Genomic DNA, 144,179 nt, shown 5'->3' with positions numbered 1-144,179 from the left:
TTATACTTCTCGTTCTGAACAAATGAAAGCCCAACATTTTTACACTTGAGTAAAATTGGACCTGGACAATAGGGAACCAAAAACTCATTTGGATACATGTGGTGTTTTAAAACACATCACCAGGATCTTCAAATCGATCCAGTACCTAACGGCAGGCAGCACTGAGATCTCAGTACAGAGACATATGATGACTGGCTATTGTACATGCTTAAAATCTCAGTGGTTGCATTATTGTACAAGTTCTTGTCTTGTGAAAGGAGGGCCGAGTGAGACCTGCAAGCAGGGAATTACAGTAATCCAGGCAAGATGTCACAGAAGCATGAATTAACGTTTTCAGTACCTCTATGCGACAATGCTCTCAAACTTGTTATATTTCTAGGTTGATAATAGGAGTTTTGTTCCCCCTGAATGCACATGATCCCCAAAGAAAAGCCCTCAATTAAAGTTTACCTCTACATTCTGCACAGATGAAGACCAAGCAGTATTTATGTGCAGTACAGTGAAGGAACAAATCTTCAGACACAGTGCTAACAGCATTATTAAGCACAGTGGTCTCATCTTTTTCATGTTTAAAGCAATTTTGGGGCAGTCAGAACTACACTTCATAAGAAATGGGGATCAGATGCTCCTATTGAGTCTGCAGCAAAATATTGTAAGTCTTCTTTCCAATAGCTGTGCAAGCTTTTTTCTTCTACTCTTCTCATCTTCCCCTGGATCTTATTATCCCCTTTTGTTTACAATGCTTAATCAGAAACACAGCAGTTTAAACTGCTGTATGACCTGAGAGATGACTTCTTTATCACCCCTGCACTTTTATAACATAAGTAACTGATGGGTAAATTATATAAGAAAGCCTAGACTGTGACCTGAGCTAATAATTTTTGTGGGCTAAGTCCTGGCATTGTAAGTCTTGCACAGTGCTTGTTCAGGCAAAACCCACACAGGAGTGAGTAAAACCTTTATTAGAGTCAAGCCCGAATAAAAGCAGAGTAGGAACCTCAAGATTTGGCCCTTTTTGACCTTCTACTTAGAATTTCTTGCAAGCATATCAGGACACACTTTCGAAAGCATTCAGAAGAGTGAAAGTTCTCTCCATGTTACTTTATAAAACATGACAGTTCCGTACCTACATTACTGGGGTATTTTCCAACAGTTTTCTAAATAAATCCAATATGCCACATAATAGCACTTCAAGTTTGCCAATAAAGTAATCAAAAACTTTAGCTTCACAGATTACTTTGGTTAGAAGAGACAGGGTTAATATCAAAGTTCCTCTACTGCATCTTGTCATTTCATAAGGGCTATGCTTTGCAAGTAAGTTTTGTGGTGCTTACAGTATCTAAAAACCCCCATACATTCAGAGCTACAGGCACCAGTCCACAGGCTTTGCTGACAAAACTAAAAATGAGCATACTCATTTTATTTTTCTTCATCAGAATATCCCAGGAAAAAGGGCTGAAGGGTGCTTTCTCCCAGGAGAGCCTCAGCTCCAAAGAAAGCCTGGTTCTGAGAGGCCGCTGTCAGCCAGCAACGTGCCCTTGCAGCAGAGACAGGTAACAGCACACGCTGGGCTCCAGCATCAGGAGAAGTGTTGCCAGCAGGTCAACAAAGTGAATCTTCCCCTCCACTCAGCACTGGGGAGGCCACATCTGCAGTACTGTCTCCAGTTCAGGGCTCCCCTGTACAAGACACACATGGACATACTGGAGACAGTGCAGTGAAGGGCCACAAAGATGATACAGGGACTGGAGCATCTCTCCTACAAGGAAAGGCTGAGAGACCTGGGACTGTTCAACCTGGAGAAGAAAGGCTCAGGAGGGATCTCATGAGTGTATAAAAATATCTGACGAGAACGTGTAAAGATTAAGTCAGGTCCTTTTTGGTGGTGCCTTGTGACAGGACAAGAGGTAATGAGCACAAACTGAGACACAGGAGGTTCCCTCTGACCATCAGGAAACACTTTTCCACTCTGAAGGTGATCAAGTAGAGGCACAGGTTGTGCACAGAGAGGTTGTGCATAGAGAGGTTATGGAGTCTCCATCCTTGGAGATAGTCAAAAGCTGCTTGGGCTACTGGCTCTGGGTGGCCTTAATGAGCAAGGGCACTGGACCAGATGACCTCCAGAGGTTGCTTCCAATCTCAGCTGTTCTGTCATTCTATGAACCGGAGTGGGGCTGCCGCCTTGGGAGTTTCTATGTCCAGATCCTCATAACTGGAGAGACTGGGATCCAGGAGCAGTTACTGAGCAGACTGAGCATCTGAGCCTTGCTGCTGGAGGGATCCACACTGCTTGTACATATATACATATATATACACACACATATATTTTTTTTTCCCCCGCAAATGGATCTCTATTCTGCTTAGCCAGAGGGGTACAGGCTGAAGCCATTGGTGCTGTCTGTGTTCATGAGAGTGCTGTGTGTCTGCCTGTGGCCTGACTGGCTGGCCATGTATGTACACAGGTATGCAGTATATCCAGGTGCTCTGTGTTTTTGTGCATACTGAGGAGACATCCTCAGACTCACTGCTTCTTGGACCTGGGGGCACGGTAGTAGCCTCACCTCCCTCAGGCTGTCAGACCTAGCATCATGTATTTTCCTCTAAGAGAACCAGTTAAAATAAATTCATAACTGTTAATTTTGTAGATTCCCTTTATCTTCTGTATATTTGACTTAAATCAGCTGGGTTTTTTTTAATCCTACTTCACCTCTTCTGCAAAGTCATAAAGCTGGCAAAATGTAACAACAGCTCTGCTCAGCTCAATAAATATGGATCCGTAACTATAAAAAACAAGCAGTGGTTATTGTTTGTTATTACCAGTTACACACTTCATCAAGAACTTCTGTTATCAGTGCTCAAAACCCCTGAGAATCATGGCAGTAGCCTCTGACCAGTTTTATCACCCAGTATGCATAATGTAAATACCATTGCTGCTATATTCTAGGAGTGCTAGTCATTCTTAGGAGGATACATTATGTTTGTACAGATTGTATAGGGCACTAATTCTATCATTACCAGAAAGCAGCTGTTTTCTTATCAGCAGCTTGAAAAGTCAGCTTCATTGAAATCAACAACACACGGGATAATTTTGTCTGCTACTATTGCTGAACACCTTTTCTCTGCTTAAAAGCTTTTATCTGTCTCCTGAATGTCCAAGATGGAGCAATCACCCCTGTGCTGGCTTTGGCTGGGAGAGAGTTAATTTTCTTCATAGTAGCTAGTATGGGTCTATGTTTTGGACTTGTGCTGGAAACAGTGTTGATAACACAGGGATGTTTTAGTTACTGCTGAGCAGTGCTCACACTGAGTCAAGGCCTTTTCTGCCTTTCACACCACCCCACCAGTGAGGAGGCTGGGAGTGCACAAGAAGTTGGGAGGGGACACAGCCAGGACAGCTAACTGCAACTGACCAAAGGGATATCCCATACTATATGACATCGTGCTCAGCATATAAAGCTGGGGGACAAAGGAGGAAGGGGAGGATGTTCAGAGTAATGGTGTTTGTCTTCCCAAGTAACCGTTATGCATGATAAAGCCCTGCTCTCCTGGAGATGGCTGAACACCTGCCTGCTGATGGGAAGTAGTGAATGAGTGCTTTGTTTTGCTTTGCTTGTGTGTGCAACTTTTGCTTTACCTGTTAAACTGTCTCTATCTCAACCCACAAGTTTTCTCACTTTACTCTTTTGATTCTCTCCTCCATCCCACTTGAGGGGAGTGAGTGAGTAGCTGTGTGGTGCTTAGTTGCCAGCTGAGGTTAAATCACGACAACTCCTAAGCCAAAACAGAAAGCTTTTCTTAAGCATCATAATATTTTTAAAATAAATTTATCTTTCTCTTTAAAGGCTTTAAAAGCCTTTTGGTATATTCAAGTCATATTTTCAAACTTCCCCCTCCTGTTAGGAAGATAAACATTTACATTTTTGTTTAGATGAAAGTTGAGATTCTTTCCTGATTATGTGATTCACGAAGTGAGCTTTTAAGAGAAACAACAAATATTGCAAGGCTCACAGTCCAATAATGATGGATGGTGTCATGGCATAGGCTTTAAATTAAACAAATGGGTGTACATATTGTTGCAGAACCAGGTCCACAGTCACTAAAATTTGTTGTCTCCCCTTCATTCATGTACAGAAGGAATGCAAAAGAAGGTGAAAACACATTAAATTTATAAGCAGGAACACTAACCTTCTAATTGAAAACAAGGAACTACAGGGAAAATAAATATTTACATCAAATCAGGAGAAGATTTGAGAAATGTATGTTATTCCTGTAAAGGAAGTTTTGCATTTATGTTCCTCCCATAAAAGAAGTTTTGCACCTCTGTTAGGCAATATGAAGCTAATAAAACCTTGTTCCCCAAATATCGAGTTAAAAACTTTATAAATTCAATCTAGAAACACATGTATTCCCCCGCAGCATCCTTCTCTCTAAATTGGAGAGATATGAATTTGATGGGTGGACTGTGTGGTGGATGATAACTTGGTTGGATGGTTGCATCCAGAGGGTAGTGGTCAACAGCTCAATTTCCAGATTGAGGTCAGTGACCAATGGTGTCCCTCAGGGGTCTGTATTGAGACCAGTACTGTTTAATATCTTCATCAATGACATGGACAGCGAGATCAAGTACACCTTTAGCAAGTTTGCAGAAAGCACCAAGCTGAGTTGTCTGGTTGACAAGCCTGAGGGATGGGATGCCATCCAGAGGGATCCAGAAAAGCTCAAGAAGTAGGCGCATGTGAACCTCACAAGGTTCAACAAGGCAAAGTGCAAGATCCTACACCTGAGTCGGGGCAACCCTCCGTATCGATACAGGCTGAAAGATGAAGGGATTGAGAACAGTCCTGCCAAGAAGGACTTTGGGATAACTGGTGGATGAAAAGCTCAACATGAGCCGTCAGTGTGCACTCGTAGCCCAGAAGGCCAGCCACATCCTAGGCTGCATCCAAAGTCTGGCCAGGAGGTCAAGAGAGATGATTCTCCCCCTCTATTCTGCTCTCATGAGACCACACCTGGAGTACTGCATCCACCTCTGGGGCGCTCAGCATAAGAAGGACATAGACCAGTTGGAAAGAATCCAGAGGAGGGCCACAAAAATTATCAGAGGGCTGGAGCACTTCTTCTATGAGGACAGGCTGGGACAGTTGGGGCTGTTCAGCCTGGAGAAGAGAAGGCTCCGGGGACACCTTATAGCACCTTCCAGTATCTAAGAGGGGCTTATAAGAAAGATGGGGAGAAACTCTTAGCAGCGTCTGTTGTGATCGGACAAGGGGTAATGGTTTTAAACTAAAAGAGGGGAGATTTAGACTGGATATAAGGAAGAAGTTCTTTACAATGAGGGTGGTGAAACACTGGAAGAGATTGCCCAGAGAGGTGGTGGATGCCCCATCCCTGGAAACATTAATGCCAGGTTGGATGAGGCTCTGAGCAACTTGATGTGGTTGAAGGTGTTCCTGCTCACTACAGGGGGATTGCACTGGATGACCTGTAAAGGTCCCTTCCAACCCAAATCATTCTATGATTCTATGTATCTAAAAGCTATGGAAAGAAATGCCTTGCTGAAAAAAAAACCACAAAAAGACCCCAAAAAAACAAAAAAAAAAAAAGGAGCTTGGATAAAGGCACATTGGGAAATACTTTCCTGTTCTTCAGTGCAATGTACCAGTATTTATATCCAGGTCAACTGCTCAGAGATAAAGGGTTAATAATCAGTTCCTGTGTAATTAGATTACTTCTAATTATTCATTTTGTGGTCAAAGTAGGGATAACTTCAGAACAAATACATTTTAAGAATTCAGACTTAACTCAGGTAGATAATCCAGGTTTCTACTTGGCTTTCCAAAGGAAGTTACTGCTTATGTGACTGAATCGTTACATGAAAGTAAGCAGCTACAAGCAACAGTTGCATGATATTCTCATTGTAGTTTTGGTTTTAGTTTTGTTCTTTTACTGTGCAATACATAGAAACCATTAGCTAATCTGCATAGATGTTAAAACCAGAATAATTCCACACTATATAACATTAAGGATTCAAATGCTGTTGTAGTAACTGCTGTAACAGATTTTGTAACAAAAGGTTCATCCTTGTGTCACTGGTCTTGAATGAAGCTGGAGAAGATAGTGTGGGATATGAATAATACCTTGGAAGTCAAACACATACTTCACAGATGTTGCAAGTAGAGGCAGGTTTAAAGCTTGTTGGCTGCTGGGAATCTTAACACAAAAACGTTTAGTAGGCTTGTGTGTAAATGTGTGTGTGTCTGTGTTTGTATACATATCACTCAATGGGGACCTCAGTCAGGGCTACCAAAAAGAGATGTAAAAGTTTTGCAGAGGTTTTACAGATGACTGGCCAATTTTTTTTTTCTGTTTTCCAGTACTTAATAAGTAAATATTCTTGTTTTATTACTTATATCCTGGTAATGAACAACCTGTATTGTTCTTAAACTTCTGTTGCATTATGTTGTCACTGGACATCCCTATTAAAACAGAATGATGAAGAAAAGTTCTAGCAGGGTTTATAGTGTTCTGGTGAGATTGGACCCCATTATCTCCAAGGTGAGAGTCATTTCTAGTTGCAAAAGACTTCTGACATTTGGGGGATTTGTTTGCTTTTCACATGGACAGCAGAAAGAAATGTAAAATATAGTAAAAATTCTCCTGAACTGTAGCACACCTTTTAATAATAGCTAATAGCTATTTCTTACCTGGTTCCCTAAAAAAAACCCAAATCATAAGTATTGGAAACTCCAAGATATATAACATGTCTAGTCTGAAAATAATTAAATGTCCCAAATAATTACTGTCCACTTGACAATTACAGCAGGGGTACAACCTATCAAAGGAATGGCAGGATAATTGAGACAATCTGCCAGAAAGTGCTCAGGACAAAAGAGCTCTGGGTCAGACAGACTAAACCATCAATATTATAAAGCAGCAGGACAGTAAAAACTTCTAAATATAAACATTGCCCATTGTCCTAGAGTAAAAAGTATGGATAGCTTAAAAGACAACAAATTAACTTGTCATCACATAATGAAATCTGAGAAAGCAAAAGGCTGCCTACAGAGAACTGGGCAGGCAGGTAGCCTCACATGAGGTCACTCTGAAAAACAGCAAAGATTGAATCTGCCTAACATAAAGTATTTCATGAATTCACAAGGCAAATGAGAAAAATAACATATTGAATCTATATAATATAGTATCCATACTTTAACACTTCACATTTTATGTCTATAAAAGGAAGATTTAATATTGAAGTGATCAAATCATACAGGCAGCCTATCTGTTGCATGCACTGTGAATCTTAAAAGGGGAATTGCAATGGTGGTCTCCACCTCTGCACTGTCTTCTTCTGGCATCAGAGTGCAAACCTTATCCTGCTGCAGGTCTCCAGGAGAGAGCTGCCAGCTTTCACCAGCTCCACTGGGCTGGTGCACCTACAACCTCTAGCCCACGTCTCTGAGATTCCTCTGGACACTTTGCAAAGCATCAGTGCTGTGAGAAAAGAGAGAAAAACCAAGGAACTCATAGATGAAGCTATGCACATTCTTCTTCTGTTCTGAACCAGTCTTCACATCAGTGCTTAGAGTTCTGATACAACCAGAGCAGCTATAGTGCAGAAACTCATTCTAAAAAAGTATTTCTAATTCCTGGCTGTAACTAGGCTTTTCTCACTGACCAAAATGAACTCTTCCCACTGAGATAACTGAGCTGCATGCGCTCCTTTTGGCACCACACTCCATCCCTGACACTTCAGGCATAAGTACTACAGGTGGTGTGTCCACTGGCTCTCCTGAGCTCCCTCTCAATACCTCATGTGACTTGCAGGCTTTCCAATCTAACGCAACCTCATGTATTTTCTACTTAAGGTATAGATAGAGTATGAATTCTTATAAGCACAAAATAAGAAAGCAGAACTATGAATTAATCAGGATTTCTTTACTGCGATCCAGTGTAAAACATTTATCCGGTGCAGTTATTACTGACCAGTACAGCACTGCTGTAAATTTGCTACAAAGTACATACTACATTGCCACCTAGTGAATAAATTTGGAAATTCAACTAAAATAAAATGGTGTACAGTAGTATTTTTATGATACAGGTATCCTGAAAATTCACATCTCTGGCTCTCTTGTGATAGCCACGTGGTGTTCACTCACCATCCTAATTCTTGTGCCTATGTGCGTGCTTGTGCACATGTACATTGCCCTGCCTAAGCACAATGCACACAGATGCATAATTACGAGTCTATCTGCAATATATCCACTTTGATGGACCTAAGTTTTACCCTGTAAAATACATATATGCTGCCATCAATGTCAATGAAGAATAGAAACCTTATGTGGTGCTGTCTGTCATGCTTGTCATCAAACCACCTACCTCTAGGTGACATTAAATCTGATTTGTTCAGAGTGATGAGGCAGTCCAAATTCTGCTCAGATAAAAATGTAGCACTCATCAGAATAGTGCTGGCTTACTTGGACCCTGCTACCGACAAGCTGGCCTACCGGAAGATTTGCCATGGGTTCTAAGATAGACTGTGGGGATAAAAGATCTGTGGTGGAGCTCCTGGACTGACAAATTGCAAGTGATATCTTGACAACCACCATATGAGCTTTTATGTCATGCTCAAGGCAGTTTGAGGACTGACATGGGACACGGCAATGCCAGACAAGAGTAGACAAGATGAAAATGTGCTGATCAGAGATTATGAAGGCACAAGACAGTGCTGTACTAAAAACATTTGAATGTACTCAATCACTCTGACTGTCAACAGATTTGTTTCAGATGACATCTTACTCACCACCACTTTCCACCAAGCAGGCAAGGTCAAGACCTGAGAAGTTTAAGGAGCAGCTTATCATTATTTTTTCCTGCAGGAAACATCCAGTTCCTAAGCAAAAGATGACAAAATGAATTACATGACAGGGGTTGCCTGTTTGGAAAACTCTGGGTCATTATATTGAGAGACTAATTTAATGCTGTAGCTGCTGGCGTTATTTTGTGAGTGTGTCTATTTAGAAGGATACATCCATACAAAAATACAATTCCTAATAAACATGAAAAAAGTGTAAATTATTCACGGCATATATGTCAGCCCAGATTTTTTTTCTAGTATTTTTCAGTTTGTAATTAGGATTTCACATTTCCGGAGTAGTAAAAAGCAAAGCACACTTCACCATCAGCTGGAATGGAAGACGCTCCTTGCAATGGTGTCCTTCATTTTAAGTGGATACATACAGGCATTAGGGTGCAACTAAGTGGTAATCTAGAGTTTTCAAATTTTTGGCTTCAAAGTCTGTCTGCTTGCATGCATATATATGTATTTACAATCTTTATTGCTCTGTAGAACAGTAGTGGACAACAGAGCTGAATGCAGTTGATCCAGCTGTGCACCTAATTACTACGTCATGTGCTGATCAAGGGTCATTCTCAGTGGTGTGTTACCTCAGCTGGGTTCATTCTTGTTAGTATAAAATAATCAGAATGCAGTCAAATACATTTCAGTGTATGAAACCAGATGCTACTTACATTTCACAAGTTAAAAAATGAAAAATGCTGCTTGAAAGTCCACACACATATAATGTCGAATGGAAAGGAAGTTCCGTGTCTCATCTGGTTTTCAAGGGACTTTTATTATATCTTTTAGAAATATTTTTCATCTTCTGGGTATTATGTTTATTATATGGATTGATTTGTAATCTGTTTTTCTCCTTGACTGAAACCTGTTTTTATGAGTGAGACACTAAAATAACATGCTCTTTCATCTGCTAGTTCTTATAGACTGTAGATAGAATCATAATTTCATACTGTCTGTAGACTAGCAGGAGTCTGTATTTGCTACTTCAAAGCCAAATATGGGCAAAGTTAATGAATGTAAGTTCTTTAAAGACAAGCAGAGGCATTCTTATAACTAACACTTGCATAGTTCTAGGAGTAAATACTAGTCAAAGAAGACACTTTTGTTGGAATATCTTTTAAGAAACAAAAAAATAAATTGCAGAAAAAAAGGTGCCAAACTTTCAAAACTACAAACCTACTCGTTTCACATTATCTGATCTATTTAATACTTGATTAATATCTACATTTTATTTCAAAGTGCTGAACAGACTTAGTCTCTCTATATATTTATATACTTATGTAGAAATAGAAGCATCACTGATCATACAACAGTATCATAGCACACACATTGCTATGGAGAAATTATTGAAAAAAATTGAATGACAAAAATAGTAACAGCTTAACCTTGAATACATACATTACAGGAAAGAAGATGGAAGCTGCTGAGGTGACAAACATCAAACACTGAATTGACACCAGCCATTGTTCAAAGGAGGTGAATCCTTTGCCAGAGTAAGCACGTGAAAGAACAGCCCATCACTATCATACATCGATGGAGTAATTTTTAACAAATCATTGGATGGTATTTTTGGCATTAGAAAATAACACAATCCTTTATTCTGTACACTTATTTTTTACAAAGTAGACACAATTCATACATCTGATAGGAAATTATACACTATTATAATGTTTGATTGGAGCAAACTACAATAAGAACAAAGAATAAAACGTAATACACAATTTTAGAAATTGCTTTAGAGAAAAGTGATGGCACTGTTTCAGTCACAGCTCAGATGACAGCAACCATCTTTGCTCCCAGAATGGTTTTACTGATTAAAGTAGCTCCCAGGCTGTACATTACTTAGCCATGATCATAATTCCAATTCAAGGATTGCTGAAATTAACAAATATTAGGAAAGATTTCTAAACAAACAATGAGATGTATTTTCTCTCAAAGTCTGTAAGTAATTTCATCTTAGATAATATTTGCTGAGATAGGTCCTTTGTACAAAATTATGTTAAATAATGTGTCACTTATGGATTAAGTAAAAACTTCAAATTCATTGTTTACGGGAAATTCTTACAATTTGAGAAAGAAATTAACAAAATAAATTAGATGTAAAAATCAGCCACATTTTGTTCAATTTGGTATAACACAGGGCAAGGGCAACTCCTCAGGATTCCTTGCTTCTCCTCTCTGCAGCCATATTTCCAGTAACTTGTAGTTTGATGAAAATACATTAAATCAGTACATTTTCAAAAACATCTTAGTTGTCACATTGGGATTTTCTGAAGAAATTATGCTTTATCAGTTAATTACACCCTTTTATCATTATTATTTCAATAGCAATGCATGCAATTCTTTAGTGGTGTACAACAATTTTTGCACTGAGATCATCTTGTTTAAAATAGACATCGAAAAGAAAGATATAGAGAATAGACAAGAAAAAATATTTCTAAGAAGTTCATTTAAGATGACTTTGGTAGGTAGAAATGAGGAATACTAGGCTCCTGAGAAGTAGGGTGGAAGTACTTCAGTCATCCACATCCCATTCTATATACCTCTGTCCATTCTCTCTGTGTTCTCTAGCATGCTGCTCTTCCTTAGTGACTCTTATAGCCACACTTAATCTCAAGTATCGTTTGTCTTCCCTAGGTACTCTCTAGCTGTGCAGGCACTGGTGGATGCCAGCAGAGTTCTCTGAACGCACTTACATGTGGGTCTTTCTGACATGAAAGAGGCGTGGGCTGCAGGTCGGTTAGCACATCTCTCAAAAGTACATGCAGATCTACAGCCAGTGTGTCCAGATAGCTCTAGATTTAAGTCCAGGCTGTTCAGTTTAGAATCATAGAATTGTTTAGGTTGGAAAAGACCCTTAAGATCATTGAGTCCAACCATTAACCTAACACTACCAAGTTCACCATTAAACCATGTCCCTAAGTGCCACATCAATTAGTTCACTGCTGTCTGTTCAGGGGATTATATTCCAAAGAAACATCTTGAGATTTAAGTAAAATTTAAGTCAGTTGTTCAGAAACTAGCCATAGGCCAGGCAACACTTGCAAAGGGTTTTCAGTTTGCCATTATTTTTTCCTGCAGGAAATATCCAATTCCTAAGCAAAAGATGACAAAATTAATTACATGACAGAGATTGCCTGTTTGGAAAATTCTGGAGCTCTACCTCCTATTGTGTTTGTAGTTTCACATAGTTGATAGTCTGGGAACCTAAGCATGAGTCAGGAGCTTAAAACAGTTTTGTGGATCTAGGCTAGGTCCATGACTGTACCGCAAACTATCATGTATTTGAAATGTCATATGGTACTCCCTTTAAATATACATTTGTTCTGGTTTTATTTAGTGGGGGGGAAGGGGGGCGCTATGGTGGCAGCTTCTGTAAGAAGCTTCTAGAAGTAGTTTCCCCTTTGTCCAGTGGACTCGGCTGGGCCTATGGAGGACCCGCTGCTGGCCAGGGACAAGCCAATTGGTAGCAGAATACTCCGTGCTAACACCTCTGCAATAATGTATATAAGAAGGGGAAAAACAGAATAAAAAAAAGGGAGAAGATGTGAAGCAGCTGAGCAGGGACAGAGAGGGGGAAGCATGAGCTTTGTGGGCCTTGCAGGTCTCACCCTCTGGCCTCTCGCCAGGCAGCCAACTGGGCCTGACTGAGCCCAGCCCGGCTGCAAGAAGCGGAGAGGAGATGAGATGTGAAGAGAACCTGAGAGGCGTCTGCCTGCCTGTTGTGAAGATCTTTTCTTGTGAGAGGAACGGCTGCAGATGTCAAGGTCAGTGAAGAAGGAGGGGGAGGAGTAATGCGGCTCCTGGCCAAGATTCCCCTGCAGCCTGTGCTGCAGCCCATGGTGAAGTAGGTTGTCCCTTTGGAGCCCATGGAAGCCCACGGAGGAGCAGAAATTCACCTGCAGCCCATGGAGGAACCTATGCTGGGGCAGGTGGATGCCTGAAGGAGGCTGTGGCCCATGGAGGGTCTGTGCTGGGGGAGCCATTCTGGAGGGAGTGCACTCCGTGGAAGAAATGACCCACACTGGAGCAGTTTCACGAAGGACTGTAGCCTGTGGGAGGGACCCCATGCTGGAGCAGAGGAGTTCTTTCCCTGACGACAAAGCAGCAGCGTGAAACAATGTGTGATGACCTGACCGTAACCCCCATTCCCTCTTCCCCCCTGTGCCACTCAGGGAGGGAAAGGTGGTAGAGATAATGTTAAGCCTGGGAAGAGGGAGGTGAGGGGGAAAGTTATCTTGTTCTCTTTCTCATTGTCTTGCTTTGGTTTTAGTAATAAATGAATAGTTTTCCCCAAGTCGAGTCTGTTTTGCCCATAACGGTAACTTTAAGGATCTCTCCCTGTCCTTATCTCAAACCTCAAGCCTTTTTTCTTATATTATCTCTCCCTATTCTCTCGGAGGGTGGAGGGAGTGAGAGAGAGACTGCGTAGTCTGGTCCTGATCAGAGCTAAACTATGATAATGTTTGTAAATATAAACTCTGTATTTTCACACTACATCTCTGGTAATTTTGGTTACAAGGGAGTCAGACATGATAAATTAGTTCTGTTGTGTGAAGTAACATACGCATGCAAATCTTGAGTATCTTCTGGTGAGTGAATTGTCAGTACAAGGGTTAATCCAAGACACAATACACCATCTGTTAGTCTTAAAACAGATTTCACTAAAACAAGCCTAATGGAGTAATTCCAGTAGAATAAGAGACACCCCTATATTTGTAGTTTGTGTTTATGAATTTGAATCTCCAGCTGAAATATAGTCAGCTAGAGCCAAGTATCACATGGTTATCCATACTATAGCTCAACAGATATCCCTCAAGCTACACAGCTGCCCTTAATATATATGAATGCAAAGAACATACAGTAGCATACATAATACAACAAATACATACAGATAAATAGGGAGAAAGTTGTTAACATAGGTCCTCTCAATAAGAAATGCACAGTCTTTATGCACATATATATTTTAAGTGAAAATTCTGGCACATTCTCTTTACACTGAAATCTAAAAAGCATTATTTCTATTTAGAAACTTGATCATTTTTTTCAGCTCACAAGAAGGGCATCTGGTACTGGAGCAGCTCAAAAATAAGACCTGTTTGGATGGAATTCTGCACAGTAACACCATCTTTCCAGAATGATATTATCCAGCTTTTCATCAAGTCTTACAGCTCCATTAAGTAAAGTCTAGGTGATGTTATTGCTATAGTGACTGACAAGGTTGTCAAATTTCAAATTCTGGAGCAAAAGTACATTTACTACTAAATAAAGAGTAGCTAGAAGGCTACTGGGAAATTGAACAGACAATAAACACACTGGAATTGACCAATTTTAGCAATTTTAGCTCAGTGATATTTTTGTCTAATATTTTAGAACTTTTTTTTCTGAAAATGCGTATATGAATGTTTTTATGCAAGTCAAGACAATATAAAGATGACCATAGACTATCATAAGTGAACTCAGTAATTGCTGTCTTGCACACCATTACATGTGTTGTTATAAGGGAGCCTCAGGTCAGAAGATTAGATATGTGTCCCTTTTTTTCTCAGATGACCTCCTAAGTTAGCTAGCTGTGTCCCTGCATTGCACAGAACTCCAGGCAATTGCCTCACAGGTGAACTAGTTCTGCTGATGAGGGAGTAGTAATTTACCAGATACCTCTCCAATGAAGCCAGTGGGACCATCCACAGCAGTAAGGGTCTGAAAGGCCAGTTTAACTATTATTTATTCACAATTTGAATTTGTATTTATGCTACAAAAGCAATGTAGCCACCCCTTTCAACATGACTCTAAAGTCTAAATCTAAAAAGTAATCATAAAATAAAAACCCTGAAGAGATGAAAATATAGGAAGAGATACATTTTATAGAACACTGGAACAGGTTGCCCAGAAAGGTGGTGGAGGCCCCATCTCTGGAAACGTTCAAGGCCAGGCTGGATGAGGCTCTGAGCAACCTGACCTAGTCAGGGATGTCCCTGCTCCTTGCAGGGGGATTGGACTAGATGACCTTTGAAGGTCCCTTCCAACCCTAACCATTCTATTATTCTATGATTCTATGATTTTATTGAGATTTATCTAGTGTATGTCTTGAGTCTAACTCATAACATTATTCCAAACGTGAATATCAAAGGTGACAGCAAATGCATAAAAAACCTCCTTTCTCTCAAGTAAAAGCTTCTAGAATTTGAGAAACATCTCTATAGAATGAAAACACACAAAATCTGAAGAAAAATTCTGCTGGTATTTCAATCTACACAGTCTCCTTTGCATTCTGTGGTGTTGCACTGGTGTGACCAGGAAAGGTTGAGATTATTATACTCAAATAATCAGACTAAATCCTCACAAAGTCAGTAAATTCAGACTCACACCTGCTGCTTAACCATTGGCTTGCCCCCTTGTCTCTAGGCATCATATCCTATGATTTAATCAGTACAGAAGGTCAATTTCTGGCACAAAAATGAACTTTAAAATGTAGTTGTAGCTCATACCTTTGTATTTCTGTGCTTTGTATCTCAGCCATTTCATCTTAAAATATAGTTGGTAAAATGCTATCAAGAGAGTTCTTGTTCAAGATTCTAGTTTGTCAGTCTGAAGCCAAAAGAGATGTATTTCCCACTTAATAACCCCTGTGGTTAGTATCACAGTCCAATGGAACTTGCAAAGGACAGTAATTGAATGGCTGGTACATTGCTGAAACAGATTCTCAAAACGACTTTGACCTAATTTGTACACTACTTCAGTGTTTTAGAAATGCTGCAGAGCTGCACATACATCCAGTTCAGACATCATGGAGTAGGAACTAGCTTTTTACCACTTTTCAGCCCTGTTCTTAAAGTCATAGAATCATAGAATGGTTTGGATTGGAAAGGACCTTTAAAGGTCATCTAGTCCAACCCCCCTGCAAGGAGCAGGGACATCCCTGACTAGGTCAGGTTGCTCAGAGCCTCATCCAGCCTGGCCTTGAACGCTTCCAGAGATGGGGCCTCCACCACCTTTCTGGGCAACCTGTTCCAGTGTTCTATAACCCGCATCGTAAAAAATTTTTTCCTAATTTCTAATCTAAATCTACCCCACTCTATTTTAAAACCATCTCGTCCTATTGCAACAGGCCCTACTAAACAGCCTATCCCCATCTTTCTTATAGGCCCCCTTTTAGGTACTGGAAGACCGCTATCAGGTCTCCCCGGAGCCTCCTCTTCTGCAGGCTGAACAGCCCCAACTCTCTCAGCCTGTCCTCATAGGAGAGGTGCTCCAGCCCTTTTATCATCTTCGTGGCCCTCCTCTGGACCTTCTCCAACTGGTCCATGTCCGTCTTGTGCTGGGGGCTCCAGAACTGGACACAGTACTCCAGGTGGGGTCTCACCAGGGCAGAGTAGAGGGGGAGAATCACCTCCCTCGACCTGCTGGCCACGCTTCTCTTAATGCAGCCTAGGATGCGGTTGGCCTTCTGGGCCGCTGGGGCAGATTGCCGGCTCATGTTGAGCTTCTCATCCACCAGCACTCCCAAGTCCTTCTCCTCAGGGCTGCTCTCAATCCATTCCCCGCCCAGCCTGTATTTGTGCCTGGGATTGCCATGACCCAGGTGCAGGACCTTGCACTTGGCCTGGTTGAACTTCATGAGGTTGGCACAGGCCCACCTCTCCAGCCTGTCAAGGTCCCTCTGGATGGCATCCCTCCCTTCCAGTGTGTCGACGGCACCACACAACTTGGTGTCGTCGGCGAACTTGCTGAGGGTGCACTCTATCCCACTGTCCATGTCGCCGACAAAGATGTTGAACAGGGCCGGGCCCAGCACGGACCCCTGAGGGACGCCACTCGTGACTGGTCTCCACCTGGACATCGAGCCGTTGACCACCCCTCTCTGAGTGCAGCCATCCAGCCAACTCCTTATCCACCAAGTGGTCTGTCCATCAAACCCATGTCTCTCTAGTTTAGAGAGAAGGATGTCGTGCGGGACAGTGTCAAAAGCTTTGCACAAGTCCAGGTAGATGATATCCGTTGCTCGTCCCTTGTCCACCGATGCCATCACCCCGTCATAGAAGGCCACCAAATTGGTCAGGCACGATCTGCCCTTGGTGAAGCCATGTTGGCTGTCACCAACCACCTCCTTGCTCTCCATGTGCCTTAGCATGGTTTCCAGGAGAATCTGCTCCATGACCTTGCCAGGCACAGACGTGAGGCTGATCGGCCTGTAGTTACCTGGGTCTTCCTTATTCCCCTTTTTAAAAATGGGGGTTATGTTCCCTCTCTTCCAGTCATCGGGGACCTCACCAGACCGCCACGACTTCTCAAATATGATGGCCAGTGGCTTGGCAACTTCATCTGCCAGCTCCCTCAGGACCCGCGGATGGATCTCATCAGGGCCCATGGACTTGTGCACCTTCAGGTTCCTCAGATGATCCCGAACCTGCTCTTCGAGTACAATAGGCAGTTCTTCATTCTCGCAGTCCCTGCTTGCACCTTCTACAGCTTGGGCGGTGGGACAGGAACTCTTGTCGGTGAAGACTGAGGCAAAAAAGTCATTGAGAACCTCAGCCTTCTCCATGTCCTGGGTAACCAGGACACCAGTTCCCTTCTGGAGGGGGCCTACATTTACCCTGGACTTTCTTTTGTCCCCTACGTACCTATAAAAGCTCTTCCTGTTACATTTTATATCCCTGGCCAGATTCAGTTCTGCCAGGGCTTTGGCCTTCCTTACCTTATCCCTGGCCACTCGCGCAGCCTCTTTGTAGTCCTCCCAGGCTACCTGTCCCCACTTCCACCCTCTATAGGCTTCCTTTTTCACTTTCAGTTGGTCCAGGAGCTCCTTGCTCATCCACGCCGGCCTCCTGGCCTTTTTGCCCGACTTGTTTTTCATCGGCATGCACTTCTGCTGAGCTTGGAGGAGGTGCTCCTTGAATATGGACCAACTTTCCTGGGCCCCTCTTCCCTCCAGGGCTGCCTCCCATGGCACTTGGCCCATCAGGTCCCTGAAGAGGCCAAAGTCCGCCTTCCTGAAGTCTAGGGCAGAGAGCTTGCCGTGCATTTTCCTTGCTGCCCCGTGGATCTTGAACTCCACCATGTCATGGTCGCTGCAGCCAAGGCTGTCCTTTAGTTTCACATCCCCGACCAGTCCCTCCCTGTTGGTGAGCACAAGGTCGAGCATGGCACCCCTCCTTGTCGGCTCCTCTATCGCCTGCAGGAGGAAGTTGTCATCCACGCATTCCAGGAACCTCCTGGACTGCCTGTGCCCTGCCGTGTTGTCTCTCCAACAGATGTCAGGGTGGTTGAAGTCCCCCATGAGGACCAGGGCCTGTGACTGTGAGGCTGCTCCTATCTGCCTATAGAGCACTTCGTCTGCTCTATCCTCCTGGCCAGGCGGCCTGTAACAGACCCCTACCGTGACGTCCCCTGTCCGTCCCCATCCTCTAATCTTGACCCATAAGCTCTCTGTCAGCTCCTCCTCCATCCCCAGGTGGAGCTCCACACACTCCAGCCAGTTGCTGACGTAGAGAGCGACACCCCCTCCTCGTCTCCCCTTCCTGTCTTTTCTAAAAAGCCTATACCCCTCCATGTTGACGCTCCAGTCGTATGTGTCATCCCACCACGTCTCCGTGATGCCAATGAGGTCGTAGCCCTGCTCGTGTGCAAGCATCTCCAGCTCTTCCTGTTTATTCCCCATGCTGCGTGCATTGGTATAGAGACGCTTCAGCTGGGCCCCCGACAAAGCCGGCTTGCTGGCTGGAGCTACAGGGGTGCTATTGCACTGCAGTTTAGGTTCATTTGCACTTCTCTGTGATCCCTCCTCAGCTTCTGGACCCTCGGTGCTGGCACTGGCGCCATGCTGACAGCAGTGGGCTGAACTGTGCTCCCCCTCCCCCAGCAACACTAGTTTAAAGCCCTCCGGACGAGCCTGGCAAGTCTTTGTCCAAGCACACTCTTCCCCCTCTTGGTTAGGTGCATGCCATCCGCCCCTAGCAGCCCGGGCTTCTCAAAGCACGCCCCGTGGTCTAGATACCCAAAGCCCTGGCTGCAGCACCACTCCCTGAGCCAAGAGTTAACCTGCCAGATACGTCTGGCCCTTTCAGGTCCCTGCCCTTCGACCGGGAGGATTGATGAGAAGACCACCTGCGCCCCAGAGCCTTTGACTGTTGAACCCAGAGCCCTGAAATCCCTTTTGATGTTTTTTAGACTGCTGCCAGCTGTGTCGCTGGCCCCCACATGAAACACCAGCAGTGGATAATAGTCTGTGGGCCGTATGAGGCTAGGTAGTCTCTCGGTGACATCCCTGATACGAGCCCCCGGGAGACAGCATACCTCCCGAGAGAGCGCATCAGGGCGGCAGATGGGTGCCTCCGTACCTGTCAGGAGGGAGTCACCCACTACTACCACTCGTCTCTTTTTCTTGGTAGCGCTAGTTATTACACGAGCCAGGCGCGCTACCTCGCACGGCTCCCGTGCCTCCCCTGAGGTGCTGGGTCTTACTTCCTCAGTTTGCAGAGCAGCAAAGCGGTTCTGCAGGGACACCTCGGGGTTCTGGGGAAGCTGCTTCTTCTTCCTCCTGCGCCTTGCCCTTGCAGCTTTCCAACCTGGCCTTGAATGTTTCCAGGGAAGGGGGAATCTACCACCTCTCTGGGCAACCTGTTCCAGTGCTTCACCACCCTCATTGTGAAAAATTTCTTCCTTATATCCAGTCTAAATCTCCCCTCTTTTAGTTTAAAACCATTACCCCTTGTCCTATCACAACAGGCCCTGCTAGAGTTTCTCCCCATTTTTCTTATAAGCCCCCTTTAGGTACTGAAAGGCCGCAATAAGGTCTCCCTGGAGACTTCTCTTCTCCAGGCTGAACAACCCCAAGTGTCCCAGCCTGTCTTCACAGGAGAGGTGCTCCAGCCCTCTGAACATTTTTGTGGCCCTCCTCTGGACTCTCTCCAACTGGTCTATGTCATTCTTATATGTGGGGCCCCAGAGGTGGACACAGTACTCTAGGTGAGGTCTCACCAGAGTGGAGTGGAGGGGCAGAATCACCTCCCTCGACCTGCTGGCCATACTTGTTTTAATGCAGCCTAGGATACGACTGGCCTTCTGGGCTGCAAGTGCACATTGACAGCTCATGTCCAGCTTTTCATGCACCAGTATCCCAAAGTCCTTCTCAGCAGGGCTGCACTCAATCCCTTCATCCCGCAGCCTGTATTGATACCAGGGGTTGCACCAACTCAGGTGCAGGACCTTGCACTTGGTCTTACTGAACCTCATGAGGTTTGCACAGGCCCACTCCTTGAGCTTGTCTGGGTCTCTTTGGATGGCATCCCATCCCTCAGGCATGTTGATTGCACCACTCAGCTTGGTGCTTTCTGCAAACTTGCTGAGGGTGCACTCGATCCCACTGTCCATGTCATTGATGAAGATGTTAAACAGTACTGGTCCCAGTAGGGAGCCTTGAAGGACACCACTTGTCACTGACCTCAATCTGGACATTGAGCCATTGACCACTCACCTCTGGATGTGACTATCCAACCAATTCTTCATCCACCAAACAGTCCACTCAGCAAATCCATATCTCTCCAATTTAGAGAGAAGGATGTTGTGGGGGACTGTGTTAAAGGCCTTACAGAAGTCCAGGTAGATGATATTCATAGCTCTTCCTTTGTCCACTCATGTAATCACTCTATCAGAGAAGGCCACTAGGTCAGTCAGACAGGACTTGCCCTTGGTGAAGCCACACTGGCTGTCTTGACCCACCTCCTTGTCCTCCATGTGCTTCAGCATAGCTTCTAGGAGGATCTGTTCCATGATCTGTCCAGGCAGAGAGGTGAGGCTGACAAGTCTTTAGTTCCCAGGATCCTCCTTTTTACCCTTTTTAAAAATGAGTGCAATGTTTCCCTTTTTCCAGTCAGCAGGGATTTCACCTGACTGCCATGACTTTTCAAATATCATGGAGAGTGGCTTGGCGACTACATCAGCCAATTCCCTCAGGACTCTGGGATGCACCTCCTCAGTTCCCATAGACTCATGTGTATTCAGGTTCCCCAGGTGATCACGAACCTGATCTTCTCTTACAGTGGGAAAGACTTTGCTCCTCCAGTCCCCATCTTGCAGTCCATCCACTCAACAGGTGTGGGAAGAGTGGTTACCAGTGAAGACAAAAGGCAAAAAAGCTGTTGAGTACCTCAGTTTTTTCCTCTTCCGTTGTTACCAGTTCACCAGTCTTGCTCATCGGACGCCTGTCCCTGCTTCCACCGCCTGTGCATTTCCTTCTTGCCCTTTAGTTTTACCAGCAGGTTTTGACTCAGCCATGCCAGTCTCTTGCCTTCCTTGCGTGCTTTCTTACACCTGGGGATCAAGAGCTCTTGCCCTCTATGGAAGGTGTCCTTAAAGATCTGCCAGCTCTGTTCTGCTCCCTTGTCCCTGACGGCAGTTTCCCAAGGGGTCCTATTGACTAACTCCTTGAAGAGCTGGAAGTTTGCTTTCCTAAAATTCAGGGTCCTGACTTTACCCTTTGCCTGACCCATTTCCTTCAGGACTGCAAACTCCACCAGTGCATGATCACTGCAGCCCAGGCTGCCTCCAATCTGACATCACCAATTAGCTCACTTGCACTGGTGACCAACAGGTCCCATATGGCATCCCCTCTGGTAGGGCTGCCTATCACCTTACGTAAGAAGTTCTCCTCAATTCATTCCAGGAGTGTCCTGGACTGCCTATGGCTTGCCACGCCACTTTTCCAGATGATGGCTGAAGTCCTCCAGCAGGATAACAGCCTGCAAGTGCAATGCCTCCTGTAGCTGGAGTAAGAAGGCTTCGTCAATCCTTGATCAGATGACCTGTAGTAAACACCAGCCACAAGGTACCTTTTGTTGCCTTGGTCTCTAATTCTCACCTATAACCTTTCAATCTACTCGTGGCTATACTTCAGAGATGGCTCTTCACACTCTATCCATTTATTAACGTAGAGGGCAACATCTCCACCCCACCTTCCTCACTTGTCCCTTCTGAACATCCTGTAGCCATCAATAGCCACAGTCCATTCATGGAATTCATCTCACTAGGTTTCCATAAAGGTAACTACGGCATAGCTTTTTAGCAGCATGGTGGCTTCCGGCTTCTCCTGTTTGATGCCCATGCTGCGTGCGTTGGTGTAGAGGCAATCTGTCCTCAAAGTTTTTCAACCATGGAGGGGTTACACTATGGGGCTATGATATCTCAGGAAGATTTACCTGGATGAATTTGAGTACGAAACACAGAAGCCAGTATAAAACAAGGGGCTTGGTTTGCACAGAATAACTATATATGGAGAAACACAGACTGGTATTCACGTGTCCTAACAAAGACTACAGAGAAAACACCTTGGGCAGAACACTATGCACAGATATCACACAATTTTCTTCTCAAAATCAGGGCTAATTACCTCACAAAGCAATTACTTATTGCTTTGGGGTGTTCTAACTGTGAAAACATCACAATGCTGCACATATCGATACGCCCTCTAGTCTTAGATAACTATAAGTTCAGTGAGGATCCTGTTCAAAAGTCTTGGTAGGCATACTCAGACCACATGAAATAGATGTAGACACTGTAAGTTGCCATATTTTTAAAATAATACTTGAGTAATACAAGTTTCTGGTTACCTTCCCTTCAACAGTGAAAACTTTAAGTATGCTCATTTAACAATGTCAAAATAACTTTCAAACTTGGGGGAAGTAAACAGTAACTTGCTGTATTTGTCCAACAACTTTATTATTGCCATGGATCACATTTATGAAGACATCATAAAATTACAAGGAGTTGTAATAAAAAAGCCATTCCAACAATGTAAAGTGGTCCATTTCATGTTCCATATGACAACTTTATTACTGCAGTGGACCAATATAGCAATTACGAGTCAGAAATATATTACATGCAACCTGTTTGGAGACAGAATGCTACAATAGGCCAAAATAATACTGTAAGAACATATTATTCTGTGACACATAATAATTATTTTGAGGTTACAAAGTAAGAAACTAAGCTACTGTAACTTAGCAATTTTTTTAAAGTGGTAACAAAAGCAAATTTAGCAATGTTTATTACTGTTTAGTTATTATTGATGGCTGCTTAGTTATCATAATTAGCATCTGTATTTCTTCTCATTATATGTATTAATGCTCATCAATGCATTGTCAGGGATCAAGGAGTGCTAAGCCAGGACACATTGGTGCTATATGCTGTACAAACTTAAAATAAAATGACAACCCATACCCAAAAGACCTTACAGCACAAGTAAAAGAGCATACATAACACATGGAAAAAGATTGTTGGGGAAGACATGAAAAAATGAGAACAGTATGGGAAGCAGAGGTCTGTATAATCATGTGATTTAAGTGTTACACATTTTGACAGACCCCACACTGATGCTGAGTTTTATGGAGGATTCAGGTGAGGATAACTAAGTAGTAGATAGCTAACTAACTAGTAGTAGATAACTAAGTTTATAGATAGCTCTTCCCAAGCATGAGGGAGAGCATGAGGGTCTTTCCTAGAAGATTTAAGAGGTAGATGATGGAGACATTCACCATTAATGAATCTTTTAATCCTTTCCAGTGTCATTCAGTGAATGAGAGAACAAATGTATTGTAAGAGCCACGAAAGGGACTGAAAGAGAAAAAAAATAGTTTTAAAAACTAAGAGTACAGTGCTTCCACACATCTACTCAAACACAAAACCACAACACAGGATCATTTATTTTAGTTAGAAGCATGATGGATTCAAAATCCAAGGTGTTAAAAAAATTTCACACTTAAGTAAGTTTCCATAGCAAATGCTAATCAAACAGTTGATTATTTTTATTAAGTTTATTATTCTCAGATTTGCTTTTCATTTGTTTGTGTATGTTAATATTAGAAAGTGTAAGTAAAATCAAGATTAAAATGTAAACAAATTACAGATATAACCTCAATACTTGATTAGATTTCAAAGCACATTTATGGAAAATTTGAGACAGCAAAAAGGAGCTAGTCATCCATTTTTTAACAGATGGTGCTAGATAAGGTCACACAGATATAATTGAGGTCAGAATGTGGCCACTGTAGGAATATACACTCTCAGGGAACGAGGTGAATTTCCTCCAGTGTTTTTCATTAATTACTCAGTGCCATCCAGTCACAGAGTTGTCTGTCGTAGATCCTCTCAGTAAACTCCTGTCCACACAAGTCTTTCTCCAGAATATTCTTCCAATATTATGCATTTGAAGAAAAATTCTCTTTGTGGAAAGATTGATTTATTTTTTAGCTGCAGAGACAAAAGCCTACTGGTATCACCATTTATCTTAGCTATGGTCTCTAACATAACAGTATTGGGGGATAAACAGATTAAGGTCCATTTTCACTGCTCATGTAGGAAGACTTGATATAAAGCAACAGCTGATTTTTATGAAAATACAAACAAGTTTTAAATTCAAAGACCAATTTTAAAATACTTTATATTAGAGACAGAAGGCAAATCAAGAGCCCAGATGGATGTGGCAGAATCAACTTGCCATGTTGTCTTGGGACAGATACTGCTTAAATTCTCCCCAGCTTTCAGCATGTAAAACCAGGGTTTTATCGACCTTGCTGTTGATTTTACATCTTGTATCTGACAGCAGTGTTTGCTTTGTGAGTTTTTTCACACTTAGCATAAATATGATATTAAATAACATTGTATATAGTAAAGCATGGATTCATTATTGCAATTATTTCTAGTAGGAAGTCATTCACTTTTGAATGTCAGTTAGAAAGCATACTACAGAAATCAAACAGAGTTTCTACATGGGCCTCAAAGCATAATGTTATGCTATTTCAAGTCTTACAAAATATTCTCTCCACAGCTGTGCAGGCTCAGCCTGCAGATGCAACCATCACTCTTATTTGAATGACACCCACATCAAAGTGGTTTTATTTCATAATGGTCCATTTTATCTGGCTAAAAAGAAAACAATATTTGAAAAATATCATTAATACATCCATTTTTTGAATTTGTTTGATCATATTTTCCTTTTCACTTATTACTAGAATTACTTTCCCACAAATATTTTCCTGTTTTCCTTCAGTTAACATTAATTCAGATCTTTATTTTGGCCCTTTTCTCTTCCTTAACAGCTTTACACAGAAATACGTGACAGAAATAGGAATAGTAATATCAGAAACAAGTCAGATAACAGTATTTACCTCAGTAAAGGTTTCCCTAGACTATTTGTAGTTTTGCTTTTGGGAAATGGCTGAAACCAAGGCCATTAGTAAAATATAACTCAATACTTACTATTTTTTGACTTCTGTAACAAAGGATAATACATTTCTTTTGTGATAACTATTTCATTCCAAAGTCTGTGGATCATTTTGTTATAATAAAAATAATATTGCTTCAGGTTTTTGAAACTGGCTTGGGTACACTTAAAATTTATGCATGCCTACAAGCTTGAGCTTGTCACGTATGAGGTCCGAGTATCGTGTCTTTCTACAAATATAAGACCAGTGCATTGCTGATAAAGTATAATTTAGTTTGGCCCATCATATTTCGAAAATAAGTAATGAGAATGAACTAAAAAAAAAGTGAAATTAAAAAAAACAGAGTGTATTTTATATCCACTTCCTCTAGTAGCAGCAGAAGCCACCTTTTTTCACATTGTTCAGAAATAATAGGTGGTTGATGATCAGCCACTGCTTGAACGTAATCAGGCCTGAACACAAATCGGTGCATTATGCTGGCAGCAGGTGAGCTGATGGGCCTGAAAACAGTCAGACTACCATGGCAACATGTCAAATGGTTTTAAGCTGTTGCTAATTGGTTATAATGAAAACCTTGAATGGCAGGGGCAGGATGAAGAAATTGGTTGTTATATTTTATGATTTCTATAAAGCAAGGCATTATACAAATTATTGCAGAACCTATTTGCTGTAGCAGATCTCCAAACGCTCCCTTCGCAGAAATGTCTCTGTGCCATTGAGACACTTTTGACAAAACCATACATGTTAAGGAGGCGGCACATGAGGATGCTGCACGCGAATCTCATAAGCACACATGGAGATTGTTTCTGAACATGCTTTACCGGGTGTGCACACAGCTCTGTCGGTGTGCAGCTGTCCCAGCTCTGGGTCTCTGCCTGCAGCCACTGCCCAGCCCCGTCCCCATTCTGCAGCTCATCTGCGACGCTCCAGCACCGGTAATGTCATTGACGGACTGCGACGTCCACACAAGGAGGCTGGCTTTAACACACATCCAGACATACAATAAATAGAATCATAGACTGGTCTGGGTTGTAAGGAACCTTTACAGATCATCCCCTGCAAGAAGCAGGCACATCTCCAACTAGATCAGCTTGCCAAGAGCCCCATCCAACCTGGCCTTGTATTTTAATCTGCTCTGGGCCTTGGCGGGGAGGCATTTAGGCTTTTCCTCCTCACAAAAACACCCCTCAAGAAGCCACCAGCGTACTCCGACCCCTATAGATGCGACAGCAGGCAGCACCACGCCGAGACGCACCCTCCCTCCTCCGGGGCGGGCCCGGCCCTCCAACGCGGCCTACAACCGCCAGCGGCTGGATCGGGCCGCGTGCGCATGCGCCGCCGCGGCCGGCCGTGGGTGCCGGGCGGGGTGGTGATGGCGGCGGGACGCGGCGGGGGCTCGCGGTCGCTGATGGTCGCTCTTTTCTTGCCCTTCGCGTTGCAGCTGGCGGGTGTCGCCGCCTCACCCGGTGCCCTGCCTGTAGTCGTCAACACCTGGGCGTTTAGGAAGGCCGCAGAGACAGGTGCCCCGGCGGGGGAACGGGCCGGGCCGGTCGCTTGATCGCTGGGTGCTCCTCCTGCCGCTGGGGGGGCGGCGGGGGGCTCTGGACGTAGGTGTTGGCTAAAAAAAAGAAAAAACAAGTCACTGCAGGCCTGACCGCGCTTGTGCGTAGCGAGAAGAAGCAGGCAGTGACCCTGCTTCCGTTAAACGGCTGTGGCTCCTGCTCGTGCCCGCTGCGCGCCCCTCCCGCCTCAGAGCGAGCCCCGGCACCGCGGGGGAGCTGCGGGCAGCGCCCGTCTGCGCGCTGCGGGGGGCCCTGCGCCGGGCCGGGGGAGCTCGGCCCCGCTCTGGGCGTCCGGGTACCGCGGTGTGGGAAGGGGCCAGGTCCCGCAGTTTGCATTTGCATTTGCATTGATGGAGCTCTGAGCCTTGGTGCTGCCTGAGAGCCTGCAAGCAAATGGTTTAACTTTAAAGGCTGGGAAAAAAAAATGCATTTAAAAAAAAAGGGGAGGGAGAGGATTATGAGCTGTGGAAAACGCAGATTAAAAGCCTTCTTTCACTAATACTGATTTACACTGTTGCAGCTGTTCACAATGGTGATGTGCTTTCAATGGTGCCCTTTTAAGATTTGTTCTTGTCCCCAAACATTTAGATAGTTCTGAATATTGTATTTCTGAAGCTCTGTGTTGTCTTGTGGTGTGCTACTGACAGTCAGAGCAACCTTTCCTATAGGCAACCTAAATTAGTTGCAGATACTGATTTTTGAAAGACTCGCAGGCTATTTTACTATAGTTGGGTTGTAAATGACCCCTTGTTAGAGAAGCCATGCTAGTGAAATGGATTACCTATAAAGCCTTGTGTAGGTCAGAAGTGAAACAGAATCATGAAAACTGCAAGGCCCTTGCTTTGCAGCTCTTGAAAGCTTAAGGCTCGCAGCAATAAAGGTGATAGAATTGGAGTAGTACTCCTCACACAAGCGTATGTGGAGTTGGATGCTAGGTAGTAAGTCTTGCTTTCATGCAGTTGCATGCAGCATTTGTGAAGATGAGGCTTCTTGAGATGGTTGAGATAGTACAGCAGATTATTTCTGCCAAAAAGACCTGGCCTGTATGTTTCTGCTGCCTGCCCTGTGCTGGGTCTGGCAGATGGTGGAGTGCCGGAGCCGGCACAAGAAGGAGGAAGCAGGATTGCCACTATCAATAGCAGCAAGCTAATGCATCTTAGAAAATCTTGCTTGAGGTCTAGCCTTGCAAAACGTCACATGTGCAAAGCCTTCAGGCCTAGTTTATTCAGGTCATGTAATTTGGCACGTCTGTAATGTCTTACGAAACTGCACCATGAGCTGAATCCTAAAGAACACAAGATTAAGGGTTGAGCAGGAAAAGGCGGAGACTGTAATTTCTTTTATCTTGTTTCCAGTTTCTTTTTATTCTTATGTAGTTACTGATGTAGGTTTAGATCTTTTGCATCACTGTATGTTTTAGATCTTCTTATTCTGCAGCTGAACACTTGATATTCTCCTAAGGCTTTTATTAAACAGTGATAAAGTAATGGGTGGCTCTGGGCAGAGGTTATTTAATATATAGAAGTTGTGGTGATTGTTCATAAATAATACCTTCCTAGTCAGGAAAAAAAGCTTTGTATCTCAGACAGAAACGCTAATCAGTATTTAGAAAAGTAATGCTTTACAATTTTTTGAGTATATTTCTATTTTGATTTTATTTCACTTGTAAGTTATAGTTTGCTCTTTTGCCCACTTATGTAATGCACCTTCATTGTGTCCATCTTTTAAAACATTTTTTAAAGCAGTACTGGAGACTGTTTTCACTGGTGACAATTAAATATTTGTGTTGATTACAGCTTGGAGAGTATTGCAATTGGGAGGTTCTGAGCTGGATGCGGTTGAGAGAGGCTGTGGTCAGTGTGAGATTGACCTTTGTGATGGCAGTGTGGGATATGGAGGAAGCCCAGATGAAAGTGGAGAAACAACACTGGACGCAATGATTATGGATGGGTAAGAAAAACTACATGGAGAAAATAATTATTCCTGTCATTTTTAGCACACTTTAGTGTAAGGGTTGTTACAGAGATCTTGTTGGTTTAGAGTTGACTGTGGGACAAGTTATGTGAACTTGTGGAACTAGAAAAAATACTTATCTAATTGATAGAAGAGTAGCTAAGCGTGGTTGTTACTGAATCTTTACATGCAGTGCAGTAATCTAGCTCCAGGTATAGCAGTTGCAAAGCAGATGGTTTGTAGTATTGTAAGCTTTCCCTTTATGTTCGTTCCATAAATATTTAATTTCTGGAGCAATTGTCTTCTATACTTTATTTACTATTTAAAGCTGTCCTGATTAAAAAGTAATAGCAAGTGTTTGGTTCATCTTATGAGTTTATGTAACAAAATAGTTGCTCTACTGAAAATATTACTGTGGATGGAGTTATTGTTACTTGAGCAACATCCCCGTGCCTGTGAAAGGAAACAATAGATGTATGAAGCTTTTCCCAACTAGTGTGATGCTATCGCTCTATGGCATAGGACTATTAAAGCAATATGTTAAAGGAGCAAGCTTTCTAATTTAGATGAGAACAGATTTTGTCTAATAAAAAATACACAATTATTTTTAGATTTTTAATAAGCTTTAAATACTTATTGTTTCCAGCAACACAATGGAAGTTGGGGCAGTTGCGGATCTCAGACATGTAAAAAATGCAATTGGTGTAGCGCGAAAGGTCATCGAACACACTAAGCATACATTATTAGTGGGAGAGTCAGGTAATTATTCCTTTAACTGTTTCCAAATCATACCCTCCTCTTAAAACACTCACTGTTAAAATGGCCATGTATTAATCTTGGTAATATAGGTGAAAGGATTCCCTGGAAATCAGATGAATGTAGTTACATAATTCAGAAGTGTTCACTCTCTGTGAATTAGGTTTTATTCTGTTACTTGCACATGAAAATAAAAATACCATTTTATGGTCTGTCCACCAATTTAACTGCAAATACTAACTTGTAATCCCAAGGGTTTGCTAATATCAGTGATATCAAAGATGACTTCATACAAGACACTATAGAAGCTGTTAAAAGTAAATATTTCACTTAAAACCATGGAGTAACTTTTTCTAAGGAATGACAGAATTAATAGACAGTACAGTTACATGTTACTATTTCAGTATATATTGAGCATGATTACTGTATTTCATGGTTTAAAATATTAATGAGAACTTTAATGAAAAAATTATATTAGAGGCTGTACTTCTAGGCACAACAAAAGAGCAATAGCAAGCTGGAGGAATAGTTGAGCTTTTGAAATATGAGCTGCTGCTATTGGACTACTACTAGTTTCAAGAGAGAGGTACATTCCAAGGAGGTATATGAGTAGTGAGTGGAAGGTTATTTGGCTCATAGTTAAGGACTTTTAAAATGTATCTGCCTTCTCAGAAAGAAATGTGGAAATTGACATCTGAGCATTAAGGGTGAGTCAAGTACTTTGAAATGATAAGAAAATAAAAGATTCTTGAAGGAATTAATGTGTATTAATGATGGAGAAATAAGTGCAACAGCAGTTTTTTGATGGAGTAAAATAGGGCAAAAGGGGGAGGTGAGGACAGTGTTTGACAGAAGGTCTGGCAAGAGAAAGAGAGAGATTTGCAGATTCTATTTAATTGGAGCAGTTGGCCATGACTAGGTTACAAGTAGCTTTGGTAAAAGAGATTTCACAGGTGATGCTGAAAAATAAATTTGTCAGGTGTTAAATAGAGGAGGAAGAAATGTTCTCCTCCTCCTTTCCCCATCATTGGTATTTATCAAAATATTTGAAACTTTTGATTGGTAGAATGAGCAGAAAAGATACGGAAGATGAAGATAAAGAAGAATTAAAATGCCAGTATGAAATATATTTTCCAGCCTAAGAAGATACCTCTCTGCGTAATGGAGTCGTGTGGCCAAGACTGTTATGCTGAGTCCTTGCTGTCACTGAGAACTTCCTCAGAATAAAGTGTCTTTCAGTAGTGGTAAAAGAAGGACAGGAAACCTGAAGATATATCTGAGTAAAAGTTGTAGATGATGATAAATGTTAGTGAATGAATCAAAGAAGTGGAGAAATTGGGAAAAAACAATATTTCTTGTGAAGGAATCTATTTTCTGTGGAAAGAGGAACTTGGATAAAGGAAAATGTAGTTGTCTGTACCAGGCGAGGCTTGATAAAGTAGAGCTATAGCTTTAGAAGAATACTTTTGAACCTTCACATCATCATCTGAGAGAAAAAAAAAATTAATTTTAAAAATAAAAATATTTACATTTTCACCAGAAAAGCTAGCTAGAGTAGTAAAACCTTTTCGTCATATAAATGTGTATAATCTCTTCAGCCTTTTTTTGTGCAAGATGCAGAATTGCTGAGGTTATTCCTTATTTTTTTCCCCAGTAACTAAACTGCACTTTTATTTTAATATGTTCAGTGATACAATCCAGGAAAGTCTGCCTGTCCCCTAAAATTTCATTTCTATGAGTGGTTGACACAAGAGAGGAAGAGGCAAGCTGCGGCACGCGTTAATTTTGCTTAGTTCATAATTTTAAAATGTGTGAGCAGTACATTCTTCCTGTCAGTAAAGTTTTAATGAATGTAACATTAAATTTTCATTTTCAGTGTTAAAAACACTGATGGAATGTGTTAGAATGCCATGACCGCTGAATAATCTTCATGGGTCTGTTTACTTTGACTCAAAAGATTTAAGTATTTTAAAACCTTTGGTACATAGAGGACTTAAAGAAGAGGATGTATTACGGAATCACAGAATGGTTGACGTTGGCAGGTACTTGACATCTTCTGATTCAACCCCCCTGCTAAAGTAGGGCCACCTAGAACCAGTAGACCAGGACCACATCCAGATGACTTTTGAGTATCTCTACGGAAGGAGGCTATGCAATCTCTGGACACCTCTGTCACCCTCAGAGTGTAGAAGTGTTTCCTGCTGTTCAGAGGGAACCTCCTGCGTTTCAGTTTGTGCCCATTGCTTTGTATCCTGTCACTAGGCACCACCAAAAAGGACCTGACTTGATCTTCTTTACACCCTCTCTTCAGATATTTTTATACACTCATGAGATCCCTCCTGAGCCTTTTCTTCTCCAGGCTGAACAGTCCCAGGTCTCTCAGCCTTTCCTTGTAGGAGAGATGCTCCAGTCCCTGTATCATCTTTGTGGCCCTTCACTGCACTGTCTCCAGTATGTCCATGTGTGTCTTGTACAGGGGAGCCCAGAACTGGAGACAGTACTGCAGGTGTGGCCTCCCCAGTGCTGAGTGGAGGGGAAGATTCACTTTTGTTGACCTGCTGGCAACACTTCTCCTGATGCTGGAGCCCAGCCTGTGCTGTTACCTGCCTCTGCTGCAAGGGCACGTTGCTGGCTGACATTCATCATGCGGCCTCTCGGAACCAGGCCTTCTCGTGCCAAGCTGCTTTACTGCAGAGTGGCCTCAGTGTGTACTGGTGCATGGGGTTTTTTCTTCCCCAGTGCGGGACTTTGCATTTCTCTTTGTTGAACTGCATTATGTTCCTATCAGCCCATTTCTCCAGCCTGTTGAGATCCCCCTGGATGCTAGCAGACCCCTTGGTGCTTCAGCCACTCCTCTTAGTTTTTTATCATCTGCAAAATTTGCTGAGGGTATGTACATGCAGCCCCATCATCCAGCAAAGCTAGTAAATAAAAAATAAAAATGTCTGATGGTGTGAGTCAGGAGGTTCTAGGTCTGGAAATGAAAAGCAGAGTTGGAGGCTGTGAACACTGAAATAATTATCCAGTGAATAAAATCATTCAGATTTAAAATCTGAAGCCATATTGTTGCATCATTGTCACCCAGTAAATGAGAATTTAATAAATTGCATTATTTTGCACACCAAAAAAAAAAAACAACCATGCAAAAAGAGGCTTTGAGAATAATTCACATTGGAGAATTTAAGAAATTATTGTATCATTTTGCATGAGGAAGCTGATCCTGTGAGTGATATGTGAACAGGTATTAGCTAATCGCAAGCTATGATGATAGCTAGAGCCATACTCAGTGAAGATCACCGTGACACACACAGTTCTTTTCTTCAAGATAGATTTCATCACCACCACACTATCTTAAAGAAAAAAAACTCAAACCTGATGTTATCTTTTACTCTTGCTGTTGTAGATTTAAGCCAAAATTCAACCAGAGCTTGTGTGTTTTTACAGTTAAGGTTTATAATGACAGTGGTGTACCTAAAAATGAGTTGGTGTCGCTTTTGCTGAACAGATACAGATAACAACACTGGTCAGTTCTTGTGGTGTTAAAAGAGCTGCTTTCTCCATATGTGGCCTTATTTCTTTAGGAAGGGTCATAGAAAACTGGCAATAAAGGCCATGTGTACCGATGTAGAACTGAGTCTGGTGAGGGACATTCAGTGCAGAATGATTACAAGTGGGGAAAAAAAAAATAATTTTGGTTACCATCTGCTGAGAAATATTCAAGTTTGTTTCCAATAGGTAGGAAAGTTTAATAATCAATGTGCCTGACCTTTTCCCTTTTTGTCCTAGCAATACTTAGACCAATAATCCAAGTAAAAAGTTCAGAGAGTAAAAAAGACCAATTCTGATTCCTGGAATAGAAACAAGACTTCAAAAGTCATGAAAGAATGACTGACAAACATGCACAAGCACAATTTTACCTTAAAAAAAGAAAAAAACCTACCTGTTTGTTCTAGAAATGGAAAAATAAATATCTGCTTTACTGAAGTAGTCAGTGTTCTTTTGCTCTGAGCATAAAGAGACTTTAGTTGTGTAACTTTTTAAGAAAAACATAGAAAAACTGTCCAGAAATAATTGAAGGCTTTTCTGAATTGCTGGAGTGGAGAAGCTTGTTCAGCTGTGTATTATAGTGACATTATTATCGAGGATTGGTAATACAAATTGTTCAAGGATCTGAATCTAGCAACAGTATCTGTTACTGGGTAATATCAAAGTTATCTACAACTAAAAGATGAAAGTACAGTTGATCTTTTTTCTTTTCCTTTTCCCTAGCTATAAAAGCCATTCTTAGAAGTGCAGCATTCTTTCATTGCTTGTGTTGGTATTTCTTTTGCTCCCTTTGCACATACTATAATAATTTTCAAAACACGGAGGCAGTCACTTTCAAAGCTGTGAGGAAGAAGCGTAATATGATGTAAACTGGTGGATTGATTTCTGCAAGTATCAGTGTTTTAGTGGCAAATGTTATGCTGCTATGTTACTTACATTTAATAAAATACTAGCTTTTTAAGGAAAATGTACTATTATTTGTATCATTTATTTAAATATTTCTGTGACACACACACAGTGCAGACCTCTCTTGGTCCACGTTATTTGTGTCCCGTTGATTAACAGAGTTGAATTTGTTTCTCTTTCAATGGTAAAACTTACATATGTTAACATAGTTACAGTGAGTTGAGAAAATTTGGTATTGCCAGTGAAAGGAGAGTTTTTTAGTGCAGTTGTAGATCACTGTAATGGCCAGTACTGCTCCCTGAAGACATTATTTCTCATCTCCATAGAGAATGTAGAATTTCTTGATTTCTAGATAACATTTCATTATCATGAAATATATAAAAATGTGAATAAATTAATGTTTTTGGTTTTGTTGTTGCTTTTCAAGCCTCCCTGTTTGCTGTAAGAATGGGGTTTCCATATGAAGATTTAACTACCCAAAAATCTCTTTTGATGTATTCAAAGTGGCTTAATCAGAACTGTCAGCCAAACTACTGGAAGGTACAGTAGAGTGGTGGTGAAGTGGGGGTTTAGAAACTCAGTAATGCAGCATTGACTCTTCCTTTCAGCTTATATTGAAGTTGTGCTTTACATGTGAAGAAGAAAAAAGTTTTGCTTATTAAAGAGACCAAACTTGGAATTACCAGGCATTTGGTAGACTCAGGAAGAATATGTGTCTAACTCTTGTTTCTTAGATCCTGCTGGTTTTGACCTTGCTGCACTAGTATTTTGATGTGGGAATTAGTTTATTTTTTTAGCTTTAAATTTGACACGACTTCTCAAACTAAACACAGCAGTGCGTGTATTTTTTTGATGCATGTATAAATTTCTGAAATAAAATCTTACAGTACTATTTAAGGTCCTTAAATAGTTAAAGAGGCTTTATGTAAACTAGTGGATATAGCAGATTAGTGCAACTGTCAGTTAAACTTGCTTGTTGTGGTGAGGTTGGTTTGTTGGTTTTAGTTTTGTCTTTTTGTTTTGGGATTGATGTTGCAGATTTCTATAGGTTTGTACACTATGTTCATTGCTTCTTGGATATGAAATGCTGCATTACTGAACCATTTTAATTCAATATATATTCTCTGTTTCAGTTGGGAAAATCTCTTGACTATGATACTGTCTTGACAATAGTATCTTAACATCAGTAAAACAAGCTCAGTTTGTTTGGTTGGGTTTTTTAGCTTGAAAATTTTCTTCATTTTGCTGAAGAATAAGCTTTTTTTTTTTTTTTTTTTTTTTTTTTTTTTTTAACCAGTCAGTCAAGCAAAAGAGAATGTTTAATTTGAACAGCATAACTTTCTAGTAGGAAAAAACATTTTACCATATAATACCAGAAGTCAGTCTTTATTCTTTACATGAAACAACTTGTGGGATTTCAGTACAACTGTAGAATTTAAGTATTGGACATCTAATATCTGTGTAGTAGATTATAGGAATTGATTGTAGTATTCTTAAGTTTATCTATAATGAAGCATAATATACCATTCATACAAATCACACAATAATTACAGAATGTGGTACCAGACTCTTCAGAATCCTGTGGACCATACAAACGGCCTGAAAAAATAATTTACAAAGAAGAACAGACCATCACACAAAGAAGTGTTCATAATCATGATACTATTGGTAACAACTTTTGGTAACTCTGATGCTGATTTTTTTTTTTCCCTCTTGTTCTCCTACAGATTAAATCATACTGAGTTTAAAGAAAACTATTTCATATAAGCATAACTTCCTATTAAAGGTGTTTTCAAGATTCTGTTACTTATGTGTTAGGATGAAATACCTAAAAGTATGATTTGTTTTGTTTTGTTTTTAATTCCAGTGCACTGACTGCACAGCCACTTGCTTCACTTTTTGCCCTTAGCTATTTGTTCAGTGCCCTGCTGCTTTTCCCTCATACCTTGGCATAATTGCTTGAGCAGCTATGGATACTTAGAAAACTGATGAAGATTAAAAATAGCTTTTATCTTGATTATGGTTAACTTAGGTCAAGTCTCCTTTGCAGCTGTCAGACCAACTTAAAAGGCTTTGCAGTGGTGGAAGAATTTAGTAAACAGTTAGTGCTGTTGCCAACCAAAAGCAATGTTAGTCAAACAGTCCTTGAACTTATAAACTAAAGCTTGCTTTCGTTTTTCTTCTATGCTGGCTATTGACTAAATCAATACATTTCTACAGAAACTACTATACTTAAAACAAGTTAGCAGTAGTAGTCCCAAAAACTTCTAAGAGTTTACTGATTGAAGACTGTTAATTGCTAGGCCTATAAGCTGATTAATGAGCAGATCAGACAAAGGACTGGAGCAGTTACAGATTTAGGTCTTTCAAAATTTTATACTTTGTAGTCTTGAACGTTTTGGCTTAGTCTGGACTTTTTTTCAGTTTAGGAATTCAGAACTTTTTGCCTGACAGTATTTGCAATACCAAGAATTAACAAGTTGTTTCAAGTGTGAATCTTTCTTCTTTGCCTCCAGTCCACCCTACTAATAACCAATTAATGTTCTACAGAAGTCAGGCAACCTACCGAATTCTTAAGTTAGTAGGTAGATTTCTTTACTGGCATGTACAGTCTTCAGTATGTGCTAGAAAACTCAGAATTCATGGAGTGTCAGGATGAGAGGGGAATCTGCTAAATGCAGTTCAGGAATTGATGTATCGTTAAGTAGTCCTTAGCTGTTTTGTAGTAAATGATGGTGCTTAGATTTGTACTTCGAGTTCTCCCACACCATTGTTTTGTATATCAGGAGGCAGTGGCTGCTTGTGCAGCAGTAATGTACAGCTCTGAACAGTGTGGCACTCAGTGTTTTAGACTCCTTTTTGAGCTCTGTAAAGCATCCAAAAAATTTCCAAATGTATTGTAAAAACAACTTGTTTTCTTGAAGAGTACAACTTTTCTGTATTTCAGGATATCAGTAATTTGGATAGTCTGGGTATTGTGGTTCTGTTTGATAACCATAGTGCCAATTTAATAAATTTATTAGGAGTGTTTTTGAATATGTTTCATCTCTGCTGAAAATTTTAGGTATGGTTGTAATCGGTGAGAGCGGAACCGTTGCTTCTGGGACATCTACTAATGGTGCAGTCCACAAAATTCCAGGGTTGGTATCTCTGGTTTTACAAAAAAGCTTTTTTTCCCCACCTCATTTCCTCTGTTAAGCTTATCTAAAGGTTGTAAGTTTTAGACTGCAGTGATCACAAAATGGCCTTGCTTATTTCTGAACACTGACATAAATTCTGATACTGAGAAACTGATTCAGTTGCAAGATGAGTTGCATTTGTTTGAGGGAATGTTTGTTTTTCAGCTTGCTTAATTCACCATACAGAGACACAAACAAGTGGCACAGTTGTGAGGCAACTTGTAAGGCAAGACACTAGAGACAAATAAGTGCTCTTAGTCATATGGTTTATTTTTAGCTAGTCTTGCAGGGCAGCAGGGAGTTACTTTGATCCTTATGGGTCCCTTCCAACTCAAAATATTCTATGATTCTATGATTTTTGAGAGATGCACAGTCTCCAAAGAAATGTACATAGAATCAAGGCCCCTGGCCTGTATTTTGTCTTTAAGAATTTTTTTTTTCCTACCCAGTTAGGAATCTTGTCTGTCAACCAAGTCTGACAACTTTTGTATTTAGCAACAAGCTATTGAACATACTAATGTCCCCTGCTGCTTACTGTTGCCCACTGGCTAAACCTTACTGCCCTAACTATAGTCAATATAATAACAGGCAGTTGTGCATTGGAGATGGATTAAGCCTCAGATCAATCAGGTTATCACAGATCACTTTTATCGGTAGTTTTAAGAGTAGACTTCTGACTGCAGTGGAGTGACCTCTTTACCTGTTCTGTTCTCCTGTGGGTTTAACGCTAACCCAGCTGGAGGCAGTAAGGTTGACAAGGTTAAAAGTGTGCCCAAGTCACAAGAACTTGCCAATATCAGATCAAGAGCTATTGTATTAATGCAATCCCACTGGAATTAGTAAAGTACACTTTTTAATAATTTCCAGTTTTTGTGTTTTTTTCCGTTGTTCGTTACAGCCGTGTAGGAGATTCTCCGATAGCTGGAGCAGGATCCTATGCAGATAGTACAGCCGGAGGAGCTGCAGCTACTGGGGATGGTGACATCATGATGCGCTTCTTACCCAGGTTTGTCCATAGGGCATTACCGTAGGGGTTTCTCCATTTTGCTGGCTTTCTTTAGCAAAATATGAACTCAGCAAATGAAGTAATTTATGAAAAAGACAGTCTGAGTTACTGGCTGCTGAAGCGGAAGTAAAGGAAGGAGTGGAAGGGGAAAGAACAGTAGCAGAATCAAGTCATCCTTATGATCTGTCTTAAAAGAACTGACTTCTTAAATATCTTGATGACAGATCCCTTAACACTACCAAGCTGTGAACAAACAGGCAGCAGGTAATGAGTATTTTTCCCAGCCTGAATGCTTTTTAACAGAACTGATTAGCTTTCTCCTCCAAAGTGTTTTGTTGTGTGGGAAATAAGTATTAAAAATTGTAGAAAGAATGAGAGGTGAGTCTGATTACTCAGGAGAGTGGGGAGGTGTCATTGTAACAGTCCTATGTAATTGCATCTAATTTGAAACTGGAAGAGGTGTGTTACTGCTGTCGTCGAGGTTACATAACGTGTAAAAAATGGCTGTTTGCATCATTGAGTCTTGACAGTCATTCTTTTGGATCGATCTCAACAGGAATGACTTATGGAAGTCTGTGCTGAACATAATGAGCACTGATGCTTGAAGGAATATATAGCACTGGCCTTCATATTACTCGGGTGCTTTTTCTGAAACTTTAGCAGTTTTAAATGCCTACTAGCTGCTGCATATTTACAAATGTCCTCAGTGAATTTCAACCTGTTCCAAGTCAGTCTTGAAGTAAAAGGCAATTGACAACTTCATGATTTATCCTGAGGTATCAGATACCAACAGTAGTAGTGAATTGAGCCGCACTATAAGGTTAATCAATAAAAGCTTACGTTACAGTTTAGCAGCCTGAAGGATTTGGCTGTATTGGTTACAGTATTTTGTGTTGGCCCCAACGGGTTTCAGAAAACAACTCTGTCTAGATAGTTAATTGCAAGTTTGTTGCAGATACAAATCTTTCCTAATTCCATGTTATTTAGATATTACCACATGAAAACAAAGAATACAGTTGACCTGCCAGAAGTGAAGGAAGTGTCGAATAAAGAGCAAAATTGCTAATATTTCTGTCTTCTTTGAGATAGTAACATCTTACTGAGTTTTTGATTAGTGAAGAGATTCCTGTGAAATACAGCTTTGTATTCAGATAGTTATCTTTAGATAACTTGGACCTATCTGATTGTTAGAATAAATCAAAGATAATAGAGTCTCAAAATGCAAGGAAAGTTCTCTTCTGCAGTACTTTAATAATATCTATAGTTAATGCTACCTGAAGATGAGTCTAAGTGTAACAAGACTTGGTCTCGGTATATGTGTCTTTCATCAAAATAATCTACTGTCGTTTCCTTGTGAGTTATATTTTGCGTTATCTTTTAATCTTCAGGTTCTAAAAGAAAACTACAATAAGAGTAATTTTTTTTGCATTTTTTGCATTTTTTTTTGGAAATGCAACTGATTCATCTCAAGCAATGCCTGTATAGTCATTTTTCTAACGGTACTGTAGATAGAAAGGAAGTTCATTTTGATTCCTCTTTCATTTAGAGTAAGAATTTTTTTTAATTGGCTTGCAAAAAATTTTGAAGTGGCTCAAAGTCTTGATCAAAACATTGTACCTTCATATTCATGTAATAAAGAAAATTGTCGCTTCTGAGATTTTCAGAAACTTAAGTTTTTCCTGAAAGATTTTTTTAATGCTTACCGAAATCAGTTTATCAGTAATGTAATATCAGTGGTTGGTTTTCTTCAAAAAGTTATCTTGACATTGGCCTTTTTGAAAACTACTAGTCAATGTTAATATCAAACTTCAGCATGCAATGAAAAAATAAAAGCCACTAACTCTTTAACTGCTTCTTTGCAGTTCTTTAACTGATCTGTTGCTTAACCTCTTCTACTGCAAATGATCAGAGAGTTATCCCAGGCTTGGTCCTGCCTTAGAATGATAGATGACATCTTGCAGTCCGCTTTACTCTTGTTTCTAATTACTCTTCATGTAATTAGAACTTGAGTAATAATTACCAATATGAAGTCTGGCTAAAGATTATTTATAATGTGTTTCCATTATTCAAAGAAATCAAGTTCTCACAATGGTATTTTTGAATATATAACCTGAATATGGCTAACTATCTGGGTGTGGGGTTTGTTGGTGTGGTTTTTTTTAGTTATCAAGCTGTGGAGTATATGAGGATGGGAACAGACCCAACAGTAGCCTGTCAGAAAGTTATTTCCAGAATCCAGAAGTATGCTCCAAATTTCTTTGGTGCTGTTATATGTGCCAATACAACTGGAAGTTATGGTATGTATTTTGCTGAACAGACAAAGCTTGTTGACCCATACTGGGTCACAGAAGTACAAAACCAAAGGTGGATTTTAAAGCAGAAGTCTTTATTCTTTGAACACTGCAGCAATACTGGCTATTCATAATATCAAAAGCTGGTTAGCGGGCCAACTATGTCCTAGTGTGGGCTTGAGGTATTTTAATTTTTCCTCTGCATTTTGATGTCTTAGACTTTTACCAAATTTATGCAAGTCTTAGTAAAAATCAAAAATATTTACAACCTTCATGTGTATTCCTGGACTGCGTATGATTAATTTGAAGGTTTTAAAAAAGAATGCTTATGCCTTCCCTAGATATGGCATAAGGCAGGGAGAATGTGAATGTTAAGCATAGCTTCAAAGCAATCCAAGATCAGTCATTGTGCGAGGCATCTCATTAGTGAACTCTTAGATCAGTAGGAAATACAGTTTGCTAATCAAATGGCTTATTTAGTTAGACTGCTTATTGCTGTTCTTTGATCTCTTATTTCCCATAGTTCTGTGTTTAAGAGATTAGTATTGGAGGAACTCATTAAGTTAATCAGAATTGAGAGAGAGAGATATTTTCCTAACTTATGTTACTGTTTTGAATTGTTGTTTTAGAAGGGCATTAACTGCACTACAGCAGTCAGTATTTTTACTTAAAAATTAAATACTTTCAGGATGTCTTGGGTTAAACAGATTGTAGAAGAATAATTACGCCAATTACACCATTGTAATAGAATTAGTAACTGGGTCTTTAGATGATAAAGTACAATGACAAAGACACTAATCCTAAATGTAGCAAATTATACTGGTTTTTTGTTGTTGGTTTTTTTTTTTTGTTTCCCTAGGTGCTGCATGTAATAAAATTCCAGGATTCACTCAGTTTCACTTCATGGTTTCTAGCCCTTCACTAAGTCAGCCGACTGAGCAAGTAGTAGATTGCATTTAATATTTTTTTGTCCTATTAACATCTAAACTTATATGAGAAAAATGCTAAGGTTCCCCAGGTGTTGTTTATTTTCATTGTTGCCTAATGATGTGAACAAGTACAAAGGTATGTTGATAGTGCAGCTACTGCTTCACTTTTTTTAATATCTTCTACTTTATTATGGCTTTGTGTAGTGCAACTAAGCTTAATCTGTAGTTTCCTTATGTAATTATCTTGATAACTTATTTCTAAGTTATTGTGAACTGGTACTATAATCTAGAGCAAGGTTTAAAAAAATGACTCTGTAGTTTGAGGGAAGTGAATGCAGTTGGAAAATTATAGTTAGTCCTGATAACTTTCTCACTTAGTACAGGCAATTCATCTCCGTTTAAAAATCTACATTTCTAAGTGAAATGGCTGAAATTGCTGTGCTTCACTACTGAGGTCCCTTAAGTCATTAATTTAGTAGGCATTACCTTACATCCCAACTCAGTCTTTAAAATCTTGCAAACCTGACAATCAAACTGTGGTTCTAAATACCACAAGAAGTTATCTGTTGTATATTTACTTCCAAGTAATGCCAAACTTCACCTGCTTTTTGGAGAAAGTAGAGCTTTGGTCACTGGAAAAAAAAACTTTCAAAGAGAGCTCAGAAAGTGGACAGGTGGTCATATGCCTGCAAAGAGACCAAGTGTCTAATGGTTCTTGCAGTCCGTCTGTTTTCCTAAGAACGAAGTAGCCAAAAGTGATGAATAGTAAACATTGAACTGGACCCTGGCTTTGCCACTTAAAAACATATTTGGCAGAAATCTAGAATAATGGGCAGGAGGCAGGAAGGGCTCTGCCTGTCCACCTGAGACTTATTTTGAGAATATTTAGTTGGCTTTCTAAGAGTTAGTCCAGGTTTTCTTTTCTCTTGAAAATAGAACTGCATGCAAATGCTGACAAGCAAGGAAAGGGGATTGAAGAGTAGTGGAGAAGATTTCAAAGCTTTAATTATGTCCAGATAAGTTCCTTATCTCTTTTCTAACTTGTTTCACAATAGCTGACAATGTGTTTGAATAGAGAGGACATCCAAACATCCTGGTAGTACAAGCCTTCAAGGAGTATTGTGTTGACTCTAACTGGATGTGAAGACAGGTGGAAATCTTCCTGTCACCTTTTTTTGTAGTGGAAGTTATGAATCTTAATCACAGTGATATCCTTGTCACTAATGTGCTATGCGCTTGCCCTTTCCTATAGCACATCTACCCGTGCAAAGGAGCAGTTGCATACCCAAAGCATGACAGTTACCTACAGCGGACCAAGATGGGTTTGTCACTTTCACTTTCTGTGTCTAGAGATACCATGATTCATTTGTAATAGGACTTCAGCATCTTGAGGAATGTTCCATAGGTATTTGAAGATCTGTTTGATCACTTCCTTAACTTGGTGGCTCACTGATCATTTGATTTGAATCTTTGCAAATTTGAGCCAGGAAATGTTAAAATGAGGGAGCAAGTAAAATGGACATGTCTTGTCATAAACACTTTGTTATTCTTTGTCTACTTGAATAAAATCTTTGATTAATAAAAGCACACCTTAATGTATCATTTATAAGTAAGATTGTTTAGATGTTTGTGTACTGTGCCTTATTGATTGTTGCCTTATGTTCTGAGTTGGTATCTTTCAAAGTTGGAAAAAACATTGACTAGGATAGCCATCTTTAATGGCTTGCTGTTGAACGTCATCAACAAAGTAATTTATTTGGTGATTCACCTCTGTCACTGGATCTTTAGAGCATCTTGTAGCACAGAGTTCACTGTAGGCAACCTGACCTAGTCAGGGATGTCCCTGCTCCTTGCAGGGGGGTTGGACTAGATGACCTTTGAAGGTCCCTTCCAACCCTAACCATTCTATGATTCTATGATTCTATAACAACAAAAGCTTTAGTCAAAGAAGCTCTTACTGAATATATCTGCAGTGGCTTAAGATAAGTTTTCTACCTGTCCTACCTACAACACTTCTGCCATGGCTGCTGTATCTTCAGATAACTCAGGCAGTCCAGTACAAATAGATTAATAGAATCCCAATGATTGTTACTTTAGAGATAGCATTGTGGATTGTGAACACAGAAGGTTCAGTACTGGCAGCTGAGTGGTAATGTCTCAAACTGCTGCAGCTGAATCCACCTGGAATTTTTTTTTGAGAGAGGCTGGGAACATCCATAGTTTGCTTTGTACTGTGCTACTCTGTTGCAGTAGCTACTCTGTGTTAGCTAGTGCACAGCTCTAGAGGTTATGACTGCCAATGCTGAAATTCCATGACTACTTTGTAACAGGGTACCTGAAGTCACGGAGTTTTAATTCTAACTTACTTCATAGCCAGCTCATCTATACATGAACTTGTCTACATGAGACATACGTAGTAATACCTGTGGTTTAACAATGTAGGTTGTTTTGTCATGCAAAATTAGGTATCATAAATGAAAGAGTAATTTTGTGTAAACTAATTTAATATATTGGTAATTTGATAGTTTATGAAATTATAATACTTATACATGTGCTGTTCTGATGTTATGGACAGAATTCTGAATTTAAAAACCAGTTTGCTTAATATATTTTATTAAAAATATTTATATAAAGGTTGTTAGTAGTCATGCTGTTCTCTATGCTTACAGACACGAGTTTTTTTAAGAAAGCTTTTTACAAGTGCAAACCCTTGCCAAAAGTAAGCAAAAACTCTATGACAGTTCCTGAATCTTGACTGCCTTAAGCTCAAATCTTATTTTAGGAGTGTCCCAAAACTTTGGAAAAAAAAATAGTTTTACCTCTTATCAGTTAAAAAAGAAACTAATATACAAAAAAAACACAACCCAGTTGCTTGAATTCTTCATGTGCCAGAGAGGAGAGTTAGAGGCAGCTGGCAGCCCCATAAAGAAATTATAGAATAAATTACAATGACTATAATATATTTATCATTATGGCAAAAATTAGGTGTGAATGAACATAAAGGACATTTGTAGGTCATTCCTGTTGACCTTACTATATGCTTCCAATGCAAAAGCTTTTTACTATTTGCAACATCTAGCAAACAATATTTTCCGTGGATACGAATGGTATTCTCTAACTTAGCTTTCAATAAAGCAAGATAAACCTTCTAAATCCACTTGTTTTTAAATACAGAGGGAGTTTTAGTTGGGTGTACTTTCTTTTGTTTTTGGAGTTGATGCAGAAGTGCTCTTTTAGCACTTAACAGCTGGTATGAATGCTTCTTGACTTGCTTGTCATGGGCAGGCTTGCTCCCTGCTGCCAGTTGGTAGCTGGGCCTGTGGTACTGCCTCAGGAGGAGTAGAAGCTGAGAGCTGCAGATCTTGTTTGCTGCCCAGTGTCATCCTTGTTCCTAGGAAACAATCCCAACCTCAGTTCCAAGTTTTTCATCAGTAATTTCTTCAATCAAGCAGCCTAAGCAATCTGTAAATATAGATTGAACATAATCACCTAAGCTGTCATTAAAAGATCCATCTCAATCAGCAGAGCCTGGTAGCTGATTGTCACCTGAAACCTTGCAATTAACACAATGACTAGTATTTTTGACAAAATAGCTGTGTGGCTTGATTAATGGTGCTATCTCAGGAATGGCCTTTTCCAGTATTTATTACCATCAAAGCTCTCAGTCCTGCATACCATGTAATTTTAAAGAGAAATTATAACAGATACAACTAAATGGTGATAGATAGAGAGATAAAAAAGATAGGCTTTATCTGGCATCTGCAGATTTAAGTAACAAAGTTCAAGTGCTTGATTTTTTTTAATGTGCTTCATATATTGATATAACAATAAATGAAAAATAAAGTTAATCCATCTTGTGCAATAAATCAGAGGCTTTATACTGAATTTGAAACTTATGTATACTTGGTAACATCCAAACCTAGATTGTTTAGAGCAGTGAGGGGAAAAAAATAGTTGTTTGCATTGCTGTTGATTATTGCTATTGGGCTGAGTTCAGTACTGCAGTACCTAACTTATTACATTCAAACTAGCATCACATAGTGAGCTGGGATTTACTAAATGACGTTTTAGATAACTAAACTGCCCACAAATGCCACATTTTTTTGTCCCATAACTACTTTCCTCCCACTGTTGTAACCCATAACTACATATTTCCTGTTCTAGTTTATCAAGGCAAGTTATAATTAGCAAAATATAAATAGCTGAAACTTCTGTAGTTACTGTAGTATCTTTGTACCTAAATAGTTTTATGGCAAGAATATATAATTCATTTTATGCTTATAGTTCATTCTGCATTGCTATGTAGAAACAAAGTCAGGCTACAGAGTGATACTCTGAACACCTTGCTTTGGTCACCTGGTCTTTGTCAGTATTTGACTCTGTAGGAATCCAAGAAATTTTAGTAGCCAATGTCAGAAATTTATGTTTAATACATTTCCACTGAAAAGGGAAAACCTTTTTGTGGTGTGATTATGTACTTTTTTCTTTTTGTCTTCTAATTCCTTTTCAGTGGTTGCATATCTTTGTCAAAGACAGAAGACTTTTTCAGATAACTTTCTGAAACTTTCTGTCCTTATCGTGAACTTCCATATTTTGTTGCTGCTACTCTTGGCACGTGATACTGGATTAACCTACTCATAGTCATCCTGAGTAATTTATGGAAAAAAAAAAATTAAGATCAGTCACACTTTTTAAATTAGAGAATTCAGTTTTAGTAAAACAACTTTGAGAAGTTGTGCTACTAAAATAGTAAATATTTCTGTTCTGGTTCACTTCAAGTCAGTTCATGTTTTTAAGAAAATCATTTGCTGACAGGCTGCTTTTTTATAGAGGCAGTTATTTTGTATTTGTAAAGCCATGTCCTATTATTTTTTAGACTGATTAAAAATAAGCACATCCTATTTTTTCTAGTGAAGATGAACTAAAGCATAACGAGATATTGCATATGTTTCTAGGTGAAGTAGTATTACAATTCTATGTCATGACTGAACTTTGGAAAGGAGCTTAGAAGTGGCAAATACAGTGCAAATAACATGAGCTACTGGAGAAAGCAAAGGATAAACTATATTTTCTGTGTATATGATAACGTAAAAAAAAATGCTCAAGTGCATTGTTTTTCTAATTTCTTCTTTGCACAGATGGATTTAAGCTTGTGCATTCTGGTATTGAGTGCATTTTTTACTTTTACACTGTTCATCTACAAAGCCTAGTATTTACTTAAGGGTTATTTTTCAGTTACAATTAAAGCAAATTACACTGTTACTTTCCAGAGCACTTTGTGTGGAAATACTGTCCTTAAGAAGTACAACCCACCATCTTTGCTTTCAGAGTGGAACTTCCGCTGAATGTTTTTTTCCACTTCCATAAACTCTAGAGTATTGCTATAGTAATGAGTTTAAATTTTATATCGTGAACTTGTTCTTCAAATGCATTTTAAACTTAAAATTCAAATTTAAATTTAAGCTTCCATTTATATTCTCCAAGTTCAGTGTTTTTCTAAAGACACTTCAAAACTTACTTTCATTTGTATGTTTAAGATCATCCTAAAGTTCTAGAACACATTATTTAACAAGTTCTTGAATTTTAATCTGACTTTTTATTTCTTGATTAAAACCTTAATTTTTTGCTAGTATAGAATGATTTATAACCTGAGAAATGTAGTCTGAATTATTTTTATGACAGATGATTATACATTGTTTTTTCTCTAGTTGTTTGTAATTGACATCGCCTTAGGTTTGAAATAATATTAGCCTAGGCCAATAGTCTGCTCTTCAACAGAGTCAACTAGCTGAAGCAGAAGTGCCTTGCAAATGCTACCTAACTGGGTTGGGGGTACCAGAGCCGGTTATCCCTGTGTGGTGCTATATTGTGTTCTCTAGATCGAGCTGCAAAAAAATTTACCATTTTTCCCTGTTTCAAGTGTTTTCTCTCCTCTCCCCCCTTTTTCTATACTACACTGCCCTAGCCTCTAACAAATTATAAGGGGTTTTTGCATGTCAGGTCATTACTATTCAGAGCAGCCCTGAGGAGAAGAATTTGGGGGTGTTGGTTGATGAGAAGCTGAACATGAGGAAGCAATGTGTGCTCGCAGCCCAGGCCAACCGCATCCTGGGCTGCATCAAAAGCACTGTGGCCAGCAGGTCCAGGGAGGTGATTCTCCCTCTCTATTCCGCTCTTGTGAGACTCCACCTGGAGTACCGCGTCCAGTTCTGGAGCCCCCAGCATAAGAAGGGTGTGGACCTGTTGGAGCGAGTCCAGAGGAGGGCCACAAAGATGATAAAAGGGCTGGAGCACCTCTCCTGTGAGGACAGGCTGAGAGAGTTCAGGTTGTTCTGCCTGGAGAGGACAAGGCTCTGGGGAGACCTTATAGTGGTCTTCCAGTACCTAAATGAGGCCTGCAAGAAAACCGTGGAGAAACTTTTGACAAGGGCAGGTAGTGACATGACAAGGAGTAATAGCTTTAAACTGGAAGAGGGTAGGTTTAGATTAGATGTAAGGAAGAAATTCTTTACTGTGAGGGTGGTGAGGCACTGGAAGAGGTTGCCTGGAAAAGTTGTGGATGCCCCATCCCTGGAAGCGTTCAAGGCCAGGTTTGATTGGGCTTTGAGTGACCTGGTCTAGTGAAAGGTGTCTCATCCCATTGCAGAGGGGTTGGAACTAAATGGTCTTTAAGGTCCCTTGCAATCCAGACCTTTCTATGATATGATTCTCTGATTATGTCAAGTATTTCCTGGGCCAGAATGAAAGAAGTTATGTTTGAAGGAGTAGCTACAAAGAATTTCTAGATTAAGTGCATCTGCAGGAAGACCAGTGGACATTAATCAGTTTATTAAAGGAGCATAATAAATTCTACACCTGATGTAGGCTAGATGACTATTGTAATCCTTTCTAGATTTAAAGATATGTGAATAGATCCCTCTTAAGAATATGATTCTCTCAAATGTGCAATATATAGAAATGTTTTTCATCTATAGGAGACCATAAAATTCTAGCCCATCTGTCTTTCTGGATCCTATGATCAAAATGTGAGGGCAATTCCTATTCAAGTTGCTGCCTACTGCAGGATGTATATGCAGATTTCTTCAAAAATCTGAATTTGCTCTGCATAAACTACAAACTAGTGAAATACAGATGAGTTCTTATCCAAAGATGTGATGCTCAGGCTGCTGTGGTAAGGCTCAGTTTGAGTACTGTAGTTTTAGAGCTGGCTGGAATCAGCCTGGAGCACAGACCTGTCAGCAAAATCTATGCATAGGCCAGTTTCTAATCTAGTGAAATGTGCAGTTGGATTTTCTGATAATCTGAGATTAAAGCCTGTTTAATCTGAGCACAAAGCATTTGGATTGCACTTAATTAATTTAGTTGATCTGAAATACAGGTGGAGATAATACAGGTTAGACATGCAACATATAGTTACACTAGATGCTGAACTCCTGCTGTCAGTCAGCAAGTGTCAATATAAGTACAGCTGACAGCAAAATTTCCACAGTGCAGAAAGGTACAAGAAAGAGGATGAAAAGAGTTTTAAATCTTCTGGAGATTTTGTTCAGAGAGAAAGAGGGCCTATAGTTGCTGTGAAGTCCGTGAAAGACTTCGCAATACATTTTGATTCCATATGAAAGATACTTAGCCACTAATGATGAACATTCATACAGATATTAAGGAAAGGATGGCTTCTTCCACTTCTTTGAAAGTCCCTTTCCCCCATCAAGCTAAAACTCTTTTTTTTTTTTTATGTTTTCTGTTCCAGAAAACCAAGTGCAATCTAGCACCATTTTGGACAGGAAGATGAATGCAGAAATAGTTGTATATGTATAATTGTAAAGGTCTGTAGTCACAGCTGTGACATAGTGACTTCTCAAAATTTGAGAGCATACTTTCGGTGTAAATTTATTTTGCTTTCAGTGAATTACTAATATAAGACCATTTCTTCAGCTCCCAATCTATTTGCTGAATTTGTATTGCCATCAAATGGTAGTTGTGCATGTACAGATTAAGAAAAACACATCTGTCTGTAGGAAATAGTTGGTTCTGAAGGTACTTTAAATAAAGGTATAAAGGCATGAAAGCAGGTATAAAATCTGTTGATTCTAACCAGAATGTCACAAATTGGAAAATAAATGTTACTTTCAAAGTTAACGATACACTGCCTAAACTTACTTAAACCACAATAGGAACTAAAGTGCTACCATAAAGCAGAAACTGGGTATAGCATTAGCATTTTCTAGGTTTAAAATTTTTACTTCACAACTTGTGTGACCTTGATTTGATCCTCTAAAACCTGTTTTATGTAGCATCTCAGCTCAGTTCAGAGCACTTTATGAGGTTAGCCTTGTGCTATATAAAACCAGAGAAAGTGTTTTCTGCATGAGGTTAAAGACAGGTTTCTGTTATGAGTCATGCTATCACTTTGTAATGTTAATGCTTAAAAAGCTTTCTAAAAGTTGTAAGAGTACTTAGAAGCTAGCTTTACTGGAAGAAGACGCCTTTTTACTACAGAACTGCTGTCACCTCCTTCAACTGAATGCCTTCCGAACGAGCTTATGTGAGCCTTCTGTAGACACTGGCAATACATCCCATTTCTCTTAGCTGTGCATGGGTGCAAGTCAAAGTCACAACTCTGCGCCAGAGCCCTAGGCCTTTAGAAAGGGTTATATTCTTTTAAAAGCTATTTACGTTGGCTTTCATGAGGAATCTAAATAACAGGAAATGTTTGGCATGGGCAGTTCCCTCTTTTAACTTAGGCTTTGTTATTCTTTTTAGCCTTCACAGCTGATTGCATGCAACACAAGCCATTAAAATGTGTAAGCCAGATACAAATCTGAAGTAAGTAAGTGTATTCCATCAATTGCACTGTAATAGATTAATCAATGTGAAAAAAAAAAAACACACACATTTCTAAACTATTAGGATAAAAGCTGAAAAATTAGGACTTGTATCTTAAGCAAACACAAGAGATCCTTTCAAGAACTGCCTACTGTTTTGCACCCTTGGTTGCAGATTCTTTTTAAAAGGTTGGGAGGGGGATCTATTCCAAGACAAGTTTTCTTGCAAGCTTTTTTTAATCAAAACCATTTATAACCAACTATCAATCAGCCACAGCTTGTTAAAGAAGTTACACAGTGCTGTCCTCCCCGAGAGGAAGGGGGGCCAAAAAAAAAAAAAAATAAAAAAAAAAAAAAAAATTCATTGTGATGAGTTCAGGGTATCCTTGCCCTTTGTTATTTCTATTTCTGCCTTTTCTCACCTTGTGATATTATACAATCAGGATGTATCATACACAAATTTAGGTTGATATAAATATACCACCCCTTCAAAACAGATGCCCAAGGGAACACACCCTACAAACTTTTGAATTTTATAGCTTAAATGGGTGGTATTCATAGGGGAGACATAAGATTATAAATTATTTCATTCTAATCTCATTATTTAATATATAGCATAATAGCATTAGCAATGTAAAAGAGCAGTTAAGTTCCCCTTGATATTAGTGTAGGCTACTTTAATGAGGTTTAAGGAAGAGGTACTAGTCTCAAAATTGTTTAATTAGAGTGTTAGGTAGTAATCTAATTTCTAAATGTAAAGTTTTGTTTATAAAATAAACATTCCTCCATAAACATTTAGTTGCTAAACAAAACTTTCATGTTGCACTTAATAGCCATACCTTGCCCTGTAGCTCCTGCTTGTTCCCTGTTTAAACTTAAAATTTATTTTTATACATTTCTGAATTCCTCTCAAGCATTTTACATTTTGTCTGCTAGATGATATCTCTTGCCTGAATTTATTTGAGCTAAATACCCATTTCCTGAAACCATTCTTTGTCCAAAACAGTGATATCATCAATCTGTGATACAACCATTCTGAAACACCTTTAGAGATGCTTAGAATTCTTAACCTGTTTTATTGCAACTTCATGCACAATCAGAGACTTTATAAAATCTCTTATTGTGCAATCTCACTGGTAAACAGTGAAGTACAGCTGTTCAAGGTACTTATCTGCAGCAAGCTCTGGTTACTTCAACTGCCTAGCCTCTGTTAGCCTCTTACATTATGTTTGAGAGGATAAATATAAGTTACTGCATGCTGACTTTTGTACTTAGGCTGAAAGTAGCAGAAATGAGAATACAGAAAGTCACTTTTAAAACATAAAACACAAAACTTTCATTCAAGATGAAACCTACTAATTGTAATAGTAAGATTTTTTTAATATAGGTTATTTTTCACACTTTTAAATTATTCAAACTTTGGAAGAAATTGCTGTTAAATAGGTGAACGAACGATCAGGACAAAATATTTTATTTTAAACACTTTTCCTTAGTTTAGTCTTCAGTTTAAGCAGAACATACTACTTATTTCAATAAAGAATTCAGATTCTGAATCTTCAAAGGGTAAATACACATCGCTGCTCCACTGTCCAGCTTAACTTTTCATGTTGCTTAGGCACTTTTTTTAAAAGATACAACACATTCTAGAAATACAAGAACAGAAAAAGGGAAGTGATTGCTGTAGCTAATAAAAGCAGTTAGTTCTTTAAAACTTGTATGTGTATATGTAAACAGATACTCACCTCTTGTCTGGCTCTTAAGATAAAAAACCCAAACAAACAAACATAACAGCCCAACTGTTATATTTGAAGTGTCAAAGTTTGAAAAAGTCATTTAACTTCCAGCTTCATTGAGATCTTAACGTTTGCTGAAGTGATCAAAAATGGTTGTATTTCTTTTTGATCTTCCATGTTCAGCTGAACTACTGAAGCTTTATGCCTGTGCCAGACATCCAAAAGCATGTACAATTTAAAAATAATTGGACACTTTATCACAGTAATCAGTTATACAAATACAAGTGAGGAACTGGTTAGATAGCAATTTTAAAAATTTAGATGTATAAGCATAAGCTAGCAGTGACAAGTCATTGCGACAAGCCTCATATAAAAACATGGCAATGAAAAGTCAGCCTTCACCATGGGAAGTAGCTTGTTTTGTTCTCAGGTGGAGTTCTGCACCCCCTTTAAAGAACAGGCTTCATGAAACATATATATATTATTTGGAAGGAGTCCATTGAGCAAGATAAGGATTACAGTTTCTACAGTCTGATTAGAAAAGATTTCCTTCACATAAGGAAAGTTTTACAAGATTTGAAAGGCATCAAAGGCTACTGAAAAGAGGAAGAAGGAAGCCCCTGAATTTGTGTTGGTAACGACAAGAATTAATCGGTTTCACTTGCACCACCGCACGGAAGATTTAAATTGGACTGAAGGTCCACAACTTTCTCAGGAAAATTAAATAGTTCTTCCCCTTGAACAACAACAACAAAAAACAGTTAGCTCTCAGAAGTGACACAATTAATTCTGAAGTACAGACTGAAGGACCATTTACAAGAAGTTCTTAAAGCTGTTTTATCTCACACATTTTTCATGGGAAGCAGTGCTACTTACCATTACTCTCTTTAAAAAAATGATTATCATTCAGTAATTTATGAAGCTACAGCCATATCTTCATTAGTTTAATCTTCCTTGTTATCTATAGTACATGCTCCAAAGATTTGAAGAATTCTGTTTCTGCTTTACTTCACATTTGATAGCTTAGCATATTCTATTTACTTTTCCCCTTGCTTCATCAAATAGTGGTAAGAAAAACAAATGTAAACTGAGTTTTAACCACTTAAGAGGTATGATTTTATTACACATTTCACATAGATTGGGGAAAAATAGTTTAGTAGCAACTAAAATAAAATCTTAAGACCTGGATTTAAAATATATAATTAAGAAAACTGCAGTCATGTTACTAATTTTAGGGCAGGTTTTGTCTTTGTTTTCCAAATCTAGCAAGGTCACACATTCAACTATAGTAACATTCAAAGTGTACAGTCCAGTGCTGTTTCATTTTAAGCTCTGAGGAAATAAAGCAGGTAGTAGTATTTTTAAAAGTTAAGAAAAAGTCAATATACTTTTATTAAATACATGTTTACATTTATGAAATATCTACCAATTTAAAATACCAATTTAGATTAAGTTATCCATTCTATAAATCACATGTGCCTGAAAGTATGCAGTGCTTTCAAAACTTAGTGACATGTACATGAAAAAAAGAAAATAGTTCAATTTTTTATTGGAAATATAACAGAATGTCGCAACATACTGCAAACTAGATGTTTATTTCAAAATAGTGTGCAGCATACAAGCAGTGTTTAATTATTATAAGACTATGTAAAATTACTCTTTCCAAATCTGCTGTTCTTTACATCATTGGAGCTATTTTACTAGTTAACATGTGAACAGGGAAAAAGACAAAACAGAAACAGAAATTACTAGGAAAGTTGTATGCGCTTAAGACATCCCGAGGAGCAGATAACTAGAACATCAACATCAAGGAATAACCTGCATACCTGGCCCATTTTCTGCCCATTGGAAAAAGCCACACTGCTTTTCCTTCCCAAGAGGGCACACAAAAAAGTTCTTTCCGTTATTGGGACCAATCTTCAATACAGTCTTCATAACAGATCGCTTGCTATGATTACAAAATGGAAAATTCAAGTCAGCCCACTGCCAAAAGAAACAGGTTTTAGGCACAGTTTTAGCATATGTGATAGCTATGAATTCCTTATTTTAAAACTAGCAACACAAACGGATCTACAGGGCTGGCCCTAGAAGAAACTCTTCCTAGCAGTTAAGATAGTTTTCTCTCTTTTGTGATCATGGATTTTAGATTTTTCTTTAACTGCAACTGCACATGCTTTAACTGGTGTAACTTTAATTGATGTTAACATAGTTTTCTTCAAATTAAGGCATTGTCATCATTACTGTCTTGACTTCATCTATTAACTACCTGGTGGCAGGTGACTGAGTCAAACTCTTCTCAGTCATACACTTTCATAGCAAGGAGCAACGGCCACCAGTTGCAGCTAGGAAGGCTGGGTTAGGTATTAGCGCAGCAGCGGATGCAGCTGCCCAGGTAGATTACAGAATCTTCATCCTTGGAGGTTTTCAAGATTTGGGGTAGACAGAAACATAGTCAATACCTAGATCTAGAGTTTGCCATAGGCCTCCTTCAAGCAAGAGGCTGAACTAAACAACTTGTATAAGTCCCTTCAAACCAACATTTCTGCTATGCATCTCTTTTACATCACACAGAAGCAGATTGAGAGCATTTGCACAAGCAGGTGCCTCTCAGCAGTAAGAGAAGTAACTAAAACTGTAAATTTATAACTACTTCTATGCTCTTAGTTTCCATTCAATGTGCTAAAGTATTTAAAATTACTTCAAACTTTAAACGGATTATGTCTGTCCACAATTACAGATTGCTGGTGCAAGGAGGGTGCAGGAACAAGGACTTATTAGAAAACAAGCCGTCAAGTCTTATACATACTTGAAAGTAGTCACACCGAGTTTCTCTGGGTAGAGGACAGGTATAAAACTGCCTGCCCTTGTTTTCTCCGTTGTTTCTCACAACTCTGAGGCTGCAGAGACGGCTGTGTTTACTGCAGCGAGGGTGGCCCGTGCTTAACATACGAGTATCATCTGTCATATTAGCTTGAGGTTTGCTGTAATGACAGGACACAAAATGACTCCTGCATCATGTTAAAGGAATTACCAACACCACAACCCAAGAACTCACTCCTACCGTTACAGTAGCTCACTCAGTGTACTTTTACACACAATGACAACCAGAGAACTTCTCTAAAGCACCCTATTGCACCTTTAAAGCTTAATGATTGCTAGTAGTGAACAGAACAAACAAGACTGTGTTTTTTGTGCAGGTATTAGACCAGATTTCCGCAGCATTAGCCCATGTTTTAAATTACAAGCACTCAAATTAATCTGCAAAACAAAATAAATATTACCACCACTATTATATTTGGGGTGGGCTACTATACTGCCCACCCTAAATTCCCACATACTCTAAAAGAGTATTCTGCTCTCAGTGGGAAAAAGACCAATACCAAGTAATGACTGCAGTTTGAAGGTATTTATATGCTCCACAGAAGACTCTCACCCTCTTTACTGAAAAGTTACCGTAATGCCCCAAATCATATTTGGACAAGTGGTAATCCAGCTGAGGGCGTGGAACAGTGTTCTGTGAATGGGATAAAATTTCTTTCTTTCTTTCTCATGATTGAGATAGTCAGGGATTATCTGCATGCAATACACAAGACTATTTTAAAATGGTAACATGAAAAAGTTTAATACTCTGAAATGTATCTTTCCAATATATTTATAGTGCAGAAAAGCAGTGATGAAACCTTAGTGAAAAAAAAAGATTAATTAATTCATTCTTGTTAAGTTATCATCTTAGGAATTTCATTTTCTCTTTTATGTCTGGAAGGTTGCAGTCCTGCAGACATCAGCAGTTTTCTTCCAATACCTCATTAAAACAAAAGAAAAACAAAACAACCAATAAATTTTTTTGTTGGTTGTGGCTACAAAGTAGTTTAGTTTGGGTTTTGTTGGTTCTGAGGTTTTTTTTTTTTTTATGTTTAAGTTGATAACTTGCTATAATTGCCTGTTATCTTGACTGATACAGTCTCATTTGTTCTGTGCGCTCTTCTGCATTCTCAATTGTCCTGCCTACATCCTCACCTCTCTGTAGTCCTCTTCTGAGACAGCAGGGAGGAAGTATATTCATACAGACTAACCTGGCTAGCCAGTGAGATCCTGTTTCAAAACTGGTGTTTCAACAACACGAGAAATAATTTCTGTATTTCAGAACAGACACATGACCAAAATTTTTGTAGCATATCATTAATATTTCACATTCACCCTACATAATTTACCACTGTGACATCTACCTTGCACTCTCATTACTGTTGTGTATGTCTGCCCAACTTTTCCTTGACAACACTAATAGGTTCTCGTATTTCTCCTAATGGATGTGTCTGAATAGGGCTGTGCAAATAAAAATACAGGATGGGTAGAGCACTGAAATAGTTACATATAGGACAGGGAGGAAAGTTAAGAGAAAACCGTGACGGGAAGTCATCAAGGTATATGCACAGAGCTTCGTGTCACGGAAGGATGTTGAAAACTGCTAGTTGAGAAATAACTTCAATTAGAATATATTAATTCAGCTGCTTTCCTTTTCTCATCTTTCACAATGACTTCAAGATCTCCTCGAGCAGATAGCAACTACAGTGCTAAGATCTGACAACTCCTTAGGTAGAACTGTGCTTATTGACCTGTTAGAGCTCTACTGTCCTATTCCATGGGAATAGCTGAACTATGAACAGCTGTTTAGTTAAGAGCAGCACTGGCCAGATGCCAAAATCAGGACTTTTCCAGTGAAAGCCCAGGTCATTCAGTGCTTTTAAAATGTGAGTGTAATTTTAGTTACCCAAGAATAAATTACCTCTGGCAGAAATCCAAAGACAACGGTGTTTGAAGTCAACAGCACAGTATTCCATTAAACTTCAGGGATAGGATACGACATTATAAACAAACTTGTTTACATTTTAGAATACACACCTGATTGCTCGATTATATTGGTGAGCTGAGGGTATATGATCAGTTTTCTGTTTCTTCTGTACATGTTTGAAAGAGAGAAGTTGCTGACATGAGGACAAAGCCGCAGCACTTATGTGTCTTGAGCTTCTCCCCGACAGGCAGGCATTGTTTTGGATTTGATTACAATTGCTTTTTGGAGTAGCACACTGAGAGTCTCCATCAGATATCTGGGTATCATTTCTCAAGACAGCTTTGTTACCAAGATCTGTTAAGACAAGAGTTGTAGTTCCAAACGCAGCTTTCCTATTGATCTTTATTTCTGTGCTTGGTTTTCTGAATTCATTGCAAGGGTACTTCATTAAGTTTATGTTAAAGGCTGCAGACTCTTCAATACGCTCTGTCTTTGGAACTAAGGAAAAACAAGTTATTGGTTATAATCCATCTGTGTAGAATAATACATCATATTTATGATCTATATTCATAAGTCATCCTACAGGGAGTGAAAAAGTAAGTTTACCATACCGTTTTGGGAGATCTCAAAACCAATCACAGATTAGATGATATAGCACAAATTTCTTACAATAAAAAAAACCTCATGCACTTTTAGAGTAATATGCAACATATGTTTCAATATAACAATACTATTGCTTGAATAGGACCAGATCTGAATAGCACTCTGTACATGACAGCTATTGGAAGACTAACCATACAAAATTGAATTTGGCCCAAATACAGGGATTAAAATACTTATTTTTTTCAAAATAACCTTTCATAACCCCAGCACTGGGAGATCACAGGGTATGATACTTCTAGCAGCAATACATTATCAATTTTAAAGTACTGTTTTACTATTGACACAAAAAGGAATATTAATTTGTTGGGTTTTCTAGTGTTTTCAAGGTTCCTGTCCTTTCCAAACACTGTACACATCCTAACTTATCAATCCCTTAGTGTAAGAGGCTTCAGAAGCAAGCAGTTCAAACATTTACTTTGCATTTATTTCCTGATGTGAACAATGGTATGTTTCTGCACAGAATCAGAGGCCTGCCTAGTAGGCAATAATCATCCCAAAAGGGGGACCATAATTTATTAATGGCAGTTTAATAAATAAAGAATTTCTAGATAATCTTTCCTAATGAAAAAGGGTGAAAAGAAAAAAACTTTATGGGGTCCCTGTGTGCAATCTTAATTATTAAGCAGCTGTGAGGCCATAGCGTTCAAGAAGAGTATTTTCTTTTCTACCATCTCCAGCAAGTTTGTCCCTCCTACATTTTCTCTCCATACAAGGAAGAGGGAATTAAGCAGAAGAAAAGTGGGTAGACAAGGCATACACAAGGGCACACTCTCTCCAAAGGCATTCTTACTCAGAAACAAAATAAGAATCCCTACAGTTTACTCTCAACAATACTCGTTTCTAAGCTCCTTCCATTTTGCCACTGCTGTACAGTGAAACATACTGGTTCCAGTGCATTCAGATTTGTTCAAGAAAGAACAGAAGCTTGACCTTGTACTTAGCAAAGGAGCAAGGAAATTGAGATGTAATGGTAAATAGTTATCTCTGTCTACAGACTGAATTATTTTGGCTGTATGGCCAGCAGCTAACTTTACGTACTCAGTAAAGTTCAAAAAAATTAAAACATTTCTGCTGACAGTAGTTAATTTTAGAAACAACATAAAAGACAAAAAAATTAACAAAGCAAGAAGGCAAGGCATCTTAAAGTCTGAAGAGAGAGAGGTAAGCAAAACCTCTCTCAAATACCATTTTTGTACAAGTATTCCACACAATCTAACACATCTTCAAATTGCATGCCTGTTTTCAGTAATGGCATATAGCTAAACAAGTGAAACTTAGAAGTACAGGAGAAGAAACAGGATTTTGTTACAAAGCTTAAAATAAAGCATTTGTGCACATGCTGTTATATATTTCAAGGTCCAGCTGGCAGTATTAATTCCAGGATAAATGGTAGTTGGTAAATCTGAGTCTGTGGACAGATTAAAACTTTCAGGTTTCTAGTGCTGATTTTGCAGGAGAATTATGCAAGATTAGCCTCTGCTGGCAACAAGTGTCATGTAAGGCACAAAGACATGCTTTTATTGATTCCTGGCATGAAGAAATAGACTTCAGCTAGTGTAAGATAAGAGTTTCATACACATCACTCCATTCATAAAAGGACTAACTAGAATGAAGCAATTCTTCAGAAAAAAAGCGCATTGAAATGTATTTTATAAGAAGCAAGATCAGTACCATAGAGTCACTTCTTCACCAGCTGGGAATTTGGGGGCACTTTGGAAAGTATGGCTTAAAGTACCATCAAAAGCTATGGGAATGTGATCTTTAATTCCAATTTCAGCATATATACTTGGAGTTCTACAGTTAAATTCAGTGAACTTTTAACAATAGGGCCTCAAGCCTATGCAAAAACATGAATTCTTTTCAGATACAAAAAGCCTGTATACTGTTTACAAATATCTTTTCTTTCAGTTTTGCGGCACTGGAGCTGCAAAAGTTGTAGTATGCAGATTTCAGCCACTACATTGTATAATTCACTGCACAACGTGAAATAAGTGGAGTATTAGTTTTTGAGGTAGAAAAGATTAAATATGTAATTGTTACAGAATTAGCTTTATTCCTAAAAAGCCACACACATGCACACCTCTAGACTTTGTTTCTTGGAATATATGTAGCAATTAAAAGTTTTGGAGCAATAGTCTTGATCCAAACAACTTCCCATAAATCCCTCCACAGAGTAATTTACTCACTTTTTCTACAGAAAGTGAAAAAGAATACAAAGCTCCTCTTCACATAGAAAACAGGTCTCAGTGGGAAGTCTATCTATTACCTCACTCATCCCTTCTTAATATCTAAATTTCTATAAGGAAATCTAGAGAGAAGCTAGCATGCTATTCATTCCATTTTCCTGTCCCTTTCTAGGTCTCATTCACAGCTGCTTCTGCCCACTAGGTCTAAAGAGTGGCATTAAAAGCTCCAGTAAGAGACAAACAAAAAATATAGGTAAGTCGTCCGGAATCTTCCTTACTCTGAACTTGGAGGAAAAAACCTAGCCCCTAAGAAAACCGACATCCTTTTGGAAAGGGTACCAAAATATACTGCTTTTGTTCACATGAAAGAATGATACTTACTTTTCTGCCCCCTGGTGATTTCTCTATCAGATCTATGCTGCAAGCTTCTAATGATTTTAAGGAGAGTTGAAAAAATGGCATTTTGTCTCACTCCTTGCCCCAGTAAAAACAAAGGGTCACTGCAGAATCCTACCTACACACAAAGCTAGAAGGCAAGACACTTTTAGGGTTTAAGACAAGACAGTTTCCATGATTGTCTGTGCAAGACTTCCCCAAAATCCAACTTTAAGTTTGCTAAAGTTATATAAATATGATTCACAATGAGACACTTCTACAGTTCTATAGTTGTAAAAACTGAAAAAAAACCCCACAATCCTCCCCTCTTTCCTGGTGTAGGTTCCAGGCAACCTTTCAATACCTGCAGGCCTTGAAGTCAAACAGGCATCACAAATTTCAGCAGAAGGCTTGTTTATTAGGGTACAGCGCATACACGTCCACTCCTCTTCAGATTTCTGAGCTACATGTTCATTAGAACATGACCCCCTGCCATATGTCCATCCAATTAGGCTATTTCTACTTGGCAGTTTGCTGTGAAACAAAAGAATGATGTTAGTCTTTTGTGACGTTTCTTCTATAAATTGCCTTACAGCACTATGAGCAGGGAGGCACAGGGCTAGAGAACAAGTAGTACACAGTGTTATGCCTGCCTGTTGTAGCTTGGACAGCATGTCATGGTTAGAGTTTGATTTTATTTTTTTTTTCCTCTTTACCTCAAGGGCAAATCTTTCCCAATGCCACAGAAGTGATACAAATAAAAATATTTAAATGAAAATGGACAGAAAGTTAATTATTAACTGGTGTACTCTCCAGCACAATGCCCCAGCTTCTCTCAAATTCCCTACCATTTTCAAGTACTGCAACAAGAAACTTGGCAAGAAAGGCAGACTGTTTCAATATTTTTCCCCCACCCCTTGTACAAAACACTTACTAAACAAATGCATTACTGGATGAAGAACTGCTCAGAGGTTGAACTACAGAAAGTCTCACAATCTAGCAAATACTATTTTTTGCTCATTTAAACAGTACCCATTAGACTACTTTGTTATCCTAACACTCAACAGAACTGAAAACCTCAAAAAGTTACTGCATAGTAGAAAACAGAGCAGTAGAACAAAAAAAAACCTGGCCATTAGGATGAGGACAGCAGAAGAAATGACCTTTTAATTTTATAGCTACCATTACCATGTTTTTCACTGAAATATGCCACTGTTTAATTATTTGTTTAAAAAGAAACCTAGAAAATAAAAAACCCCAAACCACTAGTTATTCTAGAACAGAGAAAGATATGTGTTTTTTTTCCTTGCATAATTTTCTAGTTACCTGACTCAATGGAACACTGCTGTCTTCCTGCCCTTCTGCAAAACATTTCTCATTATTAATCTCTGAAAATACAGCAGATTGGGGTTATCAGCATGTGAAATATTTATCTTCCATGCTGGAATTTTCAATATTTGATCTGTACTCAAAGGTGATTTTTAAGCTTTAACCAAAATCCCTTCAGTTATCTGGATCATGAAGGAAGGCTGGAGGTGAGAGAGGGATTTGTGTGTTCTGTAAACCTTATCTAAAAAAAAATAAAAAAAATATATATATATATATATGTATACACACACACAGACTAATGTAGGCAAAGTTTGCAAAGCAGTATCTTTTATTAGACTGACAGAGCTAACTATAAAAAGGCAAGATTCTGAAGCCTCAGATGAAAATTTTCAAGGATAACTTAGGTATGTAAGAGTGTGAATAAGGTGCTTTTGGAACTTTTACCTTTTGACCCTTCATGACATCAAATGCATTTTGTGCTTTTCTAAAATAAAAGGAGGAAAGCTGCTGCTGGCACAATTTATGTGGAACTGAAAGTGTCTCTGTGGCATACCTGTAGTAAAAGCTTTCCAAATCTGATAAGGAGGAAGAAAAACAAGAAGTCCTAGGCCCTACAATATTTGCTGCACTCTGAATTCACTCAAGTTTTAGTTATCCTCAGAGTAACTCTGCAGCCAGAACAAAATTGCATAGCTGCACAGCTATCTTGATGTTCCAGGACTGAAGGAGCTATCCTATGAAAAGAAAAAGACACAAATTCCTACCTTTCCTTATGCTATTCAACTCAGTTGTGTATAAACATCCAAGCCTATTGTATTGACTACACCAAGAACAAGGAGCAATTTTTTCAAGAAGCAGTGAATAACTGAGTACTTTGAATTGTGTTATAATTTCTACATTTGATTAGAGTAATAGCTATTTCATAACAGATGAGGCCTTTGAAAGAAATAGTATCAAGGAATCAAAGCTTTGAACCATTTTTAAATACCAACGGCCAAAACATTTTTCTTTCGCAAAGTCAAGTGAACTTAGACATAAAATGCACAAGGATCCATTCTATCTGAGAAGTGATGTCCTCTTACTGTAACAACACTTCGAGGTGCTTAAGCACTTTGATACTTAAAGTGTTACCAAGTTACCATCGTACCTAACACTGACAAGCTGGGGATCCGCCTTTTGACACCGAGAGCAGAAGTAAGTCATCCTGTTATGCTCTCCCAAACGACACACAGTGATCTTCTCATTGCACTGACCACAGATTTGGCGCTTGTAGACTTTGTAGTGTTTGTAGAGTGGAGACCCAGTTTTGCGGCACTAAAACAGAACATGTTTAAAACCCAAGTCAGAGATCCAGTGTAAGCATCATGTCAGTCCTTCTACAGTTCAACTGAAGCTAAAATAAAAAAAAAAACCTACGTAAACTGACAGTTCAATAACTACATGCAGATATTTAATATGGGCCATCATCTGAAATAATTGACTTTAAATTAGGTATACCTGTGTTTGGAATTCTCCACATAATGGAATAAAACACAGAAGACAAAAAAGCATACTAGCATGGTGCAAGATAATATATGCTAGGGACTCCCCAAGTTCAGCTGGACCAGCTGATTCAGCACCAGTCATCTTTGACCTGACACCTGCAGGAGTGTTCTTAAAGAGCTGATGAGCTCCAATCAATGCAGCATAGAAAACAAAAATAAAACAAACCCAAACCAGAAAACCAACAACACCTCCCCTCACCCCAAAAAGAGCCAAATCCACACCACAGAGCCAGCTCAGACCTAACACTACAATCTGGGTTAATCAGCCTTCCCAAAACCTAAAGAACTGACCAATGCAGAAATATTCCAGAGACTCTGTAGTAGGAGTCGGGTAGCACCCAGTAAAGTTGCTCAGCTTCATCTTAGCACTGGCCATGCCAGAGAAGTTGGCTCATGAAAAGCCACTAGGCACTACAGCGAGCTCCCCAGATCCTGGCAGAAAGTCACATTAAATTAAGTACAGTACGAGCCCAAAGGACACAGTGACCCAAAGAGCCCAGAGGGCTGACAAGCAGGTACGTTTCATGAGACAATTCACATGGAGTCAGCATAGGCATATCTCAGCTAAAACTGGCAGAAAAACAAAGAAACCCCCCCAAAACAAACAAGGAAAGCTCAGTACAGATGCAGCCAACTCTGCAGAGCCACACTAGTTTCTGCACTACAATCGCAGTTCCTTGGGCACAGTTCAAACGATACCAGAGCTGGCCCAGCAACACCCGCCCAGCTCTGGCAGGGTTCAATAGCTCTAGCTCCATAATGCATGAAGACCCGTGGAGTTCTTCCAAAATACACGTGTCTTTCAGCACAGCATATTTGCTTTTGCTGTGCTCTTTATTAACCTGTCTCGCTGAATGAGAATGCTTTTTGCTGGTATAATCTAGTAATTCAATCAGAAGGAAGAACTAATATATATTTGCATGAATATTCACGAGCAGTTTGCTTTCTCCTCAAGATTTACAGTTAATGTCTTCTTAGTAGTTTCTTCCTGTCCAGTTATTTAAAAAACAAAGAAAAGCAATAGCTTTTTACACAAACAAGATTCTTCATCTTTGCATCTGTAAGGTGTTACTACAAAAGATATAGTATGATTACTACAAACATTCTATAACAGCCTATAAAAAAAAAATGATCAAACACTACTCCTTGTATAGACCTATTTTTGTTATGTTTTTATCTTAAGGAGACTTGGGGGTGCTAGCTGTCCTTTGAAAGCGCTTGACTGGTGAATACTTGCTAAGTATAGATTATAAAAGTTTTGAAAACGGCTGAACTGAGCTAAAGAAAGTTTAACTTGTTTGCTTATTGTCAGTCTAAAAGCCCATAACACACGTAAATCTCCTAGTATTATAGTTGTTGCAGAACTGGATCCTCTCTTCACTGGTAGACTTCACTAAGAAGTTTGGAGAACAAAGATTTCCACAGCCAACAAACTAAACTACTCTTCAGTGGGTTGGAGGAAAGCAGACATATAAGCAGACTATTTTTTAACTACATCAGTTCTGACGTGTTCAGAGTGACGTTACAGCGCACGCACAACAAAACTGAACTGGCCCTCAGGCAGCATCTGTCAAACTCTTCTGGTGCAGCTGGGCCAGGCTATGCACATTCTTACAGTCTAGACTCCACCACCTTTCCATCATTTGACATTTCACAATTAAAGAGCACGCAAACCAACATTCCTATTCATGGAAACACTTGTCCTGTTGCACATTTTTACTCTTTTCACTAGATAATCAAATACAGCTAACACACTGGAGTCAAGTTTTCAAGGTTTCTCAGAAACATTGCCAATACCTTATAAAAAAGCAGGGTAAAATCACGTGTCATTTTCACCAAGTGACGTATATGCTCATCTGTCAGTTTGCAAACCTGTAAGACAAGAATGATTTTCAGAATCTTATGACGCTAAGGGATAACAGCAGAAAGACCTACAATGCAGGGGCGCTTTGAACACCTTCAGCTGGTGTGGAGTTGCATTGCCTCATGTTATGTTAATTCTCTGACTTCACATTATATCTATAATCTCAGTAAACCAGCACATTTTCACGTTCTATACTACACAAACTCACTGTATGAATACCAAACAATGTACTTTGCCTCATCTGCATAAAACATTAGTTAAAAATTTCAGTTGTCTTCCTCTATATTGACGTAAGAGTTTCTGATCACAGGAATCATGTGGAGTTAACAACCCTTCGTTTCCCCTTAATTTCCTCATGGATTATGATACGACCTATCTATCACCAGAGGCCCTTTCCTGTGAGAGATCTTCAGGAAGAATACTTGAGCCAAAGGCATCACAATTAGAGTCTTATCAAATAAATACTTTTTTGTTAAGAACTCAAAAATTTAAGTCACATTTTTCTTTCCTCTGCAAGCTCACATTGCAGATACAATTAAAATCCAGACTGACCCTATGAAGAACTTTCAGAAATATTATGTTTAAAAAAACTTTCAGTTACTATCTTCACCAGCTTTCCTTGACATTCTATGTAAGCTCAATCTGTTCTGCCAACATCAGACTTATTTTCAACCAAAGTTCAGAGATGCATGCTTGAGGATTTTAAGAAAAAAAAGTGTGGTAAACAATAACAGAAAATCAAGTTATGCCAGTTAGCAGGACAGGAATTGGAAAAAGTAGCTGCAAAAATAATGAACTCTACCACATAAACTATTTTGGGTAGTAACTAAACAAAGAAAACCCAAGCACTCTTCACTTCCCTTTATTTATAGGCTGACAATTTAATAGTAGCACAGAGAGAGTCAGGATTTGAAAGTTAAATGAATTCCCTACTAAGGAGAGGTTTCAAGTTGTAAGAGAGAAGGCTTAGTCCCACAAAATATGTCCACTCTGTGAGGCAGGAGTAGCAGCAACAGGTTCCAAGGAATGCCATGACAAATATTTCCAGTTATAATGATAAAACATTAATTTAGTGTCTTAGAATAACTTAAGAAATGACAGATAATGAAACAAAGGTAAGATGACAAAATGTTTTATAAATATGTATTTACATTCCTAATACTCTGGTGTCATTAAAAACAATCATGAGACATTTCACCCACCTCAATAGCTGGATGGAGACCGCTGTCAAACAGGGCTTCATTTTTTATGATATTTCCCACCCCAGGTAATACTGCTTGATCCAGTAACACATCACACAACATGCGGGTTTTCTGCTGCTTAACCTCACTTTCTGCTCTTAAGAAGCTAAACTTTGGAGAACAGACATCCAAGCTTTCCATCATTCTCACTTTCTGCTCACTCTCGGCTGCATTTCTGGAAGAGAAAAATATATTAACATTTATTTTAATAATTAAAAAAATAACTAATACAGCAGTATGGTTCTAAAAACAACAGATGAAAGTTTAATAGAACATTATATGCAGATAACAGAAACCATGAAAATACCAGTGACAGAAAGAGGCATACAAATTACATTAACCACCCCTCCCCAAAACAAGTTAATGATATACACATGGAACATGCATCTGGTGCAATATACAAAAATCATCCTCAATTTGTTCATATTAGTTTGAAAAATAATTGCCAGGTCCTTCCTTTAAAACTACTTCCAAGATGGAAAGACCATGTGTTTGGACCATGAGGCATAACTAACAGCACGGTTACTGTTACATGATCGAGTTGTTAAAATATGACAAAAAAAGATACATTTTCTTAAACCTTGATTTTATTAGGTTAAGCATAATCTTAAAATGAAGAATAAATTGTTTGAAAATAATACAGTACAAGAAGTCTCAGGCTTACATAAGGCTTTTTTTTTGTTTTGTAGTATTAAATATGCATATATATGTTACTTGCATTTACATGCTCCTTTTCACCCAAGAGGCTCAAATGCTTTAAAATCAAGCTTGCTATGTTATTTTTATTAGCAGTGAGAAGTACAATGCGGATGGACAAAAACATCCACTTAATGTCGATTAGAACAATTATAACACTTTGTTTTCAAAAAGAAAACAAAAATAAAAACACAACATTGGGAGCATAAAACTTTTAAAACCAATAATCATCACAGGTCTTTATTCTTTTTAAGGAAGTGAGACTCGCATGGAAATTAAAGGAGCAATGGGGTTCAGCATTCAGGTGTAAGGACATAATCAAATCCACCTCTCATTCCCAGTCTTGACATTATCTAATGAGGCTATAGCATGGAACTACTTTAACTGTATGTAAACTCTGATACAAAAGTAACAAAATTAAATTACCATATCAAGAAATATTATACATTTCTTTATGTCTATGATGGCTTTCATCCAAGCACTTAACAATTTGTGTGTGATTTTTCACTATGTTCTCAAAAGAATATTAGAACAATAAATAAACCAAGCTGTGTTTAAATTGGTTAGTTTCTGCTTTACCTGTACTCTACTGTCACTTCAAAAAAAGAAACAGTATCCTCTGTAAGCTGTATCTCCAAAACTGGTAGCGCGCCATTTCTGTCTTTGCTTCCATCAGGATTAATGCACATGGAACCATTCATACCAAAGTGAATCCTGAGAGAGAAAGAGTTCTAATGGGTATTTTATCTTAACAATGTTTCCAAGCATTGCACTGATCTATTTTTTGAACTTATGAACTATTCTTACTTAACCAAATCAGTATGTATGTACATTAATTCTAGTCATTATGAGTAACACGGCAACAAGCTACTTGCTTGCATACTGCTCAATTCCCAAAGAACCCTCCCCAAGTCGGAAACACTCCAAAACAGAGCAGTTTTCCAGTGGTCTTTATAATGATCAAGTTTGACTTGTATATAATGAATTAAGTAACACATTTTTCTGGTTTATTTTACTTAAGATTTTTTTCACTTGACATCCTGGTCTTCCAACACAGACTCTCAAGTCTTCAGGGAGGCTGAAAGAAATGAGGCTTCTTTACCAGTGAATTTTGTGTTAAATCAGGCAGAATCCACCTGTTACAAAGGAAAGATTTCAGTCCTCACATTGCCAACACTGTTACCATATCAAAGCTACCTCCAGTAACACCATAAAAAACGTAATTAACATCTGCCATATGTTGTTTTCTGCTTTTCTTTGCCTATGACCAAGGCAAAACCTGCAGGTCAATTAAAAATTAATAAAAGAAATAAAATGAAAAATGCACAGATGGCAAACGATTGGAACAGACTCTTTCAAGTATTCCTTTTACAGATCACTAATGCTTTAAGAGGTCTTAGATTTTATAATATATTCTACTGGGAGCTAGTATATTTGAACAAAGGACATGTTTGACTATGGTCTCATATATTTTATTTATTACAAATTCACCTGGTACATTCAAGTCTTTAAAAAACATAAGACACAGGGAGTGCCCTACTTTTATATATTGTATATGAGAAAAGGTGGAGTATTTTGTAGCTACACAACTTCCTCATAATATTTACTGATTAATTTTCTTCAATTTTTAAAAGCCTATGTCTTTCCAAAACTCTCTTCTTTCAAGACAGCTCAGTTGATAGTTATTTCAGAAACTTTTATTTTCAATAGCCATTTCCAGTTCTAAGTGTCATGAGTAGCACTGCACAGGCTTAACTAGTCAAATTTCTTTTTAAACCAAACCTTGCTACCAAATGGTAATGCACTAAATGCCTCCAGAAAGTTATTTTAAAAGACATAGCATTCACATTAAGAGCCGATGGTTTCATTTACCAACCTCCAGTACACTGTTGAAAAGGAGCATTAAGAATCATAACTATCAGCTACCTTAGTGTCTTATTAGTTCATGACTAGAAAAAATAATTGAGTCATCGCTACACATTTCCTTTCAAAAGCCTTAAGAAATTCACAAAATTTCACTCCAATGTTCTCCATTACCTTTGATGATCTGAAATAAGGCAAAACAGAAATATTCTAATTTTAATGACAAATAGAAAAGCCATGGTAATTAAACCTAGGATCTGTTATTCTGTGATAGCCAGTACTAAGGAGTTTATGATTTTTCATTGTTGTTTTGAAGTAAAAAGGTGAAGTTTTAGAATTATTTAGTACCACACAATATCATAAGGATCTGCTTTCATTTAAAACATTTTCCGCATTAAAAAAAAAAAAATATTAGTAGCAGCATGGTCAAGCTATTATATGCAGATGTAAAAAACAGCGATAATTCCCATGATCAAATTTTAATGGCCAAGATGCAATTTCCACTCAAGACAGTGGATGTCTTTCCTTTAGAGGGATTTGGAGTCAATAGTTATCTTTTTCCTAAGAATATTATTTTCTGTTTTCAGTTATGCAAAAACATATGTGCATTATCAATTTTCAGAAATTTTCTAAACCACTTATCACTCCAAATTTACAGTAATAGCACACTACAGAAACTAAACCCAGGATAACCCCTCTCACATAACTGTATCATTTCCACAGCAAAACATGCAGTCCATGCAAGTCCCTCCTGCACAACTCGCAAGTATCAGAGATTTTTTTTTTTCAACTTTCATTGATTATTTAAGTGACTTTCAAGATAAAATTGAAAAAAAAAATCCTCATATTTTCCAAAAAACCTTGACTTTCTTCAGTGACTTTAATGTGCTTGTTTAAATGCACATCAAAAAGTAGAAGTACTAATTTCTTCAGGTGTCATTGATCATTTTTACTGCTAAAAAACCAAACCTTCTACTGCCCACCATGGATTGCAAATATCCTGAACTTCATTTGCTAATTGCTATCCACAGCATGGCAACACTTCAGAAGTATCCTCCTCATTTGCAAGTCAGGGAAGCAGTAGCCAAACTGTATAAAACAATTTCACGGCCAGGTTATCTTCTCCCACCAGGAAGTCACTCCCCTCCCATTCAAGAGCATAAAACGAGTTACGGCCCAGTCTTTCACTGGGCCTTCATGGCCCAGTCTTTCACAAGACACTTCTTTCAGCGTAACTACCAGCTTTTTACAGGTAGCAGACAAGAAAAGCTGGTTTTGTTATGTTGAGAAACAACGTACAGATACAGAATCTGTATATCAGTAATCTTCCTCATCTCAAGAAAGTCCTATATCTGAGAGCTAACTTTCATAAAGAAACAATACATCCTCTGAAGCCGTATTCATTTCCTCTCCCAATAACAATCCTGGCAGCCAGTCTTGGATTGCTGTAAGGTGCATTTGCTGAAGCCTTTCTCTACCACACCTCAACTTCTTTAAGATGCACAATACACATTTTTAAAACAAGAGAATGAAGATCTTATCAGATAACAAACAACTTCTGCCACCTGTATAGAGGAGATCTTTCCTGTAAATAACTTCTACAGTATTTCCAATCAGTGACATGACTAAAGGGACTTCTTAAATATAGTTTTTAGAGCTACAATAACCAATGAATTGATGAAGCTTTTCAGCTTATTATCAAACAATAACTGAAGATAGTTTTCATTAAGTACAATAAGTTATTGCATTGGCTAGAAAGCTCAAGAATTATTTAAGATCTTTCAAGGTCAAAGGATTATATTTTCCATACTAGAACTTCTCCACATTTTCATCCTCTTTGAAAGGAACTTTTACAAAATGCTTACTTACATTCCTTAGTTAGAGCTTTTTTCTTCCAATAATGTAATTCAGCCTGTTGAAACAATGATTTCTTATTGCATTTACTCCTTTGCTTATCCAATCAATTTATAATACATGCAATAATAATTTTAAAAAGGCTAACATCTGTATCAGTTACCTCCCCTGCTTTTTTTTTTTAAAATCTTCCTTTATAACTGACTTCTCTTTTTCTTTTTAAAAAATGCTTTTTCTTCTCCATTTCTATTTAAGAAAGCACTAAACAAAGCAAGTGAAACTGATTAAGACTATAATTCTATCCTTCACAAATATGAGTTTCTTTGAACACATATGCAGTCCCATCCTACTAGTTACTTGTTTGATTGCCACATAAAGACAGGTGTGTACTTGCAAGACTACTTGCATTTCTCTAACGCTAGGAGCAGTAAGGATATAGCACTATATATGACTATCAGCAGGCCCCTGCTACTAAAGATCAGTCTACACATCATCCCAGGTAATTACTAACATATCACTGCCTTTATTTATCCAGCATGCAACCACTGTATGCTGTTGTTCTTGCAGCCGAGCATTTTCGGTTCCATCTCCCTCCTGTAACAGCAGTGCCACTGGTAAAATATTAGGTCACAGAACTGTAAGGTATTTGTTGATATTATAGATTTTAAATGAACAAAAATCATGATCTTATACCTTTGCTGAAGATCAGTCACGAGGTGACAAAGACTACCCTGAATGTAGAAGTGATGTTGTTTTCACTTTAAAGACTTACAAAGATCAGAATTATGTTGCAAGTAGAAGAGTGAAAGAAAAGCATTAAATGCAAGCCTTACCTATTAAATACAAGGGCCTTACTTATGTATTCTATACTGATTACCATAAGGAATGAGAGGGGATTTTTAAATAGATTTATTTTTCAGTTGACTGTGCAGTACAGAAGCATATTGAACTAGAAAAAGTAAACTAGGTTCCAAATACAACCTTGGTAGGTAATGCAATGAGATCTCCAAGGGGTTAAAGCACTTGACAAAATCCTAAATGTGCCAACAAACCCCTAATAAGCTCCGCAAAGTATGAACAATTATTTGTCAGTTTTCCATTTGTCTAGGAGACATGGTTTCACTAGAAAGTTAGAGAGTTACATTTATGATACCCAAACCATTCACTTACCAAATTTCAAACCATAGTTCAAAATCAAGGAGCAAGGAGTGTTATTATTGTTTAAATAAAGAAAGCAAAGCAGCAAAAAAGTACACACATAATATTTTAAGTTTGGCTATTTTTTCACCCAGGTTTATTATCAGAGCAATTGAATCATTAAAATTACATACAGAATCTCAGTCTAAATTTCTTAAGGAAAGTTAAAAGAAATTGCAAGTACAGTTTGTATCAGAAGATACTAAGTAACTGTAACCGCATGCACTTCTCTGAGTTTTGTCCCTAGAAAATGCAATTTCCTTTTTGAAACAAAGTGTTTCAAGGAATAACTGTCCTTTTCAGATACCTTTACAAGGAATCTTAGACTAAGAATAAAGCAGTAAATTATCTGAAAATGTAAGTGACTATATTCAGTATTTGCAGCACTGCAGAGAAGTTGCTGAGAAGTTTCTCTGTAGCACTAACTTTCAAACTTCTGAAACTGACATTAGAAGAACAAGACAACCTCCCAAATACATCCAGTTTGAACACATAGGAAGCCTTTTTCTCGTCTATTACCTCAAAGCTTTCTGATCAAAAAACATAAAAAGTTCCTTTCCCAATGTCTCCACACCCCTGTAAACATGTCCAATCAGGAATTCGTGACCAGACGTCCTCTCCTCACTTGCAGCAGCCTGAAAATGAGTACACATACACACAAAGATTAAAACAGAATTTATAATACTTTGATTCTAGCCTACATACACATTCAGCAAGTAGCTGTATGAACTAATTTTCCAATTTGGACGATACTAAACCTTTTCTCCTTAAGCAGCTCAACCAAAACCAATGCGGCTATTAACCCAGGAAGCAGACAGTCACTATTGCCAATGCTATTGTAACGCAGCTCATTATTTTCCAAATTGAAACAATACATCTTTTTTATCAAGGTATTTTATGCCTTTTCTGTCACTTAATTAATTCAAAATAAGAGTTTCAGGCCAAAGTAAACCAAACAGGTATAGTTTGAATATTAAACTGAGTGTCAGTTCTGTCATGTGCAGACCTATATCCTTCTCCAAATGCCTCTTCCTGGAGTTTCTATCCATGCTAATAATACATTTTCACTGTTTCACAGAGGGCATTGTTTATTACAGAAAAGCCTTCACTGAGCCCACAGAGATATTTCTCTCTTCCTACTAGTAGGAAGTCTAATCTCAGATGATGTTGAACAGCAGGTGGGACACTACTAGAGTACAATAAAAAAGATAACTGTGTGATTGAGGCAATAATATTCTCTTGCTTAGCAAATGAAACTCCACTGAACTTACAAGGGACCTCTACAGGTTATCTGGTCCAAACATCTGCTCAAAGCAGGACTGACATTAAGTCAGGCAGTTCAGGGCCTTGTCCAGTCAACGTCAGAATATCCCCAGAGATAGAATCATAGAACAGTTTGGGTTGGAAGGGACCTTTAAAGGTCACCTAGTCCAACCCCGCTGCAAGAAGCAGGGACATCTCCAACCAGATCAGGTTGCTCAGAGCCCCATCCAACCTGGCCTTGAATGTTTCCAGGGATGGGGCATCTACCACCTCTCTGGGCAACCTGTTCCAGTGTTCCACCACCCTCATTGTAAAAAAATTTCTTTCTTATATCCAGTCTGAATCTATTTCCCTCTATTCTAAAACCATTACTCCTCATCCTATCACAACACTTATAAGCCCCCTTTAGGTACTAGAAGACTTCTGTAAGGTCTTGGGAGACTCTCATCTCTCTGGGCCCTTGTTCCAGGGCTTCACTAGTGCTGTAATGGAAAAATTTTCATAATACCTAATCAGACTTTCTCCTATTGTTGCCTGCATCTGCTGCCTCTCATCCTACTGTGCACCTCTGATAAGAGTCTAGCTCTGTCTCCTCCATACCCTCCTCTTAGGTACCTGAAGAGAGCAATACAAACCCAGTTCTGTGGGCCTGTGCATCATGTGCTTCAGTCTGCTAATCAACTGGAGAGTCAAAAACTCAACACAGTAACCCAGACGCAGCCTCGCAAGCAATGAACAGAGCTAAGAATAACTCTCCTCAGCCGGCTGGCTACACAGTCATTAGCATAGCCCAGTATGGGGCTGGCCTTCTTCCTTGGAAAAGCACACTAGTGACTTGGACTGAGTTGGTATAGGACCCTAGGTCTATTTTTTCCATCTGACCAGAAGCCAGGCCTGTGTCATTGTATGACATTATTCTATTCCAAGTGCAGGACTCTGCAAGTCCTGCAAATGCTGAACTTAAGTCTCTGCTAGCTCATTTTTCTCAGCCTCTAAAGGTCCCCATGAGTAGCACCTCAAGGTCCCCAAAAGGTCCATTCAGCCCCTGCTGAAACCTGCAAGCAGTATACTCACTGTCATGGGAGCCCTAACTGCAAGGCACAGATATGTGTACCAGAGCTTCAATCACAACACTCAATTGCAATGCAAATCCATATGAAAGCAACTCTGGTAAATCAGCAAGGCTTCAGCTAGTTAGTGAAATTTCAGAGCTACTCTCTATACAATCTCCCACTGTATTATTACTCTGAAATTATGTACATTTAGAGGGTTTTACGGTTATTATTCTGTCAAGTAGAAAAATTAAAATATTTTTTGCGTAACGTCTATATCACTTACTTTGCCTCTTATCAAAATAAGAAGAAAGCAAAATTTTGTTCTCATGTAAACAATTCATCCCTTTCAATAAAAGTATTAAAGTAAGTTGGTGTACAATAAGGTTGATTTTAGTTTTAAGTCAGGCAGGTTTGTTTAAACTAAACCAGAGTAAGTGCTTAGCAGCCACAGTGAGAACTAAAAAGCCCAAGGCCCTTACAATGGTCATTTGCCAAAACAGAGTCTGTCCTGAGGTGCCTTTTACTGTACAAAGTTATGAACAACAATCTATTTGAGGGAATGCAATTTCTTTTTGAAACCATAGGAGCATAACTCCTTACTTCATAAAACTTAGTCCTGAAAGATACAGAGCTATAAAGACTGATCTGTTGACTGCGTATCTTAGACAGACGTATCTTGAACCACGATCTTCCTCAAATCATTCTTTCATTGAAGCACTCTTTTATTGAGCCTTAATCTCAAACTCTCCTCCGCTGCCTTATATACACTGAAGGCGGGGGAAAATTCCCCAACTTTCTGTCTGGAGACATCCAATATACTTACTTGGGACACAAACAATACACAATTTCTCACAGTTGAGCAAAATCAGGCATGAAAAAAAAATACCCTAGCCGCCTCTGTAATCAAAACCAGAGGACCGTATCTTCACAGCTCATCAGCCTGGCCTGCTTACTGACATCCCAGCTTCTCCTGCTACCAGAATGTCTCACGAGCCCCGGCAGAGTTGTATGCTGGTGAATTATTTTGCGCTGCCAACAGAAAGGACAAAAACTAGTAGAAAAATTACATACTGTGTACCCTGACAGCAGATACCATACTCTTTACTTATTAAATAGTTGGCCTAATTAAAATTATTTTTAAACAATAGTTACAGAAGTAAAAGCTCCCTTTCTGCAGGCAAATGTGTACCTTTCTCCATCATGTTTCATTCAGACTTGTGAATACTTACGAGATTATGAAAAGATTAAAATTAGGAACTGCCACGGTAACCTTCCTTGTATTGTAGCTTTCCTGAAGCTAAATGATATTTTTAAATTTACCTTAAGTGAACAAAAACAATTATAAAAGCTATCTCTCATTATTTTCAAGACCCTCTATGTTTCTACACCTTCAGCACCCCTTTACGCACCCGACCTGCTAAGGCTTATTTATTACGCGGAAGACAAAAGTATTTTATGATTTAAAGGAAGAAAGAAGACAGCACCAGGGAACCCGCAGAGGACGGCAGCGGGGCGGCGGGAGACGAGGCCATGGCGGCCGCACCAACCACCCTGCTCTGCCCTCAGGCCCGCCAGCCCCCTACTCCAGCCACTCCTGACGGCTCCGAGATTCGTCTCCTCTCCCCCGAACCCGGCGGCGTTCACCCCCGCGCACACCCCGCAGAGAGTTCAAGCTCTGTGTCCCCCGCCCTGCACGGCCCCGCGCTGCCCCTGAGAAGAGGCGGCGGCTGTCCCGGCCCCGGCCCCGGCCCCGGCCCCGGCCCCGGCCCCGGCCCCGGCCCCTCACCGCGCTGCCGGCTGCTGCTGCGGCGGGGGGGGGCGCGCTGCCCCGCGCGGCCCGCACCGCCTGGCCCGGCCGCACCCGCGCCCGCAGCCTCTCTCCGTAGAGCGCGCACCCCGGGCCCTCCACCATGGCTGCTCCGCGCGCGCGCCCGCCTGCCCGCCCGCCTCTTGCGTTCGAATCTCCCGCTCGCCCGGGGGCGGCACCGCCTAGTGCGTTAGCGGGCCGTCACCGCCCGAATGTCATGGGTGCCCAGCGGGACGCCGTCCGCACTCGCGGGATTTCAGGCCGAGACGGACAGAAAGAAACGCCACGGGCGCTGTTGAGCTGCCCTTCGCGGCTCCGCGGGCAGCCCAGGTCCAGCCGCGGGGCTGGGTGGGCGTTGTCCGGGGCCGAGTGCCTCTCACGGGGGCGGGGAGGGGGCGCCGCTGCCCGCCTGGAGCAGGCCAGAGAGGCGGGCCCGGCCTAACCCGCCTCCTGGTTCTTTTACAGTCCCGGCCGGCTGATGTTTAAGCTTAAACGACCGTTTGCGTGGACGGGAGCATTAATCAAAAAGCTTTGTTTTGTCAGACCCTTCAGGGAAAACACGCTGTATCCTACTTAGTTCATTCTTGACTGTGAACTTCTCATCTCCTCAAGTACCAAATTAGCTGTTGCAGGCTTTCAGGTGTTGTCTAAAACACCCTTGCAAGTACATCTTTTAAGACTTAATGCACAATTGGAAGTTCGCTTCAGTCTTTAAAAAGTCAATATTTAATAGGTTTTTGCAGTCAGTCCAAGTTTACACAGGGAAAATGCTTCTTTCCCTGCTGCATTTGAAGTAAGAATGAATGTAATAAACTCTAAGCTCTAAGAAAATTGAGGGAACTTGGATTTGAAGATAAAACATTAGATGCCATTTCCTAATGTCCACCTCATGAGGCATACTCACACTGGTCAAAATCTCTCAATATTATTTCTTCTATAAATGGCCCATATCTACTCTTTTATCTGAGTTCAGTCAAAATGTGCCTCATTCTTAATAACTTTTTTTTTTTTCCCTGAGAGGAAGTGACTAAATCAAGTTAGAATAATCATGTTTGCTAAAATAAAAATGTGAATTCTGGTGTGCTACTAAAGTTAGGGTATGCTGTCCTTTGTGGCAAATGTATTCTTTTTTCTTTTTCACAGTGAAGCATTTGCTGTGATTATTCTAAATTAAAACAATAAGGCAATTGTTAGATAGAGAATTAAGCTCACTAGTCAGAGAGCAGAAATCACCAGTGTTCCAAAATGGTATGTGAAACTCAAACTGATTTTTCTGCTGCCCTTGTGTCCTGCTTTACTGTTCTTCCAAGGCAGTTAGAAACTCAGGTTTCTGTATTCGTATGTAAGCACCTTAAAAGTACAGACAATAACAATTCCTGTTCCTTGGCTATCAAATATAATGTTTTTCATGATAAGGGATTTTATAAGTGGTTATTTTTCAGTAGATGGTTTGTGCAGTGTGTTACAGCAGATTAGGTTTTCAATTCCACATCTAATTCTGCAGGTACGTCAGAAGCTGCAGTACTAACCATTTATTAAAGTTCTCTACCCCTTTTTCCACTCGTGTAAACAATGAATTTTAACTAGAGATTCTGCAGGAACTCACCTATTGTGTGCGTTTTTATTCCACTACAAGTTGAATTCCAGGTAAGTACAAACTTAACGTTGGTAAGCTTTAAATTAAAGTGTTTAGCGGTGGTTCATAAATATTTGGGAGTTTCTTTGCTTTAAGAAAAGTATTTAAGAATATACTTGCAACAAAAGAAAGAGCGGTAATAGCACTTTAAGAGATACCAGTCTGACAGTTTTATAGTTTGAAATGAATGAATGCTGAACTCTAAATTAGGGGTGTTTTTTTTAGGGAAAAAAATACCTAAATGACAGCAGCTGCATGAAGAACAGTTGTTGGGCAAAATCATTACTGATGCAGTTTTTTATGACGTAGTAGTGCAGCCAAGGCAGAAATACAGAACTGTTTGTGTTTTATGGTGTTCCAAGTAGAATAATCTTAGCTACTTTTGTAACAGTAATTTCTTGAGTCTGGAAATCTCTGTTGCTGCCATTCAGTTTCAACACTGCAGTTCCCAGGCTACAAGGGAGCCTGTTTTGTAAGATGCAAGTTTTAAAAGGAGGCTGATGGATTGCTTACAAAATAAAAGCTTTCGTTGAATTTATTTCACAGTTCTTTATTAGAATATAACATTTCTTGGCAGATAATTCCATCAATAGTTGTTTACACCTTATTTTGATTTTGAAAAATCCAAGGTCCACAAGAAATAAGCTCTCTCACAGGTAATTAAATGTGCAAATTTCAAGAACAAACAAGCAAATAAATCTCACTGGAGTATAAGTTTAACATTTGACTACTTTTACTTCCTGTCTGCTGTTACATCAACAAAATCATAGCATTCTACTGTACTATGGTAATTGATGTAGCAAATAATGGCAAGTCACCTGCAATTAAAGGTAAAATCTGTTTTTAAAACAGAAATTGAGTAAATGTACATGTGCTCATAAATTTCTCCCCTGTTATTACAGCTGTGTGCACAGCTGCCTCTGTTATGTTTCCCAGTGGTGTTCTCAGGCACCATTTCTTGATTTGTTTGTACATTTGCAATATTTACATTCAGATAATAGCATACAAAAGAACAGTGTGCTCAGAACTGGACACTCATATTATTGCTGACATAGCTGCTATAATATTGCAGTTGTGATCTCTTTAGAAAAGTATCTAAAATACATTTCTTTTGAAAATTTCAAGTCTCCCAGAATTATGAAAAGTATACACTCTTTTTTTTTTTTTTCCATTTTCCAGAATTTATACAGAAGCCCTGATTCCCTGCCTTGTTGTACCAGTTCATGTTGCAGGACATTTGGCATAAAATTGATGTGGTTAATTTGCAAGAGTAGAGCTACCAACATTCATTTGCTCAAAGTCTTTGTTTTAGGAGCATTTTCACCCTTGGATTAATGTGTTAGTGTTAGAACATTGGTGCTCAGTTTAAATACATAAGTTAAATTTGCAATTAACAAAGCTTTCAAAAAAGGTTTTGGCAAGGAATATTATTGTATAGTAAATATAGATTAATTTAAATGGAATATCATTTTAAACCAACTAGTAAAGTTACATTTCTCTGAAGGCAACATGAGAGAACAGAAATATGCAGAATACAAGCATACCCTGTTCTAATTCAACAGTCTGAAGAACAACGTCAGCATTGAGATTCTCACTAAGACTTTTTCCTTCTGGCTGGTTGAAGTATACAGTGAGGTACAAACACATTCCGTTTATGGTGACAAAATCTTGGATAAGAATTAATAAGCAGTAAATGACTGATCTGTTTCATGGTTGCCTAGAGAGTTAATGTGAACAGTTAAGCACACTCAAAATTGCTCATCATATAATCCTAATGCAATCCTTCCTAAACCTTGTAAAAACATTCCCAAATCCTTCTAAACTAAGTCTGTTAAGGTAATTAATCCAAATAGTTGCACTGTTCAGAGAATGTGTTCTGGTTATGAATGCCTGGTCTGCAAGTGAATTTTGAAGGTCATGCCTTGTTGATATGGATGCGTAGTTAAATTATTTTTTGTCAGTTATCTCAAAATAAATAATGCCTTGTGTACTGGGATCATTTTATTGGTGGAAAGTTCTTACTTTCTGTTGCAGAAAACATACTATTGTAACTTTGTTTTTTACAGCTGCGGTTATTGTAAAGATATAGGCCAAGGAGGGTGTTTGGAAATTGCACTAAACTATCAATATAAAATTATGAACTAAATTGTGAATAACAGTTTTAGTATGGGAGTTTCTTGCATTTCTTTCTTTCTTGCAGCCACAGTAAAATGCTACAACTTAGGTATTATTTTCACTGAACATGGAGTGTGTCTTGAAAATACTTCTAAGTAATGGATTAATGAATTAGAAGTAAAAGGGATAGTTGAAACTTAATAGAACCTTCCTAGTTTATACCAATTGAAAACTGCATCTTCCTAGGGTTCCAATTAATATACTAAACAAGAAAGTAAATTTCTTATTTATAAATTTAATACATTGTACTTTAAGTTGCCAAAGCAAGACATGATTTACAGTAGGACAGATAGAGTATGCAAAAAAACCCAACCCTCTTAATTATGCGTGCACTTATATTTAAAAACATTATTAATAGTTCAGTGTTGTCACAATAGTACTAGGATTTCCCTGAGTAGTGATTAATAGGATGACAGATTCGCTTGTCAATGACTGTTCGGCTGCAAGCAAGTCACCACTCTTTTCGTAAAAATATCTTCTTATCTCTGAATCGATTCTTGATTTCCCTAGAGATGAATACAAATAATAATCTTTGACAATCTTGGCTAGTTGGACATGTTAGTTTTCAGCAGAGTAATTTTGCAATTTGCATTCAGGAATTAGACATGGATTGCTTTCAAACACTGAAAAATCATACTTTTCCTAAGTACTTTTGTACTATATTACTCTCTTGGCCTTTGCTGGGAAAAAAAAAAAAAAAGAAAAAGCAGAAGTAATCAATCTTAAATCTGAATTTTTTCTTCTGTTCAGACCAAAGGGTTAAATCCACAAGAGGGAATTTGACTTAAAAGGAGACAAGCTATCCATACTCCCTAAAATTCAGTAATAATTGAAGTCCATCACTGTATTTGTAAGGTAATGGAAACTATGAACTCCCTATCTAATCAATGGCAAAAGGTAGGCACCTCACTAGACAGTGATTTAGAGCAGAGGCCTCGTTAGGTCTTTCTCTCCATTAGCCGCACAGGGAACAATGCCAGTTCCTGCTATTGGATACCCTGCTGTGTAACTTCAAGCAGTCATCTATTTTCCTTATGTAGTGTAAGGGGAGAGTTATGTCTAAGAACATGATTCACTTGTACACTGAGCTGGGTACTGTCTGGAAGTGCCGTGGAGTTGCCTAGATGCCTCCCTGCACTCTGGATTCATAGCACTGAACCACCTCCTTTGGTTAAATATCCAAGCAAAGAATTTTTTTTCAAAAAAGAGTATGTGGCAGCTTCTTTAAGCTGCTATAGCAATCCATTGATACCTGAATAATCAGTGGTGCATCCTTCCCCTGGGAAATGGAGAGCAATTGATGCTAGAGTTTCTAACTCCTGAGAAAATATGCAGGAGACTAGAATAGTTTTTCTGAAGTGAGGGTAAGTCCATCTCTCTTATGTTTAAAAGCACAAAAAACCTGCTTTTACTTTGCATGATGTACTTTGTTTTAACTAGAGCAATGACTGAAACCAAGGTCATTTAGATTAGCCTGGAATTACCATATCTAATTTTCAGTATCTGACTGCTGAACATAGCCACCTCAGACGTCATATTTTGTAATGTAACTATCACTGGAAGGATATTGTGATCTTAGGCTGTGATCTTGCCGTTAATTGTAACAGGAGCTTTTGAAGGTATGAATTTAATTTTGTTTTGTTGGGAGTGAATCTGCATGTTCATGGTGTAGTTATTAAGTTGTGTTATTAAGTATTCAGTATCCATCTACACCCATTAATTTTCTTTTTTTTTATTATTGAAGGGAAATGTTTTACTACTAAAAAGATTCCTCTTCCTTTCTCCATCAGAGTACTTAATAACTCAGTGATAATGGCAGTTCCTTTGGTGGCAGGAGATCAACAGTCCATATGCTGCTCTAAATCAGATCGAATGCTTTGAACCTAGCTGCATTATTCCTTATGTGACTATTTTGAGCCAGCAGGAGAGAGAGTTACGGAGACCACTGCAATATTCTCCTCACCACGTTTCTGTTCAAGAGTTGACCTGGTAAACGTTACAAGAAACTACATCTCTTGGAGCAGACTCTGAAAGCAAGATTTGTGGAGACAGTTAGTCAATTCCATCTACATATGAGGTATAAAGAAACTGGTATCTTCAAGTCTTTATGCTTGGGCACATCCTAGGAGCAGAAAATTGGCTACAGCAAAAACTTAGCTTCCTGGTGACATAGGTGTGTTCAAGGCAAATGCTGAATGTGGGAAGCCCTAGTTTTTGACTACTTATGTCTCACTATCAGACCTCTGAGATCAAACTATTACAGACCAAGTTATATTTTTTGTGTGTGTGTGTTAGAAGGCAAAATTGGAAAAAAAAAAAGAAAAATCTGAAAATGTATGGATTCCTTCAGAAATGTTCAGTGTGGTACACAAATGACGACATTTCAAAGCTCTATAACCATATTAAGCAACATCAACTTTCTTAGCTGAATGTTTTTTTCCAAAATGTTATGCCCAAGGAGAAAACATTTTTTTGCAGTTCTTAAATTATAGAATAATATTGGAGAAGAGTTGACTAAGACCCAGCCCAAGTTATAATAACCCAAAGTTATTTTATAAATATTTACTGAAAATTATAGGCTCCTTAAAGGCTCATATTCCCTTCCCAGTTAAATCATCTGCTTGCTTTTAAATACTCGGATCCATCAGCATAGGTGCTTCTACCCATTCAGAATAGCACAATCTAATTTACAGCCATAGTTTAACTTCATTTGGAGAAACAAGTTTGACAGCAACGTGCAACTGCCTCAGGGTAGGAACAGCAGATCTTACTGAAGCTGGATATTCATGGGATAAGTACAGACAACGTACCTAGCAGCTTATGAACAGCGCTCATAACTTTACTGCATCTTGAGACACAGTTCAGTGCCAGTAGAGTTTTCCTTGTTTTGTTGATGGATATTGGCTCCTCCCAAATTAAGTAAAAGTTTCTACATTTGTTGGAGGAGAAGAGAAATATTTAAAACTTGCAGTAGTTTATTTAAGTGTAAAGCCTTGAAGATATTTAAGAAAAAGTGTCCAGCAGTGCCTCTAGGCTATCTACATGCTAAAACAGATAAAAGGAAAAAGGAGAAAATTGGTATCTAGAGAGAGGCAGAAACATTCTTTGTAGCTTTCTTGCCAATATTGCTTTTATATATACAGTCCTCAGAGGTATGTTCTCTTACTCTGAATGTTTTACATTTAAGATTAACACCTCAAAGAAAAATAAGAGGATTTAGGGGATTGTGATCTTGGGATGAAGACCTTGCCCTCTTTCCTTCAGGTTTAGATGTTGTATTTTAATGCTGTCCTGAAATAATATTTGTTAATAATATTTGTTAAAGCATAGATAGTATTATAAGATACATGAAGCTCTAATAACAGATGGAAATAAGTGAGGTCTGCTGGGCAAAATACAATGAGGGCCACAGCAAAAACTGTCCTAGCAGATGCAACCAATTTTTACTTCTCTGTTACACAAATAGTACGATTCCTAGTACCTTGCTGCACGCTGTTATCAGCTGCATATGTATATGCAGCACTCCATTTTAATTAGCCTGAAGATTCAAGGCTTAGAAGGAATAGCAGAGGTCTCTAATTATCTTCACAAACTAGTGATCTGCCCAGAAAATGAGGACTGAATAAGCATTAACCAGTCAGAGGCCAGTATTCAATCACAGAGAGAAGCAGGAAGAGTGGAAGATAAATAAATGCAATTTTCACTGACTTGTCTGGGCCTCGAAAATTACTAAAAAATAATCCTTCTTTAGTAAAACACATAAATTCTACATATAGAGGTTTTTGTTTTATTCTTATCCGTAGTCTTGGACTAGATATTTTAGGATAATTTTTTTTCCCATATCTGTGCCCTCTTTCTGATATTTTTATTTTAAATGTATTTGTTTGGGCAGCAGTAGCATTTCTTCAAGGACTCTTAGGAAAGTAATGCTTCCCAAGCATTGTTTATAATTTTTCAGTCCCAGTTCCAGGGAAATAAGGACTATTCTTTCCTTCCCTTGAAAAAAAATTATGACATTGGGATTTAAATCATTGCTATTCTCAAACTGGCCTTGACAGAAAAAGGCTGAGGATTATCTCTTTAGCAACTTTTGAATCAAAGCTGTGTTACTGATATGAAGACTTTGCAATTCTTTATATAATTAAAAGCAACAGTTATTATGGAAATTTTTTGGAACAGCTGTTGTATTGGAAGAAAGGTTGCAGTCTTCTCTATCAGTAATGCTTTTAAATCTCTGACATGATTCATAGCTCCTGAAACAATGCCGGTGAATTAAACAAAACTGAATGCCTTCCATACATACATTTATTACTTGCATCCCTATCAGCAAGTCATGTAAGAATCCAATAACAGAACTCAAATTGCTTGGTGAAAGTAATGTGAATGTCCCTTTTTATGAACTTTATTTCTATTTTCATTTTCTAAAATACTCATTTTGTCCAACAGTGGTGTCCAGCTTCCTAATGAAGCCATACAAGCACTGGCCCAAAGAGCTTACTATCGCTACTTTATTCTTGAACCTCAGTCAAAGGTAACAGACTGGAAGGAAAGGATAGACCTTGCTGAGTTTGGTAAGAGCTAGAGTCAATTTTGAAGTAGGATAACAAGCTTTAGCTCTTTATAAATTTCTGCCTTTCCTTGTGGAGAGTGGAAAAAGATTTTTCCTCCTGGCTGGAAGGAAGCAGTGTATCATTACTGCAGCTGAGGTTTTCATTTCATTCCTGGCTTTCAAGCCAGGGAGAGCTCTGAAAAGGGGAGAAGGACTGTTGTAGTTCAGCCCCGATTGGGACCAGACTACGCAGTCTCTCTCTCACTCCCCCCACCCTCCGAGAGAACAGGGAGAGAAAAATATAAGGAAAACCGGCTCGGGGTTTGAGATAAGGACAGGGAGAAATCCTTAAAGTTACCATCACAGGCAAAACAGACTCGACTTGGGAAAAACTATTCATTTATTACTACAAACAGCAGGAGAATGAGAACGGAGAACAAGATAACCTCCCCCCACCCCTCCCTCTTCCCAAGCTTAACATTATCTCTACTACCTTCCCCTCCCGAGCGGCACGGGGGGGAAGAGGGAATGGGGGTTGTGGTCAGTTCATCATACGTTGTTTCACGCCGCTGCTTCATGGTTGGGGGAAGAACTCCTCACATTTCTCCCTTGCTCTGTTGTGGGGTCCCACCCCTACGCCACAGTCCTTCGTGGAACTGCTCCGGCGTGGGTCATCTCTTCCACAGAGTACAGTCTCTCCAGAACGGCTGTCCCAGCAGGCCCTCCACGGGCCACAGCTGCCTTCAGGCCTCCACCTCCCCGGGTGTGGGCTCCTTCACGGGCTCCAAGTGGATCTCTGCTTCTCTGTGGACCTCCATGGGCTGCAGGGGGACAACCTGCTCCACCATGGTCATCACCACAGGCTGCAGGGGAATCTTGGCCAGGAGCCGCGTTACTCCTCCCCCTCACTTCTGAACTGACCTTGGCGTCTGCAGCCATTCCTCACAACAGGCTGGTAGATGTCTCTCAGGATCTTTTTTACATCTTATTCACTTCTCATCTCCTCTCCACTTCTTGCAGCCAGGCCGAGTCGGGCCCAGTCGGCCGCCTGGCGAGAGGCCAGAGGGTGAGGCCTGCAAGGCCCATGAGGCCTGCGCCTCCCCCTCTGCGCCTCTGCCCCCACTCAGCTTCTTCACATCTTCTCTTCTCTCTTTTTTTTTTTTCTGTTTTCCCCTTGTTAAATACATTATCACAGAGGCGTTATCACGAGACATTCTGCTACCAATTGGCTCGGCCTTGGCCAGCAGCAGGTCTGCCCTAGACCTGGCCAAGTCCCCTGAACAAAGGGGAGCGACTTCTAGCAGTTTCCTACAGAAGCTACCACCTTAGGCCCCCCTCACTAAACAAAACCACAACAAGGACCAGCCAAGATTTTTTTCCTCAGGAGGTAAGAAGTACTAAGGATCAGAAGGAAACAAAAAAAAAGAAAACAAATGTGGGCCTCAAAGCGCAGAATTGGTTAATGACTTAATGGATGTCAGAGTGTATAGATGTGTATTTTGTAGACTTGAGGGAACTTAGAAGCAAAGAACCCTGTGCTTGTGCAGAAGCAAGAAGATGGTTTTTTTTCGAAGTCCAGTAAACCCAGGCAACAAGCGCTGGCTTGGGGACTGACTGGCGGAGAAGCAGCACTGCAGGACAGATCTGCACGGGTTCTGTTGGTCAAATGGAAAATGAGCCAGCAGTGCACCCCTGTGGCAGTGAGAGCTAACCGCAGTCAGTGCTGCTGCAGAAGGTACATAGCCATCAGGTCAAGGGCAGCGATTATTTCTGTCTAGCTAGCGCACATGAAGTCACATCCAGACTCCTGTGTGTAGTTTTGGATTCATCAGCACAGGAAGACATTGACAAACTAGAGAGAGTCCAGCCGAGCTCCAGCAAAATGTTTAGAGGGCTGGAGCACATGATGGACAGTGAGAAGCTAGAAAGCAGTGTTTGCTTAGCAGAAGAGAAGGCCAAGGCTTTCTACACTCTCTGATTGTTGTCTTCACCAGCTTAACAAAAGGGGAAGTTGTTAAGATTGCAAAGGCTCTTATCGTAGGTACATGGCAAAAGGACAAGAGGCAATGCAACACATTCAGGAAGGAAATTTTTACTATATAAGAAAAACAAAAATTCATGAGGAGGGGTTAAGCACAGGAGCAGATTGTCCAGGGTGCATGTGAAGTCTACCCTTGGAGAATACTCCTGGGGAAAACCCTGGGGAACCTGGTCTCACTTTGAATATTGACTTGCTTTGAGTAGGACGTTGGACTAGGTGAGCAGCAGAGGTCTCTTCTCATCTGTGTGTTTCTGTGGGTGTAAGATCCACACTGTTCATCAGCAAGATTTCTCTTGCTGTGTTTTTGAATTCTGTGTGAGATACTTCACGTTATGAAAACAAACTTCAAATTGTATTTTGTACATGCAGCAGCCTTTATTTATTTTTTCCCCATCTGATAATGAAATACTATGAGAAATGTTGGCAGAGGACTATCAATAAACGTTTGCTGATTAAACTGCTATAGCAGTAAGAGGTGAGCTTTCTGTGCAATAAAGTTTCTCATGATTTCTGAAGTGGGGAGAATGTTGATTTGGCAGCAAGGTTATTTGGCAAGGTATAACCTGATAGAACCTGATGAGGAAGATGTTTGACAGGAGTACTGGGAAGTTCAAAAAAACCCAAATCTTTGCTTTTGGATGTACTTTTTCAATTTAAGGATTGGCAACACTACAGTTCCTTTTGCCTTCAGATGTTTTGAATTCTCTTTACTATATTTCAGCCTCTGCCTTCAGTTCCCTCATGCAGACTTCATAAATGGTGAGAATTTTGTATTAATAAAGTGTGGCTCATCACAGTATAAGGATGGTTGTTGTAGAAAACCGCAAATGAAACTGTCAGCACTGTACAAGATTTTAGACACTCGAGTAACTAAGAAAAGATTCGCGTTGGTTACTACTGAGCAGAATCTGATGAGCAAAAAAAAAACCCTGAAATAACTGCACAAAGTAAATGAAAGACAGCCTCTAACTGGACTTCAGAAGCACACTGCATGAGGATTTATAGAAGTTATATCTTCAAACAACGTGAATGGTATCTGAGTCATGAAAGTACACGGTAAGAAGCTGCCCAAAGACATAAAAGAACTACAGTAGTCTTGGGTTTGAGCAGACTGCTGTCTTGAAAAGTAGGGCCCTTGGACTTTTTTGTAGTAGTGGGAAGCTTCCGCTATGGTCACAAGAGATTATATAAAGTAGTTACACAAATAGAATGAAATCTGTTGAGACTCACAGTGACCACTAAATGTCTTTCTTTTTTTTTTTTTTTTTTCCAAAAGGGGAAAGACCTTGCTTTGACCATCTGTAGGCTGATTTACTAGAAAGGAAAACAACACCAACAAGCTATAATAGAAAAAGTGATGCAAACCTCTAAAAAAGAGTCAGTGGTACCACATAGGTAAGAATAACATTACCTAGATCGTTATCTGGGGGAAAAAATTATCTTCTGTGGAAGTCTCTGTCCAACGTAACTTAAACACAGTTCAACTACTGCTAAATAGATTTTGCCCTCAAAGATGGAGAGGAAGCTGACTTCTCATAACTCAGTTTCAGCCTGATATGCTCTAGTTTGGGAGCACTTTAAGAAAAATAGGTTGCTTTTTTCTAGGGGTTGAAGTTCTCGAGTCATCTTTTTTGTTGTTTCCTTTTTTTTTTTTCCCTAACTGAGAGTTTATATCTCTCCATCTTAGTTAATTCAGTAGGGCTTCTTCCAAAAAGTAGTATTTGCTTCTCTGAATTGTCTGTCGTCTGGAGCATCTACAGTGATCTGGTTGTGGAACTGTCTCTCAGGTGTCAGGAACCAAAAAGTTTAGAGCTCTTCTCTAGAAACTTGTCAACACTCTTCCTTTTCTGAACTGCAGCAAGAAGCAAATAAAGTCACTGAAGTTTATCAGTGTGTTCCCTGTGGTTAACATAGCCAAGCAGGTGGGCAGCCTCCTTTCACATCAGATGTATCATCCAAACAATCTCCCAACAAAGAGTATGATGCATTATGTTGTGAGGAGAGGTGTCTGCCAAGGCACCCTGGGATTACTGTTAGAACTGGTCTTATTTAACATCTTAATTAATGATCTGGAAGAGGGAGTAAGCAGATCATTAATTAAATTGGCAGATATTACGCAGAAATAATTCTAAGATCCTACCTAAACTAGAAGCACAGACAGACTAAAAAAAAAGATGAGTATTAAGAAAATAAGAGTAATTTGGAAAAACAGTTTCTCTTTGCCTGCAGCCACATCTAGGTAATTTTACAGATTGTGATTGCGTGTACATTTATATCATCTGCACATTTAAATTATTTATTTTACAATTAAACACTCAGCAGCTTGAGAGAAGTAACAGCTACATATGATACAGAGTTCCCTTGTTTTTAGCAGGGATAAGGGGGTAAGGTAGTAGAAACAGTGTTTTGGTTTCCTACTTGATCAAGAGTGCACTACAGCGTATCTTTAGACAAAGTTTAACTGATCCTGTCTACCCTGCACGTTTACCTGTCAGTATCAGTATTTACTGATACTGTATTTTATCAATACAATATTTTTTGATCGTTCCTAAAACACTGAAGTGAACAGAGCTAAGAGTAGCACTTGATAGACCCTTCTACAGATACCCCAACTTGATACTTGTAACCTTAAATTTTTAGGTCTTTCAGATGGTTTAATTTACTTTATATTTTTACAAGTAACTTTTAATCAGAATTGTATGTGGTCTAATAATGCCACCAAACTTGTCTGATTATGAGATTTTCTAGAAATAATGTTTTTTGGAATTCCTTACTGAATTAATGTTGTATCAGCAGTTTCATGATTTTGATAGGGTTCAATATCAATCTATCCATGCTGCAATCACCACTATAGTCTACTTTCCCTTTTAAAATTTATTTTTAAAAGAAAAATAAAACTTGTTATTTGTTCTATACCAATTTTATACAAGGTCTTGTACACAAAAGAATAGCTATGATCAACAGCTTTAAAAATCAGGCACATACAATCAAACAACACAGAGGACAAATCTGTTTGATTTTTTCAGAAATTGTGAATGTATTTCATGTGTAGTGCTCTGTATAGACTGCGTACAAAGAGTGTGTTCCCTACCTGTGTCAGTGAGACAGAGCTGTCTAGGCCACAGTTATGAGGGCTGCATGCATTTCCCTTGGAAAAGGCAGCTGTAAATCATGGATAAGTCCACACAGCATGGGTTAAGTTGGAAATAAGCAGTGTATCTATAGGACACAATATTGCCATTCTTGTGGTGCTTGTAAGTCTGCTTTAGTTCTACTTGCAAGCACAGGAAGCTTGCTCCTGATACAGCAGCGCTCTCAGGAGGAAGCTAGCAATATAGCAGAATCTGAATAAGTAAAAAACTAGAAAAGTATTACTGCAAGTGCATCTGTCAAACTGAGGGATGCAGGAGAAAATGAGGTGGTGACAGGTTGGGCAGAAAGAGAAATAGCATAATATGAAGTGAGTTAATGATGCCAGCAATTTTTAGCAGTTGAGAAGGTAAGGGCTGCAAAGGCAAGGTGGCACTCTATGATTTATGTGCAAGAAGTAGGCAAGGTGGTATTTTTTGAAGTGTATGTTTTAAGCTGCTAGGCTAAATTCAGATGTTCAATTTCACTGTTGTTCACGATATAATTATAAAAACTGTGTTGCTTGATGTGGTGGGTTGACCCTGGCTGGACGACAGGTGCCCGCCAAAGGCGCTCTATCACCCCTCTTCTCAGCTGGACAAGGGAGAGAAAATATAATGAAAGGCACTTATGGGTTGAGATAAGGACAGGGAGAGATCACTCGCCAGTTAGTCATGGGCAAAACAGACTTGACTTGGGGAAATTAGTTTAATTTATTACCAATCAAATCAGAGTAGGATAATGCGAAATAAAACCAAATCTTAAAAACACCTTTCCACACCCCTCCCTTCTTCCCAGGCTTAACTTCACGCCCAATTTTCTCTACCTGCACACCCTGAGCAGCACAGGGGGAGGGGGAATGGGTGTTGCAGTCAGTTCATCACACGTTGTGTCTGCTGCTCCTTCCTCCTCAGGGGGAGGACTCCCTACACTCTTCCCCTGCTCCCGTGTGGGGTCCCTCCCACAGCAGACTGTCCTCCATTAAGTTCTCCAACTTGAATCCTTCCCATGGGCTATAGTTCTTCACAAACTGTTCCAGCATGGGTCCCTTCCATAGGGTGCAGTCCCTCAGGAACAGACTGCTCCAACGTGGTCTCCTATCTCCAAGACTCCACAGGTCCTGCCAGGAGCCTGCTCCAGCACAGGCTTCCCACAGGGTCACAGCCTCCTTCAGACATACCTGCTATGGTTTGGGGTCCTCCACGAGCTGCAGGTGGATATCTTCTCCCCTGTGAACCTTTGTGCGCTGCAGGAGGACAGCATGCATCACCATGGTCTTCACCACAGGCTGCAGGGGAATCTTTGCTCTGGCACCTGGGCACCTCCTTCCCCTCCTTCTCCATTGACCTTGGTGTCTGCAGGATTGTTTCTCTCACATATTCTCACTCCTTTCTTTGACTGCAGTAGCACAGGTTCCCTCCCCACCCCCCTTTCTAAATATGTTATCACAGAGGCACTAGCACCATCACTGATGGGCTTGGCCTCGGCCAGCGGAGGGTCCATCTTGGAGCCGACTGGCATTGCCTCTGTTGGACATAGGGGAAGCTTCTAGTAGGTTCTCACAGAAGCCACCTCTGAAGCCCTTCTGCTCCCAAAACCTTGCCATGTAAACCCACACTGGAAGTAACCAATTATTCAGTGATTTGCTATCTCTGGTGTTCCAGACCTAATGGGATGACTCACTATTAAGAAATATTTATTGATAATCAAAGATTTTGTTTTTCTTACACCACTTATTTACTAAAAGAGATCTATTAGTTTCAACTAAATGATTACTCGACTTACTCTATTAAAAGTAAAAAAGTTGAACTGAATTAAAAATACTTATTATAAGGATACATTTTTTAAAAGATGTCATTTGTCCTGGCCCAAGATGCCTGTTATTTTCATCCCACTCTGTCGTGGTTTTGTTAGTGAGGGGGGGCCTAAGGTGGTAGCTTCTGTAGGAAACTGCTAGAAGTCGCTCCCCTTTGTTCAGGGGACTTGGCCAGGCCTAGGGCGGACCCACTGCTGGCCAAGGCCGAGCCGATTGGTAGCAGAATGTCTCGTGATAACGCCTCTGCGATAACGTATTTAAGAATGGGAAAACAGAAAAAAAAAAAAGGAGAGAGAAGAGAAGATGTGAAGAAGCTGAGCAGGGGCAGAGGCGCAGAGGGGGAGGCGCAGGCCTCATGGGCCTTGCAGGCCTCACCCTCTGGCCTCTCGCCAGGCAGCCGACTGGGCCCAACTCAGTCCAGCAAGGCTGCAAGAAGTGGAGAGGAGATGAGAAGTGAATAAGATGCAAAAAAAGATCCTGAGAGACATCTACCAGCCTGTTGTGAGGAATGGCTGCAGACGCCAAGGTCAGTTCAGAAGGAGGGGGAGGAGTAGTGTGGCTCCTGGCCAAGATTCCGCTGCAGCCTGTGGTGACGACCATGGTGGAGCAGGTTGTCCCCCTGCAGCCCATGGAGGTCCACAGAGGAGCAGAGATCCACTTGGAGCCCGTGAAGGAGCCCACACCGGGGAAGGTGGATGCCTGAAGGCAGCTGTGGCCCGTGGAGGGCCCGCTGGGACAGCTGTTCTGGAGGACTGCACCCCGTGGAAGAGATGACCCATGCCAGAGCAGTTCCACGAAGGACTGTGGCGTAGGGGTGGGACCCCACAATGGAGCAAGGGAGGAATGCGAGGAGTTCTTCCCCCAACCATGAAGCAGCGGCGTGAAACAACATGTGATGAACTGACTGCAACCCCCATTCGCTCTTCCCCCCTGTGCCGCTCAGGAGGGGAAGGTAGTAGAGATAATGTTAAGCTTGGGAAGAGGGAGGGGTGGGGGGAGGTTATCTTGTTCTCCGTTCTCATTATCCTGCTGTTTGTAGTAATAAATGAATAGTTTTCCCCAAGTCAAGTCTGTTTTGCCCGTGACGGTAACTTTAAGGATTTCTCCCTGTCCTTATCTCAAACCTCAAGCCGTTTTTCCTCATATTTTCTCTCCCTGTTGTCTCGGAAGGTGGGGGGAGTGAGAGACAGACTGCGTAGTCTGGTCCGATTGGGGCTGAACTACGACACACTCATAAAAAACTTTAGCATGTGCTGGATAGCAAAAATGAATCATGCAGTTCTAAGTTCTTAAGTTATTATTCATGCTAACAGGATAAATACTAAAGGAAATGAAAAATAGCAGAATATTTAATTGAGCTGTGGTATTTTCTTTATGAAAATGAGTGAAAATTGAAGAGGTATAAACTTTGACAAAAAGCTACAATGTAATTCTAAAAATCTTCTAACAATGTGAAAAATCAAATGGTTTCTCGTATTTCCTTGGCAATAATTTATTTTCGGTGTCTGTTTGCTACAGTTTGTTTCCTGGTGGTTTTTTTTTTGTACTTCATTGGTATTATATGTGCAATGTGTATTTTGTGAGCTGAGCAACTATTGTCAGGATGAAGTGTATGTTACAGATATAAAATGTTATTAGCATGACCTAGATTTGAAGACTCCTAAAAATAAAGAAGATGAAACAAATACATCTGGATATTGTGTTAAAACAATGTTCATTTGACCGTCCGTATTTCTGGGCTTATCTAGTATCTCAGATGATTATTTTCCTGCTAATCACAATCCTAGGTATAAATTACTGAAGCTCTCACTTTAGGTGGTGACTTCTTACCCTAGAATGAGTTTGATATCTCTTTTTGAAAGGTGCCTAAATTATGTTTAGTGATGAAACTTGAAGCTAAGGAAAGAAGTTGTCCAGAGTGAATAGTATTCAGTGCATTGTATTTTAGGGGGCATTAAAAAATAATAAATAACAGCTGTCAAAGGAAGCTTGTTGAAGTAAGTTTGCAGTAAATAATCTTGGAGCACAGCAGTTGACATTTTCAATAAGTAAGCAAGTGGTCAGGTCAGCTTGTAGTACAGTAGTCACTGTGGGATTGTAGCTTTTAAAATGGCAAAGAAAACGGGATGTGCATTCACCAGTGTATGACTGATGTGCTGACAGAACCCTAATTATAGAATCATAGAATCATAGAATGGTTAAAGTTGGAAGGCACCTTCAAAGGTCATCTAGTCCAACCCCCCTGCAAGGAGCAGGGACATCCCCAACTAGATCAGGTTGCTCAGAGCCTCATCCAGCCTGGCCTTGAATGTTTCCAGGGATGGAGCATCCACCACCTCTCTGGGCAACCTGTTCCAGTGTTCTACAACTCGCATTGTAAAAATTTTTTTTCCTAATTTCCAATCTAAATCTACCTCCCTCTATTTTGAAACCATTACCCCTCATCCTATCACAACAAGCCCTACTGAACAGCCTCTCCCCATCTTTCTTGTAGGCCCCCTTGAGGTACTGGAAGACCGCTATAAGGTCTCCCCGGAGCCTTCTCTTCTCCAGGCTGAACAGCCCCAACTCTCTCAGCCTGTCCTCATAGGAAAGGTGCTCCAGCCCTTTTATCATCTTCGTGGCCCTCCTCTGGACCCCCTCCAACTGGCCCATTCTTTCCATTCCTTCTTATGTTGGGGGCTCCAGAACTGGACACAGTACTCCAGGTGGGGTCTCACCAGGGCAGAGTAGAGGGGGAGAATCACCTCCCTGACCTGCTGGCCATGCTCCTCTTGATGCAACCCAGGATGTGGTTGGCCTTCTGGGCTGCAAGGGCACATTGCCGGCTCATGTTGAGCTTCTCGTCCACCAGCACTCCCAAGTCCCTCTCCTCAGGGCTGCTCTTGATCCATTCTCTACCCAGCCTGTATTTGTGCCTGGGATTGCCACGACCCAGGTGCAGGACCTTGCACTTTGCCTGGTTGAACTTTATAAGGTTGGCATGGGCCCACCTCTCAAGCCTGTCAAGGTCCTTCTGGATGGCAATTATGTCATGAACACAAGAATGCTGTAATACGACTTCCCCATAAGGAACTCAAGGCCATAAATATATTTTACCAGCTTCTGTGTGAAAGGATAACCTATTGCAAGAATTTGGTTTTTATGAGACTACTGAAGAAGTGTTGATCATTGAATCAAGTAATGAATTCTCAAGATCATGGTAATCAGAGAGGGCTAAGTATCTATTTGATGTAGGAAACATCTGTTAAAGTATTTCTCCTGGGTACCATCAGTAGTTGGCAAGTCTCATTGCTTTAGCAATGTTTTCAATATTGCTGTGTCTATAAAATGGCATAATGTGTTTTGTACTACTGGTCTTTTCTGTATTCTCAGTGCAAACTAATAACAGGTATTTTAATTCCAACTTCTTGCTAGAAGTTGGAACAATATATAAAATAAAATAATTTAGTGCTTTTCAACTGCATAGTCCTATATTTAAAATCTCAATATAAATCACTGAGTAAGAAAATAACCTATATCTAATCTATGAGCTACACATCTAGCTCTATTTTAAGATTAAGACCTAGTTTCTTTGAAAATTAAGAAGTAACTATGTCCTTTGCTGTGTTAGTCTAAAAGTAGATGTACCATTACAGGTACTCCCTTGTCTTTATTCTGAACACAGGAAAGCCGGGTTTCCTAATAAACCCCTATTAAGAACCTAATAATCACACCTACACTAATCTTAGAAGGGAAAGCTACAGAAGTAAAATAGGCTGGTCTGTAACAGGAATTGGTATACCAAGCCAAATAAATAGTCTATTTATTTATTATTTTAAAGGAACTGACAATACTTCATCAAATACTCCAGCATAGTTTAAGCAAATTGTGCAGTGGGCACATCTGAGTTAGACTAAGGCTGAAATTACCTTTTACATTGCCTGATATCTCTTTAAATCAGTGCTAGAAAACTCAGGCTTAAGTAATACCTGGATAATTTGTTACTTTTTGTGATTAATTTGAGGTCACTTTACCTTTACGTAATTTTAAAGTAATCTACATGTTCCTACACAAACGTCATGGACAAAGATGCTTTACAGTAAAGCCTGTACAGCGTACCCTCTTGACTGGTGTTTGGGCTGTGCCAATCAGCTGAATGAGTACAAGGGCACGCATACGTACACACTTAATCATCTTTGCAAGGAACTGCACATTTTCATCAAACAAAGGAAGAGATTATGTGCAGATGCTGGTAGACAAAATATTTAACAACTGTGCTTCTGTTTTATCCATTTTAAGCAATGTTTGAAGAAAATACATTTTTGGTGTTTAGAAGAGTTGTGCATTACAGACCTTGCACCACAACATTAATTTTTCCTGTCAAAGACACTATCTCTTATCCATTCTCTATTCACAAATCTTCACTAGACTAATAGACACAGCAGAGCTGAATGAAAAAAAAAGGAAATGTAAAAATTTTGCTTAGGAAAGGCATAGGGATGAGGGGAGGGAGAGATCTTGAGTAAGATATGTGTGATAGAAGTTAAATTTATCAAAATTTGAGTTCTGGGGCATGATCTGTTTTGTATAACAGTTGTGATAACAGTGAAGTTTGAATAAAGGGATATATAGTAATATTTTGCTTTCCTTTCCTTGCTTTTATTGGTTTGTCTGATTTTATTGGTAATGTCTGATATACGTAGCAATACTCATTGCTTTACATCTGTGAAAATGTATTTTGATATTCTGTCTAGTTTAACAGTATTTTCATTAAACGTATGCTTTTTCTGTCTACTGCTATCGCATCATTGTTATCTTGTGGTGGAGAGTTCAACACATTAATTATGTGCTTTATAATAATATTCTCTTTTAAATTCAAGCGTGTTATCTTTCAATTTTCTTGAATGGCTCCTTGCTCCTCTATTATGACAGAGGATAAATAGATGTTCACATTTACCTCTTCAGATTCAACTTGGATTCATTGCTTTACAGAAATTATGAGCAGTAGCAAAGAATTTCATCTAGAATAGAAAGGTTTTGGAAAAATGAATTTAAAATATATGCATGTGTATGCATTCTTGTCTTCCCTCCAGTTTATCATACTTTAGGAGCATGACTTAACTTCCAGTTGACCTGGCTGTATGTAGCTCCCTGATAGTTCCTCTTCTTTTTGTCCCTGCTCTCTAGCGGTCACCATCCTCCATTCCTCAGCGATTATTTTTAATGCATTAGATATTAGCTAACAAATAAGTACTTTTGACTATGTATGGAATATTATTGTCTGCATTTGTAAGATGTGTTGTCTCCAATAGCCGGTTTCTTTGGAATTACTTTAATCTGACTTTTACTTCTCTTAAAAACCCCCGTTGAACGTGCCCAGCAAGTACAAGAACATTTAGTACAGTTACACAGTGCTTGTCTTACTTTAATAATAACTGTCCTAAAATCAGTGTTCCTAAAATAGTGAATAGTGTCTTTGTACCTAATGTGTAAGGTTTTGTTGCTCCTGCAATTAAATGCAACTGCAAGATCACTGATGCATGCAACAGGCCTGGCAAATACAAGTGTGTAGTTTTGCCTGAATTCTTATAGGTAGGAAAATTACTTAGCTAGGCACTCACACTTTTTCTGTAGTGCCAGACATACAAGTGGAAAACATGGGAACCCTAACTATGCCATTAAAGACATATGAACTGCTGTGAAATATCTGAAGAATTTGTTCCAAATTTGAGTTAAAAGAACTCTGGTAGGGAAAGGGAGTGACAAGGCTGCAGAAATTATCAATATTTTTTAAATGACAAAAACTTAGAAAAAAAAGAGGTAGACGGACAGTGGCATGTGCCATCTTTGGATCCTGAGTATGTTTATAGTCATATGACTTGTGAATTTCTGCCATTTATTACTATCAAAGAGAGGATGAAACAGCTCAGCTTCAAGGCAATACCTAAACCCTTTACATCTAACTCCAAGCACCTGGCTCTCTTCAGAAGGAGAAGCGGTTCATTTGTCCATCTCCAGCTTGAAATGGCAGTTCCCAGGCACTGTTTGCCAGGTAGGATTACGTCAGTTGGCACAAGACACTGTTAAACCATCACAGAGTTCTAGGGAAGAACTAAATTCCCTATTTTTGAGAGTTAGAACTTTGGATTTCTTAAAGTGCTGAGGTTAATATTGCAGAAAGATTGATAGCACAGGATATAATAATGAGGTGGTTGTAATGGTTGCCATTTTCTAGAATCTGTCAAAGTCCATAGCAGAAGATCTTCCTTAAGACAATTATGATTTGTTCAGCCTGAATACAACTGATGCCATACGTTCATCAGTGGATTCCCCAGTCGTGTAGAAATTCATTGAAGCAGACAACGCTAGAAAAATAGGAAAGCTTTTCTAGCTAGACAAGCTTGAAAAACAACTAAGAGTGAGGGTTTTACTGAATGCTATTTTACTGTGCTTTAGAGCAGACCAGAAGTATGTACACGGGCAGTTAGCACATCTTTGTATCTCAGGTGAGGTGTACTAATTAACAGCTGAGAAGCGGCTGTGTCCAGCTGAACTCTAACAGAATATTCACAGATTATGAGCTTGCTGAAACTATTCTGAGAAAGGAGTGTTGTTTTTAGTGTTTCAAAGTACCTGATCTGTTTAAAAAAATACTCTGATTTATCATCCACAGAGTACTTAGTGCAGTATAGCTAGACTCGTAAAATTGTCTCAGAAAAAGGAAAAAAGGGGTCAAATGTATTGTTTGCAATAAATAGATCCCAAGTGTACCTCCTTTGACTTCATTATTAGATATACACAAGGCATGAACTTGGCTCACTCTTTCCCTGCTTGATACTAACTTCCAGTTGCTGATACCATTATTAAGTTAATTGTTTGGTTCATCAATCTGTGTCAACGAAGCTTTCAGAGTGCTTGATGAGATTTCAGACATCAAGCTGTGAGGCATTAAAAAATGATGAATTTACATCCAGGTAAAACGATGCCCTTCAGCTATAATAATGAATCACTACTTTGTTTACAAATGGGTATTCATCATGCGATGTGGCATGCACAGATATTTTTGAAGGGGAAAGGCATTAGCACAGTAAATGATCTTTGCAACTAAAGCTGAATATGCAGCAAAGTGAAAAAGGAGAGCATGTCAAATTATCTTTTCAGAAAGGAATTATGAATGCAAATTCACACTGGTATTGCTTGACCCATATTTAAATATTAACAAAAGATGCAATTCAGCATTAAGATGTCCTTTTTCAGTAGAGACAAATCAACACAAAATACTTCTTCTAAAAGTTTCATTGTTAAATAGAATTTCTCAGTATACACTTTTAGATCCTGGAGTAAAAACTTAATCTTTTACTCAAGATGAAAGGCTACTTCCTCTAACAGGCAGCAGGTGCCAGAGGTCTACCTCCCACCATTCTAGCAGCCAGGGAAGATTCAACTATGTTGGCTATCCCTCCCCACAGTGCTTCTGCCATTGGTTGGAAAGGTTGATATCATTTTGTTAGACCTGTCTGCCCAAATAACTGTGTGATTACATCATGGGTAAATTTTGTGTAGTTAGTCAGTCTCACAGAAGCAATGAAGATACTACTGCACAGACTGAAGCAGCCAGAAAACATACACAGAATTGCCAGAGGTCTGATATTGTGATTGCCAGCAAATTACTAATAGTAATTATAGTTATCAGAAGTGTGCCCACCTCTCTTGTATTCATACCTGGATCATGCCTTACAACTCTATTTTTGGAATCTAATTTACTAGTGTTACAACTCCAGAGTTGTCAAGACTGTCTAGAGAAGTATTGTCCATGCCATAATGTCTGAGTTCTTGTGACATATTTCTAGTTGTCCTGAAATGCCCCTACATCGGTATTTTGCAGTGGATTATTCAGATGGGCAGTTACTGAACCGACGTTCAGTACTGGGGATGTGTCAACACAAAGAGATCCACAAAGCTAGAATATAAACCAGAGACATATTAATACCCCAGCAATAAGCTGCTGATGTGAAGATCTAGGTAAGAACTTTGTTGATTATAAAAGCACCAAGCCTCTCACAATCTCTTCTTTGGGAGAGGAATATGCTGTACAAAATGCAAGCATGGCAAATCTGTGTAATCAAACGATCCAGGCTGGTTGTTGTCATTCTTGTGATTAAATCCTAAGACTACTGAAGCTGCCTTCTTAGGATGCCCTGTATCTGAAAGTCCTTAGAGTAGTCTTGGAAGATCTCTTCAGCAATTAGGTTGCAATTGTCTCAACAGCACAGATGGACAATAAAAGAGTGCCCTAGTCAGAGTGATGTGTTTTGACAGAAGTTTCAGTGTAGAGGCAATAAGGATTTCTGGTAGATAACCAGTGATTCTGAAGTTAAGGAAAATTTGTTCTTTCCTCAAGGCATGAGAAAGGAATTTGTGAAGTCAGTGCACTGCCAGCATTCATTCCTCTCCTGTCTCTGTGCAAAATGCTTGTCAGCCTAGCCACTGAGGAGAAGGAGAGGAAATCTCAAAATAGTGAGACTTTCATACTGCTGATGTTAGTTACCTAGAAAATTAATCACATAAATCTCAAGGCTTATTAAATTTAGAATAGAACTGACACAAACTTCAAGATAGTACGTAACTTTCCACCTTAAATTTGAAATGTACTGGCAAAAATTTTGTTTCTGAAAGGAAAGGATGAGTGAGGGATGGCTTTGTCTTATTTAGAAAGTGCAATGAAATTCAGAATAATTTTATACAGCTTCAAGGCAGTAAGTAATATCTACAGTGACTATATATTAAGAGTGCTCACTACCATCATGCATTATTGATTCTTTTTCATGAAGAAAGGCATTTTTGCCCCTTAGTTGCAGAGTTGTCAGCCAACTTTCTGTGAAAAATTACAAATAGCTCTAGGAATTGTTTACATAAGGCAGGATTATCTTTGCAAAGACGGGCTGGAAATGTAACAGTTCCCATTTCTACAATGCATCACTAAAGAATCACCTTTGTGTTCATAATTTTAATTTACAAACCCAGATGATTGCAGTTCATTTAGCTGAAGCAATTACTGTTTATCTGCCTGGCATTCTCTTGGAGCTTATTGCTTCTGCAGCAGGAGCAACCACAAATGAAACAAGTTCTGAAGAACTGCCATTTCCTACCCAGGACACTAAAGTAACCCTAAGCAGCATCAGTATAATTTGGTATGGTGATCTCGGTGAGATGGTGAGCCATCTATGATGGTTCAGGAGTTGTTCATGCTGTGGGAGCAGAAGCTTTCAACAGAGAGGCAGGGAAGACAGCTGAGAATGGTAAATCCTACTGTCACCTGACTGTGGCAATCATAATGAACGTCCTCAGATCTTTCTCATTAGTCTGGTTTAACTTACTTTCAAGCAGAAGTGTTTGTGTGTCAGAAACTAGGCGTGCTTCATTTGGAATTCTAGCCCTTTACCTTCAATGGGCCTTTACTACCAACTCGTTTAGTATAATAATCTTACATTTGTTAGCCTGTAGTTATTCTCCATAATTTTACTGCAAAAACTGTTTCAGTCTAGTGCTAAGAACTCTGATTGTTTTGAATAATTTTATCAATTGTTATATGCACCATTCACATTCACAGTAAGACTTGAAAAATGCAGTACAGCAAAGTAATGCATCCAGAGTTGCACAGAGGGAGCTCTTGCTTTGTTTTTCCAATGCAGTAATGTAATAAATAGTTCTGGGCAATGACATAGAGTCAGGATGAAAATTATATAGGCTAAAGCAATAGTACCCAAAAATATTGGACCACTTGCTGACTTGCTGACTTTCTCATTTATCTGATACAGAATAATTAGTTTTTCTTAATATGTAGATGTCTTCAGCTGCTATTTGTTTCACATACAGAAGTTAAAAGAATAAACTCTGTGTGACATTGAAGCTTCATGATCCTCCATTGCTCAAAGAAGAAATTTCTCATTCTAGGATGTATAAAATAAGAACAGTGACCCTACAAAATTATCTCTAGAAGAATTAATACTTGTGTCATGAACCTTGTGTAGTTTGGTTCCTCCCTTTATCTTGGTTTTCTAACTATGTATTTGGTTCCCATAATTGTTAACCTGTTATTTAATCTTCAGATGCAGTTCAAAACCTTTCATCTGTTCAGTATGCTTGTTCTGTTTCAATTTTCCTTTTCCTGGAGTTGTTTGCTTTTCAGAAAATGTTTGAAGTCTAGCTGCTAAACAAACACTAGAAAGAATGAGGTTTCCTTCCCCGTTACTTATATGGGAATGTTAAAATTCATTTTTATCACAGATATGTGAAAGCATTTTCTTTTGTAGGGAATGAGAGAGGAGAACGTGCTTCATAGACCGTTAGAGTAGCAGAGAGTTCTGTGCAAGCAAATGAGAATCTTGTACCAGAATCTTAGGCTGCATGTAGTAACAAAATGAATACTCTGGTGTGATTTTCTAAATGTGGCTGACCTCTCTTATGTACCAATTTTCTACCCAGCATTGTATTCATCTTATAGTTGTTTTAAAGTCTACAAGCTAGACAAAGACGTGTTTTAAAACTTAGCTACACAGCAGCTTTTTACGGAAATTACACCTGCCAAATACAGCACATTTTATGTAAGAATATTGTATGATATCTACAAGTATTGACATTCTTTGCAATTCAGTGTGCTGGTTTTCTTGTTTGGTAAGCTGGAATGGTTATATGAATTGGCTGACTGTCAGTCATGAAGGGCTAAATAAGCTGGCTGCTCAGACAGGACGCTGTAGTAAGTTCTGCTAGCTGTATTTTGAGTGTAGTGTTCTCTGACATCACCATTCACCCTGTCTGGATTATTCCAATAAATCTGGAGAGCATCTAGAATAAATTAAGATATTTTTAGTAAGGTCAATGAAGCTTTTGTTTATAGAGGTGAAAGTCTGTTGCAAAATCTTTTTAAATGCTTCAGAGAGCAGAATTTTTTTTGTCATGTTAATGGTTTTAAAACTCTTAGGAAGTAGATTCACTACTTTTTATTTTTACAAAAGTTTACAGTAATTATGTGTACCCTTGCATATCTCTTTAAAATATTTTATGGGTCTTCAAGTAGGTGTTTACTGTAATAGGCACAATCTGAGGCTTTAACTGATCCAGCAGCATCAGTAAAGCAGAGGCAGTGATAGGAACCAATGTTGTTGAAGTTCAAATGCTGTTCACTGATAGCCAGTTGCTGAAGAAGCTCCTTTTCATGTTGCTTATCTGAGAAACTGTTATCACCTTTTGGGAACAAGAGCCAAATACTCCTGGACCACCTAATTTCAGAGTATCCAAGGACAGAAAGACAAAGTCACCTCACCCAGTTCCTTGTTTGGTGGTTTTTGTTGTTTTTTTTTTGAAGGCTGCAGTATATTCTGATGCTTGAAAGCAATTCTTTGGAGACCGGTTATAAGGTCCTGTTCTTTGTAAGCTCTAAGGAAGGATGTTTTGGCCTGGGAAACAGTAAAGCATATTCCTGACTTTTAGCAGGAATAAAATGTGTATCTCCTGACTCGGTCCCCAAATTCTACTGCTTTTCCCCTCTTACATAAATTAAAGGATGATTTCCTCCTGCTTATTCCTTGCAGGTGGCCTGCTCTGTGCCCTTGTGGTGTTAAGCTCGGTAGAGTCCAGGTTAAGGTTGTAGATTCTCTTTAGGGCAAAGGCTCATACAACCTGTCAAGTGATGAAGAGAGCCTGCATGTGAGGCATTCTGGCGTGCCTTACCTCTGCAGGACATGGGTCAGCTTGGTTGGGGACCGGAAACACTGTCCTGTGTGATGTAGTTATTCCAGCAGACCAGCCCTATGGATACAGGGCACTCTGTCTCGTGAAGACTGTTAGCTTCCAGGATGTAGAGGGGCCCTAAGAGGACGGCATAAACAGCTGCTAATGCAGAGGTACTGCCCTGGCCCAAGATTCCCACCACTTTGCTACGAGACACAGGTGGGGTAAGGTAGAGCTCCTTGTGTAGTACTGTATAATAAGGTTGTAGAATGGCTGTGGTGTAGAAAGGTTGGAACTGGAACAAATTCTAGAAGGTCTGCTGTGTTAATGCAGGAAGGGTGCTTTATGGAGAGATGCTTATAGGGAAGTCTATACCAGAATGACGCTCAGGAATGGAGTGGACATAATCTTTATTACCAACTAAAAGGCAAAACACCAGGGATAAAATTATAGTACTTTTTCTATATCATATTATCCCTGAAAAATATTGTAAGAAAAGCAACCTGTTAAATTATATTCTTGGAAAATATGGGATTTATTTTCTGATAAATCGCAAAAGTGAAAGGCAAAAAGAGCAATAAAAAAATGAAAGCTTTCTTGCAGTTTTTCTTTTTGTCACAATGAGATTTCCAGTTGTAAAAAATCTAGCAACATTTTGACCAATGCTACAAAATTTTAGGGTTTAGCTGAGTCCAAACATGCTGTTCTCCAAACAGGCTTTACACTTTGCAGTGAGTTTGCAGTAAGCTTTTGTATTGTTGTGGCCTGAGTGATCTGTCAAAAAACTCCTCCTTTATCAAAATACTACTAGAAGAAAAACTGAAGAACTGTAGCCAGTAGTATATTTTACAGTCCTACACTAATATGCATAGATACTTGTTGTCAACATATATAAATTTTATTGTCAGTAGTAAAATTCTTTTACTTCTGAAAAAATATGAGATTGGGTTTTTATTTGTTTATGTCTTATTTATTGTGTAGTAAGCTTATAGTCTGTCCTTTGCTTTTGCTGCCATGTACCGTAAATCAAGTTTCCCTGAGTGCAGCCTTTATGTATTCCCATAAGAAGATAATAGTAGTTTGTAGAGAATAGTACTAATAAAAACAACATTATTGCTGGAGGAAAAAAGGGATATTTTCTTGAACTTGAAGATCTAAGAAATTATGTTCCTTGACCGATTGTCACTGGTTTGCCTGGCTAAGCAATCCAAAAAACTGCAACTGTGTCCTATAGTAATGACATTTTACAACCATACAATCCAGTGTTTGATCCTAGATAAGAGAAAACTCCTGTTTTTCTATATACCCTTACTGATAATTGTGTTTATATGTATATACATATATGTTACCATGTTTATGCATAAACAGTGTAACCTTTTAAATGCTTGCATGTACAGTGCCTGTTTTGGAGATATTACAGTAGTCATTGAGTTACTTTCGTGTACCATGAGTCTTAACTTTGCCTTGACTTAGTTTTTGTTCCAGCTTTCGAATGTTCTCTCTCAAATTTACTAGTTTGCATAAAGAATAAACCACAAATTGCTGGACTGAAATATTTCTGATTATCCCAAAGTGTTGCTTTCCCTTTGTTTAAAATTCCAATTATGTATACAGAATATTTTGGTAAATGCTGTCTTATTTGGTGCATGTGTACTCCTCAGAGTCGCAAAGCCCAAAAGATTTGAAACAGAAATTCACGCTGTGAGTGTAAAGTGAAATAAGAATGTTCCTGGGTCTGGAAAAGGGATAGAAAAGATCATGCTAGAGAAATACCAGTTTTGAAGCATACCTTTAATCGCTGTTGATCAAGTTGCACTGCAACTCTGGGTCTTGAAAAGATCGGAAATAGCTGATGTCAAATCACAGTTTCATGAGAGTTCTTGGCATGAAGCAGGCATTTCTTACGACATTCTTTCAGAATAGCCAATGAATTATGTCATGCAAACTTGTTGCAGATGAAAAAGAGTGATAATTTGAGCTACTTTTGTATAACTAAGAATAACAAGTCAACAAAACCACATGAAGATATCGTCGCTATGCTTGGATTTAGTGAACCTAATTGTAATATTTTGTATAATTTTGTTTTATATGCTGACTTTATTTTTCCTTTATGTACATTTTATGAATTGATGCTACTTTTAGAGTCAGTAAAAAATTAAAATATATATAAATCCCCAATCATATTCATAAAAGATCTTATGAAAATAATCTGTTACATACCCAGTGCCCTAACACTTATTCAAAACTGAACAATGACTGGAATCTATCCAAATGCAGACAAATGCTAAATAGTGCCAGTATACTGCTAGTATAAAACCAGTCTCTCTTGCTAGTATTCAGTGTCCCTAAGGGAGTAGTGACCCATACATTGCCATCCATAATAGCTACTTTCCCAGAAACAGAGGGGAAGAGAATGTTTGTACAACCAACTTTGGTAAGTCAAATTGCTTTTTCTTCATATTTTGTCGTGGTTTAGTGGCAATCAATGGACCTGGAGAGAGGGCTGTCTTGCTAATTGAGGTTTCAGAGGCAGAGACAGAAGAATCAGTCAGAGCAAGTGTTAACTCTTTACTCATCTCTTATGCTACCTTATTTTCTAGTTTGTTTTTATATTGTCCTTTCTGTCCAGCAGTGAGTTTCTCATTGTTCATTTGATTTTGCTGTAACTTAAAACTCTTTATCAACTTATTTGGAATATTATTACACAGCTCAGTTTGAATTTGGTCCTTTTGAGCACTAAAATATGAGCCCTTACCACAACTGTCCAAGAGCCAAGATTGTATATGGGAGACAAAAAGAAAAGCAGTCCAGGAAGTCTTAAATTAGGGCTTTCCCCATCTCAAACAAGGCCTTCAAGACAAAAATACCCCCACAATTCTTAGCAGAGGAGGATGTTTCTGATAGCAATCATCTGATTCAGACAAATTCTTAAATAAGGATAAGGATAAGCAACATAACTCATTAAATAAGTAGTCTTCCCCTTTGACACAAGTTCCACATTCTCTCCAGAGTTTATGACCATGGGAAAGGAAGTACAAATGTTCCTAGACTTTTATGGGCCAGACAGGAAGAATCTGAGCTATTCCAGAGAAGCCTTATCTTCCTCTTCCATGTCACAGTACTGTCCTCTAGTTCATTAAAACAAAGAGATATTCTCAGCATGTCTAGAAATTTTCAAGAGTTGAAGAAACTCCCATGCACTGTGAGAATGCTGTGGATGGGCAGGGCCTCCTTCATTATGAGCTAATAGCAGGAAAGGATTTTTTGTCCTTGATCAATATGTACAACTCCATTCTCTGATAGACATGAATTGTAAGATTTTGCTTTAGCAGAGCAGGAAGATTTCACTGCTGCCTCGTCTCTTTTATTTTTTTTTGGCTTGTTGATTTTTTTTTTTAAATCAGAGCACTCATCTGTATCTTAGTAGGTGGAAAGAAAGCAGCAGAAAGCAGTGTGAAAGGTAGGGCTGTCAGGAAGACAGGACACTGTGCAGAGAGGACGTTAAGTTGGACTTACAGAGGCAGGCACCAAGGTTCCTTAGTGGGGTCTGTAGCTGAAATCATGCATCACCTGTAATGAGGGAAGCTAATTCAGGAGAAAAAGTGTGCAGCAGGTGGTGATGATGAAGGATGATGACGATTAAATTTTACACCATGCTATTCCTCTAGTACTATATACTTTTTATGAGGATTTGCTCAAACTCTCTACTAGTTTCTTGTTTCTGATGCTATTAGCAATGATTTGAGTATGCTAAATAGATACAAATATTGCACTCTGGCTGATAAATTATTGAATCATGTTTACTGAATATTTAAATAACTTATCAACTTAGTTGTACCCTTTCTTGTGTGTTTTGATTTTCTCTATAACTAACTAAAATTTACCAAACAAGTAGAAAACAGGAAGGGAAGGAGTAGTGATTCTCTTGCTGGGGTAGTTGCTCCCTGTAGGAACTACCACAGAGCACCACAGAGTTTGATGACAATTGAACTGAATCTTCCAGTTGGGCATCCTCTGAGAGGAAAGAAATTCTATGATCTGATCCAAAGCTCAGTAAGTAGGGCTTATGAGGAGGTTCACATGAACAGTGTACTAAGGTCTATCCTAAAACTTGAATGCAGATACGCCCTATGAGGAATAGCTTGGTAGTGTTACAGAGTCAGGTGAGAGTCCAAAGTGAGGGCCAGGGAGGAGGCAGAGATCTCAGAGGATCACGAGATGGACAATTGAAGTTGCAGGCTCTGATTTCCTTACTCCTGATATGAGGGCTGTGACTGCATTCCTTGTTTCTCTCCACAGACATAAAGCAGTCACAGCTGAAGCTTGGAAGTAGGTTACTCCTGTCAGTGTGTGCTAGGCATGATCTGAAAACACCTGCTAGATCTGGACTCTGGATTTCCATGGTCCTTGTTTTCTGAATAATATTTGGCTTACATGGAAATTAGGAGGTAATCTCTGCCAAGCATATCAGTTCTGGATTTGAATAAGAGCCTACCACAGAAATGCTATATACTTAGCTCAAGCAGGGCGGTACTCAGTGAGTCAGATCCTTCTGGTTTGGCAGCAACAGATTTTTATTGTGATTTTTAATTTAGTCATTTTGGTTATTTCTATGTGCTTGTATGTTTCTCAAGAAGAATGGAATTAATAACTAACACATATATTTGGTGGTTTTGTATTAGAACTGTTCCTGATTATTATAATAATGATGCAGGAGCTATCCTGTTAAGCACTGTACAAAATATAATGAGGGACAGAGCTCTGAAGAATATGGTATCAGAAAGGCAGAAGAAAAAGAGGTGAAATACCTTATCTTGTTTCAGTAGTGGAACAAGGAAAAGAACATTTGTCTTGTTAGTCTAGTAGACTTGACTCCATGTTGCTGTGCTTCCTAGTAGCATTGTTTATTCCTTTTGCTACTGCTGTATGATGGTGATGGTAACATGATGCATCATTTAATTGTATAACTTCTGTGTATATTGTTTGCTACTCTTTTTTTTTTTTTTGCAAGATAACTTACTTGTTTTCAAATATACTTCATTCTTCTAACAACTTCTGGTCCTTCTTGTGCTTACCTCTTCGGCAACTACAAATTTTGCTGTCTCTGGCCTAATTCTGTAAAGTACTGAATTCTGTTAACTCTACTAACTCAAGCCTTAGCTCCTTCCAGGATCAAACCTCATCTAACTGCAACATAAATGATCTTAATTAAAGACTATAATACAACAACAGAATTACATTTTGCTGACAAGTCAATCAAGTTACAATTGTGGAAGTATTCAGCAGTGTAGAATTCCTAATCTTTCTAGGTGAATTATTATAAATGTTGATTTCCAGTCTGCACTAATGTAAGTTCATAATCTGCTTTCTGAGGTTACTTTATCCATCCCTTCTAATATCATTATTTGCTCTGTTTATCAATAAAGAAATTACATTCTCATATATTTAACTTAAAAGTTGATAAGCATAGTCTGTACATAGCGGAAGGAGCTGCCAATTCATTATTGTAAGAAGTGGAAAGTAGAGAATTATCAAGAGAAAATATTTACACAGGTACCCAAAAGGAGCATTTGGACACATCAGCTGTATTAGCAGAGTTAATTGTTAAGCATGACCCAAACGTCCCTTCAGTCTAATTACACCAATCCCCAAATTCCATGAAAAAGCAAAAACTGAGCAGTACACAGCTGGAAGAAGGGCTTCAAGTGCAGCTGTCTTGCTCTTCTTAACAGAGGATTAAAAAGATTCAAGAGATCATTATGATAAACAGAAACCTTTTCCTCATGTAAACTGTGGGGACAGACTACTTGCTCTCTGCTTTCTCAAGAGTGTTCAGAGATAATGAGAGCATGTAAATCTTTTCTCCAAAAACATATGTAAGGCAAAAACTGACTTCCTTCTCAGCATAACAACTTTGTTCCTGAATGCCATATCATTCATAGCTCAGTAAATTCAATATTGCTGTAGTGACTTTAACTGAAAGCAGAACCTATTATTTTGTCACATTAGAATAATTTTTCTTTAGACTTAAACTGTTTTGTTTTAAATTACTTTTTTTTTTGTTTCTCTTTCAAATGCTTCCAAGAAATTTTGTAAATCTCTTTAAAAATGAAAAATACTGGGGTTTTTCCATTATTTCAAAAATAAATTTCAACTGACTTATTACATAAGGTTTAGGACTAATGTGAACTGATCTGAATCACATGTATATATATAAATTTGATTTGTGACTTATTTTTGAGTTCTATTAATTCAGTAGGACTAATTCCTGTTTATTGACATTTCTGTTTTCTCTATAGAAAATTATATGAATATGACAAAAATACACTAATAATTTAAAATATTTTTAGCAAAACAAAGAATTTTGTTGTCAGGAAAAAAAATCTCATTAATCTTCTATCTGTCAGCATTCCTTTGTTTTGAGACTCTTTTTATAGTATAAATACTATGTGCATTGTACAGATATCCGGTACTGAAATGGAACTGCTAGTGCAGTTTACAAAGAAATGGATTTTATTCAGCAAGAGCATTAATTAAGTCAAGGTACTAGTCAAAAAGTAACCTGGCCTTTAAAGCATCCTCAAACCTAAACATCTATAGACATGAGCTAAATATAGGAAAACCTGTCACAAGATTGTAAGCATGCCACCTGTGTATGATGAGTAGAATTTTAAATCCAAGCTGTCTTAGTTGGTCATCTACTACACATTATTTGTGAAGGAATTACAGCATTAAGTGACATGCAGAACTTGTGCAACAAACAGGGAAGAACTCCAAAGATGGAGCTGAAGTGCCTTTGCTCCTTCACATGCCTGACAATAATGCCATGTAAGAATATGCTGCATAAGTCCTCTCTTTTTTGTCTGATACTGCATTAGAATATGATAGCTTGCATTTAACACTGCAAGTTTTTAAAAATCTCACTCAGTACAGAAATAAGATATCCTGTGTCATTTGGGAGGATTGGCAGTCTGGCCTCTACAATCTGGAATCCCATCACAGTTTCCTGGAATTTGTAAAGTTAAAAGTGCACCGTGACTTTATACCTTTGCTTGCCTAATGAGTTTTCTTGTCTGGCCTGATCTTGTCTTTTCATATGCACTATTTTACTATAATAGTGTGCTATCATACATGTAGATCCTTCCTACACTAGGATACAATGATGACATAAAAATCCCAGATAAGTTAATTTTTATTATACCCTAATAGTGCTCAATTTTCAATAGAATTCTGCTTTGATTGTGATATCTTAGGTACTGCTCTCTTTCCAACCAAACTATTTTAACTTCATCTTCTCTTAATAATTGCAAAACCCCACATGCTTGTTCTCTTTAATTAACACTTGTATTTCATCCTTGCTCAAAACTTTGTAGTAAAGTCTCATTCACAACTTAATAGATCCTAATACCTTCCAGGTACAATCATCTGTGACAGAATACTAGGTAAAATGAAAGACACTTGATAGCATAATTTGTTACAATAATATTAAGGTTTATTATACGTGGATATATTGCAATAATTTTGTCTTTATTTATTCTTTCGTTGTTCAACCATAGTCAAATCTGATCTAGCTAAAAACATGCTTTCAACATGTTTTCTTTCTTAGGAAATGCTGAATTTGAAACCTTTAATGCTACTTACTAAACCTTTTCCTTTAAAAAAAATAATAATAATTTGGAACAATTTTAATAGCAGCAAGTATGTCTCATCCATGTAAACCACTTTCACTGTAACAATTATCTACTTTGAACTGAAGGACATAATCCCTTATTAGAAACATATCAGCAGCATGTGCAATTTCACTGCCAGCCATTAGAAAAAGTCTGTCTAAAATAGGAATTTTGTTTTGTTTAGAGAAAAGTAATTCCATTTTCTTGAGATTTCGAAATTTGATATCCCTAAATTATTAGTAAAAAACAAAGACCCCTCCTCTGGGACCAAAAAAAAAAAAAAAAATCAGTCATTTTAAGAAACATAAGACCTAAAATACCAAATGCTCTCACTTTTAATTCAAATAGTGTGCTTCTTCAAATACTTCAGAACCCTGGAACACTGCACTTTTGTCCTCCCATGTAGTCCATAAACAGTCTTCTTTGAATCCATGGGTTTAGGAAACCTAGGGATTTCGTATTGAGGGCTAATGGAGAACAATTTGTATAACTTTGATTAGAAACCAGAGGTTTCTGAAGAAGCATAGTTCTGTCAGAAGTTTGTCAAGTGCTTCCACCAGTTCTTTTTAATGTGATGATTTAGAAAAATCTAAAGCAAGCGTTTGTAGGGTTTTCTTATGTTGAGTTCAAAGAGTGGACTTTAAACTTGTATGCAGAAGGCTGTATTTGTTTCACTTAGAGCTGACTCCTACTGTACTTATTTGATCACATTTTAAGATCTAATATTTGTTGTCTAAATTGTATTTCTCCAATCCATCCTGTGCAAGAGGATAATGAGAAGCTGCGCAGTCCATGAGCAGACCAGGAAATGAATTATGACTCAGAATCACAATTTCTCTTGTGCTTTTCCCCTGTTGTGTGGGACTGTGGGAACACCCCACTGGTTTGTATGGAGCACATTACTTGCTGTAGTTCAAATGACTAAGTACTTTGGCTAGCAGGTACCAAAACCTCACCCTCAACCATGTATATGGGGAGAGAAAGGAAGAAGATAAGTGAGTATTCAACTTGATGAAAGATCACAATGCTAATAAGCTTATTCATGCCAAGTAATGTTCTGCTTGTGGAGGCAATAAGATTGTCTGTAAAGTAGATTCCTTACTAATAGTAACAGAACCTGCCTTTGGTCTGATATTCCATATTGTCATTCCAGTGATCCAATATTTCAATCAAGGTATTCTTTATTTTGCAAAGACTGCAACTCAAACATGAAAAACATTTTTCTTGAAATTATTTCTTCATGCCTAGGAGCTAAATGTGTTGCTTATAATATCTTCCTATCTATCTAAGATGTTATGTCAATTTTGGTTCTGAACAATACATTACTTTCTTTGTAATTAAATTAAATATGAGTACTGTCACTTTCATACATCTCCTTAAGCATTCTCCTTATCTCCGTAAGCAGAGACAATAAAAAGTCATAGCAATGTATGCATTTCTCCAATAGTAGAAGGTAAAAAACATTCCAGAACTAAAGAAGCAAAAGAATACATTCTATGGAAGACAACCTTCATTTTTTTGACAGTTACTTGCTGCCAACTCAACCTGGGCAGCAGGTTTGAAAAAATCCCTCTCTGTACTCAAAGGCCGTATTTCAAAATGAAATGAAAGTAGATAGTGCTTTGGTTTGCTTTGTTACACATTGGAAAGCATTAAGCCAATTTGAATACCTTCAGAACATACTTGCCTTGGTGCATGTCACATTGTGCTGGACATGGAAATTATGCTTGATCAAGAAAAATAAACATCTTAAAACAGAACAGCTGATTTTCAGCTGCTGAACTTTATTAAAAGCTTACCCTAAAGGTGACCTCTAAAGATTTAGCAAAATATGCATTGGAACAGGTAGAAAACTTGCCATTCTACTAATAAATGTGCTGCAACTACACCTAAGGTCTGTGTGAGTTACATGGATTTATAGGCACATTTGAACCTTTCTAAACAGAATACAATATAAAATAGAAGGTCAATAGTAAGATTTGCTTTTCTAGATAAATATGATTATTCTTATAAGAAATAATGTGCATGCCCTAGAAGTCTAGGCATAGATTTACACAGGTTTGTTTATCTTTATTCAGATCCTAGCCTGCATATACTACTTTGCAACAGAAAGCAAACTCACTGGTTTCCATGGGAGGAAAATGCCATGTTTTTCCTTTTACAGAACAAATACGTAAGCAAACTCTGCTTTATATGAATAACATTTATGACTAGTATTACCCCAAATCAACATCAGAGTTAGTGAGTCAAGATAACTTTTTATGCAGTGTGCATCCTACAAATGTATGCACTCTGCATATCCACTTACAGATACTTCTTTTAGAATCCCGAGTACTAATTCAGAGCTGATTACCCATTGCATGTGTAAGAGCAGATAAACTAAGCAGCAAGTGTCATAATACCACATTTTGGGGTTTTTAATCACCCAGTAACAAAGAACCATATTGACACTAAGTGATACATCAGCCTCTTCCTTCTTTCAGTGATTAAGCACGATTGGCCTTATATCGTCTGACATTTTTTGTAATAAAATACAAAACCAGTCTGAACTGGAAGAAAAACTCAGGGTCTAATTAAATGCCAATTTTTAATAAAGCTTGATTAGTTCTAGTCAGTGGAATCTTTTATTGACTTTGCAAGGGCTGAGAAAATAACTTTATCGCATCCATCAGAGTTAACATGAAGAAAGAGAGATTATTATCTCTTTGGACTCTGTTTTTGGCTTTCAGTCTTGGTTCCCAAACCTTTGTTTGAGGTTCAGATGGAAGAAGAGAACTTCTTAACTGAACAAAGGAAGGCCAATATTAAATACAGAGAAGTGTGTGATTGCCAGTGTTCCAGTCAGCTTGATTGTTGTAGGTGATGAAAGCATAACTGGACATTAGAGCAGCTACTCCCACAGAGAGGGTACTGGTTTTGATTTTTCTTCACATTCTTCTGGGTGGGAGAGGCTCTCAGAAGAGACAGCAGATTCTGTTCCAGCTTGTCAGAGAACCCATAGGCACACAAGGCTCCCTGCATGGAGGCCTGCATCTCACTTTCTCTTTGACAGTATGCATATTCTTGATAGAAACATTTTGATATAAAAACTTCCCTTGCTCCTGGAAGTTTTCATCTAAGAAGCATTTTTATATTGTGAAAAATTGATTTCACAATATAAAACGCATTTAAACTAACTGTCCACTTTAACTTGCTTAATAATGTTTTATTGGACTCCTGAGAGCACGTTACTGTGTATAGCAGTTTGCACACTCTCAGCATCCACAGAGTTTTCTGCAGAACATCATCTTTGTGGGTGAGAAATGAAATGCATAATGTAACAGCCCTCTCCCTAGCTTTCATTTCTGAGACTCTTTTGTGTACACATATACTGACTGGATATGCAGTCTGAGGCAGGATTTTCAATCCAAGGATACCCCTGAATTATTTCTAAGAGTGATTCAAATCCATGATAGAAAGAAAAACATACATTAAACTGAAAGCAGGGAGAAAGAATGACTGGAGAGAAGGAGATGATAATAATATAACAATATTTATCTTTCCATTGAAAAAAATATGATAAAGCAAAAAATATTTTTCTATTGCATATGTTTTCTCAGCAATGAAGTATAGTATTCTGAAACAACAGAAGAAAAGTGTTTTTTGTAGAATTGTTACTTCCTTATAATGATAGACTAATTTTAGCCAGAAATAGCTTTGTACATTCACTTATTTATCATAGCAAATTTTGTACTAAGTTCTCATGCTTTTGGCATTCCAGGCATGAAAGCAGATGTCCTCAAACTGTTTGGAGACTGAATGGCACAGAGATTGTTAATAGTGCACAGGCACCTTCATTTAGACAATAGAGTAATAAATCTTCAGGTTCTCTTGCCCATTTCCTAGCAAACAGAGTGTTTGAGTAATATTCCAAATAAGGTTGCCTCTGTTGCTTGTATTCACATATATCTGTATTTCAATTTGAAATATACCTTTCTTTAAAGAATAGGGAAGCTGTTTTTTAAAAACCAAGATAGTAACTTTAGATGTAGATCTAACTGTAATTAAATGCATTGAAATGTAAACTCTTTTTATCATATTGTATTTAAAACAACTTATGGTATTTTCCAGTTGATTTTTTTTCAATTTAGTTCAAAATAATGAAGCTCTGTAAACAGTGAATATTATTTACACACTATTGGAACTAGCTTGGTTTCCTTACTTGATAAATGCTTGGACATTCTCACCATTGATACTGTGCATATTCATTGAGTATCTTCTGATTGATAGAAATAGTGGTGATAGCTCCATGAAATTGCTTTCTAAGAGATTGTTTTTGCAGATCTTCTCTGAAAGTGAACACAAAAAAGTAAATTATTGTAACTGGCCAAAATTCATCTGAAACACAAGATACTGATGGGAAAACAACTAGTCAGAAGGTCACAGTAGAAATATCTTCCAAATAAAATAGCTTCACCCATCTCACTGGGTGGGAAACTATAGGAATTTTAATTCCTAGATGTTCCCTTTGTTTACATGGCAGATTCATACCTAGGATTCTAATATACTGATAATTTTATTTTGTAAGAGTGTAGTGTATATATAGTATATAAGTATATATATATAAGTATAGAGTATAAAATTATTCAGACTAAGAAAGGAATAATGGGAGAAATGTTAACAAGCAGAAGAACATCCTGCCTTTTTTAAGATTTAGATATACCTAGGAAGATACAGTTAAAAAGTATTACCTCATCTTTAACTGGTAAGAGCTTACCAGTTTTTAAGTTAACTTTTCTATTATATAAAATAAGATGAATGATACTGCTAGACAGGATGTTTTTGCGTGCATAAAATCTAGGAGAGAGTGTCCTGCAGAATTCAAAATTGGTACAGAAGGAGTTTGTTTTATTAGGTGAGATAAACAGCATAAGAAAATTAACAGTCATACATTCAGAAGTCATACATACTTTTATTTACTCTGACACAGATATAAAATTATTTAGTATTATGAGCTGCATAGTAACATTTTCAATACAAAAGATGTCAGAGTACAACAGTGTTTCCATGCTGGCTCTATGAGTCATGAACCCTTTGTGAAGCTGCATCCAGTTACATTTGTAAATGCATTTTACTGGAGGAAGGTGAATATTGAAAGAATTTTTTAGTCTAATTCAAAGGAATTTATTTGTCCAGTTCCCATTGTCTTATAGCACAACATTAAACAGTAATAACTAGAACCTGTAATATCTGATAACAGTAGACATTAGATATGACTGAAATGATGTACTGCAAACACGGTTACCTATTTTCCTATCTTAAATAGTAGTAAAAAGGAGTAGGGAAAAGCTGTTTCCTTGTAAACTTCTTCACATCCTTGCGTGCATCTCTGTGCAGGAGACTACTTGTTTGGAAAGTCTACCGAAACCACGGGTTTGTAATTTAGTTACATGCAAATATGAACTTTTCAAGGCACCTCTGCATTTTATGGTGACATAGTATTTTTGCACACTGAAAAAAATTAGATAAAAGAGCTTAATAACATATTTTCCCATTGACGAAAGAAGTTCGTAAATCTAAAATAAAGACTGAGGAGATATCAAATGAATCATCAAGACTAAACTCCCTCTTTGAGAATTAGTTTTGTATTTGCTTTATTTGTCTCTTACCTTACCCCCCTCCCAAAACCAAACCAAAACGAAACCAAACCAAAACTAGTAACTATTTGTAGGCATATAGCAAACTGCTCACTTCAAACCTATTTCTCCTTGCTCGAATTCTTTAACCTTCCTTAGCAAACACTGACTGGAACCTCTAAAATCCAGTTAAAAATACACAGATCAGATACAGGCACTAGAGGGAGACATGAGGACGTGAACTCAACCAATGTATTAACATCATAATGTTTAAGTCTTGTAAGAAATTATTATATAGACCAGATGAAACATTAGTTCTGAAGGAAGTCTTTTGGTATAAACACTCTAAGGGTTTAATATATGTTTGGTAATGATTTTGAGAGCTCTAAAGAGTATTTTAAGATCCCCTCCAATTGAAATCAAGTTGCTTACTAATAAGTTCTGTTTTCACTGACATACCAGCAGTTGGAAATATTCTTTAAAATACACTACAATATGGTATTTGTAAACGCTAACACTTACAAAAGTGCACAGTAAAGATAGCATATTGTTTCACGGTCTGTTACAAGCTCTCCTGTTTAAATCTATCTGTATACCTATTTCTGTATATAAACTTATTTCTGGTCTAGGCACTATTTGAGAAGAGATACAGGCTGATGCTAGACAAATATGTGATATTCTGTTTGAGATTTTATCATTGTAGGTTTATGATTTAATATAAAATGTCACCACCTGGTTTTTATTTTTATTTTTATAAACTTGTTTGGTAAAGAAAAATATATTAAATGCATTGTATTATTCTTGAAATTACAATTACTTATAGTTATTTAAGAGATCACTTTGCATCCAACCACCTAACCTACTAATGTTTTAGACACATGGAACATGCACTGTTTATAAGTACCTGATCTTTATCTGGTAAAGCAATCAATTAAGATCTAGATGTTTGGTGACCTGTAATGGGATATTGAAAGATATATACAATGTGTTTGTGCAAGCCGTCTGTATAAAATCAGCATGTTTGCCCAAAGGTATGCTCAAATCAGATATTCTTCTCAGCCATTTTCAACTGTTTGGGAGTAATATTCTGCTTTCTCTGCTTTTTCTAATTCAGTTGGCAACAGTGATTTGTGCATATAGAATATGGTTCATGCACAGCCTCTTAAAGTGTGTTTGCCTGACATCTTTAATACTTTGTATAGTAGCTATTTGATTTTTTTCAGGGTAAAAAAATCTATTTTGCTAATATATTATTACTCGTGTTAAATTTTTATATAAAACAGTGTTGGTAGGCAGCAATGAAACAATGTGGCTTGGGAGCTATATGCTTTGAAGAGAAATTTAACTCTTACTGCTAGCTCTGTGTCCAGCTTTGGATCGTTTCTCAATGCTCTCTCAGAGGCCATTGTTGCAATACTTCTGGCTTCATTTCCAATAAATCAATTTCTGTATTCTCTCTGGATAATGGTAGTTTACCAGTTCTTGAGATAATATCCCTCAGGCTCAAAAATTATTATGGGAAAGTAAATAGTGTATTCATGTACCACGTATCAGCTGTCACTCAGAAAAACAAAGAAAAGAAAGCAAAGCAAACAAAACAGGAAGGCTGGAGGGGCATAATAGGAAGGAGTGTTTTTCCCATCTACAGCTTTTGCCTATATATGTGTGACACTTTGATTATCAAGATGTGTTCTATTAATCTAGTTATAGGTGAGACGTTGCACATTAGTTTATTTGTCTGTCATTACAGTATAAAAAAGTATTTTTTTTCAACAAATTGGAAAAATAAATGAATAGATTCCGACTTCTACCCTGTCTCAGCTCTGAAAGCGGTGCTTGTCATAGGTCAGGAAACAAATAGTCCAAGACTCTCACTAAAATGTTGACAGCACATCTTGTCTCTCTTTCTGTAGTGGCAAAGTGAGGCTAATACTATGTACATCTTTTAACTATGAGTAGTCAGCAATAAGTGTCTTGACAGTATTTTGTGATTATCAAAGCCCTGACAATTAGAAAAGTTTTAAACAAATTAAGAAATAGACTATAAAGATATATGCTATAAAGTATTTTCTAGATCATTTAGTTGTCTTTTTAGTAAGGTAATTTTTTATATTCAAAATATATACATAGACAAATACATATATTGACATTCTTATTTATATATAAAGTAGTTGCTGGCAAGATCATAATGTAAAGTTGATGTTGGTTTTTTTGCAATCACTTTCTCAGTAGTGTAGATTTTTTTGGTTGATATTTCTCTACAAAAGATATTTCTGATTATTCAATTAGAAAGCAAGAATAAGAACCTGAAGAAAGGCTCAAAATGAGGCAAAGCCATTCAAAAGGCATTTAAAAAACACAGTAGAATAAAAGACTACAAGCCTGTTGTATTTTATTAGAGCCAGAGTCTACATGCCTGAGAAAAAACATCATATGAATAATTGTATGTTTTGCATAATTATGTTTATTCCTGATGTTGCCTGTAAAACATTAACTTATAAGAGTGTGAGATCTACTTAGTTTTCTTAGTACAAAACAGCTTTTCCAAAAGATTCAATCTTTGTACCCACAATATAGATATTTCTGTCAGAAGAAATAGAAATATATATAAAATATTAACTAGATTATGCATACGGTTTCCAGCATCCCAGGTGAACTGGGATATACAATCATTCATACATTCATCCTGTACCCTGATGGCCATTTAATTGTGACATCATCAGTAAGAAACACTAAGAACCTTTTCCCTTCAGCAAATGAATAGCCAGGCTTCTCTCCTAGGGTAGCTGTTCAGGTTACTGCTTGGTGTTATACAGAATGCAGGATTGAACCTATTGTTCTCCATCCAGGCAACTTATAATCATAGAATCATAGAAAAGTTTGAGTTGGAAGGGACCTTTAAAGATCATCTAGTCCAACCCCTTTGCAAGGAGCAGGGATGAGTTCTCTAATTGTGTGGTTTGGGGAGTCCTTCCTACTTCCTACTTTGTAAAAAAAAAAAGACCTTCATAAACAGATGACCACCATTAGGAAACCAAATTTGGGATGTTTCTGATGAAAACCACAATGGAAGGGAAGTAGTTATTTTCATTCAAACTAGGTAACTAAGCCTTACTCTTTGCTTCCTTTCATTCCCAGCTACTTATCAGCTCCCTACAATCTTTTCATATGTTCTTAATTCATGTCATGCATTACCTGAGCAGCTCAAATGTCTAGTTTGGGGTTCAGAATTTAACCTCCATGCATTTCCATTAATCTTTTTACCTTGTGTCTTCCACACCATATATTCAATTACTTATGTTTTCTTTTTCTAATTATTCAGCTATCATAGAAAGCATCTCAGGTAATACTAGAATACATCTCAGTAATAATAGAAACTTATTTAACAGATACATAATCATTATGACAAAAATGTACTGTGTTTAGTGGAAAGAACTTCTATATATTTGAAATAAAATATCCTCCATCTTTGTGTATTTGCTGTTAATCTAATGCTGTACAGATGAAGGATTCACAAGAGCAGGGTTGGGTTGCTGCGTTCTTCTCTGAAGAGACATGAAAAAATGGAAAGCTTATTTAACAAATACAGTCATTATAATATCTATCTATATATATTCAGTAATATAAATTGATAATCTATATTGATATATATAAATCATTATATATATACATTAAAATAAATGAAAACAGTTTAACTGCGCTCTCTCAATTAGAAGCAACTTCTATAGCATGAACAATTCTCATTGTGACAGTTTTTGCTATATACTAGTTTTTGCAGTATACTAGGATCCTGGTATTGTCACTAGGAGGTGCATTTGCACAGATACATTATAAAGACTCTATGACAAATATCTGCAGTTGATTTCTACACACTAACACAGTATCCATCTCACTAATCTGCCCTGTCAGCTCTGGACAATTCTAGTAGCATTGCAGATATTTTGCCGAGATGCCTCTGACCATTCAGGTGACTTGAGTTTACTCTATGATTAAGTAATGGGACCTAATATATTGCTTTATTATAACTTAATGATTGGAAAGATTCTTAATAGTAATTGTCTATTACCAGCTTTCCTTCTTCCTGAAATATAAGTTATTTATAACATAAATATCATTTAACTGGTGCTGGGAACCTTATACAAAGATAGACTGTTAATTTTGATGTAATTCACTCTACTCAGTTGACATGGTTGTCTTATAAACTTGGTTAATGTCTAGAAAACTTGATGCTTAACTTGCCTTACAGTACAGCTCTATGTAGGGTCATCTTAAAGCCACAAAGACTGACCCAATTAGGTAAACTCTTGGACGGATTACATGCATGTTCTGGACACTTATTAGCCAGAAGAAAATCACTTTGAAGTGTGAGATCTGTAAAGCTGAAGACAAGCTGAATACAGGCTCTTGTATATCTCCGACGTGTTGGATAGATTAATCTTGCTAAAACATTTTATAGCTTTATAGGGCCATTTTGGAACAGCTGTCTTCAATACAACTACAAATCAGCTTGGAGTTGCCTAAGCTGTTATTTGGGCCTTTTACTTTTTTTTTAAAACTGATTAAAAATTCAGGCTGTGTATCACATGCAGGGAATTGCATTGATTAATCTAGGTATAACAAAAAGGTGTTTCAAACACATGAAAGGAATATAGTAGTTGTGAACTTATTCAAATCAGAGCCTTCATTAAAGCTTATACTTTTTGATACAGTGCTTTCATAATTATATGGAAAGGTAATAAATGCAGAGTAAGTTTTCAGAAGACAAGATAAATGAATACTATAGTAAGGGAGATTTTTCTTCATAACATTCTAAATTTCCTTGAACAATTTTTTCAGGTCTTTAAAGTTAACATTTAAGTATTTTTCAGGTAAGAATTACTTTAAATTGAAATGGGATTTTTGTAAGAATAAACAGTCAAAAAATGAACATTCAGCTTTTGGATTTGTAATTGGTAAGTTAACGTAGCACACTCTTGACTCATAATTGCCATCTTTGAGAATGCTAAAACAAAGTTGAGACTTCCAGAACTATTAATTCATCTTAAGATCGTCTTTTGATATGCTGTTTATTGATGATGATTTTTAACTTTTGAATATTGTGATTTAGCAATATAATAACTATGAGGGTTAAAAACACCATTTAGTTTTTCAAAGAGAGATTTTCTCATTTTGCTTATTACTACCTATAGAGTGATTTGTAATAACATAATCAAACTTCTTTAAAGCTCTGTAGTGACAAGGAAAAAAACACAAATGTCCTATTTCAAAACACTTACAGTTAAACTGAACAAACATCAGCATGAGGAAAATACTTAAGTATTCAAGTTGTTGTTTTCAGGGGATACATGAAACATATCAACAAGTTACACAATTCAGTGCTTCTCATTTTATTCTTAGCCAAAAGGACTAGACATGGTCCTTCATTTTAATAATAGAAAACTGAGTTATCCCAGGAAAATAAAAAAAAAAAAGAAATTTCTTCAAAATAGATAAAACCTTTTGTCCCTACTGCTTTTTCAGGAGTCCTTTTGAAAATCTGTAACATATTGTGTTTAAATATAATGAAAAAAAAGGAGCTTGTGTTTACCTCTTGCAGTCCAGTGCCAAATCTAACAGGTTACATGTTTGTTTGAGAGTACGAGGTAAGTTGAATGTTGAACAGAAAACTGGTAGGCAAGACAAATGGTAGACAAGCCAAATTCAATTGCTGAGTCACAATGCACTTCTGTGACTGCACCAGAGTTACACAGCAGACAAAAATTGTGTTTAGAAACATGAAGGATGAAGTACTAGATCAGATTGCATACTTATTTTTAGTTGTGTCCTAAAGGGACACCGTTGAAAAGAGTAACAAAGGGCAATTTCATTTGAAGCTATCACTTAGCTATCAAGGTCAGTTGCTTCATTTTATCTGAAAATTAGGTTTTCTTTTATTCTGATGATGGGTAATTTATAACACTGTTTTGGTACTTGGGAGGTAGACAATAGGAAATTATTGTAACACTCAGAAATAACATTTGCTATCATCTGACGTCATTAGCCTTCTGCAATGCCAGTTTAGTTTATCTAGCCAGAATAGACTTGTCTATTTAAAAAAATATAAAAGTGTCATTATTTCAGACAGACAAAAGAGTGTTATTCTATCTAGAAATTCTACTGGGACCTCATACTGACAGGGACAAGTCATTAACAATAGTCTAGCTATGAATATGCTTGGCCTTCTTGTTGGAGCAGAAAGTAGGCCTGGAAGAGGAGAATATTTACACAGACACATGGCAGTATGCCTTTTATTTCTCTACAGACAGAGAACTCTGCCCACAAAAGAGTGTGAGACTAGAATGTGAGACAGAATGTTCAAAGTAATCGGGAATAGGATCCGGTGGCTGCAAAAAGTAATTTTTCTCTGCTGATAGTGTTTCTTTTACACTTCAATATATTATGGTTGTAGATGTCCTGGAAATGTTTTGAATGCCATATACTTTGTATGCTACATAGTTTATCACCTATCATATATTAAGTTGAAATATTAGTTGATCATACTGACAGCTCTTTTCCCATTTTAGATTTTGCACTGCTTCAAAATGTGAGAAATATCAGTGTAACAGTATAATTCCCATCATTCTTGTTTTTGCTTTGACCCATCAGGAACTACTATTTCTGGAATTCACAGAACTGTGTAGTCCCTTATATTTCAAGTCTGCCCTAAAGTTTCTGTCACATGGAGCTCCTCCACTGGATCTTTGCCTCTAACTCAGCCACTAAAAACATATGAAAGTAAGGATAATCAACACATTTAAACATTTTTATCTACCAGCTCATTTGAAAAGTGTTGTCCTAAGAATTTTACATGATTCTGTGTAACACTTGGGGAAATGGAGGGATTGGGTTTTCATTTGCTTTTTTGGAGGGATTTATTCTTTTCATAATGGAAGAAGTATGTTCTATTTTCAGTCACATTTTTGTGAGTCAAGAGCTACTCCATTGTTTTAGTCAACTGGATTTAATCCAGTGAGAAGACAACATTAAGTGTATTTTTAATTCCTTCTGAATCATCCAGTGTTATTTTGTGTGGTTTCATGTTTGTCAGACATTTTGTAAAACAAATATGGAAGGAATAACTAGAATATAAATGTATCCCTTTGGAGTTCTGCTTTGTTGCGTATTATCTTGAAAGCTAGATTATGCTGTGTACTATAGAAAATGTTTGTTTCCCTAATTTTGCAAGAAGAGGTAACTCTCAACATTCTTGAGGAATGGAAATCACACAGATCACCAAAATGTAAATTATTAAATCAAAGGAATCTGCAGCTGCCATGAAGGTTCTAGTTGATATAATGATTGCAGTTTCTGTACTCCCAGCCATTTTAAATTACACTACAATACAAAGATTTTGTTTGTTTTTCATTTGCACTAAAGTTAAAAGATTTTTGCCAATGGATTAAGTCTGTGCTTTAGTAGCTTTAGCAACAGGCATGGATTATTCTGGTTTTATTATTTTTCAGTACAGATTTGTTGCATGTTATATTTTTTAACATCCTTAAAATTCACAATACTTACATTTTCTTCTATATATTTCTGTGCAAAGATGCTGAGAATCGTTGGCAGTCTTTCTCGAGTGATACTATCTTTTCAAATTTGATCTTATATATAGCATCTGCCATTCATTACGAGCCTGACCACCTAATAGAGTGTTATTGACTTTGATGGATCATGAACTTCATATTGTCAAATAGGAACAACCACTCTAATTCCTGAATTCTCTTAAGCGTTGGTATTTTTAAATTTGATGGATCACAACATTAGCAGCAAGAAAACTTTATCTGGTAATTTCTGTTAACTTTTGATAAGACTGACCTAAAAATTATAGATCTAGAAACTTAAGCTGCTAGCAGAAATATAATAGGTCTTCAAGAATAAGAATTTGAGGCATTTCAAAGAAAATTCATCCCTAATGTAGCACTAAATAAAGAACCTGTAAGACAATCAGATTTGTGGTGTCCTTCTGTATTTTTTTTTCCTTTTTCAATTAATCAAAAAGTCAGATTGGTAGACTGATATCTGAAAACCTTGTTTTGCAGTTCTGTTCCCCAAATCCCTATTATTTGGTGGTAGAGGGCCTGTTCAGATTTTCTGAAATTAAATGAAGGCCAATACTTGCTTTGAATTCTTTTATTACCTTAGCCAATAAATGCATTTCATCACTATGGTTGCAAAAAACAAATACCTACTGTTGCAGTGTATCTCATAGGCACATAAGAATTAGTTGACATGGAAGGATTTGCTCTCTGGTACCAAGTTAAAACCTGAATTCTTGAGGGAGAAGGAGTGCAAGTAGGGTGAATTGGTTAGATGAAATCACAGATAAAATATTTTATTCTTAATATAAATTTGTATTTAATCAGCTTTGACATACTCTCTTAAGAAAAAATTCTGCTCCAAGATCCTACTTTGAGGATATGAACAGTGCTTGTAAAATGGCAGATTAACTGCTTCATGACATCTTTGCCAACTGGCATAGTCATTACTTTATTTGTGTACCTGCTCCCTATAGGGAAAAAAAACCCAAGTATGGTACAGTAAAAAGTCTTGATGTGGAGTCCATGTGAGGCACAATAACATGAGATAACAGCTGAGGAAGGAGAAGGGTAGGAGTTAATTCTGCTGGTTTGGAAAACATTGCAGTAGAAATATTTATTTTGCAAGGCAAGAATTTGAAGATTAATGTTTAGAGTTCTTGTGCAACTTTAGTGGAGATGCACATACATTATGATACCAATTTTAATTACAGAGACATGTGCTAGTTTTCCTTAAAAACATTCCAAATATCATTCAGTACACAAACACTCAGTCTGTGTTTAAACTCCATCAGTAGAAGTGGTCCAGGGCTTTATTTGCTAAATTCCTTCAAACCTCATTTGAGGAAAGTATCATATGTTTCTCTATGGAATTTCAGATTACTTATTGCCTTATAATCACTGAGTGTTTCACAAGCATTCAGACATTTATTTTAAATGTAGGTTACGTGACCTGAGATGGTATTGCTATTCCCATTTTATGGGAATCAAGTTGCAGAATCAGGTTACAGAATCAAAATAGAAAGTGCCCACTAACATTTGTTGCCAAATTAGAACATCAGAGACATGGATAAGCAGCGTATATAGCAGTATATTTGTCTGGTACTTTGTCTGAAGCTACTTTGCCCTTCCAAAGTACCAGGCACAAGAGAGTACTATGAGTGATAGATTGTGCCAGATTCATCCTCCCACTTTCCTGTAGTCTTGTATGATTATTTCTACACAAAAGTTTTTGTAAGCAAGCTAGGAACCTCCTTTCTATTTTCTTATCTGAAATGGCAGATAGCATTTATCTTATTTATAATTTTTGAACGTATTGTATTATTTTTTAACGACTTCATTTTTCTTCCTCTGTGAAAAAGAGATCAGTATGATAACTGGCTTTCTAGAAATGAAATAAGGATGCAATGAAGGCTAGAACACTGCAAAGATTGTCTTGGTCTCAAAATGGAAAAAAAAAAAGATATTTCTATACTACTCAGTACATGACAAGGAAGACTAGTTGCCCATTAATGACTTTTAATTTTTTTTGGTCATTATATCACTTCCCAAATCAATATGATTATTAGATTATGTTAAAATGCCTTTAACTCTGTTAGAGGAAAATGTATCATGCCAGATCCCTCAGCCTGAGAGAGGTAAGTCTGCTGCATCTCCATGTCCCCAGGTCCAACCAGCAGTGAGGATGTGTTCCCAGCGGGAATACACATGCAGAGCACCTACACACACCACATGTATACATGGCCAGCTGCATACATCACAGACACACAGAGCAGTCACATGAACACAGACAGCACCAACAGCCTCATCTTGCTCCCTACTCTGGCTGAGAGGGATGGAGGTCCGCTATTCAGAATACACACACACACAAACACACACATATTTGTACATATACATGTGTGAATCTCTCAAGTCACTGGGCTCAGACACCCAGTCTGCCCATTAGCTGCCCCTGGATTCCAGTCTCCACAGCTTTGGGCGCCTGGATATACGAGCCCCTGAGGATGCAACCCTGCTCCAGTTGCACGTACAGACTGTTGCACGCACACAGTGGGCCAAGATTTCCCAGTTTCCAAAGCAGACAGAACAGAAACCTCACCATCCAGGAAAGACTTAGAAAGGAATTTAATAAGAAGACAGGAGAAACTGCACTGATCTGTTCACACATGACCAGCCCTTTTTTATCCTCTTACCTTTCTTTTCCCATGCTTGTTCCTCCCTAAATCACCTAAATTCTTCCCTTTGCCCCATCTTCTATTCCTTCCCTAAACAACCTACAAAAATCTTGTGCAATCCCAAAATACTCTTTCCCTAAATCCCATAGTGTGTCCCATGTCCCTAGGTAGCAAATTCCCTCAGAGCAAAAGGTGATCTGGACAGCTGCTTCCGCTGACTTGTCATGAAGGGTTTCACGCCTGGACCATGGGGCTGTGGCTCTGCTGGGGCAGCCCTGGGAAGGGCCCACAGAAGTTATTTATTCCTTGGGAGTCCCTAATCTCGGTTCCCAGCTACCACTGTGCCTCTGTGCTCCCCTGGGTTTGTGGAGAAGGGCCGTTACTGGATTGATGGCTCCTGTGACTGTCTCTCTGGGCTCCTTTGTGAGTGTGCTGATGATTTTTTATCACATAACCCAACAAAGTCCACATAAATGTTATCAGTCTTGTTCATGACCACACTCTTCCTTTATCTTTCTGAATTGCTTCTGCAGACAGAAACCATTTGTCTAGTGACAGACAGCTGTGGCAAAACGTAAATAATATTTCAGGTACTTTGTAGAGGGTTTAGTCAAATCTTAAGTGTAAATGTGTGCCACGGCCAATCTAGAGGTCTCTAGGGACTGCTAGCTTGAATACAAATGGAAATGTTGTCACACTACAAAACCCTACAGTCTCTGAGAGAGAATTGTCTTAAGGACAGAGTAGGAGCATACGATTTGCGCTACAGAGCAAACTATTAGAAACAAACATAATGCCAGAGACAGAAAAAATGATCCAGGATGCTCTCTTGTCCTGGATGTCTCCACCTTCCTCACTTGAATCCACAAATCTTCTTGTAGTACTGGGTTATGCAATTTAAAATGACATTACCTGTAACCTGTTGGCTGAATAGTACAATTCAAAAGGACATCAGTGAGACATCAAAATGAGACTATCATGTAAAAAATAAGCTAGTGAGAATGAAATATTTTACAAAACAAATTTCTGGTAAAGGTATGTTAAAAAATAATTAAGTGCCTGAAAAAAAAACCAGAAACCTCTCTACCTACAAGAAAATAATGTTAAAAAATGTAAATTTACATGCAATGTTTGTTAGCTGAAGAAATGTCATCATTAAAGAAAACACCTTCAGTGTTCTGCTAAGAGGGAAGACACCTATTACACATTTAGGTGGCAGAACTCCCATAGCAAATTGTGAGTCTAAAATTAGGAACAAATTGTCCACTTGACTGTTTCTAATTGAAGATTATTAACTTCTAGGAATGCTTTTTCTTTTGAAATTATGACCTCTGCTGCTGAGAACTTCATTTATGAAGGGAACAGCTAGATCCTCTGTTAAGGACATAGGAAAGTGAATGACCAGGTGAACATCCATAATGTACGGTCAATTGTGGAGCATGCCTTAGAAAATCAAGCCTCAAGTATCTAATTAAAGCAATCTATGAAAGCTCTTAGCTTAGAGCTCATGGAATTCTATGGAAGAAATCCAGACTAGTTCAACCGCTCTTAAACACTGACTGTAAATCACAGATTATTAAATGACTGCTCTAGACACTGCTTTTAGTATTGGTAACACCCAAGCAGACATAAAATCTGCAAGAAGTGTTTTATCCATCTTCTCATGTTTTACTATTCTAGGAAACATTTTCCTACTGCTATATTGAAAGACATTGGCATAGGAGTTTATTTTTTCTTTTAAATATAACAAAGGACTTGGGTGGTAACTGTGAGGAATATGAGAAATATAACTGAAATATGTAAGCATGAAATTAATGTATCATTTGGAAAGGCACGGTATGTGTAAATAGGTATAAGCTTTTCTTGAATGCCTTACCCTAAAGGGATTGCCTCAAAGTATGAAAGTGTGTTAATCTCAGTGCCTCTTCTATTTTAGTTTTTCTTTAGAAAACCAAAAGAATTCCAATTAGTTCCAAACCTCACCAATTAGTTTCAGTTAAGACTGACCTTTTTTTCATGTGGGAAATTGCAATAAGCATGTAAATATATCACTGAACATCAAAGGTTTAACAAGCTGCTGTCATCTCTGTTAATCCTGTTTTGCTACTGATGTCATGTGTGAAAGTTACGACTAACCCAGAGAGAAGACAGCCCACATAGTTTTTGCAGAGAGAGCAGCCTTCTTGTACGGGCTCTTAAAAAGGGACATAGGTAAGTCCAGGTCTGAATTAGAGGTTACTGAAGAACACTGATGTACCTTTTTTTTTTTTTTGAGCCATTGTGTACCCTTTTGAACTTCAGATATTGCACAAGCATTTTAGATTAGTTCTGCTTCAGATTTGAAAAATTTAAAACTGCCTTCAGTAAAAATGAGTGGTAATGCCTGCAAAAGATGCAGAAGTGTGGTAAAGGTGGCAGGTTGTCACTGTCTCCTTTACTTAGAAATGACAAACCCAAGCCTATGACTATCCACTGTTTTACTGAGCATTCATTATGTTATTGTATGTGGTTCTGGTTCCCTCGCACCCTTGCTGTACCATCATGGTTCTCACTAAGAAGGTAGTAGTATTAAAAAAAATAGGAGAAAAGTGGTAAGGAAGACTGAAAAAAAAATAGAATACAAAGTCACGGAAAAACTGAGAAAGATAAGGTTTTTCTACCTGGAAAGCAGACAACCGCAGGTTGATTTTACAGTCAGAAGTTTTTGAAGGCTAGAAGTGCAATTGAGAGGACAATGTTTGTTCTATTCTTACATTCTTCTCTGGATATCAGGTTTTGGCTACTCCCTGTGAAAAGATAATGAGCTAATTGGACCTCCAGGGCACTCTTATGTTCTTGTGATATCTCAGACTGAAACAGCAGCACTTTATGATCATAAACAACGCAAGCTACTCTCTTTTTTTTTTTTTCCTAGAATGAGCTAGATAAAATACAGACATAAAGCAAATTCTAACAAGATACACACTAAATTATTCCTGAGAGAACTAGAAATGTTTGCTGTGTGAGCAGATCTTTAGTAGAATTAATCTGTCAAGTATTTTATAGGAAGTGAAAGATTATAGGGTCTGCCAACAGGGTTCCCCTAATTTGTAATTTATCAAAATTATAGTCCCAGTTTTATGAATTCCCCTGTGGTACTCGCTAACCCATCTTTCAAGGCATGAAACTAGTAAGAGGGAAGCAAAGTCATACTGCTGCCCCACCTGGATTTGCTGTTGACTTTTAAGGGTGAATAACACAGTAACCTTTCTAAAAGTGCATTCTTATTGAGCATCAAGGGATCCTAGGAATTCTCTGTCTGTCTGAAGCACAGGAAGCCATGGATAGCCTAAGCTGCTTCAACTAAACACAGTCTAAAATGCATATTTAGCTTTAGTTTGTCATAAACCTGCATGGCTAAAATGTAACTACATTAAAACAGCTTGAACTGAAGCAGTTTTTGCCCAGGTGAAAATCTCATTCATCTATTTGAGAATGTCAGTTGAGCAGTTTTTGCATACTTGTCTTTGCCTATGCAGACATATAATTTGAGGTTTGAGAGCATGGAAAGAAAAGATTGCTATTTCCAGTCTATAAATGCCTGGAAATAAGCCCATTGGCAAACAGATTAATTTTGCTTTATTTATACAATTCTAAAGGTTAACAGCCATAGTACTTTATTACTTTGATGCTTATGGTTCTTTACCACTTAAAAAAAATCACTCTAAATTTTCTCTTCTTAAAATAATCAGTCTTTGTGATTAAAATTTTGTGGTGTGAAGAGATAAGGGAAAGCAAACAGAAATTATTTACTATCCATGAGAAGTCTCTGCTGATCAAGCAATGCTCCTTATCTATTGATTAAAAAGATCAAATGCGGTACTTGGGTTACATTTCTGTTTTGGTTAAGTAAGGTCAAATGACCTTCACCTCTGTACTCTCACCTTGTGATTTTTGAATGATTGTGAAAAATTAGTCGTTGATAGAAATCAGTCTTACTGAAACAATAATTTGAAATCTTTCAGAATAAATGTAGATAATTTTGTCTGTACTGCTTACTATGAGTGCAAGTGAAAAAGATAAATAATTATTGTGTAAATATTGTGTAAATATTGTGTAAATGTCCTCCCAAAATTTAATTGCCTGTAGTCAGATTAAAGCCCAGTAGCCCCTCACTCAATAGAATGCAAAATTGTACAATCTGAAGTGAATTTCTTGGCATTATTGAAAATAAGGTAGAGAATTATTATTATTATTATTATTATTATTATTATTATTATTATTATTATTATTAAACATCTGTTCAGAGCACTGTCCAGCAATAATGTTGTGCATGAGCAATGCTTGAATTCATTTGAGAATAAGAGTAAAACTCTGGAATGTATCCAAAACAGCATTTCTGTGTTGCAGTGCTGTGGGTTGTACCACTTCTATTCTAGGCACCTGCTCTGCAACCCAGTCCAGAATGGGTTAGACACTCAGCCTTCATATTCGATGCACAGTCAGAATTAGATGTCTCAAAGAGGTATCAGTCGATCTCGGATAGCCACGTTACTGAACAATTAACATGAATAAGATCAGGCCAGACTGCTTTACTTGAGCAGATATCCTGTCTGAAAGAGCACTCCGATGATTGCACAAGATGCAATTTTCTCCTGTTGAAAAGTGTTCATGCCCTTCCTTTCTCCCAAAATAAGTAATTTTATTATAAACAGGCAGTAGTGGTACAAGTGCTCTGGTTTTGTTTAGTGAGGGGGGCCTAAGGTGGTAGCTTCTGTAGGAAACTGCTAGAAGTTGCTCCCCTTTGTTTAGTGGACTCGGCCGGGCCTAGGGCGGATCTGCTGCTGGCCAAGGCCGAGCCAATTAGTAGCAGAATGTTCCCTGATAACGCCTCTGTGATAACGTATTTAAGAAGGGGAAAACAGAAAAAAAAATGACAGAAGATGTGAAGCAGCTGGGGGGGGGGGCAGAGAGGGGGAGGCACGAGCCTTGTGGGCCTTGCAGGCCTCACCCTCTGGCCTCTCGCCAGGTGGCTGACTGGGCCCAACTTGTCCCGGCCTGGCTGCAAGAAGTGGAGAGAAGATGAGATGTGAACGAGATGTAAAAAGATCCTGAGAGGCGTCTGCCAGCCTGTTGTGAAGAATTTTTCTTGTGAGGAACGGCTGCAGATGCCAAGGTCAGTGAAGAAGGAGGGGGAGGAGTAATGCGGCTCCTGGCCAAGATTCCCCTGCAGCCTGTGGTGACGACCATGGTGGAGCAGGTTGTCCCCCTGCAGCCCATGGAGGTCCACGAAGGAGCAGAGATCCACCTGCAGCCTGTGGAGGACCCCACGCCGGAGCAGGCAGAGGCCTGAAGGAGGCTGTGGCCCATGGAGGGCCCGCTGGGGCAGCTGTTCTGGAGGGACTGCACCCCGTGGAAGAGATGACCCACGCCGGAGCAGTTTCCTGAAGGACTCTGGCCCATGGGAGGGACCCCACGATGGAGCAGGGGAGGAATGTGAGGAGTTCTTCCCCGATGATGAAGCAGCGGCATGAAACAACACGTGATGACCTGATGGTGACTCCCATTCCCTTTTCCCCCCTGTGCTGCTCGGGAAGGGGGAAGGTAGTAGAGACAATGTTAAGTTTGGGAAGAGGGAGGGGTGGGGGGAGGTTATCTTGTTCCCTGTCTCATTCTCCTGCTAGTTTTAGAAATAAATGAATAGTTTTCCCCAAGTTGGGTCTGTTTTGCCCATAACATTAACTTTGAAGATTTCTCCCTGTCCTTATCTCAGACCTCGAGCTGTTTTTTTCTTATATCATCTACCCCTATTCTCTCAGAGGGTGAGGGGAGTGAGAGAGAGACTGCGTAGTCTGGTCCTGATCAGGGGTGAACTACGACAACAGGCAAGCTCATTTTTGCATAGGTGATATTTTCTCCTTTTTTTCCTGGTGATTAGAGGTCTCATCTAATTGAACTAGATTCAATTATTTCCCCTCCGTGAGTGGAGTAATCTATAGAGGATACTTTAGATTCCTTAGATCTCTACCTTTCTCAAGAGTGCTCTTATTGCATGGAGAATTGTATGTGTAACTCTCCTGTGAAAGCTGTGCTGCTGTAACGAATTAAAAATTCATCAAACCAAAATAGAATGAAAATGAGTAGGATTCTGTAGTGTAGTTTCAAATTACTTCTTTATATCATGCTTCCTGATCCAAGAATGTGTGTCCAAGAGAGTAACATCTTTCTACAGGAGCTTTGCAACCTGTGCCTCCTACCAATTGATGACTAACCAGTGCAAGATAGGCAAATCCACTTTCTGTAAAAAAAGTTATTATGGTGTCCAAGACCACCTTTAAATTCTCCTCCTTTAAATAGTTTGAGTGGATGAAACTGGTAAGGTCATATAGGCCTTTTCTTTCTAAGGATTCCCAAATGGCACAGATGATGTTCTGAACGCCTTAACTGTGCCTCACCTGACATAGCCATCACCCCATAAGCCACAAAGGTTACTCACTGTTCCATTACCCTGCCAGTCTTGGTGGACATCAAGATAGACTAATGGACTTTTCATCAGGCTTCACCTGGAAGATTCATAAGTTCTGTTTCTTCTGTAACTCCAGCCCCATAATTAAAGGGCACAGTGCATCTTCTTTCCATGCAGGAACAGCATCAGTTGCTAACTGTTAAGATAAAGTCATGCTCTCTCTTGCAAAACTTAATTTCTAGCACCATTCATCCTGCTGTGCTGAACCTAATAGAAGCTGTAACTATTTATCAAAGCAAAACTAGCATTTTGGAGCAGAGTTCCTAAATGCATTGTTTCCTCAAGATACTAACTGGAGAACATCAGCCAAATTCAGTATAATAGAAGTTTGTAGCAGGAACTACAGTTTCAGGTTCCTGCCTTCTGTATTAAAATTTTCAGTAGTTCAAAGGCATTTTCTTAAATTTCTCATGGATTATTTTATAGTAGAAATCGTGTAGCAATTTTTCCTTAATAAATATGAAGTCTTAAAATGCTTAATAAGAATGTGCTTAGACCCATGGTATCAGTAAAATTAGCATTTAATAACTTATGTGAAGGGCACAGCTAAAGGTGCCGTTCAAAAGTGCTGTTAAACTTGTGCCTACATTTATCAAAGTACAGAATTTACTTTCATTAGCATATTGGAGGAAAGGATATTAAGGATCAAGTGTACAAAAGACACACCAGACATGGTATATAAAATTAAATCTGCTCACAATTACATGCATCCATCAGAATTAATTATCTTGTAATATCCTGTAAGGTCTTTCTAGCAAGGAATATTTACTTGAATGATGTAAAACGCAGTCATGCATCTAGTTTTAAATGTGTCTGGAATTGAATGAGAACTGAAATAAAACTGGACATCCTAATGAGAAAGATTGCTACATGAATTCAGGGATATTTTTCTTTTCTTTCATTATGCCAAGTCAATAGCTTTCGAACTATATAGCACTTTGTTATGTTTCACTTTCTTTTACTTTCTGTTTTAAGGTATCTTAATTCTATGTCTATTACAACATGAATTCCAGTGCATACCTAAGGGAAGAACTTGACTTATGGAACACAATTAAAAGATGATAAGTACATCAACAAAAAAAGAGGGATCAGGCATATGTCACAGGTCATGTTCTGGAATGCAGTTTATAAATCAGGTACAGCTCATAATGTAAGGAAGACCAATACCCTTTTGGACATTTTTTCAGTGCCAATTTTGATCATCTACATGTTTGAAATCTCAGTGATAAAGTGAACCATACTGAATTGATCAAGAGCACTTCAGCATCCATCTCACATTTTCTATTTCCAAGTAATAAATCACATAAGGTCTTTCAAGAGTTGTTTTAGTGTACAGTCATTTCCTACAGCTTTCTTTTTAATAATGTGGTTGATCAGAGATTAAATAAAAATGTCAGAAAAGAAACAAAAATTAAAACTTTTCATAGTGCCCTTATTGACAACTGCAACTTGATGTTTCCAAATTTCCAAAGTCTGAAATTTTTCACCAGTCAAAAGTTTACATTCTGATTAGTTTTTAAATCTCAATTACATTCAACTGTACCTCCATTTATGTCTATATTTCTTGGCTAATTCTTTAGATTTACTTGACTCTTCTGCTTTGTATTTTTGTTTCAAATACATTGGTGCCACCAGTTCTGAAATATGAGCAAGCCTACTCTTTTTTGGACTTTGATGTATATCCATCTCTTCTCTCCAGCACCTTAGGCATGCTGTACCATGTATCAATGTACTATGGCAAACGTGAACCACTTAGTTTTCTCTTGAGAGTCCACTCTCTTTCCTTCATTAGGAAAAATAACTTATACTCTCCTCTTCTGAAGCTGTCATCTCAGTATTATGCTAGAATAGCTCCCTTTTTTTCACCTCCACATAGGAATGTTAGCTCCTTTATCAAGTGATGTTACTTTCTTTATAAAACAAATTTGTTACTCTGATTAGTCTACTCCTGCTGTCAAATGTGCTGGTTAGTAATCAGTTGAATTCCCACTGCAGTCTATTCTCTATTTCAGCTTTTACCACGCTACTTGATCTCCAGACTACACAAAATATTTGCAACCATGCTCTTCTTTCTTGAAGTTTATTGATTTTTTGGCAACACACAGGTTGCCTACTGTTGAACAGAAATCTATATTTTTCATCTTAATGTTAAAATATTATCTCCCTCATCATTTTTAAGGCAAAATAGCATTCCCTGTAATTTGATTCAACTTTGTGTCCAGACTTTGACAATGGATGCATTATCAAACTTATGAAAATTCAGCCATTCTTGTTTTCAACATTATTCATCTTGACCATATAAAATCAACACTATAGCTTGTAACTGCTGAGACTTTTCTGAGAGTGTGTTTCTTACTGCAGTATCCAAGCAACTGACAGTTTGAAGAAACTGAGCTGTGAAGTATTTCATTATGCTATTATAATTTATTCTGGCAAAGATTATTTATTTTCATTTTTACAATCAGTGTAGGGCAATATTAAAATGTCATTATTTAAAAAAAAATTGGCTTAATTAACCTGAAGAACAAATAAAATCACTTTTAACTCAGCATCTCAGAAAAAGTGGCTTGTCCAGAAATTGCAGGAGTAGTTATGTCATCTCCAGGACATAGGTTTGGCAGTCAAGGTCTGATTTATCTGCTGGCTCTTGTTTAAACCATATTGTGGTCCTGGGAAATCTTTTGTAATTTTTTTTCTCCATCTATAAAGTGAGGATAAACATAATCTTTTTTTTTTTAAAATGTCACGTGTTTTATAGTTGGGAAATGGTGTGTAAAAGCCAGGTAACTATTATTCAGATTATGTATAACTGACCATTTTTTATTTCGTACTCTTCCTCGCACTCTGCTGCATTCAAGCTAACAGCAATGTCTCCCCTGCCTCGCAGTCACATTTACAGGACAGTAGAAATCTCCCAACCTTTCTGCTTGTTTTCATCTAAGATGGGGTAAAAGTTCACTGCTAAAGCAAGAGTACACGCTGGAGGGCAGAGTGTGCTGGGAGCAAAGGAAATGTGTTCCATGGTCAGCACCCTCCCATACATCCCGAGAGACCCTGGCAGAGTGTAGGTCATGGAGCTCCAGTAAGATTTCACAATACTGGGTAGGAGTTGCACAAAACACTGCTGTCTGCTGACGGCAAGTTACAGTTTTCTTTGCTACAGGTTTGCCTGTGAGGGAAAGCTGAATGGAGAGTTGGAATGACTAATTCCAACTCATTTTTTCACTAGTGTATTAGAGCTTCTGTAGCGTGGAGTTGAGCTCCCTGCCTTTGTTTTTGGCCTTGCAAGCAACTGTGGGTGGAGGCTTTCTTCTTGCATTATGGTATTTGTCAGGTAGAGCATAGGGACCTAAATAGCCATAGTATTTTGGTGAAGTATATGCTACAATTCATTTCACTTTTTATTTTTGGAACTTTCTGCGCTTTTTCTAGAATGAAGTGATACAGGTATCACTAAGTTACCAAAATAACCATTGAGCTGTGAAATATTTATTTATTTATTTATTGACAGCATTGATTAATTGATGAAAATCAGGCAAGTAGTTGGGCACAATTTATATATTACAAACTGTAACAGTATGTAGCTCAACAGAGCTATGTTTTCTTAAGTCACTTATTTAGAAATTGCATTCCAGAACTGTGAGTTTTCTCCTACAATTCCTTAAAACATTTTCTTCAAGCAATCTCAGAAGCAGGATTAAAAGCATTGCTCTACTGTCTTTCAGGATACCACTGATAGGAGGTGTCTGGAACTAGGGCATTGGGTTACGGTCAGATTCAAGTATTCAACTGAATATCAGCAAGTTATTTTTCATCTCTAGAAACTGCAGAATAGCTTCATCCATGTTTTGTCTCTGTCCTGTGCTAGAGGAATAGGTATGTGTGTGTGTATATGCATTACATTTGAGAGCAATGAGTATGTGATTTTTTTGGTGTGCGCTTTAAAGAACCAGATACAACTCAATATTTTGCATGTTAATTTAGAATAGCTTTTTTCCAGTTACTAAGTGTGCCAGTGTGATTTAAAATAGTTTAGCATTTAGATGCTAATTAGACCTTTGAAATCAGAACGGATAATGCTTAAAAGTTAGCATAGTTTAAAATGCTCTGATGTGTTCACTCCCAAGTTCTGTCATTTGTGTGCAGAATTCATATCCACTGAAAAAAAAAATTGTATTAAAATATTAAGGCATAATTTGACACTGTTTGAAGGGGTGGTATGCTTAACTTTGGGATTTGGAGCTTTCAAAATATTTATAGCTTTGAAAACCTTTGAAAAAACATTAAGTAAGTTTTGAAATAAACTTCCTATTAGTAAATACCAAAATGGGAAGGAAAAGTCCCTTTCTGTTAGCATTACATGTATCTTGGACTCTTCTGCTTGTAACCAACCTGTTCTTAATGGAAGCGTAAGAGTCTATGAAGGCAAAAAAAAAGATTAATGTTTATTTCTATTGCAAATTGTCTAATTTCTACATCTGAAGAGGTAGATATATAGCTTTTCTTTTTTTTTCTTAAGCATACTTGAAGGTAGAGCACCATGGTTTTGTTCCTAATCAAGATTTTGTGGGGAACGTAGGAATTGAATTGACTGCCAATGTTGCTGTAACATTTGGGAATGCCTTGTCATTACAGAAGATCTGTCTAGAGTTGGCTTACAGATCTTTTGGTCTGTTTAAGAAAATCAGAGAAAATTTAAGAAAACACTTAAAAATCAGGAGAACTGTGTCTAGATATATGGGCATGATTTTTCTGAGAATCTTAGATCACCAATACTGAATACCAAATTCCTTTATTTGGAGATTAGAAATATTCACAGACAAGTCACTCAGTGCAATGTACGATAATACCCTAAATTTGCCCATCAAATTTTTCTCAATGAGATTTTTAGCGTTGCTTCTGGATACAAAAAAAAAAACAACCCTGTAGTTAGTGGGGGTTCCATACTCAGTAATTATTGGTGTTTCAGGAAGGATGAAACACCAAGAAAGAGGGTGAAAATTTCAGCTGTCTGCCAGAATGTAGAATTAACTTTGTTCTCCCCTTAAAATGACATGTTAAAGAAAATGTCATTGATGGCTTACTGGATCAGAAAGTTTTTCCATTCTCTTGCTGAAGAAGGAAGCTTTTTCATTCTTTCATGTGTATGGCAGTCGTTTGGCAGAACAGAAAACACGATGATCAGAAGTAGCTTTGTAAAATGTACTTGTCTCCTTTTAAAAATGATGGTTTAATCTGTTTAGAAACAAACAGAGATACAGTTTAAAAATTTCCCTGTAGCGTATCTTGAACAAACTTTACATGTTTGTTATTCCAGTCTAAGCCATAAAATTCTGGACCTCCACAAAGTTTTTCAAAGCAGATGGAAATACAAAACTTTGTGTTGGAAGATTTTATTTATTTTTAATAATCAGTTGTTTGGTTCTGAGTCACAGTGGAGATGGAATGAGGTTTGCTTCTTGAGCACAGTCCTCATGCCTATTGACTTTCATTAAAGATTAATTAACATAGGGATGTGCCGACTGGCAATATCATCACTGCAGGGTATGGCAGTGGGCAGACAGGAGTAGTGAGTGTTGTAGAATAGCAAGTGTTCCACTGTACAGAAATGACAAGCAAATCTCTTCCTGCTACATGAACGCTGTACCTTAATACTTTGAATTTTTGTGATATATGCCATAAGTTTCAATTTTTGCAAACACTCCTGAGTTATTTGTATCTATTCAGTAAAAATATTCCAGCATTTTGATTACAATTTTCTTTGTAGAAAAATAGCCTAATTAAATCTGTCATTTGTTTCAGAGTTAGAGCAAGTGTGGGTGCTACATTTGGCTAGGCACTGTCGTTTGTTTTTAAATGACTGTGAGTCGGATTGACTGGCTGATTTATCACAGCCAAATGGCAAAAAAATGCACTTACGCTGTTCACTGCAAGATTGCTGGCATTTTATTTCAAGCAGCTTAACTCAGTCAGGAAAATCCCTATGAAATAGCTCTCCTTAAACCATTTTCTTTTGTCTACATTTATTATTATGTGTATTCATTTGTTGTATTTTGGCCAGTTCTGTTTCTTGGCTGTACTGGCAATGCAACATATGATTATTTAATTCCTTGCAAAGGGACTCCGCTAGCAGTTTGCTGTCTCTTTCTTTTACAGTTTGCCATGCACCAGGAACAACAGTATCTAGTTGCTCTTTAGAATACAAACCATTGTGTTCTGTGTGGGTCAATAGACTAGATTTTTTTTTTTTTTGCAGGCTGAAGCAGTGTGAGAATTTAGCCAGGATCTAGTTTGGGCTCTGATTTCTTGTTCCAGGTTAGAACAGCTTACAGTTTACTCTAACAAGCATCCACTGAAGGTAGCTTTCAGAGCTAGCTTTGGCCATGAGTCCTGGCACAGATTTTCTACATTCATCTGTCCAAAATCTGCAAAAGTGGAAATACAGGCAGGCAAAACCAAACAAGTTAAGTATTTCCAGATTGAAGAATTCTAACATGCTAAAAACCCCTTTACAGTGTCCCAGCTGGTATTTTGTACTGAGGCAATGAGTCTGAATTACTAAAACATATCAGATATGTAGAAGTGCCTGAATATTAGCGCAGAATTGTTTATGCAGTGTAACTACTTTGTTATTTATTCATGGTTTCCAACAGTGAAACATCTTTGTGCTTTTTCTTATTTTCAGAAGCTATGTTGTGCAACAAAATATGGCATTGTGCAACAAAATTAATACTGAACAAACAAGAAGAGAGTTTAATGAGGTGTCTTAGAAATGATGGCACAAGTTAATTTGTGCATTTCTGAGCTTATTTTGCTTTCCAGCATACCATGTTTTCTGTAAGATTAACATATATATATATATAAAATTTTATATGAAGATAGATTATCAAAACAACCTCCCTTCTCTTGCCTTTATATTTATCAGCATTTCTAGTAAATGCCAAGTTTTGGGATCTATTGTTCCAGCAGACTTCTAAAAATCACTAGTAAAATAGCTATATGTGAGGAGGAAGAAAAAGTGATCTGTAATCAACAAAAGAAGTCAGAAGTCTGATAATTCAAAGCCAGCTAGAGCCCAGGTAGTGCAAACAAAGGAGTTCTGATTAAAATCCAGATTATCCGACTACCGTATGCACATCTTTACAGTGATCACTGACAAATAATATTTGATAAATAAATGCTTACAATTAATCCTTTGAGTAAAAAATGTGAAGTATTTGCATTATAATCTAAATTACTCTAAAACGACACTTATTCCTTCTATCTGCCTTCAGTGGGTTTACATGGCTATGTAATGGAAATTAAGAAATCGCAGTTGATTTTCAGGGACCGTATAGGCCTCAGCAGAAAAGGTGTTGGAAATGGATAATTTTTTTTTTTTGTGTGTGTGTGTTCTGATTTGAATAGATGAATGAAGAAATAATATTTGTCAGTAAATGGAAAGTTAGACATAATCTGACTGAAAGGAACTGCAGCCATGGAAAAGCTATTAAACAAATGGTTTTTCTTCAGATGATCTATAAGTTTAGACACATTAAGCAGGTCATTGACAATTTGAACACATGCATCCAGGCAATCCGTGTTGTTCTGGAGAGGAGCCTCTCTGGCTGTGCTTCATGTGCCAGGCAGGAACACTTTGCACTGCATGCAGGAGTCCTTTTCCCCCTGGTTGCTGTAACAGGTACCTGGCTGGATCACTCTACATCTTTAGAATCCATATCCTCTGATTTTTGAGGGAAGTTAGAATATATGTGTGTCTCAGGGGAGTGAAAAGGAAAAAGCGTATACAGGTCTTCTTCCAGAATTTGAGAAGCACTTTTGTGTTCGAAAGTTCTCTTTTCTCTTGTGAAAAGCAAACTATCCAAAACAAGCAGAGTATGTGATTATAATCCATGTAAAGATAAAAGGTGTTGGCTATTGTTGTCATTACCTCATCATTCTCAGAATCAGCTCTTGGGGATGAAAAACATCTGGGTCTCGTAAAAGTGAATGAATCTATTTGAGCAATTTGTTACATGAAACTGGGGCAGTGACAACAAAATTAAAAGGAATATGCTACCTCCTTGCTGGATAATACCCAGCATGTCTAAAAGTTATTTGTCTTTTTGTTTCTCCTGGGAAATCAATACTACAAGAAAGAGAAATTAATAACAGCTGAAGAGCAGTTTGTATGCCAACATTCGCCATATATCTTGAGATGTGGGTATGTCCTGCCAGTCATCAGCATTAAACAGCTTGTAGCAGAATATATTTTTTCAGTCTAGCAAAAGGCAGAAGGGGACTATTACAGGGAGGTCTTTTATAGTTTAAAAAGGAGTAAGGTATCCTAATTTTCCTTTTGAATATCGATTGCAGTTGTTTTGGACAAAGGAGACATTCAGTACAGTATTTAGTTTGTTGTATTTGAATTTATGTGAAAATGAAGCACAATCCTACCGAAAGCATAAATGGTGAGGAAATGTGGATTTCAGTGAGGAACTCAAATTTATATGTCAAATTCCTGCCTACCTGTACTGCTATCTGCTCATCCTAAGTTAAATCCAAGATCTTTGAAAACTGTAATGTGGACCAGTATCCAAATCTTGCAGATCTAGTCCCCATTCATAGTAATTAGTGCCTTTCATGTACAAACTTCACTGTGACTCTCACGAGCACAGTTGTTTAGTGTCATCAGGATGATGTTAAGAAACCCAAACACTGAATGCTATGGACTCATGAATTAACTTTACTATGTCCAGAAGTCTCCTTTACATAAATAATGTACGTTTGGGAGGGTAATGCTTCTGTCAGATGTTCCACTCATAATTTATGTAACAAAATCCTAAATTTCTTTATTAGTTGTACTAGGCAAGATAATATTGTACCTTATATATATTGTACCTTATATATGTAGGCAATCATAACATGGACACGCATGTACATCCATGATAAATGTGCCGGGAAAAATACTGAAAATTAAACTAAAATCAAGGAATAAGGAATGCAGAATGTTTTTAAAAAATCAAGGAACATAAGGAAGGCCCAGTATTTCTCTTTTTTTTCTGCATTTTTATTTCATGGAGAACATACATGATATTGTTAGGAAACCATATTCTAGGATAAATTCCTGGGTGCAACATAGTGTCATAAAAGCATTGGGAGAAGTTTTTAGTTATGAAAATAAGGTCTAGAGAAAGGCCTTGATCATCTATACAGGCAAAAATAGCTAGATTTGAACATTATTTTAAGAGATGAGACAGTTAAACCTTCCATAGATGTTTGGGGTTAGCTGGAGACCTGGGATGAAGGACATATCCAGGCTTGAATACTAGTGAAAATAATTATCTACACTGATTAAACAGAAAGGCATAATTTGATTTGTCATATATATTGTGAAGAATACATTTGGTCATTATTTAAGGAACAGTTAGATTTATTTTTTTTTATACAAGTTTGGTGTAACAGAGGTTGGTCTCAGGTGAATAAAAAAATCAAGTCCCTACCTAATAATGATAGGATTTTTTTTTTTAGTTTGGACAAGAGATTTAAGAGAAGTTGAATGCACACGTGCTGTACCACAATAGATACATGAAAAATGTTTTGTAGAGCTTACGTTACTTTACAAATTGTAGCTAGATATTTTAATAGATAACTTATTCTATTTTTTTAAGTAGCATAAACATAAAACTACTTCAAGGTCTGAGCAACATAAATAAATGTTTTTTTAACACTATATATTAAAAAATCAACCCTAGTAGTATTTCTCTGTAAGCAAGTAACAAAATATTTAAAAAGCAGGGAAATAGAAGTAGAAACTAGAACTGTGTGGAAGATTCTTAATTTGGAAAACGGTAACTTATTAAAAAGCAGCATTTTTTTAGTTAGTTTCAACAATAGTTTCTGCATAATTTAAAAGACCAGAATATGGGATTTCTGGTCAAAAAAAAAGGGAGATCACCTAGCAAGAAGGATACAAGAGTTCAAATGAGCTCTACTACACTGAATCAAACCAAAAACTAAAGTTTCAGGTTTTCCAAATTCCAGTTGACTGTCAGACCATCAAGCTCAAACACTGTTAAAGAATTTTGAATTACATTTTGTACTGCACCATCTTGTAATCCTTTGCAGTCAGTAATGAACCTGGACCTTTAGTAGCCCCTAAGTAAAATATTTTTGAAAGCAATGGGTGAAATGCGCTTCACTTACCATCTGACCGTGGTGATTAGAATGTCAATTTGGTAAGCTTTCAGAGTTTCTCTTTCATGACAGTAATGTGTGAATGCTGTATTACACCTGTTTCCTCTGTCATCTAGAATATAATATTTAGTAGTACAGGCAACTGGAAAGGAATCCAAGGAAAATAAATGCTGTAAATTGAATGTTTACAGCACTTAGTATCAGTGTCTCCGAGTAGACCTTAGAGAGCAGTTCAAATCAATTGTTAACGTTCTTTCTTACTAAGAAAGCCAAAGAAATACTGGAAACAAATTTACTGATCTTTTTTTAAAAATTCATCTTAATAAACACCAATTTGAAATTTGACATGAAGAGTAACATCTTCTACTATCACACCATTATCTAGATGGAGACTAAAAATTGCCTTTTTGCAAACACCCCTAATGTGATACATGGCTGACTCTTAAACAAAGGTCTGATTACAGGGGTTTTTTTTTTGTGAAACACATTATTGAAATTATTCAATTGAGAAAATACTTTGTATTATATGTTTCCTTAGTACCTTTTTAGGAAAAGTAGAAGAGTGAATTTTTAAAAAGCACTAGATTATGTAATTTATAAAAGTTACCTTGTGCATCTCTGCTCTCCATTTCTTTATTCTGAGTGCCTAGCAATGCAGTGAGTTTATCTGAAAATGAAACCAAAGTTTACTATTATTGGGAATTAGCTGCCTTCTCAACAATAGCCACAGCACCCAGTGCATTTGGTCTCCTAATATCAACTACAAGCCAAGAGTTTGGCTTTGACAACAGACTGCTCATTAAAAGCAGGAAATTTTTCTATTTATTAGACATGAAAGTGATGTCTAACAGTGAAAATGTTAGAAGAAAAACAATGTATGTATGACAGCTTTTCAGTAAATTTTTGATTTTTTTATACCTACATACCACCTTTTTTTCCCCAAGGGTTCTTGATCATAGTGGTTTCATTTTGGGGACTAAAATAAAATTGTGTGGTAGAAGTGTGGAATAGTTCATGCAGAAAACTGGATAAATGTATGTGAGTGTGCTTGTACATGAACAAAAAATGTAAGATACAATGCTGTACATACAGTCACAGGTTTCACTTGGCATAAAGGAGACTTCAGAGGTTTCTGAGGTAGTCAGAATGACTTTTTTCAGTTGGTTTTTATCAAGCTGAGTATAATTTAGAGTTAACATTACTCGGCTTTGCTGGCAGTAACACCAGTTAAATGCAGGAAGCAATTTCAGCAAAGTAAAAAATCTTACCACCATGCTAAGGGGAAAGAAGGAGCAGAGATTTGGGGAGCAATGTCCCAGCACTATGCTGGCCAAATAACAGCACAGAATATTTTATAGTATGTACATAAATAGGAATATTTGCAGGTGTATATACAGATACATAGACACTTCCT

At 38.2% G+C, this 144,179-nt stretch overlaps 2 protein-coding genes across 3 annotated transcripts; one reads left to right on the top strand and one right to left on the bottom strand.

Annotated features, from left to right (window-relative positions):
• The first annotated feature begins 26,321 nt into the window (after positions 1 to 26,321).
• Positions 26,322 to 42,821, top strand: AGA (aspartylglucosaminidase). Of its 2 annotated transcripts, none has more exons than XM_086747473.1 (9): positions 26,322 to 26,600; positions 28,439 to 28,592; positions 29,242 to 29,354; positions 34,231 to 34,343; positions 35,357 to 35,471; positions 36,868 to 36,943; positions 37,881 to 37,988; positions 40,152 to 40,285; positions 42,461 to 42,821. In XM_086747473.1, the coding sequence occupies exons 1-9, from the start codon at positions 26,411 to 26,413 to the stop codon at positions 42,502 to 42,504; spliced, it is 1,047 nt and encodes a 348-aa protein (XP_086603599.1). In that variant the 5' UTR covers positions 26,322 to 26,410; the 3' UTR covers positions 42,505 to 42,821. The 2 variants fall into 2 exon arrangements, with proteins under 2 accessions (XP_086603599.1, XP_086603597.1); XM_086747471.1 differs by having other exon boundaries at positions 26,325 to 26,600; positions 41,139 to 42,821.
• Positions 42,822 to 53,364: 10,543 nt separating this feature from the next.
• Positions 53,365 to 75,597, bottom strand: NEIL3 (nei like DNA glycosylase 3). Its single transcript, XM_086747405.1, has 10 exons — positions 75,472 to 75,597; positions 71,887 to 72,002; positions 67,033 to 67,167; positions 65,719 to 65,932; positions 64,450 to 64,524; positions 62,256 to 62,422; positions 60,144 to 60,313; positions 56,666 to 57,053; positions 54,573 to 54,747; positions 53,365 to 53,749 (listed from the first exon to the last, which is right to left on the bottom strand). Exons 1-10 carry the CDS (start codon positions 75,595 to 75,597, stop codon positions 53,573 to 53,575), a joined length of 1,743 nt encoding a protein of 580 aa, XP_086603531.1. The 3' UTR covers positions 53,365 to 53,572.
• Positions 75,598 to 144,179: the final 68,582 nt, after the last annotated feature.

Source organism: Chlamydotis macqueenii, chromosome 4 (assembly GCF_036417535.1).
Source record: "Chlamydotis macqueenii isolate bChlMac1 chromosome 4, bChlMac1.mat, whole genome shotgun sequence".
NCBI classification, from domain to species: domain Eukaryota; kingdom Metazoa; phylum Chordata; class Aves; order Otidiformes; family Otididae; genus Chlamydotis; species Chlamydotis macqueenii.
This window is presented reverse-complemented; position numbering and strand designations above follow the sequence as displayed.

Coding starts and splice junctions, on each gene's coding strand:
- AGA (XM_086747471.1), top strand. CDS start 26,411: ATGCGCCGCCGCGGCCGGCCGTGGGTGCCGGGCGGGGTGGTGATGGCG. Junction 29,355..34,230: donor ATTATTAGTGGGAGAGTCAG/GTAATTATTCCT, acceptor TTGCTTTTCAAG/CCTCCCTGTTTGCTGTAAGA. Junction 34,344..35,356: donor GTCAGCCAAACTACTGGAAG/GTACAGTAGAGT, acceptor CAATAATTACAG/AATGTGGTACCAGACTCTTC.
- NEIL3 (XM_086747405.1), bottom strand. CDS start 75,597: ATGGTGGAGGGCCCGGGGTGCGCGCTCTACGGAGAGAGGCTGCGGGCG. Junction 62,423..64,449: donor TTACCCTGCTTTTTTATAAG/GTATTGGCAATG, acceptor GTTCTGTTTTAG/TGCCGCAAAACTGGGTCTCC. Junction 60,314..62,255: donor CCCCAGCTTGTCAGTGTTAG/GTACGATGGTAA, acceptor TTTGTTTCACAG/CAAACTGCCAAGTAGAAATA.